Source organism: Zea mays, chromosome 10 (genome assembly GCF_902167145.1).
Source record: "Zea mays cultivar B73 chromosome 10, Zm-B73-REFERENCE-NAM-5.0, whole genome shotgun sequence".
Taxonomy (NCBI): Eukaryota; Viridiplantae; Streptophyta; class Magnoliopsida; order Poales; family Poaceae; genus Zea; species Zea mays.
In genome coordinates, this window is record NC_050105.1 from 146,546,362 (window position 1) to 146,681,649 (window position 135,288).

At 44.3% G+C, this 135,288-nt stretch overlaps 7 protein-coding genes and 1 long non-coding RNA gene across 11 annotated transcripts; 3 read left to right on the forward strand and 5 right to left on the reverse strand.

Annotated features, from left to right (window-relative positions):
- The first annotated feature begins 43,200 nt into the window (after positions 1–43,200).
- LOC100382003 (uncharacterized) lies at positions 43,201–45,665 on the forward strand. Its single transcript, NM_001174770.1, has 2 exons — positions 43,201–43,557; positions 43,767–45,665. Exons 1-2 carry the CDS (start codon positions 43,339–43,341, stop codon positions 45,213–45,215), a joined length of 1,668 nt encoding a protein of 555 aa, NP_001168241.1. The 5' UTR covers positions 43,201–43,338; the 3' UTR covers positions 45,216–45,665.
- Positions 45,666–45,942: 277 nt separating this feature from the next.
- Positions 45,943–49,407, reverse strand: LOC103642098 (dentin sialophosphoprotein). Its single transcript, XM_020545771.3, has 2 exons — positions 48,995–49,407; positions 45,943–47,255 (listed from the first exon to the last, which is right to left on the reverse strand). The coding sequence occupies exons 1-2, from the start codon at positions 49,196–49,198 to the stop codon at positions 46,092–46,094; spliced, it is 1,368 nt and encodes a 455-aa protein (XP_020401360.1). The 5' UTR covers positions 49,199–49,407; the 3' UTR covers positions 45,943–46,091.
- On the forward strand, positions 47,158–50,104 carry LOC103642097 (uncharacterized). Its single transcript, XR_560651.4, has 3 exons — positions 47,158–47,403; positions 48,319–49,132; positions 49,256–50,104. It is a non-coding gene; the product is annotated as an uncharacterized lncRNA (long non-coding RNA).
- A 192-nt stretch (positions 50,105–50,296) lies between these two features.
- On the reverse strand, positions 50,297–58,249 carry LOC100383507 (Formation of crista junctions protein 1). Its single transcript, NM_001176155.1, has 12 exons — positions 58,021–58,249; positions 57,877–57,940; positions 56,322–56,993; positions 55,410–55,496; positions 55,098–55,253; positions 54,786–54,863; positions 54,362–54,454; positions 54,155–54,274; positions 53,385–53,462; positions 52,801–52,980; positions 51,219–51,320; positions 50,297–50,829 (listed from the first exon to the last, which is right to left on the reverse strand). The coding sequence occupies exons 1-12, from the start codon at positions 58,029–58,031 to the stop codon at positions 50,599–50,601; spliced, it is 1,872 nt and encodes a 623-aa protein (NP_001169626.1). The 5' UTR covers positions 58,032–58,249; the 3' UTR covers positions 50,297–50,598.
- Positions 58,250–61,584: 3,335 nt separating this feature from the next.
- On the reverse strand, positions 61,585–62,236 carry LOC103642100 (protein MAK16 homolog). The gene has a single exon (XM_008665418.3). The coding sequence runs from the start codon at positions 62,177–62,179 to the stop codon at positions 61,886–61,888; it is 294 nt and encodes a 97-aa protein (XP_008663640.1). The 5' UTR covers positions 62,180–62,236; the 3' UTR covers positions 61,585–61,885.
- On the reverse strand, positions 61,585–68,497 carry LOC100281694 (uncharacterized). Of its 2 annotated transcripts, none has more exons than XM_008663680.4 (2): positions 66,757–68,497; positions 61,585–62,240 (listed from the first exon to the last, which is right to left on the reverse strand). In XM_008663680.4, exon 1 carries the CDS (start codon positions 68,329–68,331, stop codon positions 66,766–66,768), a length of 1,566 nt encoding a protein of 521 aa, XP_008661902.1. In that variant the 5' UTR covers positions 68,332–68,497; the 3' UTR covers positions 61,585–62,240; positions 66,757–66,765. The 2 variants fall into 2 exon arrangements, with proteins under 2 accessions (XP_008661902.1, NP_001148086.1); NM_001154614.2 differs by lacking the exon at positions 61,585–62,240 and adding an exon at positions 66,334–66,622 and having other exon boundaries at positions 66,757–68,392.
- A 224-nt stretch (positions 68,498–68,721) lies between these two features.
- Positions 68,722–111,172, reverse strand: LOC109943208 (uncharacterized). Its single transcript, XM_020546152.1, has 2 exons — positions 110,931–111,172; positions 68,722–69,167 (listed from the first exon to the last, which is right to left on the reverse strand). Exons 1-2 carry the CDS (start codon positions 111,170–111,172, stop codon positions 69,125–69,127), a joined length of 285 nt encoding a protein of 94 aa, XP_020401741.1. The 3' UTR covers positions 68,722–69,124.
- An 8,261-nt stretch (positions 111,173–119,433) lies between these two features.
- On the forward strand, positions 119,434–128,051 carry LOC100192007 (uncharacterized). Of its 3 annotated transcripts, XM_008663119.3 has the most exons (12): positions 119,434–119,580; positions 120,399–120,691; positions 120,829–120,940; positions 123,192–123,290; positions 125,636–125,852; positions 125,962–126,036; positions 126,146–126,205; positions 126,298–126,375; positions 126,484–126,550; positions 126,657–126,931; positions 127,026–127,262; positions 127,439–128,051. In XM_008663119.3, the coding sequence occupies exons 4-12, from the start codon at positions 123,238–123,240 to the stop codon at positions 127,595–127,597; spliced, it is 1,221 nt and encodes a 406-aa protein (XP_008661341.1). In that variant the 5' UTR covers positions 119,434–119,580; positions 120,399–120,691; positions 120,829–120,940; positions 123,192–123,237; the 3' UTR covers positions 127,598–128,051. The 3 variants fall into 3 exon arrangements, with proteins under 3 accessions (XP_008661341.1, XP_035818758.1, NP_001338568.1); NM_001351639.1 differs by lacking the exons at positions 119,434–119,580; positions 120,399–120,691; positions 120,829–120,940 and adding an exon at positions 122,319–122,495 and having other exon boundaries at positions 127,439–128,024; XM_035962865.1 differs by lacking the exons at positions 119,434–119,580; positions 120,399–120,691; positions 120,829–120,940; positions 123,192–123,290 and adding an exon at positions 122,245–122,495.
- The last annotated feature ends 7,237 nt before the right edge of the window (positions 128,052–135,288 follow it).

Sequence of the window (135,288 nt, forward strand, 5' to 3'; positions counted from 1 at the left end):
TGCTCCCCCTTGATCAAGCGCCCCCACTTGAGGTACCTGTTCGTCATCTTTGGTTGGGGGATGCACCATAGTTGAGGAAGAAGGTTGATCTCGTTCATCTTGTTCCTGTGGCCGTACTTCTCCAATCGCCATGGTCCGTATAGCGGCCGTCGGAACATCTTCTTCATCTACATCATCACAATCAACAACTTGCTCTCTTGGAGAGCCATTAGTCTCATCAAATACAACGTCGCTAGAGACTTCAACCAAACCCGATGATTTGTTGAAGACTCTATACGCCTTTGTATTTGAGTCATAACCTAATAAAAACCCTTCTACAGCTTTGGGAGCAAACTTAGAATTTCTACCCTTCTTCACTAGAATGTAGCATTTACTCCCAAAAACACGAAAGTACGATACATTGGGTTTGTTACCGGTTAGTAGCTCATACGACGTCTTCTTGAGGAGGCGATGAAGGTAGACCCTGTTGATGGCGTGGCAAGCAGTGTTAACGGCTTCCGTCCAAAAGCACTCGGGGGTCTTGAACTCTCCTAGCATCGTCCTCGCCATATCGATGAGCGTCCTGTTCTTCCTCTCTACCACACCATTTTGCTGTGGTGTGTAGGGAGCGGAGAACTCGTGCTTGATCCCTTCCTCTTCAAGGAACTCCTCCACTTGAAGGTTCTTGAACTCGGATCCGTTGTCGCTCCTTATCTTCTTCACTTTGAGCTCAAACTCATTTTGAGCTCTCCTGAGGAAGCGTTTGAGAGTCCCTTGGGTTTCGGACTTTTCCTGCAAAAAGAACACCCAAGTGAAGCGGGAAAAGTCATCAACAATAACTAAACCATACTTACTTCCTCCTATGCTCAGATAGGCGACGGGTCCAAAAAGGTCCATATGCAGCATCTCCAAGGGTCTTGATGTCGTCATCACATTTTTGGTGTGATGAGAGCCTCCCACCTGTTTCCCTGCTTGACAAGCTGCACAAGGTCTATCTTTTTCGAATTGAACATTAGTTAGACCTATCACGTGTTCTCCCTTTAGAAGCTTGTGAAGGTTCTTCATCCCCACATGTGCTAAGCGGCGATGCCACAGCCAGCCCATGCTAGTCTTAGCTATTAAGCATGCATCTAGACCGGCCTCTTCTTTTGCAAAATCTACTAAATAAAGTTTGCCGTCTAATACACCCTTAAAAGCTAGTGAACCATCACTTCTTCTAAAGACAGACACATCTACATTTGTAAATAGACAGTTATATCCCATATTGCATAATTGACTCACAGATAGCAGATTATATCCAAGAGACTCAACTAAAAACACATTAGATATGGAGTGCTCATTAGAAATTGCAATTTTACCTAAACCTTTTACCTTGCCTTGATTCCCATCACCGAATATAATTGAATCTTGGGAATCTTTATTCTTGACGTAGGAGGTGAACATCTTCTTCTCCCCCATCATATGGTTTGTGCATCCGCTGTCGATAATCCAGCTTGAACCCCCGGATGCATAGACCTGCAAGGCAAATTTAGGCTTGGGACTTAGGTACCCAACTCTTGTTGGGTCCTACAAGGTTAGTCACAATTTCCTTAGGGACCCAAATGCAAGTTTTATCACCTTTGCATTTTGCCCCTAACTTCCTAGCAATTACTTTTCTATCCTTTCTACAAATTGCAAATGAAGCATTCAAAGCACAATAAATTGTAGAGGGTTCATTCACTACTTTTCTATGAACATTTGCAACATTTCTTTTAGGAACAACATTTCTCCTAGTAACATTTCTATCATACACATAAGAAGAACTAGGAGCAAACATGGCATGAGAATCATAAACATATGAATCAAAAGCATCATAACTTCTATTTCTAGTTTGTCTTTTATCATGATACAAAAAGGCATGGTTCCTTTTAGCACTAGTAGCCATAGGGGCCTTCCCTTTCTCCTTGGCGGGAATGGGAGCCTTATGGCTTGTTAAGTTCTTGGCTTCCCTCTTGAAGCCAAGTCCATCCTTAATTGAGGGGTGTCTACCAACCGTGTAGGCATCCCTAGCAAATTTTAGTTTTTCAAAATCACTTTTGCTAGTCTTAAGTTGAGCATTAAGACTAGCCACTTCATTATTTAACTTTGCAATAGAGGCTATGTGTTCACTACAAGCATCAATATCAAATTCTTTACATCTATTGCAAATAGCAACATTTTCTACACAAGTTGTTGATTTACTAGCTATTTCTATCTTAACATTCAACTCATCGTTAATGCTCTTTAATTTAGAAATTGTTTCATGGCATGAAGATAATTCACAAGTAAGCATCTCATTTCTTTTAACTTCTAGAGCATGAGATTTTTGAGCTTCTAAAAATTTATCATGCTCTTCATACAATAAATCCTCTTGTTTCTCTAAGAGTTTATCCTTCTCATTCAATGCATCAATTAATTCATTAATTTTGCCAATTGTAATTCTATCTAGACCTTTAAATAAACTAGAATAGTCTATTTCATCATCGTCACTAGAATCATCATCACTAGAAGAAGCATAAGTAGAGTTTCGAGTACTTACTTTCTTCTCCTTAGCCATGAGACACGTGTGACGCTCGTTGGGGAAGAGGGCCGATTTGTTGAAGGCGGTGGCGGCGAGTCCCTCATTGTCGGAGTCGGAGGAGGAGCAATCCGAATCCCACTCCTTGCCTAGATGCGCCTCGCCCTTGGCTTTCTTGTAGTGCTTCTTCTTCTCCCTTTTGTTCCCCTTTTCCTGGTCACTTTCATTATCAGGACAGTTAGCAATAAAATGACCAAGCTTACCGCATTTGAAGCATGATCGCTTCCCCTTGGTCTTAGTCTTGCTCGGCTGTCCATTGCGACCCTTTAGCACCGTCTTGAATCTCTTGATGATGAGGGCCATTTCTTCATCATTAAGACCGGCTGCCTCAATTTGCGCCACCTTGCTGGGTAGCGCCTCCTTGCTCCTTGTGGCTTTGAGAGCAAAAGGTTGCGGCTCGTTGATCGGTCCATTCAAGGCGTCGTCCACATACCTTGCCTCCTTGATCATCATTCGCCCGCTGACGAATTTTCCTAGGACTTCTTCGGGCGACATTTTGGTGTACCTGGGATTCTCACGAATATTATTCACCAAATGAGGATCAAGAACGGTAAAGGACCTGAGCATTAGTCGGACGACGTCGTGGTCCGTCCATCGCGTGCTTCCGTAGCTCCTTATTTTGTTGATAAGGGTCTTGAGCCGGTTGTATGTCTGAGTTGGCTCCTCGCCCCTTATCATCGCGAATCGTCCAAGCTCGCCTTCCACTAACTCCATTTTGGTGAGCAAGGTAACGTCATTCCCCTCATGAGAAATCTTGAGGGTGTCCCAGATCTGCTTGGCGTTATCCAAGCCGCTCACTTTGTTATATTCATCCCTGCACAATGAAGCTAGAAGAATAGTGGTAGCTTGTGCATTCTTATGGATTTGCTCATTAATGAATGAAGGGCTATCCGAGCTATCAAATTTCATTCCACTTTCCACAATCTCCCAAATGCTTGGATGGAGAGAAAATAGGTGAGTACGCATTTTGTGACTCCAAAATCCGTAGTCCTCTCCATCAAAGTGAGGAGGCTTGCCAAGTGGAATGGGGAGCAAATGAGCATTTGAGCTATGTGGAATGCGTGAATAATCAAAAGAAAAGTTTGAGTTGACCGTCTTTTGTTTGTCGTGGTCGTCGTCCTTTTGGGAAGAAGAGGATTCGTCGCTGTCGTAGTAGACGATCTCCTTGATGCGCCTTGTCTTCTTCTTCTTCCCATCTTTGTGCTTGTGGCTTGAGCCCAAGTCGGTGGATTTGTCATTCTTTGGCTCGTTGAAGATAGACTCCTTCTCATTGTCGACCACCATCCCCTTTCCCTTAGGATCCATCTCTTCGGGCGATTAGTCCCTTTTTGAAGAGAACGGCTCTGATACCAATTGAGAGCACCTAGAGGGGGGGGGGGTGAATAGGTGATCCTGTAAAACTTCAAAACTTAAGCCACAAAAACTTGTTAAGGGTTAGCACAAGTATGGCCAAGTGGCTAGAGAGGAGTCAAAACACAATAACCACAAGAAATCAATCACAGAGATGACACGGTGGTTATCCCGTGGTTCGGCCAAGTACAAAAACTTGCCTACTCCACGTTGTGGCGTCCCAACGGACGAGAGTTGCACTCAACTCCTCTCAAGTGATCCAATGATCAACTTGAATACCACGGTGTTCTTGCTTTTCTTTTCTCAATCCCGTTTGCGAGGAATCTCCACAACTTGGAGCCTCTCGCCCTTACAAAATATGTTCACAGAGAATCACGGAGCAAGGGAGGGATTAGCAACTCACACACAACACAAAGATCACAGCGAATACGCACACACAAGACCCAGACTTGAGCTCAAAAGACTAGCACACTAGAACGGAGCTCAAATCACTAGAATATCGAACAAGTGTGCAAGATTGATGTGTGAGTGATCAAGAGTGCTCAAGGAATGCTTGGTGTCTCCCTCCATGCGCCTAGGGGTCCCTTTTATAGCCCCAAGGCAGCTAGGAGCCGTTGAGAACAAATCTGGAAGGCCATCTTTGCCTTCTGTCGTCGGGCGCACCGGACAGTCCGGTGCACACCGGACACTGTCCGGTGCCCGATTTATTTCCATAAACAGCGCAGCTGACCGTTGCCGACCGTTGCAGATCTGGCGCACCGGACAGTCCGGTGCACACCGGACAGTCCGGTGCCTCCTTCCGACCGTTGGCTCGGCCACGTGTCGCGCGCCGATCACGCGGCCGACCGTTGGCCCGGCCGACCGTTGGCTCACCGGACAGTCCGGTGCACACCGGACAGTCCGGTGAATTTTAGCCGAAGTCGCCGGAGAAAAACCCGAGAGCGGCTGGTTTGCTCCGCGCTGGTCTGGCGCACCGGACACTGTCCGGTGCACACCGGACAGTCCGGTGCCCCAGCCCGAAGCAGCCCTCCACTCCTCTTCTTCTTCCTGTTTCTAACACTTAGACAAGAATATTAGTACACAAAACCAATGTACTAAGGCTTAGAAACATACCTTAACTTGTGATTTGCACTTTGTTCATCCATGGGCATATTTTCACATTTAAGCACTTGTGTTTGCACTCAATCACCAAAATACTTAGAAATGACCCAAAGGCACATTTCCCTTTCAGCGGTCCCGTTTTAATTAGGTCAAGCCTAATCCTGGCCGTCCGCCGGAGATCCAGCGGCCCAGGCCCGCTTCCCCCACACCCCGTCTCCCTGCCGTTTGGGCCCCGCCTGTCAGCCCGCCCGCGCGCTCGCTCTGCCCGCCGGCCCCGCCTGTCAGCCTGCCCGCGCCCCGCGCTGCCCGCCCGGTCCCGCCTGTCAGCCGCCCAGGCCGCCGCGCGCTCGCGCGCTCGCCCGCAGGATCTAATCCTGGCCGTTCGCTTTAGATCTGACGGTCGTAGTAGCCCGATACCCCTTCGCCCGCGCGTTTTCTTAAAGAGACCCCCGGTTTTCTGGAATTTGAACCCGCCGTCCCTGGTTTCTCTCAGTTAGGTCTCTGGGCCTTTTATTTAATTCAAAATAGGTATTTAGGTTATATTTTTTAACCCCTAAACTTGTAAAATTCATAACTTTGTCATATGAACTCCAAATTAGGTGCTTCAAATTGCAAAATGCTCATGATGTTTTTGTCTATCTATTTAAACAATGTTTCCCTGCTGTTTCCATGTACTAATTAATGATTAATCATTAGGATAGGATTAAGGTTATTGGAACCCTATTTGAGATAATCAGAAGTTGGTAGACTTTAATAAAAGTTGGAGTACTTAAGTTTAGGGACTTAAACACCTAGGTTTAGGAACTTAAAACCATGTAATGATTTAATCCCACCACTGACTTAAACCTGATTAGTGGATAATGAATCACTTTGTATAGTCCTCTACCCCAGACCTAGGGAACACTAGAGTGCCTATCCCTTTTCTACTATGAACTTGTGATCTCTCTCTGCTGCATATGTTTGTTATGTTGCTTTCTGTTTGTTATTTTCCCAAGTGCATAGTGTGAATGATTACTTTACGTAGACAACGAGCAGTCTGTGTTTCCCGAGGAGGTTGCAGAGGAAGTCCCTGATCAGCAGTTTGGTGAAGGCAAGTGTCCTCTGTCCCATTATGTCCTATTCATTTATAACTTACTACCCCGCATTACTTACTTGAAACCTAAGGATTGACTAGTTTTACACTTTACTTTATCCCTGATGACCTTATGGGCTGTTATGGTTAGCACTCTGCTATTGCCTTAACTTAATCAATGAACATGATGTGACTATTTATGATACTGTTATCCTGATGATGTTGATGATCTTGTGATACTCTAGGGGGCTCAGGCTGTTTCCTGAGTACCTCTCCGTAAGGACCTGTTCGTTGAGAGACCACCCGGGATAACAGTGCAACCATGAGGGTGAAATGGGATGCCCTTAGCTGATTAATTGGATGAACTAGAGGTGTAGTTGCTTAGCCGTCGTGCCGTCAATGGGGTCCAGGCACAGTGCTTGCTCTGCCGAGGCTGAGTGCCGAGGTTCTTTCATTTTGCTCTTTGTTAGTCACTCTCCTGCGGGGAGGGGTACTGTGTTTATCAAACTGGAGAAACCTAACGGGCAGCTATGATCTCTGGGGAATCTTTGTAAAAGCTACGTAGTGATGCCCTGCCGGACCACCTAGGTAGTGGTCAATGGGGATTAGCTCTCCCCGGGTAGAAAGGGAATCACGACTCATGGGTAAAGTGTGCAACCTCTGCAGAGGGTAGTGAAACTGGTATATCAGCCGTGCTCACGGTTAAGAGCAGCCTTGGGATCCTCTTTGATTAGAGATACAGATGGTTCGAGATACAAGGATTATGTTATGGATTTGGTTCGACTATGATGATGTTGTTCCTCGAGGAGGAAATGGTCTACGGGTTGGTTAATGCTAAAACCTGGCTTCTACTAATGATAAATACTTGACCAACTAAAAGCAACTGCTTGAGCCTAACCCCACATAAAGCTAGTCCACTTCAGCCAGACGGGACATTTGCTGAGTACGTTGATGTGTACTCATCCTTGCTTTACCACAAAACACCAGGTTGTCCGCATTGTAGCCACTGCTTAGGAGAAGGCGAAGCCGTGGAAGGAGACTTCCAGGAGTTCCAAGACTACGACGAATTCTAGGTGTGGGTTGGCGGCAACCCCCAGTCAGCTGCTTGTGGAGGCCTTATCTTTACTGCGTTTCGCTAGTACTTTGATTTACCTGTTAAGACAATGACTATGTGGATGTCTATGACTCTGTGATGTAATAAGTTAATACTCTTTTATGTTATTATTCGAGCATTGTGCGATGATGTTCATTTATGTAATCGCTGTGTACGTGAGTTCTGATCCTGGCACGTACATAGTTCGCATTCGGTTTGCCTTCCAAAACCGGGTGTGACATAAGTGGTATCAAAGCCGTGCTGACTGTAGGACCGCTGACCTAGAGTAGCACTGGTCGTATTAAGGACTATTGACCTTCCCTCTCACCTTGACCTCTGATGTTACTTCAAAAGTCGGTCACCTCGACCAACCCTATGTTTCACTACATATATATACTATATTATACCTTGTTAAAATTTTTTATCTTATTCTGTCTATGGTTTATTCACTTGTCATATTAGTTCTGCTCTTACTCTTATGCTTACGGTGTCTTTTGTAGATGGCTCGTCTTAGACACACTGCACGTAAGTCGGTGATTCCTTTCCTGCCATCTCGACTTGCGGAGCGTCCTCTGCACCGCACCGTGTCCGGTCAGTCGAGTCACCTGGAGAGGCTGCACCACCACCTGCGTGAGGAGCAGGAACGCCGGCGTCAGCACAGAGAGCAGCAGGGCTCTTCCTCCCCTCACCAGCAGGAGGTGGAGTCCGTGAGGCCCCGTTCCTCTGTTGCCCAGTTGGAGGCGCCCCCTGCACCACGGGACGCCCCGGCTGTTGGAGGAGCTACTGGAGGAGATCCTGGAAGAGACCCCGACGACGACGACTCAGACCACAGTACGGAGTCCTCTGAGCCGCAGGAGGCGGAAGGATGGGTCGCCCGACCCATCACCCGTGACGCCGCTCGCGGTTGCCACTTCCACGACGCACTCGACACCTTGCTGCGCCAGGCTTTCGACCAGCACACCTGGTCGATCGAGTATCGTTGTGTAGTCTACCAGCACAGTCGCGGGAGGTACCCGGACCGCTGGGAGGCTACCTGCCTAGTTCGTCGTCTGGAGGATGACCTCCGGGGTGCGGAGGCCGTTTCGGAGCACTATTCCATCTCCGAGAGGGACATTGCAGAGGCGGCTATGCAGGATGCAGCACGACGTGCACTCTCCCAGTACTGTTCTTTGTTCGGTGGGGTGGCCGACGGTCTTAACCTTCGGTACTACCCCCGCCGCCCTACTGGCAGCACAGAGAGTGTGGTTGTCTCACCTGTTGGTGAGGCTAACCCTAGGTTGAGCAGCACAGTCAACCTAGTCGCAGTGCTTAACACTGAGCTGGATCACTCTCTGGACGAGCTAAGCAGGGCTCGAACGGAGATTGCGGAGTTGCGTGCTGAGCTAGCAGAGCGCCATCACCAGGAGGGTGGTTCCCCCGCTCCTATTGGGACTCAGCACCCATACCGCTCACCGCCACGTGGTCACCACACTTATGGTTCCCCTGTCTGTAAGACCAGGATAGATCCGGATCCTTAGATCGTTAGCGTCGGAGTTTGTAATAATTCTTAAGTCAGATGTCTCAGTCTTAGGTAGTCAGTTTAGTTTGCTTATCAGTTGCTTCCATTTAGTTTAGTTTGCTTATCAGTTGCTTTCATGCTTGTTATGATGAACTTGTGCTGGATTTGAATCTTTGTAATGACTGTAGCCAACATGTGGGTTTCCCCTGCAGTTTGGCTTAGCTAGTAATGTTAATGAAGTCAGTTGCTTAGTTGGGAAACCATTTACTTCTACTTTCCTTCTTATCTGAGAGGCTGTGTTGAATCATAATGAGGATCAGTGAAGCTCTTTGTTCACTCAGTGTCATGAAGAATTCTGTATTCTCTTTTCTTATGCTGAAGGGTTGTAAGATCAATGCTGATGTATGAATGTCTTCCACAGATGTCTGACAACAGGCGCCGATGCAACAGGCGTGCTCAGCAAGAGCAGCATGACCAGCAGGAGGAACAATAGAGGCAGCCTCCCCCACCACCCCCGATGTCAGTGGAGCAGATGTTCTTGATGCAGACTCAGGCAGTGCAGGCTATTGGGCAGACTCTGGCAGCCATGCAGCAGGCTCAACAGCAACCCCAACCCCAATTGCAAGTGCAGATGCCCCAGATGCCACGAGATAAGCGTGGCGAGTTCATGAGAGGGCACCCTCCTACCTTCGCCCATTCTGCTGACCCCATGGATGCAGAAGACTGGTTGCGCGCAGTGGAAAGAGAACTGCGCACCGCCCAATGTGACGACAGGGAGAAGGTTCTGTATGGCCCCCGTCAGCTGAGGGGAGCAGCCCAGTCCTGGTGGGAGTCCTACCTCGCCACCCATGCTGACCCCGAAGCCATCACCTGGGAAGAATTCAGCGAGAGTTTCCGCAGGTACCATGTGCCGGAGGGACTGATGATTGTGAAGAAGGAGGAGTTTCTGGCTCTGAAGCAGGGACCCCTGTCTGTTAGTGAATACAGAGACAAGTTTCTGCAGCTATCCCGTTATGCACCTGAGGATGTCAACACTGATGCCAAAAGGCAGTACAGGTTCATGAGAGGTTTGGTGGATCCCCTGCATTACCAGCTGATGAATCACACCTTCCCCACCTTCCAACACCTGATCGATAGGGCAGTTATGACTGAGAAGAAGCGTAAGGATATGGAAGATCGGAAGCGCAAGATGAGTGGACCCCAGTCCGGAGGCATCAGCCGTCCACGTTTCTCAGGCAGTTCATCTCAGTAAGGCAGGCCTGGTCACCCACAGGGATACCAGAATCAGAATCAGCGTCCGCATCAGCAGCAGTTTCAGAGGTAGTACCCACAGCAGCAGCAGTAGTATCGTCAGCACAGCCAGCAGGGAGGTAATCAGTATCAGAAGCAGAACAACCAGGCACCTCGCCTTCCTGCCCCAGCAGCGAATCAGAACAATCAAGCAGCCCCAGCACAAGGAGGAGGCAGAGGATGTTTCCACTGTGGAGAACAAGGACACTGGGCGATGCAGTGCCCGAAGAAGATGGCGCAGCAGCAGACCAACCCCAATGCTCCAACAAGGCAAGGTGTACTGCAGCCGGCAGCAGGCAATCGTAACCAAGCGTACAACCGTGGAAAGGTGAACCACTTGGAGGCCGAAGCAATCCAGGATGCACCAGATGTGGAAGTAGGTATGTTCTCAGTCGAATCTCATCCTGCAAAAGTGCTATTTGATACTGGTGCAACTCATTCATTTGTCACTGCAACCTGGGTAGAATTGCATAATATTTCAGTAGAGGCAATGATGCCGCCCATGAGGATTAATTCGGTTGGTGGCAAGGTGCAAACAGATAAAATATGCTCAAATATAATGGTGGAAATAAGGGGGATAGGATTCCCCAGTGACTTAATAGTAATAGACACCCCTGGGATAGATGTTATTCTAGGGATGAATTGGTTAATGAAGTATGAGGCAAATGTTAGTTGTGACAAGAGGACCGTAACATTGAAGTCCCCGTCAGGAGAAGAGGTAGTGGCCGAGCTATGGATGCCTAAATCAGAAGAGGGAATCTGTCACCAGATTTCAGTGGATAGTAAAGAGCCCAACCCGCTCGAGGCTATCAAGGTTGTGTCAGATTTTCCGGATGTGTTTCCCGAGGAGCTAACGGGCATGCCACCCGAGAGAAAGGTTGAATTTGCCATAGAGCTTATCCCTGGTACCGCCCCCATTTCCAAAAGAGCCTATCGAGTGTCTGGACCAGAATTGGTGGAACTCAAGAAGCAGATAGATGAGATGTTAGAGAAGGGTTACATCAGGCCAAGTACCTCGCCTTGGGCCGCTCCAGTGTTGTTTGTAGAGAAGAAAGATGGTACCAAAAGGATGTGCATAGACTACAGAGCCTTGAATGAAGTCACTGTCAAGAACAAGTACCCCCTGCCAAGGATAGAAGATCTGTTTGACCAGCTCAGAGGTGCCAGCGTATTCTCGAAGATAGATCTGAGGTCAGGCTACCATCAACTCAGAATCCGACCCTCGGACATACCGAAGACAGCATTCATCACCAAGTACGGGTTATATGAATTCACAGTTATGTCCTTTGGTTTGACAAATGCGTCAGCCTTCTTTATGTACCTGATGAACAGTGTGTTCATGGATTATCTAGACAAGTTTGTGGTAGTGTTCATCGATGACATTCTCATATATTCCAAAAGTGAGGAAGAACATGTGGAGCATTTGAAGATGATATTGCAAAGACTTCGAGAGCATCAGTTGTATGCCAAGCTGGGCAAATGCGAGTTCTGGATTCATGAAGTCTTATTTCTGGGTCACATCATAAATCAAGATGGGTTAGCAGTGGATCCAAAGAAAGTAGCAGATATCCTGAACTGGAAAGCACCGAAGGATGTTCGTGGGATCAAGAGCTTCATTGGAATGGCTAGATATTATAGGCGTTTCATTGAAGGCTTCTCAAAGATTGCTAGGCCAATGACAGCGTTGCTAGCGAAGAAAGTTGAGTTTAAATGGACTCAAAAGTGTCAGGAAGCATTTGAAGAACTGAAAAATAGATTGACTACAGCTCCTGTGTTAGTCCTGCCTGATGTTCACAAGCCATTCTCAGTGTATTGCGATGCTTCTTACACCAGATTGGGATGTGTGCTAATGCAAGAAGGAAGAGTTGTAGCATACTCATCTCGTCAGCTGAAGATCCATGAGAAAAACTACCCCACACATGACCTGGAGTTGGCAGCAGTGGTTCATGCCTTAAAGACCTGGAGACATTACCTGTATGGGCAGAAGTGCGATATCTACACAGATCATAAAAGTCTGAAGTACATATTCACCCAGTTAGAGTTAAACATGAGGCAGCGAAGATGGTTGGAATTGATCAAAGACTATGAGTTGGAGATACATTACCACCCAGGCAAAGCCAATGTCGTTGCAGATGCTCTGAGCAGGAAGAGTCAAGTTAATATGTTGGCCTCGTACCCGATGCCGTATGAGTTAGCCAAGGAGTTCGACAGACTGAGCCTCGGTTTCCTGAACAGTACGCAAGGAGTAACAGTGGAATTAGAACCCACCCTAGAGCGGGAGATCAAAGAAGGGCAGAAGGATGATGAAAACATCAACAAGATCCGACAGCTGATCTTAGAAGGAAGAGGCAAAGACTTTCGAGAGGACGAAGAGGGAGTAATATGGTTCAAGGACCGATTGTGTGTCCCCGACCTCAAACCTATTCGGGAACTGATCCTCAAGGAAGCTCATGAGACAGCCTACTCCATACACCCGGGAAGTGAGAAGATGTATCAGGATTTAAAAAGGAGGTTTTGGTGGTATGGCATGAAAAGAGAGATCGCAGAATATGTTGCCATCTGTGATAGCTGTCAGAGAACCAAAGCAGAGCATCAGAGGCCCGCCGGATTGTTGCAGCCTTTGCGGATTCCTCAGTGGAAGTGGGATGAGATCGGGATGGATTTTATAGTTGGCCTACCTCGTACCCGGGCCGGCTATGATTCCATCTGGGTGGTTGTGGACCGCTTAACAAAGGTGGCCCATTTCATACCTGTGAAGACAACATACACCGGAGCAACGTTAGCTGAGTTATACATGTCACGGATAGTCTGCCTTCATGGTGTGCCGAAGAAGATAGTGTCAGATCGAGGAACGCAGTTCACCTCTCATTTTTGGCAACAGCTACAAGAAGCTTTGGGCACACATTTGAACTTCAGCTCAGCTTATCACCCGCAGACAGACGGTCAGACTGAAAGAACTAATCAGATCCTAGAAGATATGTTGAGAGCCTGTGCGTTGCAAGACAAGTCAGGATGGGACAAAAGGTTACCTTATGCAGAATTCTCCTACAACAATAGTTACCAGGCCAGCTTGAAGATGTCACCGTTTCAGGCGCTCTATGGACGGAGTTGTAGGACTCCGCTGCATTGGGACCAGCCAGGAGAGAGACAGGTGTTTGGCCCCGACATCTTGCTTGAAGCCGAAGAGAATATCAAAATGGTTCGAGAGAATCTGAAGATAGCCCAGTCAAGGCAGCGAAGCTACGCGGACAGAAGGAGAAGAGAACTGAGTTTTGAAGTGGGAGACTATGTCTATCTTAAGGTGTCACCTATCAGGGGAGTCAGAAGGTTCGGAGTTAAAGGCAAGTTAGCACCCCGGTACGTCGGACCATATCAGATCCAAGCCAAGCGTGGAGAAGTGGCCTACCAGCTCAACCTACCAGAAAGTTTGTCGGCAGTGCACAATGTGTTCCACGTGTCGCAATTGAAGAAGTGTCTGCGAGTACCAGAAGAACAGTTGCCAGTGGAGGGTTTGGAAGTCCAGGAGGATCTGACCTACATAGAGAAGCCAACGCAGATTCTGGAGTTTGCAGACAGAGTCACCCGGAGGAACACCATCAGAATGTGCAAAGTCAGATGGGGTCACCACTCTGAGGAAGAAGCAACCTGGGAACGAGAAGATGATCTGAAGGCCAAATACCCTGAACTCTTTGCTGACCAACCTTGAATCTCGGGGCGAGATTCTTTTAAGGGGGATAGGTTTGTAACACCCTGAATTTGGGGGTATAAAATTTCTTTGCTCATATTCACAAATTCAGGTGTTACTTCCCTTTTCTCATCCTTCCTCATTCTTTTCTTTCTCATTTCTATAGGAGAAAAGTGCTTATTTTATTTGTAATTATAGTTTAATAGGTTAAACCCTAAGGGAGTATGAATTGTTGCATCATGTTGAACCCTAGATTTCACTTTTGCTTGGTGCATAATTCTTGGAAAGTCTAATTTGAATTTGTGGCTTATTTGGATTTGAATCAAATAGAGAAAATAAAAAGAAAAGAGAAAACAATTCCAGAATAAAAGAAAAGAGGAAAGAAGCCCACTTCCCCGCCCCCCTCAGCCTTTCGGCCCAGCTAGGCCCATCCCGCGCGCGCGCGCCTCTCCCCCCCGCTCTCTCTGCCCTGGCGGGCCCGCCCGTCAGCGCGGCCGCCTTCCGCGCGCCCGCCCCCGCTTTCCCCTCTCTCTGCTCGCGGGCCCGGCTTGTCAGCCCCGTCGTCCTCGCGTAACTGTCGCCCGAGCTGCGCGCGGCCGCCTTCTCCGCGCCCACGTCGCGCGTGGAGCTCGCAACCGCCCCGCCCCTGGCCACTTGAGCCCAGAGCACCACTCGCCCTCTCCCCCTCCCTCATTTGCGCACCAGCAGACCCCTCTTCCACCTCCCCCTCGCTGCGCGCACGCCCGAGCGCCGCCGCCACAAATCCCCGCCGTCCCGAGCTCGTTTCCCGGCCGCCGTTGGAGCTCCGCCGTGTCCGTTGCCACGGTGAGCTTCGCCCCGGCGTCCGCAACCCGGGACGCGCCCCAATTCCCTCTCCCCCTCCCTATTTCTCTCTGCCCGCGCTCACCCGCCGTTCCCCGTGCAGCCGCGGAGGTCCGCCACCGCCGCCCTGGGCCACCGTCGCGCCATTACCGCCGCCGAGGAGTCCCCGGAGCCCGCCTTGAGGTAAAGAACCTCTCCCGCCCCTATCGACCCGTGTATTGCCTTCTGCCGTGTGTAATTCCTCGCCGGAGTAGATTTATGCCGCCGCCGAGCCGCTCCGCCGTGGACCGCCCCCCTCCGGTGCCCCTGCCCCGACCCAGACCCCACCAGAGGACTCCCCGTGCCCTCCCCAACCTTCCCGGCCGCTCAGGTCGCCTCGGAGGCCCGCCAAACGCCCGCGCCCTTCGTCTCCGGCGAGTCCTCCGCCGCGGGGACGAGCGCCGCCGCCCCAGCTAGCCGTAGGAGAAGCCCAGGCCGGCCACCCGATCCCCACCGTCCGTCCCAGATCGGGCGGTCCCGTTTTAATTAGGTCAAGCCTAATCCTGGCCGTCCGCCGGAGATCCAGCGGCCCAGGCCCGCTTCCCCCACACCCCGTCTCCCTGCCGTTTGGGCCCCGCCTGTCAGCCCGCCCGCGCGCTCGCTCTGCCCGCCGGCCCCGCCTGTCAGCCCGCCCGCGCGCTCGCTCTGCCCGCCGGCCCCGCCTGTCAGCCTGCCCGCGCCCCGCGCTGCCCGCCCGGTCCCGCCTGTCAGCTGCCCAGGCCGCCGCGCACTCGCGCGCCCACCCGCAGGATCTAATCCTGGCCGTTCGCTTTAGATCTGACGGTCGTAGTAGCCCGATACCCCTTCGCCCGCGCGTTTTCTTAAAGAGACCCCCGGTTTTCTGGAATTTGAACCCGCCGTCCCTGGTTTCTCTCAGTTAGGTCCCTGGGCCTTTTATTTAATTCAAAATAGGTATTTAGGTTATATTTTTTAACCCCTAAACTTGTAAAATTCATAACTTTGTCATATGAACTCCAAATTAGGTGCTTCAAATTGCAAAATGCTCATGATGTTTTTGTCTATCTATTTAAACAATGTTTCCCTGCTGTTTCCATGTACCAATTAATGATTAATCATTAGGATAGGATTAAGGTTATTGGAACCCTATTTGAGATAATCAGAAGTTGGTAGACTTTAATAAAAGTTGGAGTACTTAAGTTTAGGGACTTAAACACCTAGGTTTAGGAACTTAAAACCATGTAATGATTTAATCCCACCACTGACTTAAACCTGATTAGTGGATAATGAATCACTTTGTATAGTCCTCTACCCCAGACCTAGGGAACACTAGAGTGCCTATCCCTTTTCTACTATGAACTTGTGATCTCTCTCTACTGCATATGTTTGGTATGTTGCTTTCTGTTTGTTATTTTCCCAAGTGCATAGTGTGAATGATTACTTTACGTAGACAACGAGCAGTCTGTGTTTCCCGAGGAGGTTGCAGAGGAAGTCCCTGATCAGCAGTTTGGTGAAGGCAAGTGTCCTCTGTCCCATTATGTCCTATTCATTTATAACTTACTACCCCGCATTACTTACTTGAAACCTAAGGATTGACTAGCTTTACACTTTACTTTATCCTTGATGACCTTATGGGCTATTATGGTTAGCACTCTGCTATTGCCTTAACTTAATCAATGAACATGATGTGACTATTTATGATACTGTTATCCTGATGATGTTGATGATCTTGTGATACTCTAGGGGGCTCAGGCTGTTTCCTGAGTACCTCTCCGTAAGGACCTGTTCGTTGAGAGACCACCCGGGATAACAGTGCAACCATGAGGGTGAAATGGGATGCCCTTAGCTGATTAATTAGATGAACTAGAGGTGTAGTTGCTTAGCCGTCGTGCCGTCAATGGGGTCGAGGCACAGTGCTTGCTCTGCCGAGGCTGAGTGCCGAGGTTCTTTCGTTTTGCTCTTTGTTAGTCACTCTCCTGCGGGGAGGGGTACTGTGTTTATCAAACTGGAGAAACCTAACGGGCAGCTATGATCTCTGGGGAATCTTTGTAAAAGCTACGTAGTGATGCCCTGCCAGACCACCTAGGTAGTGGTCAATGGGGATTAGCTCTCCCCGGGTAGAAAGGGAATCACGACTCATGGGTAAAGTGTGCAACCTCTGCAGAGGGTAGTGAAACTGGTATATCAGCCGTGCTCACGGTTAAGAGCAGCCTTGGGATCCTCTTTGATTAGAGATACAGATGGTTCGAGATACAAGGATTATGTTATGGATTTGGTTCGACTATGATGATGTTGTTCCTCGAGGAGGAAATGGTCTACGGGTTGGTTAATGCTAAAATCTGGCTTCTACTAATGATAAATACTTGACCAACTAAAAGCAACTGCTTGAGCCTAACCCCACATAAAGCTAGTCCACTTCAGCCAGACGGGACATTTGCTGAGTACGTTGATGTGTACTCATCCTTGCTTTACCACAAAACACCAGGTTGTCCGCATTGTAGCCACTGCTCAGGAGAAGGCGAAGCCGTGGAAGGAGACTTCCAGGAGTTCCAAGACTACGACGAATTCTAGGTGTGGGTTGGCGGCAACCCCCAGTCAGCTGCTTGTGGAGGCCTTATCTTTACTGCGTTTCGCTAGTACTTTGATTTACCTGTTAAGACAATGACTATGTGGATGTCTATGACTCTGTGATGTAATAAGTTAATACTCTTTTATGTTATTATTCGAGCATTGTGCGATGATGTTCATTTATGTAATCGCTGTGTACGTGAGTTCTGATCCTGGCACGTACATAGTTCGCATTCGGTTTGCCTTCCAAAACCGGGTGTGACAGTAAGTTCCCTAACCATGTCTATAAACTCTCTAAGGCGCTTTATGGGCTCAAGCAAGCCCCAAGAGCATGGTATGAATGCCTAAGAGATTTTCTTATCGCTAATGGCTTCAAAGTTGGAAAAGCTGATCCTACTCTCTTTACTAAGACTATTGCAAATGATTTGTTTGTATGCCAAATTTATGTTGATGATATCATATTTGGGTATACTAACAAATCTACTTGTTGGGGACTTGTTCTCAGATGCTATGAATTAAGAACAAGGCAACATAAAATGTTAAATGTTAATGTCCTTCGTCCAACGAAGCATTATTCCCTTAAGGATTAATGAACTTTGGGCGAAGGTTGAAGACAATATGAACCTTCGTAATTGAATTCTAGCAGATTGTATAAAATAACATAAAATATGGAGTGTCAAAGGTAAATGAATCATAAACGAACAACATTACTTTCATATTATATTTATTCCATGTATTTAAGCATTGGATACAATTATACCTCTGCCTTGACAAAGATTGGTTCCCGAATGATGCGATTGCGAATACAGGAATGTGTGAACAGTAAAGGAATATTGTTCACTATTTATAGGCACGGGACACAGCCTGTGGGGAATTACAATTATGCCCCTCATAAGGGATTACAATAGCGACTCAAACATTTATGGACTAAAAGGTCATTCTACTTTTAAGTCGGTTTGTAATTCCGAAGCTTCATGAAGAGGAACCTTCGGTCATCTCATGCGGACAGCTTCAGCCGAAGCTGCTTCTTCCTACAAGACCTTCGGCGACGAAGCATAGTCCCAACAGTAGCCCCTTTCGCGGCGCTAGATCGTTTTTCGTAACGAGCTTGATCCGTGAAAAAAGTCTCTTAAGCTTCGGGAAGCCGAAGGTCCAAAAAACACCTTCCCTGAGCTTGTTGTCGAGAAACGATTCAGTTTCCGAGCGCGTAGCGGTCCCACCTTGCAGAGTTACTGTTTGGTCTCTGCGGTCCACCGCGCAGCGGGTGCAAGCAGCTGTTCGCCTGGTGTAAAAATCCTGTCGATTCACCTTCTTACCTGCATCACTATATAAACAGACGTGTAGGTGTGAAGTTACCACAGCATTCATTGCTATTTGCACTGTTTTGCTGCCAAAATTTTCAACCATAGCCGAAGCCTGATTCTCGAAATCAGACGAAGCTCCAGCTTGAAGCCTGCTTCGTCAGAAGAAAAAGCTTCGGAAGAAAAATATTTAGTTTCCAAAAAATCTAGAATTAAATGGCTAGAGTGCGTTCTACCGCTAGAGTTGAGCGTGAGGGAGGCGAAGCTGAAGGATCGGAGACTGTTCCCATCTCCGAAGCGATGCAACGTTCCGGACTGGTAACCCCGGAAGAAATCCCCACTGCTGAGACAGAACAGGCGACTGCCGAAGCGGAAGAAGGAAACATTGAGGAAACTGATCCCGAAGATGATTATCGTATTGCCATGCCAAGTAAGCCCAGCCACTTGGACTTCGGAAAGTCGACTGTTTCGAAGGCTGATCTCTCCAAGATGGTGAAGTCGGGTTATTTCAGTGAAAGTCAGAAGAAGCTACTACGCTTCGGGGGGGAAGAAACTACCCCGAAGCCAGAGAAGGATGAAATAGTCATTTTCAAGAGCTTTCTAAAGGCTGGGTTGATATTCCCCCTGCATGGGATTATTGCAGATGTATTGAAGAGGTTTGGGATCTACTTTCATCAGCTGACTCCTAACGCTATCGTTAGGCTTAGTGTTTATATCTGGGCCCTCCGAAGCCAGGCGGTGGAGCCGTTTGCCGACAGCTTTTGTCAAGTTCATGAGCTGCACTACCAGACGAAGGCTAGAAAAGATGGATTGCATGATAACTTTGGTTGCTATAACTTTGCTTATCGGAAAACCACAAAATTTCCTGTCATCAGCTATCGAAGCAAGTGGCCGGCGGGCTGGAAGTCGGAATGGTTTTATGTGAAAGTTGATGACGACAAGGAGAAGCTTGTGCAGAGTCCGCTTGAATTAATCTTCGGAGAAACCCGACCTCAGTGCAACATGACACCAGAAGGTCCAACCCAAAAAGCGTTGGCTGAGTTTAAAATTATTTCAGAGCATATCAGCACAAGAGACCTGGTTCAAGAGTTCTTGGCTTTCAGGGTTTTTCCTACTTTAAAAGAATGGGAAATGCCGAAGCTAGAGGGGGAGAAGAAAGAAGAGGAACTTATGCGGTTACCTTACTATTACAAGTTTAAGAAATATTTTAAAACACCTTGCCAAGAGTGGCTGGACACAATTGAAATAATGTGCAATGAAATACTCGGTAATTACTCCAAAAAAGAGGATCAGTTGATGACTGCGGCCTTCGGTACCCGTCCGAAGCGAAGACTGAATCGAGTGTTGGACGCCTTGGGTTTTGAATACCCTGACTACGAAAATCTGAATAAAGGTGTCGAAGGCCGGAAAAGGAAAAGAGTAGCCGAAGCTTTAAATGAAGATGAGAAAGAACCACCAAAAAAGAAGAATATTCCAAAGAAGAAGAAAGTATCATCTCCGAAGCAAAAAGTATCCGACGAAGAGGAGACTCCCGCATCACGCTCTGCCACTGACGTGGAAGAGATTTTGAAGGTAATGACTGAATCCCTGCCTGTGAAGCTAAGTCCATTGGGGCCTCAACTGACGAAGTTTTTTCAGAAGGAAAAGGAGCCCGAAAAAACGAAGAAAACAACTAAAACAAAGAGACAAAGAATCATCGCAGTGACAGAAGTTATTGACAAGACACCACCGAGAGCTTCAGCTCGGAAGATACCATCGGCTGAGGAAATAACAAATATTGAAGTTGCACCTTCGGAGATCGCGGCTACCGAAGCTACCTCAACCGAAGATTTGAATTTGGAATCCACAATCGAACATATCGACAAAATGCTGCTAGACATGGCCACAGAAGAAGCTACTGCTGCCGCCGAAGAGACCATGGCCGCAGTGTCTGCGAAAGAAAAGGAAATTGCTGACGAAACTTCAGAGGACGAAGCCTTCATGTTTCAAAATTTAGTTGGACAAGAATTGTCAAAAGCCGAAATAGAAGAGCTTAAAGAATATGCCAAATCTTGCGGATATAAACCAGGAGCACTCCTCTTCGGGGGTATTGACGATGAAAAATTAGACTGTATCCGGGATCAAACTGGAGCTAAGATTATCGGTACTCTATCAAAGAGTATCGGTTTTCCGAAGCTAGAAACGGATATAAGCCGCTACCAACGACAACATATCGTTGGTAGTTTATTTTATTCCAATTTCAAGGTGAACTACTTTTCCCTTGACATTTATTGTTTTTAATAATGGAGACATTTCTAACGAAGGTTGTTTATGTGCAGAGTATGCTGTTGAGCAAGGCTTTGAAAATGCAGCAGGATCTGGAAGACAAAAAAACACGAGGTTATAATTGAAAATTTAGAGAGCAAAATAAAAGAACAATCAGCTACTATTGAAAAGAAAAACTTCGAGCTTCAGACAACTGAAGGCTTATTGGCAGAAGCCGAAGCTAAAATAGCAGAATTGAATTCGAAGCTTCTCTGCCAATCTGAACAGTTTGAACAAGAAAAGCAAGAACTTAATGCGAAACTTGAAGCCGAAGTCCAACAAAATTCAGATTTGAAAAATTTATTGGCAAGCCTTCAAGACAAATGTTTGGAATTTAGCAACAAATGTATTCAACGACTGAGAAAAATCTTCCACTCAGTTGGAGCTAGCAGTGAGAAATTCACCCCGTCAGCTGAAGATTTACCAAAGACCTTCGAACATATTGAGGGTGAAATTGATGAGCTTGACGAAGTTATAGCCGGGCACGGTGACTTCTGTGCCTAGGTAGCTTCTCGGGGCACTGCTGCAGCTTTTCTAAAAGCTGGCTGCGATCATGGAAAAATTGTTAATAGGCCCAATTTCACTCTATCACCATCAATTTTAGATGATATTCCTGACCTTGCCCGAAGCATTTCTAATAGATTTGTAAAGATGATATGGACAAAAGGCGGGCGAGAAAAGGCCGGAGACGAAGCTCGGAGTCATCTTGAACCAGTAAGAAATCATACCTTGTGTTTACCTTTTCCTTCAAATTTGGTTTTGACCCCCAACAACTTAATTCATGTAGGATGACGAAGCCGAGACTGGTGCTTTAAAGAGTATGACGCCGAAGCTGAGGCCCCATGAAGATCAGTAGAAGTAAACTGTAGAAAAACTCAAGAAACTTTTGAAATAACTTTTGTAAATATGGCTAAACAGCTCTTAATGAATTTTGTTCATACCTTGTAATATGCTCTTACCCTTCCATTAATGTATGAGGTGCTTTGATGTGGACGAAATTATCTTTTTGAGCCGAAGGCGAAAAAAGACCTTCCCTTCTTTTCGTACAAAGCGAGGCATAAAAACAGCTTTTCCTTTTTACCGAAGCTCTTCTTTTCGTACACGACGAAGTACAAAAGACAGTTTTTTTCCTTTTTGCCGAAGCAACCACTTATGCTATGATGATGGCTATCCTACATATGCCTGGATGAATGTTTATGAATGCAAATGTTATGATGTAATGTAGTGTGCAAATGAATGTCCAAACACATATCCGAAGCCATAATCACAACCGTTATTTCCTTAGAAACAATCACATATCAGCGCTGACTTTTCGTTGTAAGCCTCCCTTAGGAGCTTCTTCGCCTTTTACTTCAGCGGAATCAGCGTTGACTTTTCGCTGTAAGCTCTGCATTCCCTTAGGAACGACTTTGGAGCTTCTTCGCCTTTTACTTTCGGCGGAATCAGCGTTTACTTTTCGCTGTAAGCTCTGCATTCCCTTAGGAACGACTTTGGAGCTTCTTCCCTGTTTCTTTTCGGCACTCGATGGTGCGTTCTCAGTTTTTACATTTACATCTTTTGGGGGATTTTGCTCTTATAGAGCTAAAAAAGGAAATTACATGTGATGGCCCCATTAAAAACCTTTCTCCCCCTTCAGAAAGGAAAAGGGTGCCATGAAAGAAAAAATATAAAATATAAAAAATTACATCAAGTTATACATAATATCGCCGAAGCTCATCCGCATTCCAAGATCTAGGAATGTCGTTGCCGTCCATATCCTTCAATCTGTATGAACCGGGTCTTGACGAAGATACTACCAAAAAAGGTCCCTCTCATTTCAACTGCAACTTGCCCACTGTATCTGGGTTAGCCACTCTCCGAAGCACCAAATGTCCTGGCTCAATATTCTTTAGTCGAACCTTTCTATCACGCCATTTGATTGTTTCGGCTTGATATTTATTGATGTTCTCCACAGCCTGAAGTCTGATCCCTTCTATAGCATCTTTTTCCACAGAATGATCAGCTTCTGAATCTGATTCTGCCGAAGCTACGACTCTTATTGATCCAGTTTTTGCTTCCTCCGGAGTTATTGCTTCGTCACCAAACAATAATTTGAATGGAGTAAAGCCTGTTGACCTTGATGTTGTTGTGTTGTGGCTCCACACCACTTTGATTAATTGATCTGGCCACTTTCCCCTAGGTTGATTGAAGATTAACTTCATTATTCCTGTCATTATGATGCCATTGGCTCTTTCAACAAGTCCATTTGACTCCGGATGTCTAACTGACGCAAAATGGATCTTCGAGCCAATTTGATCACAAAATTCTCTGAAAGCTTCAGAGTCGAACTGTGTTCCATTATCTACAGTGATGGCCTTTGGTACTTCGAAACGACAAACAATATTCTGCCAGAAAAACTTTTGAATTGTGGCCGAAGTTATTGTGGCTAAAGGCTTAGCCTCAGTCCATTTAGAAAAATATTCCACGGCCACTACAACATATCTTAAGTTTCCTTGGGCCGGTGGTAACGGACCTAACAAGTCAAGGCCCCACCTTTGCAATGGCCAGATGGGTTGTATCAGCTGAGTTAGAGACGAAGGTTGTTTCTGATCTCTTGCACATTTCTGACAACCTTCGCACTTTTGAACTAATTCCGCTGCATCCGAAGCTGCCTTCGGCCAATAAAATCCTTGACGAAAAACTTTTCCAAGTAACGGCCTAGATCCAATGTGAGATCCACACAGGCCTACATGTATTTCTTTCATCAATTCTATGCCTTTGGCTCTGGATAAACACTTGAGTAATGGAGCACACACTCCATGCTTGTACAACTCTCCTTCTATCATGACATATGGACGAGCTCTTGCCTCTATCCTCCTGTTATAAGCTTCGTCATCTGAAAGGAAATTACCCTGAAGGTAAGAGATGATCTCAGTTCTCCAGTCTTCACTATAAACAGGAGATATATTGAGGACTGCTCTTTCAAGAAGCTCCACTGAAGGTGCTTTTATTGTTTCGAAGAACACATCCGAAGGTAAGGGCAGCCCCTGTGCTGCTGACTTGGCTAGCAAATCAGCATGCTCATTTTGTCCTCGAGGAATATTTTTGACAGAAAATCCTTCGAAGGAGGCTTCAATTCTTCGGACCGTGTCTAGATATTTTTCGAGCTTCGAATCTTTAGCCTTACAACTCTTGTCGATATGACCTGAAACAACCTGGGAATCAGTTTTAAGAATAGCCCTTCTGATTCCCATTGCTTTTAGCTTCCGAAGACCCAAAAGCAGGGCTTCGTATTCAGTAATATTGTTTGTGCAACTAAAATCGAGTCTTGCTGCATAACAAGTTTTAACTTTAGATGGTGAGACCAACACAGCAGCTGCTCCCGCTCCGAAGGTTCCCCAAGACCCATCGCAAAACACTGTCCATACTTCGACATTTTTATTTGTTTCTTCATCCTGAGCCCCTGGCGTCCAGTCGGTAATGAAATCTGCTAACACTTGAGACTGGATCGAAGATCTATGCACATAATCAATGCAAAATTCATTGAGCTATGCAGCCCATTTTCCAATCCGTCCAGTAGCTTCTCTATTTCTCATAATGTCCTTCAACGGCTGCGAAGAAGGAACAACAATATTGTATGCTTGAAAGTAATGCCGAAGCTTCCTGGATGCCATCAAAACAGCATATAACACCTTCTCCAATTATGTATAGTTTTTCTTTGATACACTAAGAACCTCAGATACAAAATATACTGGGGCCTGCTTATTGATTTGGCCATCAAGCTTCTCCTGGACAAGTGCTGCACTTACCGCTGAGTGCGAAGCTGCCACATATAATAACAAAGGAGCCCCTGGTGTTGGTGGAGTTAATGCTGTTATATCTATCAAATATTGCTTCAGTTCCTCGAAGGCTTTTTGTTGGCTTGATCCCCATTGAAAGACCTCGGCTGATTTCAGCACTTCGAAGAATGGTAAATTTCTCTCTGCTGATCTGGATATAAATCTATTGAGAGATGCCAGCCTCCCCGTCAATCTTTGGGCCCCCTTTTTTGTATTTGCTGGCTCCATTCGAAGTATGGCTTCAATTTTACTTGGATTAGCTTTGATTCCCTTTGTTGAAACCAAGCATCCAAGAAATTTCCCCTTCTTTACTCTGAAGACACATTTTTCTGGATTCAGCTTTAGACCAGCTTGTCTAAAACTGGCGAAGGTCTCCTGCAAATCAGCAATGTGATTTTCCTGTTTCGTGCTTTTTACAATGATATCATCAACATAAGTTAGCACATTTCTGCCTATCTGAGACTGGAGAACCTTCACAGTTATTCTGCTGAAACTTCCTCCAGCGTTCTTGAGCCCCTCAGGCATCCGAAGGTAACAATATGTTCCACTTGGGGTTATGAAACTGGTCTTCGGCTCATCCTCCTTCTTCATCCAAATTTGATGATAGCCTGAATAACAATCTAGAAGACTCATAAGCTCTGACGAAGCTGCTGCATCAACTAAGGAGTCTATCCTTGGCAATGGGAATTCGTCCTTCGGACAGGCCTTGTTGAGATCCGTAAAATCAATACACATTCGCCATTTGCCATTGGCCTTTTTTACCATAACAGTGTTAGCTAGCCATTCTGGGTACTTTACTTCTCTGATAACTCCTGCACTGAGAAGTCTTTTGACTTCATTCCGAGCCCCTTCGGCCTTGTCATCAGACATTTTCCGAAGCCTCTGCTTTCTGGGTCTGAAGGATGGGTCAACATTGAGCGAGTGTTCAATAACATCCCTGTTAACTCCGCAAAGATCATTAGCTGACCATGCAAAAACATCTTTGTTGTTGAACAAAAAACTTATCAAGGTTTTCTCCTGTTCTTCGGATAATTGGGAGCCCAACAGCACCTTCTGCTCTGCTATGTCCTCACATAAGAGCATGGGCTTCGGCTGATCTGCCGAAGCTGCTTTCTCCCTTCTGAATTTGTACTGTTCACAAGCTTCAGCTCCATCTATATTATGGATTGCTTTTGAGTCAGTCCAGTTTCCCTCAGCCCTTCTGGCAGCTTCCTGACTTCCATGAATAGCAATGGGTCCTTAATCCGAAGGCATCTTCATGCAAAGATAAGCAGGATGAAGAATTGCTTCGAAAGCATTGAGGGTGCCACGACCAATAATTGCATTGTAAGGGTATTCCATGTCAACAATGTCAAACACAACTTGCTCAGTTCTGGTGTTGTTGATGAATCCGAAGGTCACTGGCATGGTGATCTTGCCCAGTGCTACAATCTGTCTTCCTCCGAAGCCACAGAGAGGGTGTGTAGCATCATGAATCTTATCTTCTGGCTCTTGCATTTGTCTGAAGGCCTTAGCAAATATAATATCAGCTGCACTGCCTGTATCAACCAAAACATTGTGGACCAGAAATCCTTTGATAACGCAAGAAATAACCATAGCATCGTTATGAGGAAAATCCTTGAGCTGAAGATCCTCTTGGGAGAAGGTGATTGGAATATGGGACCATTTTGACTTGATGAAGGGTCCCTGCACTCCAACATGTTGTACCCTTCTCTGCGCCTCTTTCTTCTGCTTTTTGTTGGCTGGTTCTGAGCACGAACCACTTGTTATCGGGAGCACCAGCTTCGGGGCCGAAGCAGCTCCAGCTTGATCGTTAATCGAAGCCATCAGCTCAAAAAGTGGAAGTGAGTTGACCGGAGGTGGGCGCCAATTGTTGGGGACTTGTTCTCAGATGCTATGAATTAAGAACAAGGCAACATAAAATGTTAAATGTTAATGTCCTTCGTCCAACGAAGCATTATTCCCTTAAGGATTAATGAACTTTGGGCGAAGGTTGAAGACAATATGATTACGAAGGTTGAACCTTCGTAATTGAATTCTAGCAGATTGTATAAAATAACATAAAATATGGAGTGTCAAAGGTAAATGAATCATAAACGAACAACATTACTTTCATATTATATTTATTCCATGTATTTAAGCATTGGATACAATTATACCTCTGCCTTGACAAAGATTGGTTCCCGAATGATGCGATTGCGAATACAGGAATGCGTGAATAGTAAAGGAATACTGTTCACTATTTATAGGCACGGGACACAGCCTGTGGGGAATTACAATTATGCCCCTCATAAGGGATTACAACAGCGACTCAAACATTTATGGACTAAAAGGTCATTCTACTTTTAAGTCGGTTTGTAATTCCGAAGCTTCATGAAGAGGAACCTTCGGTCATCTCATGCGGACAGCTTCAGCCGAAGCTGCTTCTTCCTACAAGACCTTCGGCGACGAAGCATAGTCCCAACACTACTTGTGAAGAATTTAGTAGGATCATGATTCAAAAATTCGAGATGTCTATGATGGGGGAGTTGAAGTATTTTCTAGGTTTTCAAGTAAAGCAACTCCAAGAGGGCACCTTCATCAGCCAAACGAAGTACATTCAAGACATACTCACCAAATTTGGGATGAAGGATGCCAAGCCCATCAAGACACCCATGGGAACTAGTGGGCATCTCGACCTCGACACGGGAGGTAAATCCGTAGATCAAAAGGTATACCGGTCGATGATAGGTTCTTTACTTTATTTATGTGCATCTTGACCGGATATTATGCTTTCCGTATGCATGTGTGCAAGATTCCAAGCCGATCCTAAGGAAGTTCACCTTAGGGCCATGAAACGAATCTTGAGATATTTAGTTTATACTCCTAAGTTTGGCCTTTGGTACCCCAAGGGATCCACTTTTGATTTAATTGGTTATTCTGATGCTGATTGGGCAGGGTGTAAGATTGATAGAAAGAGCACATCAGGGACTTGCCAGTTCTTAGGAAGATCTCTGGTGTCTTGGGCTTCAAAGAAACAAAATTTTGTAGCTCTTTCTACCGCCGAAGCCAAGTATATTGCCACAGGCCATTGTTGCGCGCAATTGCTTTGGATGAGGCAAACCCTTAGGGACTATGGTTACAAATTAACCAAAGTTCCTCTCCTATGTGATAATGAGAGTGCAATCCGCATGGCAGATAATCCCGTTGAGCACAGCCGCACTAAGCACATAGCCATTCGGTATCACTTTTTGAGGGATCACCAACAACGGGGAGATATCGAGATTGCATATATTAACACCAAAGAACAATTGGCCGATATCTTTACCAAACCACTAGATGAGAAAATCGTTACCAAACTTAGGCATGAGCTAAATATTCTTGATTCTAGGAATTTTGATTGATATTTTGCACACATTTATATACCTTTGATCATATCTCTTTCATGTGCTATGACTAATGTGTTTTCAAGTGAATATTATGCTAAAGTCATAGATTGAAAGGGAAATGGAGTCCTCGGCGAAGACAAAGGCTTCCACTCCACTCCATCGAATTATTCATCCTTCGCCATCGCTTCACACCACTCTCCAATTTGGTATAATCTTCACTCCTATATTATTTACCAAAGGGGGAGAAAGTTTGAAAAAGGGCTTATATTTCACTCACAAGTATCCGTTTTTGGCGATTCATGCCAAAGGGGGAGAAATTATTAGCCCAAAGCAAAATGACCGCACCACCACCAATTTCAAAAATGTAGTCTTTCAAATTTGGGTTAAGAAAAGATTTTTCAATTGATATCTTATTTTCGATATAATTTCAAATTGGTATACCCTCTTCAAAATTAATATCTAAAACCCTCTTGAACACTAAGAGGAGGATTTCATTAAGGGAGAGTTTTGTTTAGTCAAAGGAAAAGCATTTGAAAGAGAGGGAAAAATTTCAAATCTTGAAAATGCTTCTCACAATCCTATCCATTTACCTTTGAGTTTGCAAAAATACTTGAACAGAATTTCCAAAAAGAGTTTGCAAAAATAAAAACAAGTGGTGCAAGCATGGTCCAAAATTTCAAATAAGAAGAAAGCCATCCATGCATATCTAGTAAAAATAATTATTGGTTTCATTCCAAGCAACCTTTGCACTTACCTTATGCAAACTAGTTCAATTCTTCACTTATATATTTGCTTTGGTTTGTGTTGGCATCAATCACCAAAAAGGGGGAGATTGAAAGGGAAATAGGCTTACACCTTTTCCTATTTAATTTTGGTGGTTGAATTGCCCAACACAAATAATTGGACTAACTAGTTTGCTCTAGATTATAAGTTTTACAGGTGCCAAAGGTTCACAACAAACCAATAAAAAGACCAAGAAAGGGTTCAAATAAAGAGAGCAAAAGACAACCCGAAGGCTACCCTGGTCTGGCGCACCGGACAGTGTCCGGTGCACCAGGGAACCCGACTCCAAACTTGCCACCTTCGGGAATTCTGGGAGCCACTCCGCTATAATTCACCGGACTATCCGGTGTAGCACCGGACTGTCCGGTACACCAAGCGGAACAACGGCTCCAAGCACCAACGGTCGTCTGCAACGGTATAGGAACAGTGAACAGTGTTCACTGCGCGTGCAGAAGTCAGAGCAAGCGTCAGAAGGCGCACCGGACAGTGAACAGTGACTGTCCGGTGCACCACCGAACTGTCCGGTGGCCCCACTTGTCAGAGCTCCAACAGTCGAACCTAACGGCCTGGTGACGTGGCTGGCGCACCGGACTGTCCGATGCGCCATACGACAGAAGCCCTCACCAACGGTTCTTTTGGTGGTTGGGGCTATAAATACCTCCCAACCACCACACTTCAATGCATCCAAGTTTTCAGCCATCAAACCTCATACAAGAGCTCTAGACTTCATTCAAAGACACAATCAAAGAGATCAAATCCTCTCCCAAGTCCGGAATCACTCCAACCAAATTAGTGACTAGAGAGAGAGAGACATTTTTGTTCATTTGAGCTCTTGCGCTTGGATTGCTTTTCTTCTTCCTTCTTTCTTGTTTCCAACTCAATTGTAATCAAGGCAAGAGACACCAATTGTGTGGTGGTCCTTGTGGGGACTTAGTGTCCCGATTGATTGAGAAGAGAAGCTCACTCGGTCTAAGCAACCGTTTGAGAGAGGGAAAGGGTTGAAAGAGACCCGGTCTTTGTGACCACCTCAACGGGTAGTAGGTTTGCAAGAACCGAACCTCGGTAAAACAAATCACTGTGTCATTCTCTCTTATTCGCTTGTGATTTGTTTTTCGCCCTCTCTTTTGGACTCGTTTATATTTCTAACGCTAACCCCTGCTTATAGTTGTGCTTAAAGTTTGTAAATTTCATATTTGCCTATTCACCCCCCTCTAGGCGACTTTCACTAAGTCTAGAAATATACCTTGCTATATGATTTGCACTTTTTTGCAATCTTTGGCACATTAGGACTTAAAGAATATGTGTTGGGCACTTAATCACCAAAACATTATAGAAATGGCCCAAAGGCACATTTCCCTTTCAGTCTTGAATTCTCCAAGCATCGTTCCCCCGATGCTAAGGTATGCAACGGGTCCGAAGAGGTCCATGTGAAGAAGCTCTAGTGGTCTTGATGTTGTCATCACATTCTTGCTATGATGAGTGCTTCCCACCTATTTCCCTGCCTGACAAGCTGCACAAGGTCTATCTTTCTCGAAACAAACATTGGTTAGTCCTAACACATGTTCTCCCTTTAGAAGTTTATGAAGGTTCTTCATCCCAACATGTGCTAGACGACGATGCCACAGCTAGCCCATACTAGTCTTAGCTATTAAGCATGCATCTAGATCGGCCTCCTCTTTCAAAAAATCAACTAAGTAGAGTTTGCCGTCTAATACACCCTTAAAAGCTAATGAACCATCACTCCTTCTAAAGACAGATACATCAACATTTGTAAAAAGACAATTGTAACCCATGTGACACAATTGACTTACATACAGAAGGTTTTAACCAAGCGACTCTACTAGAAATACATTTGATATGGAGTGCTCGTTGGTGATGGCTATCTTTCCCAAACCCTTGACCTTGCCTTGGTTCCCATATCCAAAAATAACTGTATCCTGGGAATCCTTGTTCTTGATGTAGGAGGTGAACATGTTCTTCTCCCCCGTCATGTGGTTTGTGCATCCGCTGTCGATTATCCAGCTAGAGCCCCCGGATGCATAAACCTGCAAGGAATTTAAGCTTGGGTTTTAGGTACCCAACTCTTGTTGGGTCCTACAAGGTTAGTCACAATAGTTTTTGGAACCCATATGCAAGTTTTGTCTCCCTTGCATTTGGATCCCAATTTCCTAGCCACTACTTTTGCATTCTTACATGAAAGAACAAAAGAAGTGTTATAAGCATGGAAAATAGTAGTAGATTCATTGCACATTTTCCTAGGCACATGATGCACAACATGATTTCTCCTATACCTACTTCTACCATGAACAAAAGTAGAACTAGAGGCAAACATAGCATGTGAATTAAAAGCATCATGATCATAACTCCTATTATAATGAGCACGACTAGCAATTTTCCTATCATAAATAAAAGCATGGTTCCTTTGAGGACTACTTGCCATAGGGGCCTTCCCTTTCTCCTTGTTGAGAATGGGAGCCTTATGGCTTGTTAAGTTCTTGGTTTCCCTTCGAAAACCAAGTCCAACCTTAATTGAGGGGTGTCTACTAACAATGTAGGCATCCCTAGTAAACTTTAATTTATCAAAATCATTTTTGCAAGTATTAAGTTGAGCATTAAGACTTGCCACTTCATCATTCAACTTAGTAATAGAAATAAGATGTTCATCACAAGCATTAACATCAAAGTCCTTGCATCTATTGCAAATAACTACATGTTCTACACAAGATCTAGTTGCATTTGCCTCCTCTAGCTTAGCATTTAATTCATCATTTAAATTCTTTAAACTAGAGACAGATTCATGGCATGCGGACATCTCAGAGGATAGCATTTCATTTCTTTTAATTTCTAGAGCAAGAGATTTTTGAACACTAACAAATTTATCATGTTCTTCATACAAAATATCCTCTTGCTTTTCTAAAAGTCTATCCTTTTCATTTAGAGCATCATTAATTCATTAATTTTCTCTACTTTGGCTCTATCTAAACCTTTAAATAGACTATAGAGTAATCTACTTCATCATTGGAGGAATCCTCATCACTAGAAGTAGAGTACTTAGGAGAATCTCGAACACTTACCTTCTTCTCATTGGCCATGAGGCAGGTGTGGCGTTCGTTGGGGAAGAGCGACGACTTGTCGAAAGCCGAGGCCGCCAGTCCCTCATCGTCGGAGTCAGATGAGGAGCAGTCGGAATCCCATTCTTTTCCAAGATGAGCCTCGCCTTTCGTCTTCCTATAGCTCTTCTTCTTCTCATTCTTCCCATGTCTTTCTTGTCCCTGGTCATTCTCATTATTGGGACATTGAGCAATAAAATGACCAGTCTTACCGCATTTGAAGCAGGAACACTTTCCCTTGTTTTATTCTTGTTGGGGTACTCCTTGCGTCCTTTAAGTGCGGTCTTGAAGCGCTTGATGATAAGCGCCATTTCATCTTCATTTAGCCCGGCAGCTTCTACTTGTGCTACCTTGCTTGGTAGCGCCTCCCTGCTGCTAGTTGCTTTGAGAGCAACAGGCTGTGGCTCATAGACGGGTAGTGGACCGTTGAGTGCATCATCCACGTATCGAGCCTCCTTTACCATCATGCGCCCGCTCACAAATTTTCCGAGGACCTCCTCGGGCATCATCTTGGTGTACCTGGGGTTTTCACGAATAAGATTGCCAAGATGGGGGTCAATTACAGTAAATGACCTTAGCATGAGTCGAACGACATCATGATCCGTCCATCTTGTGCTTCCGTAGCTTCGTATTTTGTTGACCAGGGTCTTGAGCCTGTTGTAGGTTTGCGTTGGCTCCTCTCCCCTGATCATCGCAAATCTCCCCAGCTCGCCTTCCACCAACTCCATTTTGGTGATCATGGTGGCATCGTTTCCCTCATGAGAAAATAGAATACTACACATTTTATGACTCCAAAATGAGTAATCCTCTCCATCAAAGTGTGGGGGTTTTCCAAGAGGAATAGAAAGTAAATCGACATTTGAATTGTACGGAATACAGGAATAATCAAAGGAATAGTTTTGATTAACTGTTTTTTTCTTTGACGAAGAATCATCGTCGTCGTCGTCTCTTAGTGAAGAAGAAGATGCATCGCTGTCGTAGTAGATGATCTTCTTGATGCGCCTCTTCTTCTTCCCGTCCTTCTTCTTGTGACTTGAGCCTGAGTCAGTGGGCTTATCGTCCCTTGGCTCGTTGAAGAGGGACTCCTTCTCCTTGTCGTTGACCACCATCCCCTTTTCCTTAGGATCCATCTCTTCGGGCGGTTAGTCCCTTAGATGAAGAGTACGACTCTGATACCAATTGAGAGCACCTAGAGGGGGGAGTGAATAGGTGATCCTGTAAAAATCAAACACTAAATAGCCACAAACTTGATTATCAAGGTGTTAGTGTAGTCAAGTGGCTAAGAAACGTTCTCGTGCGAACAAAGCAATCACAATAAGCAGCACACGAGACACGTGATTTTTATCCCGTGGTTCGGCCAAGTAACACTTGCCTACTTCCACGTTGTGGCGTCCCAATGGACGAGGGTTGCACTCAACCCCTTTCAAGCGATCCAATGATCAACTTGAATACCACGTCTTTCTTCCTTAGTCTTTCTCCCGTTTGCGAGGAATCTCCACAACTTGGAGCCTCTCGCCCTTACAATGATGATCACAAAAGAAGCATAGAAGTAAGGGAGGGGAGAGCAACACACACAAGACTCAAATCCACAGCACAACCACGCACACAAGTCACAACTTGAGCTCGAAGTACAACACATGGAGTTCGCAACTCAAATGGAGCTCAAATCGCTAACACAGAGAATCAAATGCGTGGGAGTGGAGTCTGGATGCTTTAGAATACTCAAAGAATGCTTGGGTAACTCCTCCATGCGCCTAAGGGTCCCTTTTATAGCCCCAAGGCAGCTAGGAGCCGTTGGAGGCCAACTTGGAAGGCCAAACTTGCCTTCTGTCGGGTGGTGCACCGGACAGTCCGGTGCACCACCGGACAGTCACTGTAGCTGTCCGGTGCACGATCTCCTTCCTTTTCTGGCGCATCCGACCGTTGGTCCTCGGGGGCAATTGGCGCACCGGACACTGTCCGGTGCATATCGGACAGTCTGGTGTGCCCAACCGACCGTTGCTGCGGGCCATGCGTCGCCCGCGGATTGTGCGGCCGACCGTTACGCTGGCGACCGTTGGCTCACCGGACAGTCCGGTGCACCACCGGACAGTCCGGTGAATTTTAGCCGTACGCCGCTGATCTTTTTCCGAGAGCGGCCTTTTCACCAGAGACCAGCTTGGCGCACCGGACAGTCCGGTGTGCCAGACTGAGCTAAAGTTTGGCTGCATAGAGCCAAGTCTTTTTGGTTTCTTTTCTTCTTATTTTCTCACTGTTTCTAGCACTTAGATAACTTCATTAGTATTCGAAAACAAATGTACTAAGTATAGAAACGTACCTCATGCCTTGATTTGCACTTTTCAACATTTGACACATTAGGACTTAAAGAACCGTGTTGGGCACTTAATCACCAAAACATTATAAAAATTGCCCAAGGGCACATTTCCCTTTCACATGACTGTAGGAAGATCTCCATCAAAACTCCGATCGATTATGTGTGTAGTATCTTCAACTAGAAATATCATGCACACACATAGGGGGAGCTATTACTATATTCTGAGTTTTATTGGGATTTATCTATCCTCGGACAGAACTTCAAATCAAGATAAGTCTTTTGAAACTCATCTCTAAAATCCTTCTTATACCTAAGGTATATGGAGATTTGAAAAACAAAAATTCTCTTGGATATAATGTGTAGTGTTGTCATCAATTACCAAAAAGGGGAGATTGTGAATCATCTAGGCCCCTTAGTGATGTTTTGGTAATTAATGACAACTGTTTGTGGACTAACAGTTCTTAGAGAAATAAGAATGCAGGGTTGGACCACATAGAACAAAAAATCTTGGAGATTTATAAGCATTAGTTGTGGATCAAGTGAAGGCAAAGGTATAACATAGGTTTTGTTTTTGCCAGTCTCGAGGAGTTTAGAGAAGTTATTTGATCGGATTAGTAGGCTAGATGGTCGTACTATAAAGAGGGGTCAGTGACATTTGTCTGTGTCAAACTTAGTGCCTCATAGAGCATCTAGTGGTTGCATTTGCATGAGGACTAACAACGCTTCCAATTTCAAGAGTTAAAAATCTTTTCAAAAGATGTTTGAAAAATTGCCAAGTCTTGGAATGTGCGGACCATCCGGGCCATGCGGGCGGACCGTCCGCGATCCTCCAGTAGGGTCCAAAGTATGTTTACTTCGGACTGGTCCTGTTCATTTGTACTGCGGACCGTCCGGGCCTTGGGGCCGGACCGTCCGCAATCCTGACTAGATAAGGTTGCTCTCGGCACAGTCCCTGAATTATTGTGTGGACCGTCCGGCCTTGTAGGGCGGACTGTCCGCAGGTGCCAAATTGGTTTGGGCAGGGACTATATGGTTTTTGGGATTTGTACTACAAACTGTCCTGAGGATAAGCCCGAACAGTACTGACTCCTAGGTCGCAGACCGTCCGGCCTTGTAGGGCGGACAATCCGCATGTGCTAACTCCTCTTGGTCAAAGCTCTGGTGCTCCAAGTTGTCAGCTTATAGATTATATAATCTAAAGCTCAGATTATGCTAATCTCATAATCTCATCAAGAGTAGCTTATTTGAGATTATTTTGGCAAAAGACCCACTACTCATGGTTATGTAAATAGAAATTACAATATATGTCATCCTTCTTTTCTCACCTCAAATAAACAAATAAGAGTATTGTTATCTTTGTGAATAATCTACATTTGTATAATCTAAACTACCAAACAGATACATATAGATTATAATATATCTAGATTATAATCTGGACTATAAAATTTAGATTATAATCTAGATTATCTCTACAACTATTAAGAGCCATTTGTAGACTGCCCCCGCTCCCCGCTCCCGCACTCCCTCCAAACCGCCGCTCCCGCATCGCCCACGCGCCAGTAACCCCTGCTCCCGCGCAACTGCCTCCCGCACGCGCCGCCGACCTCGCTCCCGCAACAGCCTCCCGAACGCCCCGCCGTCCTCTGCTACCTAAACGCCGCATCAGCCGCGAAATCCGTGCTGTCGCACTACGCCGCCAAGTGGCTCCCGGACGTGGCGCCTCCCACGTTGTCGTCCGCGTCGGGGCGCTTCCTGCCGCCGAAGAGCCCCACGGTCACGTGGCTGAAGAAGTGGCTGAGTATGTCCGGCAGCAAGGGCACAACGGGCACGGTGGAGGTGGACGCGCCGACTTTTTCTGCTTTCATTTGCCTTGTGCGGATCTACTCGTCGTGCTCATCTCGCGCAGATCTGCTCGCCGTGTGAACCACCGCCTCGCCGAGAAGGAGATCGTCGTCGTCCTCTCCTCTGCCTCCGCGGCCTCCATCGAGAGCAGTGTTGCCATCGTCGACCACCTCACCTCCCTCGTCTCTCACCTCCATGACCTCAAGAGCAAGGTAATCCCCTTCCTGCCCTCCAAAATCTCACTCCTGTTTCCTCCTCTTACTTGCAGAATCAAATCGTACATGGCCTAGAGAAGATCATAGGGATTTGATTTACCGTTTTGTATTTCTGATTTTTGCTGAAGAAAATTCGTGTCTTTGTGGTGTTCCCTAAGGGATGAATGCCTTCTAGATGGAGGATGGCGCATGGGCAGAGGAACTGCCGGTGCAACGGTGTGCATTACCAAATGCAGCAGATACTGCATTTATTTCACTAAATGGTAACTCCACACTACAGACATGTGAAGCATTTAAGAAATAAAACATCATTTCTCATAATAAAAAATATCCTAAATAGGTGTAGTTGTCATATCTTCAGTAGCACCTGTTGTTTAGTATGCTTGCTTGCCTCGAGTCTAATTAGATAGCTTGCTAGGTGATCTATTTTGAATTGCATCCTTTGCATGGCATTCCTTTCTGTTGGTCTACTGCACCACGAGTGTGCTGTTGACAATGACCCACTGTAAAAAGAACTTGTGGAATTATGCACTTGCTTTTGGACTTAGCAGACTCGATTGTTGCACTGTTATTTTGGAGAGGTTAGATTTTTAATTCATCAAGCTGCAGATTTTGAGAGGCTTTGAAATGTCAATTCTTATTACCAACATTTGTAATGGTTTGATCTGTAGTTTCTTTGTCGTTTAAGTTCCACTTCTTTCACTGCAAGAAGATCGCCTGTTGCTTTTTTGGAGTAGCACTGAGACTGAAATTTTCACCCTCAGTTGACTTGTTCATTAGTTGTACCGTGCTACTGTCTGCAATTCACCCATGTACTTCTATGAATATTGTTTGATTTTGTTTAGAGTATATTACTTATGATCCCATTATTGTAGTGCAGTGACCTAAAAATGAGTGAGGGGGATGCTACTCAGTTTGCCCTTGAGAAAGGATCACCGCAAGTGTCTAATGATGATGGTTCGAGTAGTCCTGCAACTGTGCACAAGTTGAAAGTTGACACAGAAGATGCTGGAAGCAAAATTGAATCACCCACTCCAGAGAAGCTTGAATCTAGAAGCAAATGGGTTGTTGTGAGTTCATTGGCAAGGAATTTACTTGCAGAGAGGTACAAAGATAGATTTGCAAATCAGTTCCTGGAAGATGAGGGTGACATAGATGATGAAGACTATAATGACAGTATTTTGCCAGGCATGAACCGATCTCAGAGATAAAGAAGCATTGAACTTCTGGAGAAGTGATCCATTTTTATTTTCATCTCAATATCTCATGTATATGTGTGCTTCCTACAGATCATTCACCTTGTCTTTCCTGTTCACAATGCCAGGCACAAGGATTTACTGAATCTTTTTAATAGAATGGAGAGTTCTATAAGGTTGCTACGCCTACGGAAGAGGATGGCTACATTTAATAATATTGCCACCCAGGTGGAAATACTCGCAAAAAGGTAATAACTACAGGAGAAATATCTGTGTTTGACAAAAGTTTCTGTGTGGAATATTTTTTATCTGTTTGTTACAGTTGGGTGATAATATTTCTGCATTGCAGGAAGTTATCGTACTGTCATTTGGCCCAAATGAAGTATTTGTTTCCAGAAGCAATCCAGATTAAGAGGGTACTTCTACATGACGAGAAAAGCCTATGCATGTATGCTGATATGAAAATCATACTTGTAATGGATGTTGTGGAATACACAAGTCCTGATCACTCTCCATCCATGGCAATTTGCGATGCTTTTTACTCGAAGCTTTTGACATTTTCGGATGCTCATCATAAGGTACTAAATTTAATTGGTCTTTATTGGGTAGTTGTTCATTAGTAGTTCTTCACTATTTATTCACTCAGTATTCTCATCCTATTTCTATAAGGTTTGTGCATGTGACTTTTTCCCTTGTTTCAGGTCCCAACCAAAGAGCAAGTTGATGCACTATCAAAGGAATTGTTTGCGCTTTCAACTGCCACAGGTATTTTGAGCACACTGCTGGCTACTTGTGTTATTGTTTTGACCAATAAAATCTATAATTTATCTGAACAAATTGATGCAATTGTCTCCATGTTCTAAAATTCAAAGGTAGTCACAGATCTTAGAGAGCTCTATATGTTTCTGTTAGTATGATTGTGTTAAGTTTATATGTTCTATCTTGCCACTTTGCGATCTAGCAGCTGATAATTAATATGGTTGCAGTTGCAGCTCATGTCTATAGACAATAGATGCTATCCCAGTAGATGCACATCCTATGACACATTTTATCACATTTTCAAACCACATTTTCAATCCGCTCTCTATCTTCTGAACTGGTACTGCCTTCTTCAATATCGACCACCGGTCGGTCCACCTCTTCAATAATCGTCCTTCATCGCCCTTCAGTTGTGAGTTGTGACATACTATTTATATTCGGAACTGATCTATTACAAGTATACATGGATATTATAGGGTGTGCATCTGTATACCCATGTTCTTTACAAGGTCCGTCCCTAGGTGATATGAGTAGTAAGTCTAAACTTGCTTCTTACCAAGAGTTAGGTTGTATGTGTGTATGTATTTTTTAGTACAATAGTATTCAAAATTTATAAGGACCCTTTCTTTTTGATTGTTTTGAACAATGGGCGTATGAACCCAGTGTTATCTGCCACCTATCTTTATTATGCTTATAGGGTGGGAGATAACATCCCATATGACATTGTACCTAATCCTCAGCTATTTGATAGTTGTTTGTGTTTTTAAGGTTGCATGGGTGTATGACAGTTTTGGCGGTATCCATTGTTTGAACGATGGGAGTATAGAGGACTTCTCTGCATAAATAGGTAGGTTTTCCACTAATTTAGTAATTTTGTCTGCCACATATAAATTGCAGGATAGCAGTTGATGTGCCTTTGCAGCTCATATTCACTCCTATATGTTTGTTGTCTGGGTTCCTTAGGTGTTTCTAGGTAGGGATGCAAGTTGGCTAGCCCTCAAACCCGCATCGCCATCCTAATTGTTCTGTCTTGAATGTCGTTAGATGGGGCTACTGGGATGGGATTTTGGTGCTCGGTGCTGCTGGAGCTAAGCTTATTGTCCAACTCCAGAATTATAGGAAGATGAAACTTTGTTGTTAATTTCAAATTTATATTTTCTATGGATGTGTCTGTCTGGAATTACCTAATTTTGCAACCTGCAATTGATAGGTATCGACAATAAGACGGAGCGTCGGGACCAGCGAAGCCCCGCGACGACGTAGCAAAGTTAGGTGGCAGCTCATGGCGTCCGCGTACCCCTTCTCACCGTCGCCCAAGGGAGGCGTCAGCCTCAGCTTTCTGATCCAGCAGCACCAGCAGCAGCAGAGCGAGACCCAAATGTGCCATTTTTACCCAGCGGCTGCCTCGCCACCAAATTAAAGGTAGCATTTTATCTCCGGTCTCACCATTCCCATTTTATTCTCCGCGTGTTGCTGCCTGCTCCAGGGCGACGGCGGCGGGCATGCTGCTCGGTGGTGAGGACATGCACAGGTTCCCGGTGCGCTCCCCACGGATGGACCGCGGCGACCTCATCGGCAGTACCGCTGCGCGCTGCAGATCTACCTGATGTTCCCGGCTGACTCCACCTATAGCGAGGAGGATGTGTCCAACTACTTCAGGTACCCAGAGCACACACCGCCATTTATTGGCACCCCTGCTCCGCTCGTTCCGTTTCGTTTCGTTTCTACTAACCGTCCAACTACTTCAGGTACCCAGAGCACACGCCGCCATTGTTTGTTTCTTTCGATAGCTTCAGTTGCCACCTAAAAAAAGCTTCTTTTTCGGTTTTATCGTTTTGTCTGGTTGCAGGAAGCTGCAGCACGCGCACCATGGCGGAGCCGAGTTCGCCGGGTTCATTGCCTTTTGAGAAGTTGTGGGAGAACTTTTTACAGGTGTGGTTCTTAATATACCCATCATATAATATTGGAGTTAATAAACATGAAGTTTGTATTATGTCTGTTGTACCATCACCATTTTGTAACAGTTTATTTAGTTTGCTTGAAATTCTTTGCATAGGGTCATGATGGCCGATATGATATCTATATCCATGGATCTCTCTCGCACCCCCTTACCTGTACATTCTAGCTCTCTTTTTGTTGGGCGTAAAATTCACAGTGAAAAGGTACTCCCTCGCACCCCCTTACAAGTGCTTTAGTTTGTTTTATCTGTAAACATGTAATCATTCCTTGACAATTCTTTTGATTGTTGAAAATGGTGCATTTCCTGCTCTTTTGGCCTGCAAATCTTGTAAGCTGGTAACCCCGACCGTAGTTTTTGTGTGAGTTTAAACATTGTTTGTACTCTTATACGCTTTCTATAAAGCAGCAGGGTTTAACTCTGCTAAAAAAAGAAAATGGTGCATTAGTGGGTATTTAGAACACTAATAGATCGACCATTTTGTCGCCGGAAACTTTAATAGAGCCTATCTGTCTAAGGCTGCCATTGTGTATAACATGGACAAGACTAAGCAGGAGGACATGATGATCTATAGATTCAATTCCATGTGATTCAACAGTGTCTATTTAAAGTATAGCAAATAATGCTAAGTTGCTAATTATATAACAGAAATCAACCAGACAGTTTGCTGATCTTGAATCAGGACAGTTTTCAAGGGCAATTTGGATTCTTCATAGGTTTTATGATGCCCATCTTAGTGACTAAAATTGTCAGCCTGACATGTATAGAGTACTTTATTTTAAATCTCTACTATTAAGAGTTTTTCTTACAGGCTTTATGAAGCTACAATGGGATTTAAATGAAACAATGGAGTTAGGACCATTAGTTGTTAAGGCACTGGGGGTTAACAACGGTGAGACAGGGGAAGGTTGTATGCTATAACACTGAGAGTAGAGATTAAAGAAAAAGAAAGACCAATATGTGAGGGAAACTAAAATGATATAAAAGCAGTTGCGTTAGTTTTCAAGAGCTATAAGTGAGATTACTTCTGCATTGAATGGACTTAAATGTGGGTAGGCTTTTAATCTAGCTTCAACTTTTGTTTTAGGCTTCATGGAACACATTAAACACTGTCTTCTAAAGTTTCACTGATACAAATGATTCTTGCCATTTCTTGTATATGTTGCTTTCTTTTCTCTGACATTATTCTATTAATTTTTTGGTACATGTTTGCTTCTGTGGAATGTAACACTTAAATGTCACTGAACTGCAGGTAGTATGGGAGAGGATTTCAAGCAAAAGAATGTCTTTCTTTCACTACAACTCTGACGGCTTTTTGCCATTGATAACTTATGTTTTGAAATAGCACTGAATCTACCTTCAAGAGGAGAGCATTGTAGGTCTTCTCATTGATGGCCTTGGCGACCCTCTGTACAGCATAGGCCAAGCAGGTAACGTTTAAAACTGCATCTTGTGCATAGGACTAGGGAGACGAAATCAGTTATCAGTTAACTAAATGTTACTCACGGTGGGGTTGGTAACGAGAAGATCATCTCCTACAATCTGCACTTTCTGTCCAATCTCATCAGTGAGTTTGGCATAAGTGCTCCAGTCATCCTGATCAAATGGATCTTCGATCGACTCGATAGGGTACTCAGATACAAAGGACATGAAAAACTTGATTAGGTCATCTGTTGAGTTAGTAGGAGGTAGTGTTCAGAGGGATGCAAGGAAAGGGACACTACCACACAAGCACCAAATTTATGGCAATCAAGAAGTGGTGTCTGGCTGCCAAACCATGTTCATATGCAATCATCAGGCAGTGGGTCATCAGGAACTACGAATGAGATTGGAAGTAACTAATTGATCTTCGTCAGTGATTTTAAGGTAGCCATGCAGCTAAACCCTCAACATCTTGGGGAGAACTGGCCAGTCCTTCTGGAGAAGATATGTCTATGTTCTTCAGAGGAAAATGAATGATAGATGGCGCCTTTTTACTTCACATTGAAGTTCTGTACCAATGTGCTTCTTGGTGCCCATCCGATGTACATTTGAGCTGGAAGTGGCAAGATTGCAGGCACAACACAGAATATGCACATATGGGGTCAAAGCAGAATTCTGATTCCACGTTCAGCCACCGGAGTTGTAGTGAAAGAAAGACATTCTTTTTTTCCTGATAAATCATGCCCAAATAAAGGAAAACGTCTTCCGGCCAAGCCATGCAGCTTAGGCCTCATTAGCACTTACAAGGTGGATAGTGTTACATCTAAAAGTCCCAACTTCTATGTAACATCTGGCATAAGGGACCGGGAGCAGCAAAATGCAAGTGTAACACTTAAATGCGATTGCAGGATTTAAGAACATTGTTGTTTTACATGTTTTTTGCAGTGAATCAGATCACACATGTTGTATTAGTTAGAGAATGATGATTTATTTTGTATTATTATGGATTTCATAGATTATTTTAGTTTTCTCTGAACTGCAATTGTTTCAATAACATATTTCAATAACATAGGAGGAGACTTCCTTGAATGACATTTAGGTGAATTTTTAAGGTATGTCCATTATTCCATTACAGAGTACAAAGCCTACTTCGTACAACTCACTGTTCACTGTTGTCTAAATAGATTGAAATAATGTGGTGAAGCTGTCATGGAAGGATAGCCGAATATATGGACTCTTAAGTAGCTTAGTCACTGCAAAGAATACAATTGAAATTCATTACATCAACTAAGTAACGTACCAATGAATCAATAAAAAAAGTTCCCTCTATTGACACAAGTAATTATAAAACATTCTATCACGTGGCTACGTTTATTTACTACAATCAAACATCAACTAAGCTTTATATATATTTCATATAATTTTTTTACTCCCGTCGCAACGCACGGGTACTCACCTAGTATAATCTATAAGCTGAAACAAACAACTCCATTGTCAGTGTGGCCATTGTTACAAAATTTGACCTACACCGTTTTTTGAAATTAAATAGTAAAATAAAAAAAGGACAAAAGCGTCTCCGTTGCTTTGTTCCCGCGGTGAAGAGAAAGCATCGACGAAGCGGTAACTTTGCCCACTTTGGATCTGAACGGGCAGGCAGGCAGATCAACAAGTCGCAGCGCAGTCAAGCAAGGCACGTCGGTCCAAGAGCACGACGAGCAGACGACGCTGCCGGCCCGGCCGTGCTGCTCCTCTGAGTCCGAGATCTGAAGGCGCGGCAGGAAGGAAACGGGCGGGCGAGAGGATCCAGCAGCCCTCCCCCACGCGCGCGCGACGGTTAGCGCGTCCCAGATCTCGGTGCGGCGCCTCCCGCCCGGCCCTGCCGGCGAGAGCGCGGCCCGATGAGGCGGCGGCCGTTCCTGGACCAGCGGCGGCCTTCGTTCAAGCGCCGGTGGCAGCAGCGCCCGTGGTGGGTGCGCCTCGCGCTTTCCCTCCTCCTCGCCCTCGCATGCGTCCTCCTCCTCGCCGTCCTCCTCGGCTCCCCCGACCCCGGCGCCTCGCCGTCCACCTCCGCCGCGTCCTCCGGATCTGAGACCACCTCCTCACCTCTCCTCCGTCAGGTAAGCACGTCGCATTTTTCGCATTTAGTGGATCGTTTCGTCATCTGGCCGTTTGACTACGGGCATGCCAATTTTAGTCAGTAGCCATTGCACCTGCTGAATCTGCTTAAGCTGTGTCTAGTGCTAGCATTTGTTGAAAGATGAATAATGAGCGCTAGCGAGTAGCATCTGCAACCTTTTTTTTTTCAAACCTCTCCTCTCGCGTGCAGAGAACTTACCTGGAGGGAATCACGGATGCGCTCAACATGACTGACGAAATGCTGAGCGCCCGCTCGTTCTCGAGGCAGCTCATGGACCAGATTTATCTAGCCAAAACATATGTCGTCGTTGCCAAGGAGGCCAACAACCTGCAGTTTGTGGCGGAGCTTAGTGCCCAGGTACGGCGGGCGCAGAGCATCCTTGCGCATGCTGCAGCCTATGGGGGCACGGTGATGGAGCAGGAAGCAGAGAAGGCGATCAGGGATATGTCGGTGCTGCTCTTCCAGGCGCAGCAGCTTCGGTACGACAGCAGTATCACAATCATGAAGTTGAAAGGCCAGATTCAGTCCCTAGAGGAGAAGTCGAAAGTTGAGGTGGAGAAAAGCACAAAATATGGCCAGATTGCTGCTGAGGACCTCCCAAAGGGACTTTATTGCCTTGGTGTCCGGTTAACCATGGAATGGTTTAAGAGTCCCGAGCTTCAGAGGAAGTTTTCGGATAGGAGCCCAGCAGTGCAGAGCAATCTGAGGGATAACAGCCTCTATCATTTTTGTGTCTTCTCAGACAACATCCTTGCTGTTTCAGTTGTTGTTAATTCTACGGCTATAAACTCGAGGCACCCTGACAAGGTTGTTTTTCACTTAGTGACTGATGAGTTGAACTATGCTCCGATGAAGGCATGGTTTGGCATGAATGACTACAGAGGGGTCACTGTGGAGATACAAAAGGTGGAGGACTTTACCTGGCTCAATGCATCGTATGTTCCCGTTCTTAAACAGCTACAGAATGCTGCTACACAGAAGTTCTACTTCTCTGGCAGTGGTAGTCGTGGAACACCAATTAAATTCAGGAACCCAAAGTACTTATCAATGCTTAACCACTTGAGGTTTTATATTCCAGAAATATATCCTGAATTGCAGAAGGTGGTATTTCTTGATGATGATATCGTTGTTCAGAAGGACCTATCAGAATTGTTTACTATCAACCTCAATGGCAATGTGATGGGTGCTGTAGAGACTTGCATGGAGACATTCCACAGATTTCATAAGTATCTTAACCATTCCCATCCTCTAATCCGTGCTCATTTTGACCCTGATGCTTGCGGCTGGGCATTTGGTATGAACGTGCTTGATCTGGTTGAATGGAGGAACAAGAATGTGACAGGCATATATCATTATTGGCAGGAGCGCAATGCTGATCATACTCTATGGAAGCTTGGGTCTTTACCACCTGGACTTCTTGCTTTCTATGGCTTGGTTGAAGCATTGGATCCCAAATGGCATGTCTTGGGACTTGGCTACACAAATGTGGATCTTGCTACTATCAAGGAAGGTGCAGTACTGCACTACAATGGAAATATGAAGCCATGGCTCAAAATCGGAATGGAGAAGTACAAGAGCTTTTGGGATAACTATGTGGACTATTCACACCCTTTGATTCAGCAGTGCTTCATGCGTTGATTGATGTGTATCAACATTAGAATTTTTGTAAGCTTCATGGTAGATATGTTCCGAGCACATGCTCCAACTGCCACACGGAAACATTGTAGTTAAATCAGTTGGCTTTTCTCTCAAGTTACAATCTCTGACAAAACATCAGTGGATGTCTATAGCATCTGTAGTTGATGGAGCACAACAATTGCATATCTCTAGCCACAGGTAAACAGCACATGAGCTGAGACCGCTATGCAGTAGGCTGCTACTCGAACTACATCCACTACACAGATCATAACTTGCGACCATCGATGTAATTTTTCCATTTTTTATTTTTTGGGTGAGACATAGCCACAGAATGGAGATGGTGTAGAATTGATTTTAAATTATTGATGTGTTACAACAAGTTTTGTGTTACCTATCCATATTTATTGGATGTTAAAGACTTATGGCAGCTAAGCCCTTTTCTGTTTATTTATTTATACATGTTGAGAAGTAAAGTCTGATCTCATTTGCGGCTCTACCTTAATTTGTTTTTGTCTTTCTTACTGTTCAATGTTTTCACATCTTGTGTCAGGACGGTAAAGCTTATTTGCAAATACAAACACATATCTTGTGGGAATAAGTTCATCAATTCTATATTTAATATGAGGGAAATCTGTGCATCCATTTAATGAGAGACTGTGACCTCATCACTAGTGGTTGAACTTTACATGAGTTACTTGCAGGCAAAATAAAGTGTAAATACAGTACATAATCAAGTTCACAGAAGGAATCCATTTATATTATGAAAATAATGTTACTTATGCTGCTGTCAGCTACAAAATGACAAATGTAGTTGTACATATATTATTCTCTTTCTTCTCTATTTCTCTTCAGAGTATGCCTTTTCCAATCCAAAGTTCATGGGTTTGCTGTGGCATCTATCTCAACAGTGGCCTTCCTATTCCTTCTAGATCTAGACCTTCTCCTTCTATGTCTCTTGCTTGTTTCTCTTCTCTCATTATTTGTGGATGTGCTGGGGTTTACATCCGTGGGGTCAACAACAGGTTCCACTGCTTGCGTTTTGTTCTGGCTGGCTTCACTCAAGCTGACTTCTGAGCTCGTGCCCTCACGATTTATTTCTTTCTCATTTTCCTTCTCCAGCACTTTACTTTCTCTGCTGTGGTTGCTGGCCTCATCTTGAGGGTTCTCCACCTGTCTTGTGCTGTCTGATTCTTCTTTGCTGGCTTCCTGGTTGTCTATCAGTGTTTGGTTCCCCTGTTGAAGCTCGGATTTATCTGAATGGCTTCCCTCTGGAGTATCATCTGATTGCTCATTGGCATCACCTTTGTTCTCTTGAAGATGACCATCTTCTATGTTGGTTGTTAACTTTAAGAACTGTTCTTGTGAGGAACTGTTATCTTGTTGGTTGCTCTCCCATGCAGTGGTGCTGTAGGAATTTTGTTCTTCTGTAACAGGTACAGAACCATTGGTGTTTTCAGATTTGTCAAGTACCACAAGGTTAGAAGTTGCATTATCGTTTCTGGCTTCCACTACAATGCTCTCATCCTGCTGGCTGCTATCTGATGGATTTGTGTTGATGGAGTTTTCCTGTTCTGCCAGAACAGGTATGGAATCACTGGAGTTTTCAGATTTGTCAAGTACCACAGTTTCAGAAGTTGCATTTTCGGTGTTTGCTCCCGCTACAATGCTCTCATCATTGTGTCTGCTCTCTGATATTGTATTACTGTTGGAATTATCTTCTGATGTAGCAGGAATCGAATCACTGTAACTTTCGGATTTGTCAAGCTCAGGCCCAGCTTCTTTCTGCTGCAGGAGTTCCTTTATAGTTGTTGTCTGGTCTGTGTTTGCAGCAGCTGCACTCTCTTTCATTTGGTTGATATGGCTCTCTTTCTCCACAAGAGCTGCTTCCAATTCTTTCTGGGTGTTGGTAAGATATGTGGTGGTAGTTTCTGAATCCATGAGCTTGTTTTTCAATTCTGCCCTCTCAATACTTAGGGCAGATGTTTTGGCTTCCAGTTCATCCACTTTCCTCCTCATTTCTTTATTAATTTCTTTTTCTTTCTGTCAAAAACAAGACAGTAATATTTGGCTGATGAGATGTTCTTGAATAACAGGTTGGATAGATAATTCATAGAACACACTAACAGAAAAGGCAGATAGAATGCTCTAAAGTGCTACAGCTATTGCAGTTTACCTCAACAACTGGACCGTACGTACTGGCAGAATAATCTCAGTACCTACTTGCAGAATAACAGGATGTTCAATTGAATATAACGACTTAATTAGTTGGCTACTTGCATTTTGAAACTAAACTGTGATGTATGTTTACAAATAATGTCAACATTGAAATCCTCACGTGGGTGATTTGTATGGACTAACGTATGAAGGCATCGTATGTTTTGATAGTATATTCATAGTTTGGGTATGGAAAGATTCCGCACATGTATTACTGTGGTTTTGTTGTATTAATCTTTCTTCCAAGGCCCTGTTTACAATGTGGGAATCGTTCTCCTGCTCTCCGTAAATTGTCATGTTTCCATTGAAACACATGCAAAATTTATGCTTACATACATCCTAAATTGGCAATATAATGGTTCTGTCATGACAACACCGAATGACCGTCCTTTTGGGATGGGATTGAACCTGAGACCTAGAGATGCTACTCGAAAGTTTTAACCATTATGATAGAGGTCTTTTCGGTACTAGTGATAACAAGAATTCCCTAATTTAAGCACTATAGGCAATTCTCTATATTTAATTGATAGATCTTGACTTTGAAGTATTATGCAACAATGCATTTTTAATCTATTTGGCGTATTCTGTTAACTCATATTTTTGCGCGCAGCACTCAGTTTAGTGCACTATGCTTAATGGCCCTATGTAATCCAGAGACCTGAAGGTGTTTGAAGTTAGTTGAATACGTGTAGTCTGAGATCCTTGTTTCGATTAAGAAATCTCCGTATAAGGGCCAAAATATATCTACAATGTGCTGAATTGTTAGTTTGATAGCACTATGTTCTGTCATGCATCTGGGGGACATGAAGTTCTTTTTTATAAAAGAAATCTTATTTACTCCGACAAGATTCTTTTTTTTAGTGTTGTACTAACAGAGTGGTTTTATTAGGTAGTGTTTGGTTCAGGAGTTAGTCTATCCGGGAGATTTTGGAGGAACCGAATGGTTCAAGGTACGAGCACAATATTCTTTTTTGAGAGTCACTTCATTCTATACGAAACCAATCTAAACAACAACAAGTTACAAGCAGAGCGACTTTCGTATGCTCAGGGACCAAACACTACGTACCTTAGTGTCTTGTAGGTCTTGGGTATAGGTGGAACTATGTTATTCAGAACTTCAGATGGTTACTATGAGCATTTGTTTCATGTTACAACTTGCAAATCGTTGAATAATAAAGGTAGTAGATTCAACTCATAACCTATTGCTTAGAAAAACTTTTTACCCACTATAACGGTAAGACAACCTCTAGAAATTATGTGATAGAGAAGATCTCGGCAGATTTTGAAGATTTTTTAACCCAGTTTAAATTTGTTCCCAAATAAGTAGTTAAAATCAGGACATATATAAAGAGTGATAGTGAGATCATAGAACCAGTTCAGCTAGTGGCATGTTTCGCATAGCCTATTGCTTAAGAGTACTTAGTAGTTGACGGAGTCTGATCAGTCAAAAGGCGCAGGCACAAAGAAACAGACATTCAAGCAAGCAACATCTATCGGTTAGAAACGCAATTGTGATTCATGCAAACACACGGATGCATGCAAGCTAGCCATGCATATCCAAATACCTCGAGGAGGACTTGGAAGGAGATGAGCTGCTGGTCGCGTTCCTGGACGAGGACGGCGAGGACGCGGCGCTCCCTCATCTTGTGCAGGATGCCGACGCTCACCGCGGCGGCTCCGACGGCCAGCAGCACCAGCAGGAGGTACGGGGGCACTCTCTTGTTGCTGCCCATTCTGTGCTTTCTTGGCCTATGCTTGCTTGCTTCCATCTAGCTCCTCCTCTGTGCATGCACCCTCTTATTGGCAGTTCGACACCCTTTGCGCAGGATCTTGTGGTGCTGTTTACTGCAGGACGGGGCAAATGCTGTGACAGCGGCTGCTTGAAGAAACTGGGGTCTCCTTTTCGGTTGCTTCGGTTCTGGAAAGAGAAGTGAGCTTGCTTTGCTTAGGAATGGTGTGAGACGAGGCACTAGGTGGCGCCAAGTCTTAGGGCTAGCTAGTGTATACTTCACTTGCTTCAAGGTGGGTAACTGGGGATGCACATGCTCATCTCAGTCTAGCTAGCAGTAGCTGATCTCTTCGAGCCATAGAGAGGGCATAACGCCTGACTCTCTTCGAGTTTTGACTTTGATGGTTATCGTTAGATCTAGGCAACATTAACTACGATGCTTGTATTTGCATCTGATCTCACAGTAAAGTATCATACTACTGTTCATGTTCGTTGCCCATCAAACTTAGCAACACTTTGTATACAAATCAGAAGAACTGAAACACTTTGTATTTGCATCTGACCAGAGTGACAAAAAAAAAAGGACACCGCCATCTTCTACAGTCACAATTCACAAAATCGTCTGTCAACAGGAAAGGATGAGCTCATGAAGTTCTCTAGCTAACGAAGTTTTCTTCATGAACGGTGTTGAGAAAAATGCATTATATAGAAGACGATGGCTACATGTCTACATGAAGAACACAACTTAGGTCAATCTTCAAAGAAATTCGCATAGTAATAAGAATGTTATTTTGAGCATTGTGTAGGGGAGTATATGATTGTTATCATGTGTTGGCACATATTTTCTTTTTTATTACAGTATTAAATATCAGTAATTATCGTTAAAACATTCAGCATGATAGTGACTAAACTTTAGCAAAATATAGGCTTAATTAGGTTTATTAAACTCATCTCGTCTTTTAGTTTTCATTTGTATAATTAATTTTATAATTAGACTATATTCAATATTCGTAATTATCGTTAAAACATTCAGTGACAGAAACTAAACTTTAGTTGAGCTGGGTGGAACAAAACAAGCTGTAACTAGACTTATTCAGTGTCCACTGACCCTTTGTAGAACTGCTACATGACCACATCTGCAAGGAATCCTTCAGCAATTGCATTAAAAAAACATTGCTTTAACTGGACACTAAAATGTCACGAACAGCAAGTAGCTACAGGGCAAAACTTATTAGCTTTGTTTACACGATGAAAAACTTAGGCAGGGCCCCCACTTTGAGACCCAGTGGCTGGCTGGCTGCTATAGTATTGTATCTGATTTTTCTCGTTCACCATCCACGCATTTTCAACATGGTCTGGGAAAAACAAGCTTTTTCACAGAGTACTGAAACCGGCAAATCCAAGCAAACAAAAGGAAGAAAAAAAAAAGTCTGGCCAAAATCATGAGAACGTGGTCGAAGAAGCACACGCCTGAAGGAGAGCAAGGGTCTGTTCGGCGATCGCTCGTTTCCTGGCTTGCTTCACCCACTCGGTAGCTATCTCCTCTGCTTCAGTTCCATGTAACCCTTGCTCCAAGGCATCGGCCGCTGTAATCAAGTCTCCATCCACAATCAACCTTTCTACTTTGTTGATAAGAGACTCAATGCCATCTCCAGAGTTATCGCCTTTAATCTGAAAAAAGATGGAATATTGCAGCTCAGTTTAGGGCTCCTTTGAATTGAAGGATTATTTCCTGAATCCTGGGGTTTTCCTTTTTTTTTTAACTATTTCCAAGGATAACAACTACAGCATGGCGCAAAGATTCCAATAGGCCCCGCTAGGGCCACCGGAAGTGGTGGCAGTGACACAACACAGTACCTGTCGGCCTGTCCTATAAGCAGAAATGAGATACGCTACAGATTTCAGTATTATCATTTGTCAGATCGTATGACGATTCTTGATTAAAAGATCGAAGAACATCAGTAACAGAAAAAATATATTCCAGGAACACCAATGTAGAACACGCAATTGGCATAGTCGCTTATCAAACTGGTCAGAGAAATGATTTCTTTAGCATTTACCTTGATTGAAGAAGCAACTCGAGCAACAGTATGTGCCAGGATTCCACCACCGCCTGCTGGTAGAAGGCTGAAGTGTCTGATAGTTTCCTTCAAGGAGTTAAACTGAAGGAGAAAAAAGATATACACTAATTTAGGCATTTAGCTTTTGGGTAGCCAAACTGAAGTTTTTCAACAAGCATTCATGACAAGAAACGCGGAAAAACTTGTGGTTCACAATTTTTTTATCCTGAGGCCATTCTCAATGGGTATTTCATAAGAGTTTCATTCTCATTAAATGGCATGCCACATAGGCAAGAAAGGTGAAATGGCATGCAATTTAATGAAGAGAGATATGAGAGGGTTTCATGGGAGAGGAGAGAGTTTCATGAGGATGAAACACGGTATACACTGTTTCCTAGACAAATGTTTTTTTCTTGAATACGCAGGAGAGCTGCGTATTAATATATTAAGCAGAAGAAAGAAGGTCCAAAGAGGACCAAGTACATCATAGCCTCCGGTAGCCAAAAAATAGCATACATAACACCTCCATAATAAACAGACAAGAGCACTCAACCCAGCCCTACACTATGTTGATAACCCCCAGCCTGGACACAGCGGAAGGCTTTGGCGCCAGCTATAGCCCAAAGATCTACCTCCTCCCTAACAGCCTGAAGAACCACCACAAGGTTCGGAATACAGCCCTAAAAAATGCATCTATTTCTATGCTTCCAGATGATCCCGGCATCCAAAATCACGATGATGGAGTTAAAGAATTTTTTAGCCTGCCCTGCCACTGCTAAACTGTGCTCCTCCACCAACTTTCAAAGGAAAGAACACCTTGCTGCGGACTAAGGTTTTGCAACCCACCCAACTTAAGGAGCCCGAACCAGAACTGGCAAAGACACAATCAACAAGCAGATGGTTGATAGTTTCCGGTGCCTGGTCACACAACAGGCACAATTCAGGATGGGCAAGACCACGTTTCGCGAGTCTGTCCGCAGTTCAGCATCTGCCATGATGAACCAGCCAAATAAAAAAATCTATGCATTTTGGAACGGTGCGATTAAACTGTGCATTGAGAATGGTCTGATTGAAGTCTAACCAGTCAGGACGCAGAAAACCAAAATCTATGCATTTTTTTTTTTGAACGAAGCAGGAGAACTGCGTGTCATTTCATTAAGGAAGATAAAAAACCAAGTACACAGGGAGGAAAACTCTCTGAACACCAAACACAAGACACCAACTCACTCTGAAAACAACAAACAAGACACCACGTCCGACTAGCTAGCAGCTAAGGGGGCTCCCTCCTCAAGAGTATTCTAGTTCCATTGCACTCTGAAAACAACTCACTATGCATTTATTTTCATAACAATTGCTCGCTGCATAAAAGTATATTGTCATTGGGAATGTTATATATTCTATTTAATAACTATAAGTATTCTAGTTCCAACATTCAGAATAATAAAGATGCTGTCTTACACAAAAATAGTTTAACATTTTGGTGTAGTGTCACATACACAATTAGAGTATGAACAGATGCATTCATTTCCATTGCATCGCAAAGAACATACCATTTGTTTTCACACACAAAAAAAGAGCATACCTTTTGCTTCAACCCCATCATGGTATCTGATCCATAATCTAAAACATCTTCTGGGAGTGATGAAAGAGCCAGTTCTAACAGTGAATCTTTGTCGATGCCTTCAACAGATTTACGCAATAGCTCCACTTCTGATCGGATTGGTGATCCACTGGATAAAGCGTGTTCCAAAGCAAGAGTGCCCTGCATGGAAATAAAGAATTCTATCATTATGATACATGAAAAAAGAGCATAAGAGCATCTCCAAGAGCCTTTCTAAAATATATTCTTTAAATTACCACTTAGAGAGCCATTTTAGTAAAGATCGCTTTCTATATCTTTAACTCTTCCAACAGTTTTTCTATATCTTGTGCGCAGTCTAGAGAGCTATCATCATTCTTCATATTTGGCTAGCGAGAAATCCGGAATAGAGGGTGTCTATATTTGCATATCTAATTGAAGAGGCTGTTGGATGGTATTTTTTCCATTAAAATCTCTATTAAATTAGTAAAGATATAAAGAGTCTCTTGGAGATGCTCTAAGTTGACCATAAAGTTTTCGATAGTTAGAACTTCGAGGCAAGCACATAGAACTTCAAGTTAACTTACCAGAGCAAGCTTATGAACTGAATGACTCTGCCTAGTTTCTTCAGATCGTGCATAGAATGCCATACACAGCGCATCAATCTGAAATCAAAGCACAAAATAAGGTTAAAACCAAGTGCAAGCAAGCAGAAACTGTGCATAACCTGTTTTTCTAGCAATTTAAGATATATACTGCCACAGAAAATATATATAATCAAATTTGCTTACTCTAATAATCATTTGCTGAATATAACATCTAGACAATGTTTGAATGGTAGACTTAGAACAATCTGTGAGAATTGAGAAAGCTGTCTAGGATACAACAATATGTGTTCATCATAATCCAGAACATATATTATGATGTAGAAAAAGAGTCAGAAATGCTGACCTATATCAGTATCAATGCATCCAGTCATTGTGCTACTGCTACATAACATCCTAATAGTAATCACTGAGTAAGAATGGGAAACGGGAACATTCAAAATGAAAAGCGATTGGATAGGGAAGCAGTGTGAGCAGAAACTGCCACTACTAGTATTCAGTACAATCCAAATTAGTACATAATACTCTAAATCAGGGAGTTCACAACCACATGTGCACCAACTTAATCATTTAAGTTAGACAGGCCTCCGCTCTGCGAATCAGAGGTGCAAACTGCAAAAGGCCAGTTTGAGAGGCACCACAGTGCCAGTAGGCCCAATTTGCATTTTAAGCTAGTTCACATCAGGTAAACCTCTAATAGTCATTTAGAGCGCAGCCCTAAACAAAATTGCATTAAGTATTTAAGTCCTTACATTAAGGTTTGCTTCAGCAATCTGTTCAATCTGGGATGCTTTCTCTTTTGCAACAGCTGCAGCAAGTTCAGCTTTAGCTATCTCTTGGGCCTTCTCAATTTGTTGGCTTGTTTCTTCATCCTGTTAAATCAATAGTACTAAGTTCAGTTACTTAATGAATCAGCATATATGGAGAAGAGAACTTAGACATATATCAAATCTAACAACCTTCCTCTGCAGCTCATCCTGCAATTTTTGTTCAGCTTTTTCTTGCAGTTCCTTTAATGCAGCAGCATTCTTCAGTTTCTCTTTCTTTAGCTCCTGAGAACAGCAAGATAATTGAAAAAACATGACATGAGTAAATAATTTATCAGAAATTCGATGCAAACAAGAGATTATTGTATACTTATAGCCTACATTGAATAATGTGAAGATACCATGCATATCATAATGAGAGTAACTTTAAATTGTGGTATTTTCAAAAATATCCAGACTGCCACTGGAAAACATAGCATCGATATAGCTATAACTAATTAATTTTGCAATGGCACTATGCCAGCCAAAGCTTTAGTTCAAGGCACTAAAGGTAGTATTATGTACATTTTGAAATTTAACGAAACCTAATATGGACCAAACCATGTCTGCTTCATACCTTATCCAGAATTGCTGCCTCCTCTGCATACATCAGTTCCCTGGCCCTGGTGTCTTTCAGCTCCTTTTCATACTTCTCCTAAGAAAATGCAAAGCATAGCACATAAAACAATACTATCCAATGCCTAATTTAGGGGGAAATAGTTTTAATAGTCGTTTGTTAACTGCTTAAAATGCACAAGTTATGGACATTAATATAAGTGAGGAAAACAATAGTGTAAACCACAAAGGTAAAACTTGTGTTGAACCTTATATCATCAACAAATAAAGACAATAGATAAGCAAAAAGATAAAATACAAATGAATATCACACCTTCAACTTTCTTCTCTCTTCTGAATACATGTATGCATCTACATCTGCCTGCTTCTTTTCGGCGGCATGAATAGCCTCAATGATATCAAGTACAATCTTACCATCTTTAGAAGTTTTTTCACGAATAACTTCATCACTTCTTTTTTCCTTAATGGTCTGGGTTTTCCAACAAAAAGAAGTGAAAAAGGATAATCAAGTAAAGAACATGGAAGAATTATCAATTAAGTGTCTGAGTTATTTTCACACTTCTTTGTTCATAGAAAGCCATTATCATATTATTGTAGTCTAAAAACATCAGAACATTTTACTTACTGCATCTTTCGAAACATCAGGTTCATCTTGCAGAAAATATGTCTCAGCAAGAGATTTCTGCTCAACAGCACCAGCTCCTGAGAGATCCTACAGACAAGGGCCGATTCAAGAATCAGAAACAACCTCATCAACAATTGAAAATCAAGATAGTAATACAGAATTGTTTCTCAATATCTGTGCTACATGGATACTACAAATGGAGGATGCTGAAGCAAAGACAGAAACAAAATAATTTATGACAATGTAAACCTAAACTGTGTGGGATCCTCCTGACAAAAACCAACAACTCCGGTACTCAAATTAACAGTCCTATAAATCAAACCCAGTTCACAACCAAAATGTTGTTCAAGAGTGCCAAATGTCTGGTCAAGTTAAATAGTCATCGATAAACATAGATGCATCAATGCATCAATAAACTGTGGGGCATGCACACTATATAAGGCATACCTACATGTTTTTTTAAACCAAACTGCAAGAGAATTTCGTTTGCAAGTTTTAGAAACTTTAAAAAACTCGACCTGCAGGGGTAAGACAACTCCTAGGTATTGCATTAAGAAGAACCTCTCACGCAGGTTGAGAAAATTCCTGAACCCCTGCCCCACCCATAAAAAGTAATACAGTATCCCATGTGAGAATGACCACGATTGGGGACGAGCGTGGGGATTTTTTTAACTATAGCCTAAAATTCACTCCCACGGAGAGTCAACAGAACATGAGGAGTACTACTCATACCACCAAACCAACTCAGGTAGATGCCCTTCCGCAATTTAGGAATTTAATAAGACCAATAGGACCTAGTATAGAATCCATGTTACACTCAGAATCTGTTCAAGTGCCAATTTGGAACTAGGAAAACATGCAAATGTTATGATAAGAAGGCAACAATGACCATAGAGGAATATATGCATATACCTTTGGTGCATCTGGATCTGTGGGGTGATCATAAGTACTAACTGTTGTTGGGGTTGACTGTGTAGGAGGAATTGTGCTGTCTATCCTATCAGTTTGCTGTTCATGAGGAACTTCGCTAGATTCATTAGCATCGATGGGAACTGTCTCTATCTCAACAGCTAGAGAATCTTCAGATGGCATTTTAGTATCAGATCCATGTTCATCTGGAACTGGATGTGTCTCATGGGCTAGGGTTTGTGATTTCTTTTCTTCTGCAGGAACAAGCTGATCCTCATTGATTGGAACCTCTAGTGCCCCCATCCCGTCATTTAGAACGCCCTTTGGAGTATGAGCCTCATTATTGTTCTCTTGAACAATCTCGGCGTTCTGTCCTGACACGTTTTGTGTCTGGTCAACCTTCTGCTCAGAAGGAATCTTCAGATCTTCATACACCTTTACGACATCTTCCTTCTTTAAGCTAAAAGGAAATTTCTTGTCCCTAAATTGAAGATCTATATAACCAAGTTGATGTGCACCCATAGCTGCTGCACCAACCACAAGAGTTCCAAGAACAATCTTTGAAACATTACTTCCCGACTGAGAAGGTTGTCCTTGAGGACCTGGGGCAGCATTCTGTGAACTCTTTGGAGATGCCTTTGTAGAGTTGCTTCTGGATTTAAGGAATGTTGGACTCTGGACCAGATAGGTCACTTGTCAGTTCCACTGAACATATACTATATAGACAAACTTTACGAAAGGAGTAGGAAAAAAATAACTACAGCAGGATTAGGTTCGGTGCTCTACATGGAAAATCAAAAGAAAATACTAAGATAAAAGAATCTCCGACCTCATTAGGATTAAGTGATTAACCAACAAACAACATGGCCACATGTGACACAACTCCAATCCGAGTGGTATATAGCATTCCATTGCATGAGCTCAAGTATCATAATTAAAATAACTCCATCCAAAGCTTACTAAAACAGGAACCGATAACATTACAACAATCAGGCACAGCAGGGAACAGCTGCAAACTCTCATAGAAAATATATTTTCCTGATTAAGAAAATAAAGCTTCTCAATATTTCAATAATCTGCATGGAGATAAGTATGCCAGTCACCAACAGTAAATCCATTATGACATGAACTTAAGCATCCCAATATTAAATACATGAACCAAACATGAAATGGGATTGATATTACTTCATAACCAATAAGTAGACATTATTATTAGCTTGAGTCTCCTGATCATCCTAAATCCTGGGATTTTCTCAAGCTGGTGAACAAGGGGATCACCACACCTGTCACATCATTATATTCAGAAAAAATCCTTGCTTATTTAGTTCAATCTCAAAATGCGGAAACTCTAGAATTCCCTACCGTTACACCATACACAATTACCAGCCTTAGCAGCATTTTCAAACTAACGAAGGCAGCAGCAATCTACCAAGCTAATTCACCAATTCAAAAGTCTCCTGACTAAGCTCAAACGGAAAACCAATATTCTAACATAACAGACAACAACGAGAACAAACAACCTGATCGACTGACAACCAACAGGGACGGAACCGCGTACCTCGACGGAGATCGGTCTGGAGACCCTCGCGAGAGACCGCGGCGAGCGCAGATCCCGCATGCACCTGCAGTGGCAGGAAGAACAGAGCATTAGGCATGGAAACCCTAGTTTGTAGTGTGTTAAGACCAGAGTCAGTGCCCGTACCGGCGCAGCATGGTGGGCGATGTCAGTGAAGACCACCGCCCCTTGTTCTACTCACCGCTGGGGTGAGGATGAGGAGGTGGAGGGGCAGTCGAGCGTTACGGCCCCGATCGCCTTGCACGGGCACCGCCCCGTGCCGCGCGTCTGCGGCGGCGGCGGCGGCGGCGGCAAGGAAGAGGCGGGGGAGCGGCGCGTCGCCGGGCAGCTTCCTGAATGAACGCTCGGAGAAAAGGTCAGGGATAGTAAAGGTTAGGCGCCTTGGAATTCCAGAAAATGTCCATAGGTTTACACAGTTTAATTTACGGATTGAGTGAAGTTTAAAATAGAAGAGCATGTTATAGAACTTTGAGTATTTGATTTTAGTCATGTGTTATGTGACGAAAGTAAGAAAAATAAATGAAATATTTTTTGGGTAACCAATGAAAGGTAATTTCTCCTTGGTAGTTCTTTTCCAAAAAAACTCAAATGATTACCCCTAGATTATGGGTCTATTTGGTTCTATACTTAAAGTGTTATGTCACATATTTTATGCTACACTTCGACACATGTATAAGGTTAGACGTTTAAATCATACGCCACAATTCGTCATACCTAAGAAAATCTTGTCATAATTTTATAATTATTGATGAGTTGGATCTAAGTATGAGAAAAATTTTGTCATAATTGTGGCTACAAACCAAACACATCTAACATGATCAAACTTATCTAACTTTAAATGTGATAAACTGTGACAAATGAGACAGCGAATCAAACAACCGTACATAATCTGATTTCGTAATCTATCTATCTATTTTCTATTATTTAAGCTACAGATTATAATCTAAAATAAGCAGTCTCCAATACTACTGCGACCTAACTTTCTGCTCTCTTCGTGCCCTAGCCCCTGCCGGCCAGCACCCCTTCGCCGCTTCCTGCAGGTGCATTCTTCCTCTGCCTCCTTCGTGTGTTCTTTTTCTCTGTCCTAAAATGCAGATGCCTGATTAGAGGATACAAATGTTGTTTTTTGTGTGGTGCTTTGTAATTTCAAGTACGATGCATGTATATTGTGACGACATACAAATATATTTAATAGTATTAGTCAATGTAGACTAGACCTTATAAGCAGTATAATGGTTGAGCGACACATGAGAGCTATTAAACTAGTATGATAGATCCACCCCACATAATTATAAAATAATTTAATATTGAGGTGAACATATAGTCTATGTACCAGATATTAAAATGATAAAAATAAATATTACATTTTATTTTAGTTGAAAATACGAGAAGGTATTAGCTAGAGAAGCGAAGATGCCTCTTTGGTTAATCTAGAAGTTGTGGAAATTCATAGTTTGCAAGAAAAAATACGATGAAGTTGATTTTATAAAAATCATACTCTGATGGCTACACAACGTTTAGTGTATGTAGGGAGAGGGAGAGAGAATTTGGTGAAAGGGGCCATGGACCGTGCTGGACCCCTTCCCTTCGCCACTGCTTGTGAACAACCTATCAGCCGGAGAAGCGAAGATGCCTCTTTGGCTAATCTAGAAGTTGTGGAAATTCATAGTTTGCAAGAAAAAAAGACGATGAAGTTGATTTCCTAAAAAACCATACTCTGATGTGCACTTTGGAGATTGACCATGACTATTTCTGTTGACGTCTCACAAAGTAACAACAGCTACGAGAAGATCGATATGGACTATGTGCTTGCCAACGTGGTACCTAGGGGTTCCTTGTCGATGTAACTTATCCGACGTGGGTTTAGATGGGTCATGTACAAGTAAGTGATTCATTAGTAGGTAGGGAATCATGGACATGTGAAATGTATGCAATGTTCTGTTTCTGTGTATTGTGTGGGAACTCTCATATGCACATGTGTACCGAACCCGCGAACTCTCATATGCACATGTGTACCGAACTCGCGCTTAACTAACTTAATTATGCACACTGTGATCAAATGCACATAATAGATTCCATGCATAGTGTTAGAGCAACAATCAGTGACTCTGAGAATGCAAGTGCACTCATTTATGTTTCACAATAAGCACATGCATTGCTACACTACCAGACTAAACTTCTTTGCCGAGTGTCCCAAACACTTGGCAAAGACCTTTTTGCACTTAGCAAAGTCTTTGACGAGTGTTACACTCTGTAAAAAAACTCGGTAAACATTTTATCAATAAATGGTTCTTTACCGAGTATATTTTTTCAAGCACTTGACAAAGAAAAGCACTCGGCAAATTAAGAATCGCAAAACATAGTGTTTTTTACCGGTTGTTTTTTGTTTGGTATTCGACAAAACTTCTTTGTCGAGTGTCCGAAAAACACTCGGCAAATTATTTAGCACCCGACAAAGAGCCGGATTCCGGTAGTACTAGTGTACTCCACCCAACAAGTTAGGGTTGCCATGATTTCATGAAAATAGCTGAAAGAAAAAAAACATAAGGTGGGTGGTCACACGAAGTGCCATATTTCTTTGTCGTGCCATGCATACCGATACACGAGGACAGAAGCAAGTCAAGTGAAGCACAGCTTTTGGCACAAGTGAACTCAACATGCAAACCCAACAAGACATACGAACACATATGCCCACTGGTTTGAATCTGCAAACTGCATTGCCAATTGCCATAGGGAAAGACAACAGTGCAATAACCAGTCCGAGCACTGATTCTGGAATCAGACCATTCCAACGCAACAATTGCTACGACATGATTCCAATTGGCTAGACATTTTTACACAGAGAAGACAATAACGTTCCTAAGAGCTAGTTTGGAAACCCCATTTTTTATGGGATTTCTATTTTACCAAGAGAAAATGAACTAATTTCTCTTACGGAGCGTTTGGATCCCTTCATTTTAGAGGAATTGAAATTCATTCAATAAAGTAACTTATTTAGTTTGGAATTTGACATTCCATCACTTTTCAAAGTTCAGATATAAGCCTATCACAAATTCATAGGGTAGATGATGTGAAATGATTTTATGCATTAGTAGAATTTGTTTCTACTCTATAACTTATATGACATTCTTCGTCTCACTTTTCTATAGCAAAAATGTAGCACCTAAATATCTCCGACATCTTCCTAATAATAATATACAAATATATTTTGCATAAAACTGAATTAGCTTAATTGATATATGCCAAAATTACTAGTATTAGAATGAAATTCAATTCTAATGATTTAAACGGGACGTTAGGAAAATGAAAATCTCTTTGAAAAATAGGGTTTCCAAACTAGCCCTAAAAATAAAAGGTAAAAGGATAAACAATAGTAAAACAGCTAGTACTTCACATCAGTCACTCCTCATCGTCAACTTTAACTCCAGCCGCTGCGGCTATCTGCTTTCGCTTCTTGATGTAGTAGCGACGAGCCAACGGAGTCAGTTTCTCGGTATCGAGTAACAATGTAACTTAACCTCGTATCTGCTCATCTTTCTTAGCTCCAACATTCTTCGCCGAAGATCCACTTTCTTCTCCATATTACTCACTCTCCTTTCCTCCAATGCTAACCATGCATCAGCGTTTTTCGTATCCTGTCAGAATTCCGTTACATCAGTTGAGATTTGAAGGTATAGTACAAACGTACGATTCACATGAAGCTGCCATGATGTTGAAGGCAACCATTAATGAAGTTGAAGGCAACCAGGGCTGCATCATTGATCGTTTGATTCCATACGGGATGAAAAAGGCAATTTCAATCTCCCTAATTGCCTCAAATCATAAAGCTCCTACAAGCCCACACACGTGCTGTTGAACGTGTGGAGCCATTTTAGGATAGTTTAGAAATTCAAATCCTCTTGGAGATCGGAGGAAATTTAGGTGAAAATAAACTAATTTTCTCCTTCTTCCTAAATTTTCAGCACATGGTAACTAATCGGAGCGAAGATCTTCACTTCTTCGGCTTCTTTAGGGGCTGGAGTGTGTCGTCGTCATCATCATCTATCTCTTTGTCGCCACCTTCCTCATGTACACCCTCCTCGTCATGGCCATCCCCATTGTCGTCGCCGCTGCCGCCACTATCTTCCTGGTCTTCCACTTCTTCCTCAATCCTCTTCACCGTTTTCCTTGGCATCACCTCTTCGCTTCTCCTGTTCTCGTTGCCCTTTAGGTTGTCATATCCCTCCGCCCGCTGAGATGCCCTCCTCACCCTGCCCAGAGTCACCATCATCTTCATCGCCAGCATCAACAGGTTCAAGCTTATTGCTCATCTTCGAGTCCGGCGGCACACCACAGATAGGAGGGCCCTGTACAACGATCAACACTCAGAACAAAGTTAAACACCGAAGAAACAGAAATTCATACAACAGAAACTGGTGGTTTGGATTTGTATGTCGAGGTCACACCCTCACAGCATGCTTGAGCACAAACATGCTACGGTATAACAAGTATGCAACAAGGCTGTAAGAAACGAATCTAGATTCAATACTGATGCATGCAAATCAAACCAGCGGTATTTGGTTCTTTAGGGGATGTTTGGGTAGAAGAATCAATCCATTCTAAATAAAGTGGTGCATTATGAATTTATGAGTCTATTACATAAATTTAGTGGAATAAACTTATTTCTTATATTATTACTAATTATTAACTTATAAGGATTGAAATGATGATAGATCAATACATTCCATTCCACAAACAAACAATAAAGTGAGGACTGAGAAAATGATAGACTACCTCACTCTTCAAACCAAACACGCTATTAGACACCCTCCTAAACTTTAGGGAAACTTTCTATTTGAGAAGCCTCATTTAGTCACAACTTTTGGTAATTTTGAGCATCTCCAATAGTTATGTAAATTTAGCACCCTAAATTATAGATTTAAGAAGTTGCTAAATCATTTTAAGCAATAGAAAAATATGTGTGCTCCAACGGTTCTGTATTTATTGGTTGCTAATTTTTAAAATTGTCCATATCAACAAAAAAAATAAGCATGATTTATATTTTTAATTCAACTACCACATCAACAATGTTCCATAATATCTTAGAAGGTCGAAGTTGTCGATAGAAGACTAAAAGGTCACAGCAACAGCATGAAGACAACACAACACATGACACTGGAGATAGATTTGTGGTCAATGGGACGGTGGACGACACAAAACGGTGGCCGAAATATGGTTTTCGCGATGGATTTAGAACCAACATTGATTTAGAGAGTTCCAACGAGGTTCATAAATATAGGAAGAAATTGGGTTTTGTAGTGAGTTTGTAAATTTAAATACATGCTTTACATAAACGTTGGTGAAGAGTTTTTCTCGAAAACTTCTTAAATTCGTATTTAGAGAGTTGTTTACATAACTATTGGAGATGATTTAGAGACTAAAAGTGAGTCACTTAAGTTTAGGGTGTGGAACCAACAAAACCCTTTACTCATGCAAATAGGCTGCCAAGACAAAAAGGAACTTCGCAAGTGTAGCGGACCAGTAGGTAAGCACGATAAACTAAACATATTATCTCAAGGAGCAAGAACGTTAACTCGTTCCTCAGCGTGCAAGTGCAACTATACCATCATCGACATTCTGATGTATTCTTCTTGGCACAAAAGGCACTGAGGCTGTCCGCAGTGCGATGCTCTATCATCCACGCCACCAAACAATAGAGTAACGCGACAACGTCATTAACGACCCATTAGCAGGCCTACTGGCACCACCCGGCACTCTTGGCAATCACAGGTCAGGCTCACAGAGAAGGAAGGATCATCGCTAATACGTCATTAACATCTCAGGGATGACAAACGGTATTCGAATCCTGCGTGTAGGTGGGAACCGACTACAGAGGAAAACCACAGCGAGTAGGTGGGAACCATTGGCAAAAAAGAACTGGGAGCCATCGGCAAAAAACACAAAGCATAACCATAAGTAGTTCATGCAAGTAGAAGGTGGGAACCGACTACAGAGGAAAACACCCGTTGGAATTGGGAGCCATCGGCAAAAAAAAACCAGGCCAAACCATAACCATAAGTAGTTCATGCAACGCAAAGCATGCCCACTAGGATTCAGATTCTGAATATTTCTGAAATGCCGATAATTAAGTGAGAGAATCCATGATCGTAATCAGGGGAAAAAGTTCATTAGAACATCAGTCAGGAAACAGGGTAACATTGGTTGGATGTGGCCATCCTGATACAGATCCACCACAGCAGAAAATAAAGCATTTCAGTTCCAAGCAAGTTAGGTTGACAGAGATCAGCTATACTTGATTTTAATAGCTGTGTCTGGGTGGGTGGGGGGGGGGGGGGGTTCTAAAAATCCTAAAGAACCAAATGGACCTGGAGTACCAGGTCAAAACATAATTCTGAAATAAGATCAATCAAACAGGTTGCTGTATACGAACAACGATCATGTGCTCAACAGAGGCTGAGGCTTATATAAGATATATACCATAATAAGAATGCAAATATATTTAAGTATGTATACACATTAATTTCAACATAACATATCAACCGTTAGCGAGACAGTCAAGCACACAAAAGCATAATCATGACAGTAAGTAGATATAAAGAATTATTGCCATTCGATCACAAAAGAGTGTAATTATCAGAACAAGTAGCTCTGTTGACAGTGAGGCCAAAAATGCAGGCGACCCAAAAAAACTGAACAAATGTTCTCAAGGCACTTTGTTGAAGTCCGGGAAAGAAAAAACTAGAAGCGACCAAATAACAAATGAACAATTGTTCTGTGCGGGAAATATGGATTATCAAATCCCAGAAACTATCAATAGTCAATAACCATTTAGAACTGCTAGCTACCAACTGTGGTGACATTTACCCACAGAAGATAACTGAAAAATAGAATGGTCTACCACCTGCAAAATTTTGGCAGGCTATGGTTCTCTGCAAATTAATAGTCAGAAATTTATCGAATATATTTTTAAACTAAAGTTGGCCAGTTTGGCACTGTTCAGGGGCGGAACCAGGGCCCAGCAACCATGGGTGCTTGGCCCCGTTCTGCTTTGATGACCACTTGACAAACTGAAGGGCAGTGTCAGTGCACCACTGCACGTTTGTCGAGTATGTCTTAGTTACTGGACTCCAGCAAATCAATCACTTGGTTCACTACTTCTCAAGTCTCACGAGAGACAAGCAACCCAAATTCAGCGGAAATCACTTGATAAATGACTCTTAATTTTTACTCAACAGTTAAATTACCATTCCGACAGTTTCAGAAGAGAGAGGATGTGATAGTGAAGGGCCCAAAACAGAGGGTGCCGTTAGTATTTGAACCTAATAAGAAAATTAAATAACAGAAATGCCAACCAGAAGATAACCTAGGCTGGCCAGGGCCATACAGCACATTAGAAGTCAGAAGGAACAGAGGACTTGGGATTCCCCTGCCACTGCTGATCAGATGCCGCCTCTGCACACTAATTACCTCCAAGTGTGCTTTCGACTCTAGTGGAACTAGTACTGCGTTTTAGAAATTGCAATTTTGCAAGCAATGTTTGACTAATTAGTCAGTGCCAAGTGTCAACTGTATTATTTCAAACACAGCAGGCATAAGACAACAATGAGCAGTGATATAAGATCATCAGTAGTAATAATAACTCTGTTGATGAAATGGACATAATAATTTCACAATACTACTACTTTCATGTCTTGAAAATAAAACGACAGCATGGTTGCATGCAAAAGAATTAAAAATTATTAATATTCATCCACCTGACAGTTTTACCTTGCCTAATTCATGATTCACACGATGATTTAACACTACTAAGGTCAACAGCGCAGTAATCTACAAGCAGTAAGAATAAATTCTAGTAATATGACCTTTAGACTTTAGTGTCCTATTGAGTCTAATAGGAAGATCGAAAAAACAGTTTTTTCCAAATTCTGATTGTGCATATATGAACAGTATATCCTCGCATAGGCAATTCATGGAAAAATCAACATAAAGTGGGGTAGTTGAGAAAATGAAGATGCTAAAGTAATTAGTAATCCAGTTATAAAGTGTCAGGGCATGACCAGAGTCACAATAAGGTTGACACAAGAAAGAGCTCCAAAATATTTCAAGGTATGAACAATAAATTCCCGGAGATACCATATGTCAACCATCCCACAGACCAAACCATCTCTTTTACGTATGGGATTATATAAAACACTTAACTAACAAGCTATTTTGCACGGCTAATGTTAAACACTGAGCAAATTTAAAAATAAACTTAAAAGTGCAACAAAGCTGCAACTCATTTAAGATCTTAAAGTCATGGTCATCGAATCCAACGTCAGAAGAAATTTCCAGGCTTAAAGCAAAAGCCATAAATACCCATACCTCCAAACAGCACAGCAACTGCAGTTAAAATGTCTCCGATTGTGCCCAACAAAACCATTTGACATGGTTGATAAGACCAAGTAACAGACAACTAGTCAAAATAAGGATATTTAGGTACATGAAACCCAGTACACATCCACAAAGTACATAATGAAGTCGCAATAGCACTATATATTAGGCAATAAAACAACATAATCCTTGAAGAAAGTTCCTCCTTCAAATACTGCTACAAACACATCTGATTCAAATCCGGTTGTAAAATTCAAGAGCAGGAAGCCTTCCGCAACAATTTGGCACCAATATAGACTTAAAAGCCATCCGAATGCAAAACCACATGAACGAACCACGACCCGCAGATGCCAAACTAAGATACAAAGAAAATAATCAGATGACTGCAAGAACAAGATCAACAAATAACAAAGAATGCATAGAGAATGAAAGAAATCGAAGCAATAATAGCAAAGGTGGGTCATAAAACAGTGATGAGAGTTGATATACCTAGTTCTGTCAATATCCACCCTGAAAACCAGTGCCTCCAATCTGAGCACCAGGCACCTGGCCCTGCCCAGCTGCCCCAGCCTGATAACCAGCTGCTGCCACTGCAGTGCTTGTCTGGGTAGTTGCTTGGCCAACCTGAAATCCAGGTGGCCCTTGAAAACCAGGAGGAGCCCCACCTCCTTGATATGCAGCTGTTGCTGCTTGAACACCTGCTGCATTTGGGAAAACTGCACCTCCAGCTCCAAATGCCTGCGTCCCAAAACCCTGAGCTCCAAAGCCCGTAAGACCAGCTGTCTGTGCCTGCTGCCCGCCTGCACCTAAAGCAGCAGCGGCGAAGGCTGGGTTCATAGCAGCAAACATGGCTGGTGTCATCCCTAGTGCAGCTGGGTTCTGCATTGCCGCTATCATGGCAAGCATTGCATTGGGTTGAGCGAATGCCTGTTGCTGTGCACCAAATCCCAGCATAGCGGCTTGTTGTGCAAAACTCATGTCAGGAACCGCAGTGGCACCATATGCCGATGGATCATATGGGCTAATGGCGGCAGTGGCAGGAGCAGTCATCTGCGCAGCAGCTGCAGCAGCAGCCACAGATGCAGTAGTGGGATTGGAGTTAGCATTTGTATTCGTTCCAGATGAGCCCTTGGTCCTCCCATCTATGGCTTTCTGCACATTGAGCGTCTTGCCATCAAAATTCTTCATTGGCTCCTCCAAAGCACGGCGAGCACTCTCCACAGACTTGTAAACAAACAATGCGAATCCTTTTGGTTTGCCAGTGTTCTTGTCAAAGCCAAACGGACCCTCTTCAATCTCACCGAATTGTGCAAAATAGTTATATAGGCGGTCCACGTCCACATCAGCATGCACATTACCAACAAATATCTTGCGCGGCATATTGTCAGGTTGCGACGATGATGAGCCAGAAGCATTGGTGGTGGTATTGGAGTTAGAGTTGGCATTGGTGTTTGGGTTGGAGCTAGGGTTCTGAGACTGAGAAGCTGGGGGCGCGGGGCCTGAGGCGGCGAGGTGGCAGAAAGCAAGACGGCCCCCGATTTGGAGCTGGGGGCGGCTGAGGGCGCGGAGTGCAGAGCGGCGGGAGCGGAAGAGGACGAACCCATAGCCCTTGGATCTGCCGGACTGCTTGTCAGAGATGACGCGGCAGTCCTCGAGCTCGCCGAAGCATGAGAAGGCGGAGCGGAGGTCCTCGGCGCTGGCGCCCCAGCCGAGGCCGTGGACAAAGAGCTTCCTGCTGGCGGGGTCCGACTCCACGGCGCGGCGCACGGCCGCCATCGTAGCGGGGCTCGTCTCCGCCGCCGTGCGGAGCAGCGCGACGAGCTGCTCCCGCGACAGTGGCTCGAGCAGCTTGCCGATGTCCTCCACGTCGTCCTCGTCTTCGCCAGCGCCATCCTCCTCGTCCTCCTCGGCGGCGGGCTCCGGCGGGTCGTCGGTGATGGGGAAGTAGATGGTGGCGCGGGGCTTGGGCTCCGAGGGCGCTGGCTCCTGGCGGTGGTTGCCGGCGGCTGCCTCCGCAGCGTCGGCGGACTCGGCGGGATCGGCCTTGCGCTTCTTCGGCGCCATTGGGAAGCGAGCTAGGGTTTAGGCGCAAACTTGCGAAGGTAGGGAGGGGAGACAGTGATTTCCGACAATACAAGGAAAGGAGCTGGGGTTTTTCTTGCAACCCTAAGTTTTTTCTTGCAGGCTGGCCCGGGCCATTTTGGTGAGGCCGCATAGCGAAGCATTTTCTTCGCCGAATTTAGGGCCCATTGGTGCAGCCAATTTGTATCGAGTTCTGTAAAATAGCTACAATTTCGCAATATGTTAGTAAAGGAAATATATACCTATATACTTGTATATATATACAAACATAATAATAGTATAACCTGAAAGAACCCAATTTTTTTGTATTTTTATAGCCATTCTGCATTCATTTTACCCGCTGCAACGTTTATTAGTTATGTATGTATATCTTTTTTTTGACAATGGGATACCCCCTATTTCATTAAAAAATAGAAACCAAACACAGTTCTTACAGAATTCACGACAAATCCAACAGTCACAAGCCGATAAGCCTACCACATTATCAGCTACACAGAGGTATGAAACCCAACTGAAGGAACACAGCAAACCAGAAGAAGTCCGACAGTCTAACAGACTTCACTGAATATCTACAAAGGATAGATCCCAAAAGCAGCCAGGAACATCGCATCACCAGAAATGACTAAAAAGCTAGTTTTTATCTACCAAAAGCAGACACACTAAATACATCCAGAAGCACAAGATGTATTATCAGCAGCAAAATGTCACTGGAGACGCCTGTCAACCGGCTTCCAACCATGGGCCTTGCTGTAGATATCACTTGTTATCTTTCGAATTATGCGGCTTCCTTGTTCCACCAGTCTTTTTCCCTTCTTTGTCTGTCGAATAGACCAAGCATCAATCCAATAACAGCAGGAGAAAATCACATTAGATGGATCATCAATCAGCCTAGCATTGAAGCAGCAATCATTACGAGTACGCCAAATAACCCAAATAACAGCACCACATCCAAAAAGGATCAGTTTCTTTTCAGATTTATGGAAACTATCGATCCAGGGACCAAAGAGGTCAGCTGTGTTTTTGGGGGTAGAAGACAGCTTAAAAGCAATTTGGATGATTCTCCAAATAAATCTGGCCACGGGACAATGAAAAAATAAGTGATCTATGGATTCTAATAATCCACAAAAGTTACAATCCATATTTCCATGTCAGTGCCTTTTAACCAAATTGTCTTTAGTCAAAATCTTATTATTTCTGACCAACCATAAGAACACTTTAATCTTGTGTGGAAGTCTGGTTTTCCACATAAAATTCACAGGAACCTCAATCATGGAATTTTTTAACATTTTGTAAAAGGATTTTACCGAATAACTTTTGCACCCCAACAACCAATTTGAAGAATCAACATTTTCAGATAGCAAGGCCTGGCTGCAATGATCCATAAGGTTACTATAGGCCTCACCTAAAACACCAATAAGTCTTCTTCTGAAAGTCAGCAACTGAAAGTTGGAGGAGACAACCTTATGAACAGTGATATCTTTGTCATAAGCAACCTCAAACAAATTAGGGTACTTGTCAGCCAACTTCACATTACCACACCAAATATTTTTCCAAAAAATGGAACACTTACCATCACCAATCTTTTTTTTACAATATTTGTAATATTTGTCTCGAATCGAGAGAATACCTTTCCAGAAATGAGAATCTGAAGGTCTATTCTTCACCGAAATAATAGGTTTATTCTTAATGTATTTGCTTTTTATAATGGATTGCCACAAACCACTAGTATTTTCTAGTCTCCAAATCCATTTAGCCAACAAAGCTTCATTCATTTTTTGCAAGTCCAAAACACCAAGACCACCCATATTTTGGGGGAGCAGACTAAATTCCAAGCAGCCAAATGATATTTTTTCTGATCATGACCTCCCTGCCATAATAATCTTTTCCTGAAGATATCCATTTTTTTCAACACAACTTTAGGGCATTTATACAGGGAAAGCATATACAAGGGAACGTTGGTGAGACTGCTGTTAAGCAAGACTAACCGACCTCCCAAACTAAGGAACCGACCTTGCCAGGAACCCAGTTTGTTCTCAATCTTTCCAACTATGGGATCCCACAGAGATTTGCACAGTTTTTTGTTATCAATAGGAACCCCTAAATATTTCATAGGAAGACCACTGGGAGGACAGGTGAAGATGTCAGCATACAGATGTTCTCTGTTGCAGGCGTTTCCCAAACAGATAATTTCACTTTTATGAAAATTAATTTTAAGGCCAGAAATCTGTTCAAAGATACAGAGAATAAACTTCAAATTTCTAGCATTTTCCAAATCATCTTGAAACAGAAAAATGGTGTCATCTGCATATTGAAGACAACAACAGCCACCAGGGACAATATGAGGAATAAGACCTTTGATAATACCTTCATCCTTGGCTTTTTGAATCAGACAAGCAAGACCATCAGCAGCCACATTAAAAAGGAGAGGGGAGAAAGGATCACCTTGGCGAACACCTTTATGAGTTTTAAAGTAGGGCCCAATCACATCATTAGTTCGGATAGCAACTTTACCACCTTTCACAGTCTTCAAAACCCAATCACTCCACATATCTCCAAAGCCTTTCTTTATCATCATATTATGGAGAAAATTCCAATTAACCTTGTCATAAGCTTTTTCAAAATCGACTTTGAAAATAACCCCATTTTGTTTCCTCCGTTTAACTTCATGAATAATCTCATGCAAAGAAAGAACACCATCCATAATATATCTTCCTTTAATAAACCCGTATTGAAGGTCACTAATCACAGAGGTAATGCAACGGGCCAATCTATTAGTAAGAACTTTGGTAATGATTTTGTAGCAAACATTAAGCAAGCAAATGGGGCGAAAAGCTTTAATATCAGTCGCATCAAGGACCTTAGGGATAAGAGTGACAATACCAAAATTTAGTCTTTCAATGTTGAGAGAACCATCATGAAAAGCTTTAAAGAGATTAAACAAATCACTTTTGATCACATCCCAAAACTCCTGAAAAAATTCAGAAGGGAAGTCATCGGGGCCCGGTGCCCTATTGTGTTTCAAAGCAAACACCACATCTTTGATCTCTTCCAAGGAAAAAGGGCTGGTAAGAAGATTTCTATCACCCTCCTCAAGCTGTTTCATGTCCAAATTAGCCAAAGAAATATTCGATCCTCGGGAAGGACCAAAGAGATCTTTGTAAAAGGAAGTCGCCAACTGATTAATGCCATGATCATCATGAGCCACAATATCACCATGAGAAAGAGTCACGATTTTCAGTTTCCTTTTTTTGTGCCTGGCCAGCAAATGAAAATACTTGGAATTCTCATCACCCTCTAATAAGAATTTATCCCTAGTTTTTTGTCTAAGGCTAATGTTTTCCTCATTAACAATCTTCCTGAGGTTAGATTCCAAATCTAATTTCAAATATCTGTCAGCATCAGATAAGCCAGAAGTCTCACTGGCTTTATCCAGAATATCAATTTTTTCAATCAAGTTTTTCTTCAACTTTTTGTAGTGACCTACAATATTGCTGTTCCAACCTTTAAGCTTCTGACACAGACGTTTCAATTTTAACTTCCAAACATCAAGACTATTGGACACACCAACCGGAAGAGCCCAAACATTTTCCACTAATTTGTGAAAATCAGGCCTAACCTTCCAGCACAGCTCATAACGAAAGTCCTTACGCACCATGGGCAGGAAATCAGATTGAAGGCAAAGGGGAACATGATCCGAAAAGGATCTATTTAACCCAATAACACTAATATTATTATAAGCAAGATCCCAGTCAGGACTGGCCAAAAATCTGTCAAGTTTTTCAAAAGTAGGATCATTGCGGTTGTTAGACCACATATATAGTCTATTTTTCAGCTCAAATTCCACTAGACCATGATGATCTATGATACTATTAAACAAAAAACTCCATTTGCTGAGGGTACCAGGTTTATTTTTTCCTCAGCTTTCCTGAGAATATTGAAATCTCCACTAATAAGCATAGGGACCTGACTTCTCGAACAAACTGCAGACAATTCACTGAGAAAACGAGATTTGTGTTCATTTTGGGCAGCCCCATAAACGTTAACGAAATTCCAGATAAATTTTTTTTCTCTGTGGAGGACAAGGGAGCGAGTCAAGAATTCACCAGCTTCAAATTCTCTGACATCAAACATCTCAAAATTAAAACCCACTAAAAGACCTCCCGATCTCCCATTGGGAGGAGAGGAGAACCAGGCAAAAAGCTTGCTACCAGCAAGCGAGGACAGAAGAGAGTCATTAAAATGTTCTTTTTTAGTTTCTTGTAAACCAACGAAATCAATTTTCTCTTCCCTAATGATTTCTCTCAGGAAATCAAACTTAATGTCGCGACCCAAACCCTGACAGTTCCAAATAAGGTCTCTCATGATTTAAAACGGATCAGGAGGGAGGTCAGAACAGACAGGCTCCCATTTTTTCGTAGATGAACCTCTACTTTTTGGGGAAGCCTTTTTCTTAATCGTTTTTTTCCGATGCTTAATTTTCCTACCTTTTCTTAAGACCATCACATCAAGTAAGTCCTGATCAATATTCAGGTCAGAATCACCATGGACACTACTATCCATATTTATGTGATCAACAAGGGAGGGGACCTCCACATTTGAGGTATTTTTATTTTTGCAAGCTTGGAAGGCCAAAATTTTTCTGGAACGTTCCAGATCTTTGATCAACTCCAAATTATCAATAACATCAGAGTCAGAGGGACCCAAAGAAACTCCAAGTTTATTAGCTAAATCTATCAAGTCATCATTATTAGAATCAAGCAAGGAAAAGGAATTAGAACACATACCTTTATTGAGGAAGGCATCCTTGGCTTCTGCTCTGTATATCGCTTTGTCGGCCACCTTCACATCATCATTCTTCTCCAACCTAGAACTTTTCCTGACGCCATCAGCCGTGTTAGCGGGCAAGTCCAGAGGCTTTTTGTTCTTCCCATCATGAACCATCTCATCATTGGGGGGGATCGAGATCATAGCACCAATTTTAGATTGAAAATCGGTTTGATCTTCCTCCATATCTTTAGCGAATTCTTCCAATTCTTGAGAGCTAAGCAGATCGTCTTCATTTGGATCAAAATCCACTTTCTCATCAGAGAGGTTATCAAGTTTCTGCTCATCATCAGACATATCTTTAGAAGGCACAAGATTAGGGTCAGACATTTTGGCAAACTCTTTGCCTTGAGAAGAAGACTCCCCAATTTTGAGATTAGGATTAGGCTCATCTTCAAGGGTAACATCATCCAAATTCTTGGGTTTTTTCCCAGATTTATCAAAGAGTGGATCATTGGACCCATGAATTTGAACAGAGGCTCTCTTACCCAAATTCACTGAATCATCATTCCATCCTTCATCACAAATAGATTCAATTCTAAAGAAGATATCATAAAGAAAAGGCTTGACAGCCACTTCCACCACAGGAGGGATCATAGCCACACTTTTAATGTGGATTTTAAATCTCACAATATCATCAGAATCCAGAGACATAAGGTCAACTTCCTCCACTGCACCAATCATTGATCCAATTTCACAGATAGATTGGTAATTCTGTAATTCCTCAGGGACATTTTCAGCAATAACCCACACAGTATGAAGTCTAGATTTAGGTTTGGCCCTAGAACTCCAAGGCACAACAGCAATCTTGGCCCCAGACATCTTCATTTTCAGCTCCGGGAAGCTTATCATTTCCTCAAGACGTTCTTGGGAGGGAAACTGCATCAGAAACCCCGAATGGCACTTAGTAGCTTTCCACCTCTTATTGAAAGTCGCCTAGAGGGGGGGGTGAATAGGGCGAAACTGAAATTTACAAATATAAACACAACTACAAGCCGGGTTAGCGTTAGTAATAAAGAAACGAGTCCGCGAGAGAGGGCGCAAAACAAATCCCAAGCGAATAAGCAAGTGAGACACGGAGATTTGTTTTACCGAGGTTCGGTTCTTGCAAACCTACTCCCCGTTGAGGAGGCCACAAAGGCCGGGTCTCTTTCAACCCTTCCCTCTCTCAAACGATCCACGGATCGAGTGAGCTTTCTCTTCTCAATCACTTGGAACACAAAGTTCCCACAAGGACCACCACAAGATTGGTGTCTCTTGCCTTGATTACAAGTGAGTTTGATTGCAAAGAATTGATCAAGAAAGAAGAAAGCAATCCAAGCGCAAGAGCTCGAAAGAACACAAGCAAATCTCTCTCTCTCTAATCACTATGGCGTCGTGTGGAATTTTGGAGAGGATTCGATCTCTTTGGTGTGTCTAGAATTGAATGCTAGAGCTCTTGTAGTAGTTGGGAAGTGGAAAACTTGGATGCAATGAATGGTGGGGTGGTTGGGGTATTTATAGCCCCAACCACCAAAAGTGGCCGTTGGGAGGCTGTCTGTTCGATGGCGCACCGGACAGTCCGGTGAACACCGGACAGTCCGGTGCCCCCTGCCACGTCATCACTGCCGTTGGATTCTAGCCGTTGGAGCTTCTGACTTGTGGGCCCGCCTGGGTGTCCGGTGCACACCGGACAGGTACTGTTTGCTGTCCGGTGTGCCAGTATGGGCGCGCCTGACTTCTGCGCGCGCTGCGCGCGCATTTAATGCGCCGCAGGTAGCCGTTGGCGCGGAGGTAGCCGTTGCTCCGGAGTTGCACCGGACAGTCCGGTGCACACCGGACAGTCCGGTGAATTATAGCGGACTAGCCGTTGGAGTTTCCCGAAGCTGGCGAGTTCCTGAGGCCGACCTCCCTTGGCGCACCGGACACTGTCCGGTGTACACCGGACAGTCCGGTGAATTATAGCGGAGTCGCCTCTGGAAATTCCCGAAGGTGGCGAGTTCGAGTTGGAGTCCTCTGGTGCACCGGACACTGTCCGGTGGTGCACCGAACACTGTCCGGTGTACACCGGACAGTCCGGTGCTCCCAGACCAGAGGGCCTTCGGTTCCCACTTTGCTCCTTTGTTGAATCCAAAAACTTGATCATTTTATTGGCTGAGTGTGAACCTTTTATACCTGTATAATCTATACACTTGGGCAAACTAGTTAGTCCAAAGATTTGTGTTGGGTAATTCAACCACCAAAATTGTATAGGAACTAGGTGTAAGCCTAATTCCCTTTCAATCTCCCCCTTTTTGGTGATTGATGCCAACACAAACCAAAGCAAATATAGAAGTGCATAATTTAACTAGTTTGCATAACGTAAGTGTAAAGGTTGCTTGGAATTAAGCCAATATAAATACTTACAAGATATGCATGGATTGTTTCTTTCTTATAACATTTTGGACCACGCTTGCACACACATGTTTTGTTTTTGCAAACTATTTTGTAAATCTATTTCAATAGTTCTTTTGCAAATAGTCAAAGGTAAATGAATAGGAGTTTGCAAAGCATTTTCAAGATTTGAAATTTTCTCCCCCTGTTTCAAATGCTTTTCCTTTGACTAAACAAAAATCCTCCTAAATGAAATCCTCCTCTTAGTGTTCAAGAGGGTTTTGATATATCATTTTTAAATACTACTTTCTCCCCCTTTTGAACACAATAGGATATTAATTGAAAAATATTCGACACTTAAGTTTTTGAATTTGGTGGTGGTGCGGTCCTTTTGCTTTGGGCTCATTTCTCCCCCTTTTTGGCATGAATCGCCAAAAACGGAATCATTAGAGCCCTCGAAGTGCTATCTTCCCCTTTGGTCATAAATGAGTGAGTTAAGATTATACCAAAGACGAAGTCCTTTTGCTTTGAATTCTCCCCCTAAAGATGGAGAGAAGCGTGGAGTGACGGCGAAGGATGAGTTACGTAGTGGAAGCCTTTGTCTTCGCCGAAGACTTCAATTCCCTTTCAATACACCTATGACTTGGTTTGAAATAGACTTGAAAACACATTAGTCATAGCATATGAAAGAGATATGATCAAAGGTATATGAGTGAGCTATGTGTGCAATTTAACAAAAGAAGTTCCTAGAATCAAGAATATTGAGCTCATGCCTAAGTTTGTTAAAAGATTGTTCATCAAGAGGCTTGGTAAAGATATCGGCTAATTGATCTTTAGTATTAATGTAAGAAATCTCGATATCTCCCTTTTGTTGGTGATCCCTCAAAAAGTGATACCGAATGGCTATGTGCTTAGTGCGGCTATGCTCGACGGGATTGTCGGCCATTTTGATTGCACTCTCATTATCACATAGCAAGGGGACTTTGGTCAGTTTGTAACCGTAGTCCCGCAGGGTTTGCCTCATCCAAAGTAATTGCACGCAACAATGGCCTGCGGCAATATACTCGGCTTCGGCAGTGGAAAGAGCGACCGAATTTTGCTTCTTTGAAGCCCAAGACACCAAGGATCTTCCCAAGAACTGGCAAGTCCCCGATGTGCTCTTCCTATTGATTTTGCACCCCGCCCAATCGGCATCCGAATAACCAATTAAATCAAATGTGGATCCCCTAGGATACCAAAGCCCAAACTTAGGAGTATAAGCTAAATATCTCAAGATTCGTTTCACGGCCGTAAGGTGAGCTTCCTTAGGGTCAGCTTGGAATCTTGCACACATGCATACGGAAAGCATAATATCCGGTCGAGATGCACATAAATAGAGTAAAGAACCTATCATCGACCGATATACCTTTTGATCCACGGACTTACCTCCCGTGTCGAGGTCGAGATGCCCATTGGTTCCCATGGGTGTCTTGATGGGCTTGGCATCCTTCATCCCAAACTTGGTTAGAATATCTTGAGTGTACTTCGTTTGGCTGATGAAGGTGCCCTCTTGGAGTTGCTTTACTTGAAATCCTAAGAAATACTTCAACTCCCCCATCATAGACATCTCGAATTTCTGTGTCATGATCCTACTAAACTCTTCACAAGTGGATTCGTTAGTAGACCCAAATATAATATCATCAGCATAAATTTGGCATACAAACAAATCATTCTCAAGTGTTTTAGTAAAGAGTGTAGGATCGGCCTTTCCGACTTTGAAGCCATTTGCAATAAGGAAATCTCTAAGGCATTCATACCATGCTCTTGGGGCTTGCTTGAGCCCATAAAGCGCCTTAGAGAGCTTATAGACATGGTTAGGATACTCACTGTCTTCAAAGCCGGGAGGTTGCTCAACATAGACCTCTTCCTTGATTGGTCCATTGAGGAAGGCACTTTTCACGTCCATTTGATAAAGCTTAAAGCCATGGTAAGTAGCATAGGCCAATAATATGCGAATTGACTCAAGCCTAGCTACGGGTGCATAGGTTTCACCGAAATCCAAACCTTCGACTTGGGAGTATCCCTTGGCCACAAGTCGAGCTTTGTTCCTTGTCACCACACCATGCTCATCTTGCTTGTTGCGGAAGACCCACTTGGTTCCTACAACATTTTGGTTAGGACGTGGAACTAAATGCCATACCTCATTCCTAGTGAAGTTGTTGAGCTCCTCTTGCATCGCCACCACCCAATCCGAATCTTGGAGTGCTTCCTCTACCCTGTGTGGCTCAATAGAGGAAACAAAAGAGTAATGTTCACAAAAATGTGCAACACGAGATCGAGTAGTTACCCCCTTATGAATGTCGCCGAGGATGGTGTCGACGGGGTGATCTCGTTGAATTGCTTGGTGGACTCTTGGGTGTGGCGGTCTTTGTTCCTCTTCCTCCTTGTCTTCCTTATTTGCATCTCCCCCTTGATCATTGCCAATATCTTGAGGTGACTCATTTGCTTGATCTTCTACTTCATCAACTTGAGCTTCATCCTCATTTTGAGTTGGTGGAGATGCTTGCGTGGAGGAGGAAGGTTGATCTTGTGCATTTGGAGGCTCTTCGGATTCCTTAGGACACACATCCCCAATGGACATGTTCCTTAGTGCGATGCATGGAGCCTCTTCTTCACCTATCTCATCAAGATCAACTTGCTCTACTTGAGAGCCGTTAGTCTCATCAAACACAACGTCACAAGAAACTTCAACTAGTCCCGAGGACTTGTTAAAGACTCTATATGCCCTTGTGTTTGAATCATATCCTAGTAAAAAGCCTTCTACAGTCTTAGGAGCAAATTTAGATTTTCTACCTCTTTTAACAAGTATAAAGCATTTGCTACCAAAGACTCTAAAATATGAAATATTGGGCTTTTTACCGGTTAGGAGTTCGTATGATGTCTTCTTGAGGATTCGGTGTAGATATAACCGGTTGATGGCGTAGCAAGCGGTGTTGACCGCCTCGGCCCAAAACCGATCCGAAGTCTTGTACTCATCAAGCATGGTCCTTGCCATGTCTAATAGAGTTCTATTCTTCCTCTCCACTACACCATTTTGTTGTGGAGTGTAGGGAGAAGAGAACTCATGCTTGATGCCCTCCTCCTCAAGGAAGCCTTCGATTTGAGAGTTCTTGAACTCCGTTCCGTTGTCGCTTCTTATTTTCTTGATCCTTAAGCCGAACTCATTTTGAGCCCGTCTCAAGAATCCTTTTAAGGTCTCTTGGGTTTGAGATTTTTCCTGTAGAAAGAATACCCAAGTGAAGCGAGAATAATCATCCACAATAACTAGACAGTACTTACTCCCGCCGATGCTTATATAAGCGATCGGGTCGAATAGATCCATGTGTAGGAGCTCTAGTGGCCTGTCGGTCGTCATTATGTTCTTATGCGGATGATGATTGCCAACTTACTTTCTTGCTTGGCATGCGCTACAAATCCTGTCTTTCTCAAAATGAACATTGGTTAGTCCTAAAATGTGTTCTCCCTTTAGAAGCTTATGAAGATTCTTCATCCCAACATGGGCTAGTCGGCGATGCCAGAGCCAACCCATGTTAGTCTTAGCAATTAAGCAAGTGTCGAGTTCAGCTCTATCAAAATCTACCAAGTATAGCTGACCCTCTAATACTCCCTTAAATGCTATTGAATTATCACTTCTTCTAAAGACAGTGACACCTATATCAGTGAAAAGACAGTTGTAGCCTATTTGACATAATTGAGATACAGAAAGCAAGTTGTAATCTAAAGAATCAACAAGAAAAACATTGGAAATGGAATGGTCAGGAGATATAGCAATTTTACCCAAACCTTTGACCAAACCTTGATTTCCATCCCCGAATGTGATCGCTCTTTGGGGATCTTGGTTTCTCTCATATGAGGAGAACATCCTTTTCTCCCCAGTCATGTGGTTTGTGCACCCGCTGTCGAGTATCCAACTTGAGCCCCCGGATGCATAAACCTACAAAACAAGTTTAGTTCTTGATTTTAGGTACCCAAATGGTTTTGGGTCCTTTGGCATTAGACACAAGAACTTTGGGTACCCAAACACAAGTCTTGGAGCCCTTGTGCTTCCCCCCAACATATTTGGCAACTACCTTGCCGGATTTGTTAGTTAAAACATAGGATGCATCAAAAGTTTTAAATGAAATGTTATGATTATTTGATGCACTAGGAGTTTTCTTTCTAGGCAACTTAGCATGGGTTGGTTGCCTAGAGCTAGATGTCTCACCCTTATACATGAAAGCATGATTAGGGCCAGAGTGAGACTTCCTAGAATGAATTCTCCTAATTTTGCTCTCGGGGTAACCGGCAGGGTATAAAATGTAACCCTCGTTATCCTGAGGCATGGGAGCCTTGCCTTTAACAAAATTAGACAATCTTTTAGGAGGGGCACTAAGTTTGACATTGTCTCCTGTTGGGGTTGTGCTTCGGTGCGCCGAAGGTCTCACACGAAGAAGCAGCTTCGGCTGAAGTCGTCTCCAAGAGATGGCCGAAGGTCCCTTTTCATGGAGCTTCGGCGTTTTAAACCGACATAGAGATAGAATGACCTTTTTATACATATAGGTCTGAGTCAATGCTGTAAACTTTCGCAAGGGACATAATTGTAATTTGTCACAGGCTGCGACCTGTGCCTATAAATAGATGAACAGTACCTCTGTACTGTTCACGTGAACCTGTCATTTGCTTTCGCATCACGCTTGTACTTTTGCCTTCCGCAGGACCGAAGGTACATTTGTAATTCAAAGTCGCTTATATTCATTAATACAAGTAGAGATAATCCTATGACAATATTCAAATGTTTATTTCATATTCTATGATTTATGTGAATGCTTCATTCTTCGTTGTTATGCTTACGAAGGTATGTCCTTCGTAACCTTCGTCCGAGATGCTTTATATCCCGAAGGGATATATCGTTATGGAGGACGAAGGACCTTAACACTTAACATTTTTTGTGTTGCCTTGTTCTTAATTCTTAGCATTTGAGAACAAGTCCCCAACATTGGCGCCCACCTCCGGTCAACTCACTTCCACCTTTCTGAGCTAATGGCTTCGTTCAACACTCAAGCTGGAGCTGCTTCGGCTTCGAAGCTGGTGCTCCCGATAACAGGCGGTTCTTGCTCAGAGCCAGCTAACAAAAAGCAGAAGAAGGAGGCTCAGAGAAGGGTGCAGCATGTTGGAGTGCAGGGACCCTTCATCAAGTCAAAATGGTCTCACATTCCAATTACCTTCTCTCAGGAAGATCTTCAGCTCAAGGACTATCCTCACAATGATGCTATGGTCATTTCTTGTGTGATCAAAGGGTTTCTGGTTCACAATGTCCTAGTTGACACAGGCAGTGCAGCTGACATTATATTTGCCAAAGCCTTCAGACAGATGCAAGAGCCTGAAGACAAGATTCATGATGCTACGCACCCTCTTTGTGGCTTCGGAGGGCGGCAGATTGTGGCACTCGGGAAGATTACCATGCCGGTAACCTTCGGATTTGTTAATAACACAAGGACTGAGCAAATTGTGTTTGATATTGTTGACATGGAATACCCCTACAACGCCATCATTGGTCGTGGTACCCTAAATGCTTTTGAAGCAATTCTTCACCCAGCTTATCTCTGCATGAAGATACCTTCGGACCAAGGGCCTATTGCTATTCATGGGAGTCAGGAAGCTGCCAGAAGGGCCGAAGGAAGCTGGACTGATTCCAAGGCAATCCATAATATAGATGGAGTTGAAGCTTGTGAACAGTACAAGTTCAGGAGGGAAAAAGCAGCTTCGGCTGATCAGCCGAAGCCCATGCTGCTGTGTGAGGATATAGCAGAGCAGAAGGTGCTATTGGGCTCGCAATTATCTGAAGATCAAGAGAAAACCTTGATAAGGTTCTTATTCAACAATAAAGATGTTTTTGCATGGTCAGCCAATGATCTTTGTGGAGTGAATCGGGATGTTATTGAACATTCGCTCAACATTGACCCATCCTTCAGACCCCGCAAGCAGAGGCTTCGGAAAATGTCTGATGACAAGGCCGAAGGGGCTCGCAACGAAGTAAAAAGACTCCTAAGTGCAGGAGTTATCAGAGAAGTGAAGTATCCAGAATGGCTAGCTAACACTGTTATGGTGAAAAAGGCCAATGGAAAGTGGAGAATGTGTATTGATTTCACAGATCTCAACAAGGCTTGTCCGAAGGATGAGTTCCCGCTGCCAAGGATAGACTCTTTAGTCGATGCAGCAGCTTCTTCGGAACTCATGAGTCTCCTGGATTGTTACTCAGGCTATCATCAAATCTGGATGAAAAAGGAGGATGAGCCGAAGACTAGTTTCATAACCCCAAGTGGTACATATTGCTATCTTCGGATGCCTGAGGGGCTTAAGAATGCTGGAGGGAGTTTCAGCAGGATGACTGCGAAGGTTCTCCAATCTCAGATAGGCAGAAATGTGTTGACCTATGTTGATGACATTATTGTAAAAAGCACGAAGCAAGAAGACCATATTGCTGATCTGCAGGAGACCTTCGCCAGCTTCAGACAAGCTGGTCTGAAGCTGAATCCAGAAAAATGTGTCTTCGGAGTAAAGAAGGGTAAGTTCCTTGGATGCTTAGTTTCAACAAAGGGAATTGAAGCTAACCCAAATAAAATCGAAGCTATACTTCGAATGGAGCCACCAACCACAAGAAAGGGGGCCCAAAGATTGACAGGAAGACTGGCATCTCTTAACAGATTTATATCCAGATCAGCGGAAAGAAATCTACCCTTCTTCGAGGTGCTAAAATCAGCTGAAGTCTTTCAATGGGGCCCAGCTCAACAAAAAGCTTTCGAAGAACTCAAGCAATACCTGATAGATCTAACAACATTAGCTCCACCAATGCCAGGGGCTCCTCTGTTGTTGTATGTGGCAGCTTCGCACTCAGCAGTAAGTGCGGCACTTGTGCAGGAGAAGTTTGATGGACAAATCAAGAAGCAGGTCCCAGTATATTTTGTATCTGAGGTCCTTAGTGTCTCAAAGAAAAATTATACAGAACTGGAGAAGGTGTTGTATGCCGTTCTAATGGCATCCAGGAAGCTTCGGCATTATTTTCAGGCATATAATATCATTGTTCCTTCTTCGCAGCCGTTGAAAGATATCATGAGAAATAAAGAAGCTACTGGCCGAATTGGAAAATGGGCTGCGGAGCTTAATGAATTTTACATTGATTATGTGCACAGATCTTCGATCCAGTCTCAAGCATTGGCAGATTTTATTGCCGACTGGACGCCAGGGGCTCAGGGCGAAGAAGCGAATAAAGATGCCGAAGCATGGACAGTGTTTTGTGATGGCTCCTGGGGAACCTTCGGAGCAGGAGCAGCTGCTGTTTTGGTTTCACCGTCCAAGGTTAAAACTTGCTACGCAGCAAGACTGGATTTCAGCTGCACAAATAATATTGCTGAGTACGAAGCCCTGCTCCTGGGTCTTCGGAAACTAAAGGCGATGGGGATCAGGAGGGCGGTCCTTAAAACTGATTCTCAGATTGTTTCGGGTCATATCGACAAAAGTTGCAAGGCTAAAGACCCGAAGCTTGAAAAATACCTAGACACAGTCCGAAGGATCGAAGCTTCTTTCGAAGGATTTTCTGTTAAGAATATCCCTCGAGGGCAAAATGAACATGCTGATTTGTTAGCCAGGTCTGCAGCACAGGGGCTGCCGCTACCCTCGGATGTATTCTTCGAAACAATAAAGGCACCTTCAGTGGAGTTACTTGAAAGAGCGGTTCTTACTATTTCTCCTGTGTACAGTGAAGATTGGAGAACTGAAATAATTTCTTACCTTCAGGGCAACTTCCTATCAGATGACGAAGCTTATAATAAAAGAATAGAGGCAAGAGCTCGTCCGTATATCATTATAGAAGGGGAGTTATACAAGCATGGAGTTTGTGCCCCGCTGCTCAAGTGCTTGTCTAGAGCCGAAGGTATAGAATTGATGAAGGAGATACATGCAGGCCTTTGTGGATCCCACATCGGATCCAGGCCGTTACTTGGAAAAGTGTTCCGTCAAGGATTTTATTGGCCGAAGGCAGCTTCGGATGCAGCTGAGTTAGTTCAAAAGTGCGAAGGTTGTCAGAAATGTGCAAGAGATCAAAAACAACCTTCGTCTTTGACACAGCTAATACAACCCATCTGGCCATTGCAAAGGTGGGGCCTCGATTTGCTGGGCCCATTACCACCGGCTCAAGGCAATCTGAAATATGTTGTAGTTGCTGTGGAATATTTTTCCAAGTGGATTGAGGCGAAGCCATTAGCTACAATAACTTCGGCCACTGTCCAAAAATTTTTCTGGCAGAATATTGTCTGTCGCTTCGGAGTGCCGAAGGCTATAACTGTAGATAATGGAACACAATTTGACTCCGAAGAATTCAGAAATTTTTGTGATCAAATTGGCACGAAGATCCACTTTGCGTCAGTCAGGCACCCGGAGTCGAATGGGCTTGTCGAAAGGGCCAACGACATCATAATGACAGGAATAACGAAGCTAATCTTTAATCAACCAAGGGGAAAGTGGCCAGATCAGCTTACCAAAGTGGTATGGAGCCATAACACAACAACATCAAGATCTACAGGCTTTACCCCATTTAAGTTGTTATTTGGTGACGAAGCAATAACCCCGGAAGAAGCCAAAGTTGGATCAATAAGAGTGGTAGCTTCGGCAGAATCAGGTCCCGAAGATACTTGTCTCGTGGAAAAAGATGCCTTAGAAGGGATCAGGCTTCAGGCCGTGGAGAATATCAATAAGTACCAGGCTGAAACAGTTAAATGGCGAGATAGAAAGGTCCGGCTAAAAAATATTGAGCCAGGACACTTGGTGCTTCGGAGAGTGGCCAATCCGGATACAGTGGGCAAATTGCAACTGAAATGGGAAGGGCCTTTCTTAGTAGCATCTTCGTCGAGGCCTGGTTCGTACAGACTGAAGGACATGGATGGCAATGAAATTCCAAGATCTTGGAATGCGGATGAGCTTCGGCGGTTTTATGTATAACTCGATGTAATTTTGACTTTTCTTTTCTTTTTCATGGCACCCTTTTCCTTTCTAAAGGGGGAGAAAGGTTTTTAATGGGGCCATCTTATGTAATTTCCTTTTTAGTTTTATAAGAGCAAAATCCCCCAAAGAATGTAAATGTAAAAGCTGAGAGCGCACCATCGAGTGCCGAAACTAAAAAAGAGAAGAAGCTCCAAAGACGTCCCTAAGGGGATGCAGAGCTCACAGCGAAAAGTCAACGCTGATTCCGCCGAAAGTAAAAGGCGAAGAAGCTCCAAAGTCGTTCCTAAGGGAATGCAGAGCTTATACCGTCTAAGTAAAAGACGAAGAAGCTCCAAAGACGTCCCTAGGGGGATGCAGAGCTTACAGCGAAAAGTCAACGCTGATGCTGCCTAAGTAAAAGGCAAAGATGCTCCAAAGTCGTTCCTAAGGGAATGCAGAGCTGACGTGTGTTTTGCTCCTAAGAAAATGATGGATGAGTGTGGCTTCGGATATACGCTTCGGACATTCATTTGCACATTACATTACATCATGGCATTTGCATACATAAGCATTCATTCATAGCATTTATGTACCAAAGTGGTTGCTTCGGCAAAAAAGAGAATTGGTTTTTTATGAATCGTTGTGCAAAAGTAAAAGCTTCGGCAGAAGGAAGAAGTAGTCTTTTATGTTTTGCTATGTAAAAGCTTCGGCAGAAGGAAGAAGTAGTCTTTTATGTTTTGCTATGTAAAAGCTTCGGCAGAAGGAAGAAGTAGTCTTTTATGTTTTGCTATGTAAAAGCTTCGGCAGAAGGAAGAAGTAGTCTTTTATGTTTTGCTATGTAAAAGCTTCGGCAGAAGGAAGAAGTAGTCTTTTATGTTTTGCTATGTGAAGAAAAGCTTTGGCAAAAAGAGGAAGCGGCCGTTTAGGCTTCGTTGTGTACGAAAAGAAGGGAAGGTGTTTTTTCGCCTTCGGCTCAAAATACTGATTTCGTCCACATCAAAGCGACTCAACCGAAGGGTAAGAATATATTACAAGGTATGTACAAAGTTCCTTGAGAACAGTTTAATTGTATTTACGAAACTTGTTACAAAAGTATCCTGAGTTTTTTTTTTCCTATAGTACATTTCTACTGATCTTCATTAAGCTTCAGCTTCGGCGACAGTTTCGGCGACATAACCTAGGCATCATCTTCACCTTCGTCATCCTACATAAATCAAGGAATCGTGAGTAAAAATCAAGTGCAAAGAAAAAGGTAAGTACGAAGTATTATTTCTTACTGGTTTAAGATGACTTCGTGCTTCATCTCCAGCCTTCTCCCGCCCGCCTTTTGTCCATATCATTTTTATAAATCTATTGGAGATACTTCGGGCGAGGTCAGGCATATCATCCAGGATTGATGGAGATAAGGTGAAGTTGGGCCTGTTGACAACTTTTCCATGTTCGCAGCCGGCCTTCAGAAATGCAGCAGCCGTACCCCGAGAAGCTACCCAGGCACAGAAGTCGCCGTGCCCGGCTATAACTTCGTCAAGCTCTTCGATTTCAGCTTCAATATGATCGAAGGCCTGGGGTAAATTTTCCGCCGAAGGGTTAAATTTCCCACTGCTGGCTCCAACAGAATAAAATATCTTCTTTAATCGTCCAATACAATTATTGCTAAAGTTCAAGCATTTGTCTTGAAGGCTTGTTAATGCTTTCTTCAATTCTGAGCTGATCTGGACTTCGGCTTTAAGCTTCGAATTCAGTTCTAGCTTCTCCTGATCAAATTGTTTTGATTGATTGATAAGCTTCGAGTTTAACTCTAATATTTTAGCCTCAGTTTCAGCCAGCAAGCCTTCGGTCGATTGGAGCTCGAAGTCTTTCTTTTCAATGATGGCAGATTGCTCTTTTATTTTGCTTTCCAAGTTTTCAATTATAGCTTCGTGCTTTTTGTCCTCCAAGTCTTGTTGCATCTTCAGAGCTTTGCTCAGTAGCATGCTCTGAACAGAAACAACTTATGTTAAGTAATATTTTCATTGTTAACGGCAATAAAAACCAGAGAAAAAGGTTGTTTACCTTGAAGTTAGAATAAAACAAGCTGCCGACGATATGCTGTCGTCGGTAGCGGCTGATGTCTGTCTCTAGCTTCGGAAAACCGATACTCTTTGATAGAGTACCGATGACCTTAGCCCCAGCTGAGTCCCGGATGCAGCCCAGTTGTTCATCATCTACACCCCCAAATAGGAGGGCACCTGATTTGTAGCCGCAAGACTTGGCGTAATCTTTAAGTTCTTCTATTTCGGCCTTCGTCAGTTTTTGCCCAACTAAGTTCTGGAAAGAGTAGGCTTCGTCGTCCGAAGGGTCTTCGGCTATTTCTTTTCCTTTCTCAGGCACTGTGGCCATGGTTTTTTCAGTAGTAGCACCAGCTTCTTCCGCAGCCATGTCTTCCAAAATCTTGTTGATATTCTTAATCGTGGTTTCTAAGTTTGTATCTTCGGCTGTAGCGGCTTCGGTAGCCGCGACCTCCGAAGCTACGCCTTCGACAATTGCTGTACCTTCGGCAGCTGCCGTTTTTTGGATTGATGCCCTTGGCGGCGTCTTGTCGATAACCTCAGTTACCGCAATGATTCTTTGCCGTTTGGGTTTGTTTATCTTCGATTGATCCGGCTCGTCCACCTTTTCAAAAAGCTTCGTCAGTTGGAGCCCTAATGGACTTAGCTTCGTAGGCATGGGTTCAGTCATTACCTTTAAAATTCCCTCCACGTCGCTGGTAGAAGGCGGTGTGGGGGTCCCCTCTTCTTCGGGTGATTTGCGCTTCGGAGCAGATATTTTTCCTTTTTTGAGAATTTTCTTCTCCTTTGCTGGTCTTTCTTCATCCGTGATCGGAGTTTCGGCTATTCTTTTTCTTTTAAGGCCCTCGGCACCCTTGTTCAATTGTTCATAGTCTGGGTATTCGAAGCCTAGGGCGTCAAGCACTCGGTTCAACCTTCGTTTCGGTCGGGCACCGAAGGCTGCTGTCATTAGTTGATCCTCTTTTTTGGAGTAGTTCCCCAGGATTTCGTTGCACATCACTTCAACAGTCTCTAACCATTCTTTGCAGGGTTTTTTGTAGAATTTATTGAACTTGAAGTAATAGGGAAGCCGGACAAGCTCCCCCTCCTTCTTCTCTCCCTCCAGCTTCGGCATTTCCCACTCTTTTAGAGTAGGGAAAACTCTGAATGCCAAGAATTCCTGAACTAGATCCCTGGTGCCAATATTTTTTGAGATAATTTCAAATTCACCTAGAGCAGCCCAGGTGGGACCTTTTAGGTCGCCAATGTGGCATTGTGGCCTTGTCTCTCCGAAGATTAACTCCAGAGGGCTTTGTACCAATTTTTCTTTGTCTTCATCGACTTTTACATAAAACCACTCAGATTTCCACCCTGCTGCCCATTTGCTTCGGTAGCTGATCACAGGACACTTTGTAGTTTTCCGATAAGCAAAATTATAGCAACCAAAGTTGTCATGTAATCCATCCTTTCTAGCCTTTGTCTGATAGTGCAGTTCATGAACTCGGCAAAAGCTGTCCGCAAACGGTTCCACCGCCTGGCTTCGGAGTGCCCAAATATAAACACTAAGCCTAACGATAGCGTTAGGGGTTAGCTGGTGAAAATAGATTCCAAAATTATTCAATATCTCTGCAATAATCCTATGAAGGGGGAATCTCAACCCAGCCTTTAAGAAGCTTTTAAAAATAACAATTTCATCTTTCTCCGGCTTTGGGGTAGTCTCTTCTCCTCCGAAGCGTAGTAGCTTCTTTTGATTTTCAGTAAAATAGCCTGACTTTACCATCTTGGACAAATCAGCCTTCGAAACAGTAGATTTCCCGAAGTCCAAATGGCTGGGTTTGCTTGGTGTGGCAAGGTGATAATCATCTTCGGAGTCTGTTTCCTCAGCTTCTTCTCCTTCTGCTTCAGCGATTGCTTGTTCTGCATCATCAATAGGAATCTTTTCCGAAATCACTAGCCCGGACCGTTGCATGGCTTCGGAGATAGGGACGGTCTCCGAAGCTTCAGTTTCCTCCCCCTCGCGTTCAATCCTAGCGGTAGAACGGACTCTGGCCATTTAACTATGAACTTGTGAAACTTTAATACTTTTTTCTCCGAAGCAGGTTTCAAGATGGAGCTTCGTTCAATTCTGACAAACAAGCTTCGGCGATGGTTAAAATTTTGGCAGCAAAACAGTGCAAATAGCAATGAATGCTGTGGTAACTTCACAACTACTTGTCAGTTTATATAGTGCTGCAGGTAAGAAGGCGAAGCGGCGGAATTGTTACACCAGGCGCGCAGTAACTTGTACCCGCTGCGCAGTGGACCGCAAGGATCAAACAGTAACTCTGCAAGGTGGGACCGACACGCGCTCGGAAGTCGGATCGTTTCTCCGCAACGAGCTCAGGGAAGGTGTTTTTTGGACCTTCGGCTTCCCGAAGCTGAAGAGGTTTTTTTTTCACGGGTCAAGCTCGTTACGAAGAACGATCTAGCACCGCGAAAGGGGCTACTGTTGGGGTTGTGCTTCGGTGCGCCGAAGGTCTCACACGAAGAAGCAGCTTCGGCTGAAGTCGTCTCCAAGAGATGGCCGAAGGTCCCTTTTCATGGAGCTTCGGCGTTTTAAACCGACATAGAGATAGAATGACCTTTTTATACATATAGGTCTGAGTCAATGCTGTAAACTTTCGCAAGGGACATAATTGTAATTTGTCACAGGCTGCGACCTGTGCCTATAAATAGATGAACAGTACCTCTGTACTGTTCACGTGAACCTGTCATTTGCTTTCGCATCACGCTTGTACTTTTGCCTTCCGCAGGACCGAAGGTACATTTGTAATTCAAAGTCGCTTATATTCATTAATACAAGTAGAGATAATCCTATGACAATATTCAAATGTTTATTTCATATTCTATGATTTATGTGAATGCTTCATTCTTCGTTGTTATGCTTACGAAGGTATGTCCTTCGTAACCTTCGTCCGAGATGCTTTATATCCCGAAGGGATATATCGTTATGGAGGACGAAGGACCTTAACACTTAACATTTTTTGTGTTGCCTTGTTCTTAATTCTTAGCATTTGAGAACAAGTCCCCAACATCTCCCCTTTGGAAGCCAATGCCATCCTTGATGCACGGGCGTCTCCCATTATAAAGCATGCTACGAGCAAATTTAAATTTCTCATTTTCTAAATTGTGCTCGGCAATTTTAGCATCTAATTTAGCTATATGATCATTTTGTTGTTTAATTAAAGTCATGTGATCATGTATAGCATCAATGTTAACATCTCTACATCTAGTGCAAATAGAAGTGTGCTCAACGGTGGATGTAGAGGGTTTGCAAGATTTTAGTTCTACAACCTTAGCATGCAATGTTTCATTTTTACTTCTAAGGTCGGAAATAGTAGCATTGCAAACATCAAAATCTTTAGCCTTAGCAATTAAATTTTCATTTTCTACTCTAAGGCTAGCAAGAGAAATGTTTAATTCTTCAATCCTAGCAAGAAAATCATCATTATCTCTAGGATTGGGAATTGAAACATTACAAACATGTGAATCAACCTTAGCAGTTAAACTAGCATTTTCATTCCTAAGGTTGTCAATCATCTCACGACAAGTGCTTAGCTCACTAGATAATTTTTCACATTTTTCAATTTCAAGAGCATAAGCCTTTTTAACCTTAACATGTTTCTTATTTTCTTTAATTAGACAATCCTCTTGGAATCCAAAAGGTCATCCTTTTCATGAATAGCACTAATTAATTCATTTAATTTTTCCTTTTGTTCCATGTTGAGGTTGGCAAAAAGGGTACGCAAATTATCTTCCTCATCACTAGCATTATCATCACTAGAGGTTTCATATTTAGTGGAGGATCTTGATTTTACCTTCTTTTTGCCGTCCTTTGCCATGAGGCACTTGTGGCCGACGTTGGGGAAGAGAAGCCCTTTGGTGACGGCGATGCTGGCGGCGTCCTCATCGTTGGAGGAGTCGCTTGAGCTTTCGTCGGAATCCCACTCCCGACAAACATGGGCATCGCCGCCCTTCTTCTTGTAGTATCTCTTCTTCTCCTTTCTTCTCCCCTTCTTGTCGTCGCCTCGGTCACTGTCACTAGATATAGGACATTTAGCAATAAAATGACCGGGCTTACCACATTTGTAGCACACCTTCTTGGAGCGGGACTTGTAGTCTTTCCCCCTCCTTTGTTTGAGGATTTGGCGGAAGCTCTTGATGATGAGCGCCATCTCCTCATTGTCAAGCTTGGAGGCGTCGATTGGTTGTCTACTTGGTGTAGACTCCTCCTTCTTTTCTTCCGTCGCCTTGAATGCGACGGGTTGAGCTTCGGATGTGGTGGGTTCGTCAAGCTCGTTGATTTTCCTCGAGCCTTCGATCATGCACTCAAAACTTACAAAATGCCCGATTACTTCCTCGGGGGTCATTTTAGTATATCTAGGGTTACCACGAATTAATTGAACTTGAGTGGGGTTAAGGAAAATGAGAGATCTTAGAATAACCTTAACCATCTCGTGGTCATCCCACTTTATGCTCCCGAGGTTGCGCACTTGGTTCACCAAGGTCTTGAGCCGGTTGTACATGTGTTGTGGCTCCTCTCCTTTGCGAAGCCGGAACCGACCGAGCTCCCCTTCGATCGTTTCCCGCTTGGTGATTTTGGTGAGCTCGTCTCCCTCGTGCGCGGTTTTGAGCACATCCCAAACCTCCTTGGCGCTCTTCAACCCTTGCACTTTGTTATACTCCTCTCTACTTAAAGAGGCGAGGAGTATCGTTGTTGCTTGAGAGTTGAAGTGCTCGATTTGGGCCACCTCATCCTCATCATAATCCTTATCCCCTATGGATGGTACCTGTGTACCAAACTCAACAACATCCCATATACTTTTGTGGAGTGAGGTTAGATGAAAACGCATTAAATCACTCCACCTAGCATAATCTTCACCATCAAAAGTTGGTGGTTTGCCTAATGGGACGGAAAGTAAAGGTGCATGTTTAGAAATGCGAGGGTAGTGTAGGGGAATCTTACTAAACTTCTTACGCTCTTGGCGTTTAGAAGTTACGGAGGGCGCGTCGGAGCCGGAGGTCGATGTTGATGAAGTGTCGGTCTCGTAGTAGACCACTTTCCTCATTGAAAGTCGCCTAGAGGGGGGGTGAATAGGCGAAGCCTGTAGATTAAAACTTTATCCCAAACTAGATCCTTTGATTAGTGGTTAGAACAAGAAATATGATTATCGGAGTATAAGAACTAAGTCCTTTGCTTGTAACCAAAGTTGCTATGAAATAATGCGGAATTGATAAACAATACAACTACTAGATATATGGATAGTAAAGCAAGAAGGCTTAGATGAGAAGAGCAATAAGTAAAGTTCTTTCTTGCGAAGGGTTGCTCCACCAAATGAGAATTAAACTTGAAGCAACACCAAAAGATGTTAGCGGAGAATGGCGCAAGAAAACTTAGAGAAGGGAAAGCAAACAAATCACAAGCAAGAAACACAATGAACACGGGTGATTTGTTTTACCGAGGTTCGGCCCTCGAAGGCCTAGTCCCCGTTGAGGAGTCCACTCAAGGACGGGTCTTTTTCAACCCTTTCCCTCTCTCCACCGATCACACAAGGATCGGTGAGCTCTTCTTCTTCTCAAGGATCACTCTTGATCCCGCAAGGACTACCACACTCTTTGGTGTCTCTTGCTAGCTTTTACAAGCCTCCAACACTTTGAGGAAGTTTGAATGGGAGTCAAAACTCCACGCACAAATGAACACAAGGATGAAGCACACTCTATCTCTCAATGTATCTCACAAGGCACTAGGGCTAAACTCAATTGAGTAGCTCTCAATTGCTCGCTCTCTCTTTTGTGGCACTTGTGTTGGTTGTAGTGGGCTAGATCTTGTGTATAGGATGTATCAATGAATATATGTGGTTGGGAGGGCTTGAGTATGTCAACTAGATGACTTGGAATGTTGCTTGGACTCCCACACCTTGAAGTGGCCGGTTGGGGTGGTATTTATAGCCACCATCCAATTTTGTAGCCGTTGGAGAAGCTGCTGGCGATGGGCGCACCGGACAGTCCGGTGCACACCGGACATGTCCGGTGCGCCAGCCACGTCATCCTATCCGTTGAGATTGGAGCTGGTCGACCGTTGGAGGCTTTGTCCTCATGTGGCACCGGACAGTCCGGTGCAGCACCGGACAGTCCGGTGCCCCTCCGACTTCTGCTCTGACACTCTGAATTCAACTGTACACTTTGCAGAGTCGACCGTTGCGCGCAGATGACCGTTGCTCCGCTGGCACACCGGACAGTCCGGTGTACACCGGACAGTCCGGTGAATTTTAGCGGAGTGACCTCCCACTTTCCCGAAGCAGGCCAGTTCAGAGCCGCTTCACTCTGGAGCACCGGACACTGTCCGGTGGTGCACCGGACAGTCCGGTGAATTATAGTGGGCTGCGCCTGAGAAACCCGAAGGTGAAGAGTTTGAAGGCAATCCTCCCTGGTGCACCGGACACGGTCCGGTGGTGCACCGGACACTGTCCGGTGGCACACCGGACAGTCCGGTGCGCCATACCAGAGAGCACTTCGGTTTCTCTTTGCTCCTTTCTTTTGAACCTTGTCTTGTTCTTTTTATTGGTTTTGAGTTGAATCTTTGGCACCTGTAGAACATGTAATCTAGAGCAAACTAATTAGTCCAATTGTTTGTGTTGGACATTCAACCACCAAAATCATTTAGGAAAAGGTTTAAAGCCTATTTCCCTTTCAATCTCCCCCTTTTTGGTGATTGATGCCAACACAAACCAAAGCAAATATATAAGAGAATAATTGAACTAGTTTGCATAGGATAGGTGCAAAGATTGCTTGGAATTAAACCAATATTCATTTCATAAAATATGCATGGATTCTTTTCTTTGTTTTTAACATTTTGGACCATGCTTGCACCTCAAGTTTTGTTTTTGCAAATGTTTTGGAAATTCTTTTTCAAAGTCTTTTGTAAATAGTCAAAGGTAAATGAATCATAAGATTTGGAAATTTCTCCCCCTGTTTCAAATGCATTTCCTTTGACTAAACAAAACTCCCCCTAGATTAAATCCTCCTCTTAGAGTTCAAGAAGGTTTTAAGATATTGATTTTTGAAATACTACTTTCGCCCCCTTTTGAACACAATAAGATACCAATTTGAAAATATTCAACACTAAGTTTTTGAAATTGGTGGTGGTGCGGTCCTTTTGCTTTGGGCTCTTACTTTCTCCCCCTTTGGCATGAATCGCCAAAAACGGAGTCATCAGAGCCCATTCTATAAGTTGTCTCCCCCTTTGGTAAATAATATATGAGTGAAAGATTATACCAATGTGGAGAGATAGTATGGAGTGATGGCGAGGGGTAGATAATACCAATAGAGTTGAGTGGAAGCCTTGTCTTCGCCGAAGACTCCATTTCCCTTTCAATCTACGACTTAGCATAGTAATATACTTGGAAACATATTAGTCGTAGTCATGGTACGGGAATAATAGGATATATGCATTTATACCAAAATGAAAGAGATATGATCAAGAGATATGTCAATTAAGCATGATCATAGTTCTATATAATATAGATTTCTCCCCCTAAATATGTGCCTTGAGAGGAATACATATTTTGGCCTTAAATGTCAAGTGCACATAATTAGGTTAATGAGAACAAGTCTATATCATAGAGAAAGTGAAGTGCATTGTGTCATAGTATATGTGTGATGCTCAAGACAGTTTATGCACTTATGAAAGCATGTTGCAAACATTTTAAGCATTTTCCTTTAAAGATTTCAAAGAGACTTAAGGACCATCCACCTTTGGAACAAAGGTAGCTTATCCTCGTTACAAGGTTAAGCTTTAAGCTCTTTGACAATAGAACCACTTCATCTAGTTTTAGCAAAGATGCAATAATGCATGAGTGAAATTTTAAGAGGTTAAACTAGGTATGAAGCAGGGATAAATGCAAAGGACATGCTTTCTCTTCCTTTTATACAAGATATGCAAAGAGTGTATATAAGAGGAAGATTTTAGGTACATATGTAAATGATAGGAATAAGTTTTACCCGTTTTGTACCTTTACTTGTAGACGCTCTCTTCATTGTGCTTTTGTCCTTAGTCTTGTTTGCTTAAGACCTATGCTCAATGACAATGTGTGAAAATATTTTGCACAAGAGAGAGTTCTTACAACTAGTGATCCTTTTCTAAGTCATGGTTAACATATATTAAGTGGATCACAAATTGTATAAATGAATCATGAATTCTCCTTTTAACTTAGTGCATATCAAGAGAGGTATCGATTGGAAAGAATATGAGGCACTAAGTGTCATTTGATGTTATTCTATGATCAGACAAACAATGGATGCGATCAAGAGAGTAACATATTGGAATAGGAATTTAAGCTTAAAATAGGAGAATCCAATAAGCATGCTACTTTAGTAATGAGAGCAACAATCCTTGATAAAAGCAACATTATTTTAACAAGATGGATTGATGTGTAGTAGCTTACTTCATGAGAAACACTATTCTCATGCAAGAGACTATATGAAATTACTAAGATAAAGCAATAGTCTCAACATAATCAAAATATAAGAATGAACTCCCCCTAAAGATATGCATCAAGAAATTGAGAGAATTGATTTTGATGCATTCACCTTTAAAGACACAAAGGGAGACCCATTACACACCTTGATCGAGGCTTATAAAATTTGCAATAATCAACTTAAGCCTAGTAATTCCATAATGAAAAGGATTTTGAATGCTTACAACCACACCATCGATTGTTGTGAAGACCTTATTGTCCAAGTAGGTGTTATTGTCCTTGATGTTCTTCCTTTTTCATTTGAGTGTCCTCCCTTTGTAGTAGTCTCTTTTTCCTTCCAAGCTCATTGAAGATACTCAAGAGAGATGTTAATAGCGCAAGGGAGTATATGATGAATGATGGTTTCTTTTAGAAAATAAATATGAACAATTCATCATCCATAAGTCACACAGACAAGAAGTAAAATCCTTAACATTTGAGCTTATTACTAAAAAGGAATATGCACTATTTAACTATTTGATCAAACATAGGATTTTGATTCTTCATATTGAATTTTATTAATTATTACTTAAAAGCAAGTCAATATGAGAACATTTATAGCAAAGGTATGAAATAGATTCTAATGGATAAGTGCATTTATGAGAATGAGATTGAATGCACATCAAGACAAATTTAGTACTCCAAAGAATCTATTCTTCAAGAATGATAATTTAGGGAGAATAACCATTGAAGGGAACTATATTAAAGAGATGAGTTCCCATACCTTTGCTTTTACCTTTCTTCCTTTTTGGTGAAGAGTACCCTTTGAGGCTTGTGGCTTTAACCTTGCACTTACTCTCTTGTAGATTTTCATAAGTAGACTCAAGAGAAATGTTAAAAGCAGCACAAGCACTAGTTTCCCTTTTTGTAATCATTTTGATAAGGAATGAAAAGTGGATTACTAAAGCATGGAAACTTTATAATATGAACTAGATTATTCCAATAAGTATGCTAAGTTTTAACTCATAAAACAAGCATGGTTAAATTCTTGATACTATGGGAATAAATCTAATCCATAACATGGAGAGCGATAAATGAAGAAGAATCATATCCAATAAAACATACAACATAAATTATTGGATTGATTTTTCTTGACATGATAAATTACGCATCCCCAAAGAGAAATTTATTCCTATACGTGAGACTACTTAAATTACTTAGATAAAAACATTAGTCTCACTTTTCTAGCTATAGAGAGAGTTTTCCTTTTATAAGTGTCCTAAGTATTTGAATTCCTTACATGACACTTTATTCTTTTATGAAATATCTCTCTATATCTAGAACAAGGCAATAATAGAATAATTAGTGTAAACCTTGCCATGGGAAATAGCAACAATTTTAAAGCATGTAGATTGTCATAATATAGAAATGAAGAATATGCAATCTACCATATGAGAGGAATTTCTTCAAAGAATGGTGACATAAATTTAAAAACATCTTAAGTGCTTCCTTTTTCTATGTGACTACACAAGACACATAAGAAATGATAATTTAAGATACTTGCACTTTAAAAGCATAAGTGTTACCATCCTTTGACAGTCCTCCATGTTGTAGGCCTTGATTTTCCGCACATGATGATTCTTCAATTCCTACAACATCAATATCTTCCCCGAGATGATATGGGTTTTGGATACAATAAATTGAAGTAACCTTGGGTCAATCTTGAATATGTAGATCATTTGAAGATTGATAGCTTGAGTTGATAAGAATTGAATTAACTCCCTCAAGCGCCCCAAGGCTTCATACCATCTCCTTCTCCTACAAAGCTTGTCAAGCATATTTTGGTACCCATCGCTTGATGGGTCCGTTAAGGTTAGTAAACAAAGGTCTAGGAACCCAAATGTCCTTTGTGCTAGCGCTTGGTAAACTCGTTACCTTTCTAGCACAAGTTACAATCTTGGGTTGCCTAGTTATATATGAATCAAATGACAAGTTAGGAGTGGGATTTTTACCAATGGGACAATCTTTGCATTGATGTCCCTTCTTTCGGCATGTGTAGCATAGGCGTTTTCCAAGTTTTGAAGATTTCTTCTTTCCTTGTTTGTTGCTTGCTACATGGTTAGTAAAAACTTTCTTTTCCAACATCATGCCTTTTTGTTTTAAATAGGGACAAGATTTAACTAAGTGTCCCTTCTTTGAGCATTTAAAACAAAGTCTATCATCCTTGTTAATAATCAAGCCATTTTTAATGTAGGGACATAACCTAATCAAGTGTCCCTCTTCAAAGCATTCACTACACTTCTTATTTTTCTTAGTGTGAAGTGTGGCTTGATTATTACCTTGGATGTTATCTTTCGTGGAGGCGAGGTTGAGGCTTTTGGAGGAGGTATTGAATTTCATCTTTTGTTTCTTCCTCTTGGCAATCCTCAAGTCCTTGACATTTTCTTCAAGGGATGTAGTGCATGCCACGGTTGTTCCCGTCTCAAGCTTCTTCACCATGTGGTCACGGTTATCTTGAGAAGGTTGAGCAATACACTTCCCTTTAAGTTGTGTCAAGCTCATCTTTAGCCTCTCATTTTCTTCTTTGAGCTTTTGATATGTATCATCATTTGTTTCTGCAAGTTCTAGCTCAAAAGAAGATTTGCTTGTCGACGGACAACAAGCATTAGCACATGGTAATATAGTATCAATATGAACACATGTGCAAGAGTGAGGTTGTTGGAATTTTAAGTTTTCTATCACAACCTCATGAGCAATGTTTAATATGATATGATCATCCATAAGATTTTCATGAGAGCATAGGAGCATATCATATTTTCCTAGAAAAGCTAGATTTTCAACTTTTAGCTTTTCTACTTGGTCCTTAAGCAAGGTATTCCTATTTACTAATTGAGCGATACAATGTAAAGCGTTATCTTGCTCAATTGAAATAGTTTCATACCTTTGAACCAAATCAACATGAGAGCACTTTAGCTCCTCATGTTCTTTAGTCAACTCGTCAAAGTGTAGCATTTTCATGGAGAGAATATCTTCTAGCCTTTGACGAGCTTTGCTTTGCTCTCTCTCTCTCTTTCTAGAAGTTTGAGCATGACCGCCTTATCTTCTTGGCTTAGGCGAGCGTAGAGTTGTATAAAGCTCCTTTCTTCCTCCTCATCCTCATTTGTGCTTCCGCTATCATTTTCATTAGCCACACAACACATGTGGGAATCAAAATGGAAAGACAAACCTTTTGGAGAGGTGGATTCATCGTTTGGTCTCCATCGTTCATTTTCCTCTTCCTCCTTGCAAGAGTTAGTATCACAAGTACCAAAGGAAGTAGAAGCACAAAATGGACTATCATAATAGGACTCATCAAATTTGCTTCTAATTCTAGTCCAAATATCATGCGCATCATGGATTGATTCGTCATAATTTGATATGAAGGCACGATAATCTTCTTTACTAAGAGAATTAGTCAAGATGTCAAAAGCTAGATAGTTTAATTGATAACATCTTTGATCCTCCTCGGAAACAATTTCTTTATTATAACTAGAAGTGAAGATACTCTTGTCTATAATTTGTTCTAATCGAGGATCTATGGTTCTAAAAGCTTTTAGCACACTAGTAGACCATGAATCATAGTTAGAACAATCATCAAGTAAAATCTCAAGAGTTACCTCCTTCCGAGTTGTGTTCTCCTGGGTCTTCTTGTTCTTTTGGGATCTTCTCCGAGCCATCACTTCGAGTTGTTAGACTCAAGATGAAGTGCCTAGCTCTGATACCAATTGAAAGTCGCCTAGAGGGGGGTGAATAGGCGAAGCCTGTAGATTAAAACTTTATCCCAAACTAGATCCTTTGATTAGTGGTTAGAACAAGAAATATGATTATCGGAGTATAAGAACTAAGTCCTTTGCTTGTAACCAAAGTTGCTATGAAATAATGCGGAATTGATAAACAATACAACTACTAGATATATGGATAGTAAAGCAAGAAGGCTTAGATGAGAAGAGCAATAAGTAAAGTTCTTTCTTGCGAAGGGTTGCTCCACCAAATGAGAATTAAACTTGAAGCAACACCAAAAGATGTTAGCGGAGAATGGCGCAAGAAAACTTAGAGAAGGGAAAGCAAACAAATCACAAGCAAGAAACACAATGAACACGGGTGATTTGTTTTACCGAGGTTCGGCCCTCGAAGGCCTAGTCCCCGTTGAGGAGTCCACTCAAGGACGGGTCTTTTTCAACCCTTTCCCTCTCTCCACCGATCACACAAGGATCGGTGAGCTCTTCTTCTTCTCAAGGATCACTCTTGATCCCGCAAGGACTACCACACTCTTTGGTGTCTCTTGCTAGCTTTTACAAGCCTCCAACACTTTGGAGGAAGTTTGAATGGGAGTCAAAACTCCACGCACAAATGAACACAAGGATGAAGCACACTCTATCTCTCAATGTATCTCACAAGGCACTAGGGCTAAACTCAATTGAGTAGCTCTCAATTGCTCGCTCTCTCTTTTGTGGCACTTGTGTTGGTTGTAGTGGGCTAGATCTTGTGTATAGGATGTATCAATGAATATATGTGGTTGGGAGGGCTTGAGTATGTCAACTAGATGACTTGGAATGTTGCTTGGACTCCCACACCTTGAAGTGACCGGTTGGGGTGGTATTTATAGCCACCATCCAATTTTGTAGCCGTTGGAGAAGCTGCTGGCGATGGGCGCACCGGACAGTCCGGTGCACACCGGACATGTCCGGTGCGCCAGCCACGTCATCCTATCCGTTGAGATTGGAGCTGGTCGACCGTTGGAGGCTTTGTCCTCATGTGGCACCGGACAGTCCGGTGCAGCACCGGACAGTCCGGTGCCCCTCCGACTTCTGCTCTGACACTCTGAATTCAACTGTACACTTTGCAGAGTCGACCGTTGCGCACAGATGACCGTTGCTCCGCTGGCACACCGGACAGTCCGGTGTACACCGGACAGTCCGGTGAATTTTAGCGGAGCGACCTCCCACTTTCCCGAAGCAGGCCAGTTCAGAGCCGCTTCACTCTGGAGCACCGGACACTGTCCGGTGGTGCACCGGACAGTCCGGTGAATTATAGTGGGCTGCGCCTGAGAAACCCGAAGGTGAAGAGTTTGAAGGCAATCCTCCCTGGTGCACCGGACACGGTCCGGTGGTGCACCGGACACTGTCCGGTGGCACACCGGACAGTCCGGTGCGCCATACCAGAGAGCACTTCGGTTTCTCTTTGCTCCTTTCTTTTGAACCTTGTCTTGTTCTTTTTATTGGTTTTGAGTTGAATCTTTGGCACCTGTAGAACATGTAATCTAGAGCAAACTAATTAGTCCAATTGTTTGTGTTGGACATTCAACCACCAAAATCATTTAGGAAAAGGTTTAAAGCCTATTTCCCTTTCACTCATCCTCTTTTGCTTGTCCTTACTCCGATGCGGCTTGTGGGAAGAAGATTTTTCCTTCTTCTCTTTGTGGTGAGAAGCAGATTTCTTCTCCTTCCCTTTGTTGGAGGAGATCTTCTTCTTCTCCTTCCTCTTGGTGCGGGACTCTTCCGTTGAAGTGCTCCCTTGGCTTGTAGTGGGCTTTTCGCCGGTCTCCATCTCCTTCTTGGCGTGATCTCCCGACATTACTTCGAGCGGTTAGGCTCTAATGAAGCACCGGGCTCTGATACCAATTGAAAGTCGCCTAGAGGGGGGTGAATAGGGCGAAACTGAAATTTACAAATATAAACACAACTACAAGCCGGGTTAGCGTTAGTAATAAAGAAACGAGTCCGCGAGAGAGGGCGCAAAACAAATCCCAAGCGAATAAGCAAGTGAGACACGGAGATTTGTTTTACCGAGGTTCGGTTCTTGTAAACCTACTCCCCGTTGAGGAGGCCACAAAGGCCGGGTCTCTTTCAACCCTTCCCTCTCTCAAACGATCCACGGATCGAGTGAGCTTTCTCTTCTCAATCACTTGGAACACAAAGTTCCCACAAGGACCACCACAAGATTGGTGTCTCTTGCCTTGATTACAAGTGAGTTTGATTGCAAAGAATTGATCAAGAAAGAAGAAAGCAATCCAAGCGCAAGAGCTCGAAAGAACACAAGCAAATCTCTCTCTCTAATCACTATGGCGTCGTGTGGAATTTTGGAGAGGATTCGATCTCTTTGGTGTGTCTAGAATTGAATGCTAGAGCTCTTGTAGTAGTTGGGAAGTGGAAAACTTGGATGCAATGAATGGTGGGGTGGTTGGGGTATTTATAGCCCCAACCACCAAAAGTGGCCGTTGGGAGGCTCTCTGTTCGATGGCGCACCGGACAGTCCGGTGAACACCGGACAGTCCGGTGCCCCCTGCCACGTCATCACTGCCGTTGGATTCTAGCCGTTGGAGCTTCTGACTTGTGGGCCCGCCTGGGTGTCCGGTGCACACCGGACAGGTACTGTTTGCTGTCCGGTGTGCCAGTATGGGCGCGCCTGACTTCTGCGCGCGCTGCGCGCGCATTTAATGCGCCGCAGGTAGCCGTTGGCGCGGAGGTAGCCGTTGCTCCGGAGTTGCACCGGACAGTCCGGTGCACACCGGACAGTCCGGTGAATTATAGCGGTGTCACACCCGGGTTTTAGGGATCCAAAGCCCGGGCGCGAACATAAACACCAGGTGTGCTGGGACCAAGTCTCACACATATGATGCATAGTGGCACAGGATCGAATGTCACATCTTTACTATATAACAGGAGTTCTATACAAAATAATTAAATAATTACATCATATGAGGAAACGATCCAGCAACCCAAAGTTGACTGGGAGACGACGGCCTAGACCACTCACGAACTCATCACAGCATCCTCCACGCGCCTCATCCTTTGGTACCTGCTCTTGACCTGTGGGGGGTGTGAGACAGCAAGAGTGAGCTCACATACGTTCATCGCTCAACAAGTTGTGGGGAATAATGTGAATGAACTCGCCAAAGGTGGGAGTTCATGTGAAGTGTAAGGCTTGCCAAAGAGGATGGTTAGAGCTGTGCATTGCTTTTAAAGTTGGTCAAAATTTTATTAGCAGTTACTAAGTATAAGTAAATACCAACCCAATTAAATAGTAGAACAGAAGTAACAACATCACCTGCGATGCAATGCATATGACAAATTGAATTTGAGTTCCATAAATTAATCATGTGAGGGTCCGAGCTGCTCATGACCGTGAGCACGGCTAGTATACCAGTTTTACACTCTGCAGAGGTGGCGCATCTTTACCCACAAGTCATGTTACCCATCTGCCAAGGGATCGCGACTTCCCATACACCTCTACCGAGGAGGTGAGGCAGGGTAACACTACGAGGCCTTTACAAAGTTCCACTAGCTTCAGAAAACCCGCTACAGTTTATAGGAAGCTCCAATGCAGGAATCCCTTGCAGGACCGCCATCGCAGCAAAATCCTCCCGAGGGCCTCCCTACACTGACCACTCCCCTACTGCCCTTGCCCCTTTCGGGTAAGGTAGTCTTCCACTAGCTTTCCTAATTAATCAGCCAAGGGCGTCCCATTAAACCCTTGTGGTAGCACTGTTTTCCAGGGTGGTCGCTCCATGTTCCAATTAACATAATGATCTTATCATGAACAGTAATAATAAACAGATAATAAAAGTGTGATCATGAATAGTGTATCTTCATACCCAAAACCACATAAAGCACTAGCAAGTACTACCCAAAAAGTTCAGTGGTAAACAAGGTATAAAGATAATCAAACTAGGGTAACCTATTGGGTCCCATCAAAATTAACCTATGCAGATCATTATGATTAATTAGAACATGAGTGGGTAAAAAGAAGTGATCAAGGGCACAACTTGCCTGGGACTTGAGTTTCCAGGTACCAACTTGCTCTTCAGATGACACATGTCCTCACGCTAGTCGTAGCAATACAAACAAACATGGTATAGGCAAGATTAACATCACACCAATCATAAGAATAAATTGCGTAATAATAATCTACGCGTCGCTACGAGATCGTGGGATCGAGAACTACTAAGATCGGAGTCATGGTTGAGGAGTTATGATTTCTCGAAGGTTTTATGTATTTAATAAAAGATTAAGTACTAGATAAATTTTAATGAGACTTTCATGTCAAAACAAAGGCACTAATGGTTATACAATAATATTACAAAAATTTAGAAACTGGAATGGACCAATTTGGAGTTCATATGCATTTGCTATGAATTATACAAATTCTATGAATTGTTTTCACATTAAAAACTCATTTTCTATATCTTTTTCCTGATTTCCCAAGTTCCTGGACTACGCCTCAAATACCAGAAAGAGCAGGGTTCCCGGCGCAAGAAACCAGAGACCCAGCGCACAGTGGAGTGCGATGGCGGGTTGATTCTGCGAAAACTTGGGGTCTCTTTAGAAAAATGTACCCGCGAAGGGGTATCGCGGCATGTGAGCCGCACGATCTAAATCGGACGCGCGGGATTAGATGGAGTTCCATATGAACCGGTATTAAACTACGGCCGTCCGATTAAAGATCGATGGTCAGGGTTTTATGAAGTGAGATCTAATAGGGGTCGAACAGATCGCATCCAACGGCCCTGCCTACGTTTCCCATCCTAACCAATTGTGGTCGTTGATTATGGATCAAACGGCCACGCCCTTCTCTTCCCCACGCTTCAGAACAGCGGCGCGACAGCTCCTCCAATCCAAGCCAAGCGCGGCGGCGCCGGTGACGCATACGGAGGTGACCTCACCGGCGATAAATGAATTCCACCGTCTTCCTCTATCCTCTGTCCTCTATCCACCACGACAGTGAGGCCCCGCTCGCGGCGGCGATCAACGCCGGCCGACCACCACTATCCAAATTCCGCCCCGAAATCTCGATCCGATAGGTGCAAACCGTAATAGAGGTAAATGCGGAACTAATTACAGTTATCTCACCGAGTATTGGAGGGTGGCCACTCCCGGACGCGGCGATGGGCGGCTTCCCGTGGCGGTGGGACCTCCGGCGAGGAATCCGTGCCGCTACGTCGTTCGATCCCTCCCGAATTCAAGGTGAAGCTCCCGAGCCGGTCTTGGAGCCCTCACTGTTAGCGTCTGCGCGTGTCAACACGGTCGCCTAGGGAACTTCGCACGAACAGATAAGGGAAGGGGACGATGTTCTACCGGCGGGTGGACTCCCAGATCGCCTCGCGGCCAAGGGGTCTGACAACCGAGGGAGCGGGAGATGGGATTACCAAGGGGAAGGCGAGAAGAACTCAAGGGCTCCAGCTTTTAACCACAAGCGCGGAGGAGGTCGACCCGATTCCCCCGGAAGCACATCGCGAGGTCGTTGAGCTCGCGCCACGGAGTCCGCGGGCGCTTCCGCCATGGACGGGCAAGGTGGTTGGATTCGCGGCTGACAACTCGGGTCCACGCGCCAGCGGGTCATCCACAGCGGCAGTACACGCGACTGGATAATGGTGGGTGACAGAGCGGGCCCGCCTGTAAGCCGAAATGGGAAGAGCGAGCGCACCACCGTGATTCCCTGAGAAGTGGGGCCGCCCCGTCATTGAAAGGAGGGCTGGGCCGTGCGGGTAAGCTTTTTCTGGTGGGCTGAAATGAACGTCTGCGGCCCATGTAAGGTTTTATCCTTTTCTCTTTTATTTCCTATTTTCTTTTTTTTTCATTCATAATTATTTTGAACCCAAATTTGAATTTTGAATATGAGTTTCAGCTTTGGGTTAATTATACAAATTCAAAATCTAGTCTTTGAATAATATATTTTTAATTACTTATTTTATCCACACAATACTTTATTTTCTTTTCCCTTCTAAATTCTAGAATTTCTTTCAAGGTTTAAATTCCCATTTGGGTATCAATGTAATTCTTCTCTCATTATTTTATGTTGTCACAGAATGCACACACAAAATAAAATCCCAGCATGATGCAAGTTTTAATGGCATATATCTATTTATTTTTAATTAATTATTTGTTTCTAGATATGGTGTTCACATGAAATGATAAACATGAGTATCACATATAGATATCGAGCCATATACTTTCTCATTTTAAACTCTGCTTACAAAGTGGGTGTTACAAATCCTACCCCCCTTAAAAATAATCTCGTCCCCGAGATTTGTGAAAAAAAAAAGACAAAGGATTGGCCAGCTATTAGTTTATATTTGGTTCAAAAATTTAGAGACTCATTTTTTAGTCAATAATGGGTGATTAGGAGAGCATTTGTATCCAGCTACTTATTATTTGGAATAAGAGATGGATAGGTTAGGGCAAGAATAGTCTGGGGTAAGAGTTTACAGTGAGAAAGGATTCCTTGTTGGGTGGTAATGCATGTGAAGGTCGAGTTTGAATTCTCCCCTTTCTTGACGAGGTTGATCTTGTCCTTTTTCCAATCCTGCTCTTTGGTGTCTCCATCCGGGTTTGGGACAAGAGGCTAACATAGATTTGTTATGTAGGTCAAGTTGTTGGGTATGACTGAGTTGATCTAGGTCACTAGTTTAAGTTTAAGTGGATTTGAAGTATGGCTTGATCCTTTGTACCGGCATTAAGTAACTTACTCTAGATTAAATCATAATAGATTAGATAGAATCTAGATTAGATTGGTATGACTAGTTTAGATGGTTAAGATCTAATTAATTTATTTTGGATTAAGTCATGGTTGTTACACTAGCGTGGGATAAATATGCTTATTGGGGTAAGATGAATCCATAAGGATAAGGTAGAATCTTTTGAGGTCAGATAAGATAAATCTTTTCAAGATAAGATGAGAATCTATTTTCTTTTAGGATAAGATGGATCTATGAGTGTGGGATAGACTTTTTCAAGATAAGATGGATTTTGCTAGGCTAGATTCCTAGTTTATTTGGATATTTTTATAACGATTTTTTTATATGTATATGCAGATGTGATTGTGGACATTACTCCACAACTAATCACACTCAATCAAAGATCCAAATCAAACAAGTATCATAAGAACAAACATTCAAGCATACAAATACCTATAAAAATAGTTTTGTTTTTGTTCCTAAGAGTAGGTCTCCTATTCCTAAAGTCACTTTAGGCACAGGATTTCAAAGTGTGAAATCCACATTTGTCTTTAGAATGAAAAGGTAAGAATAATCAGAGTAAAGCGGAAATAGATGAGAAAAGATTAAGAAAAGTTTAGAAAAGAATCAGAGTAGCAAAGGTAAGTAAATATTGGTTGTCCAGTTCTATCTAGGTTTCGTCCTACAGTCAACATTGCCTCTGATACCACTTCTGTCACACCCGGGTTTTAGGGATCCAAAGCCCGGGCGCGAACATAAACACCAGGTGTGCTGGGACCAAGTCTCACACATATGATGCATAGTGGCACAGGATCGAATGTCACATCTTTACTATATAACAGGAGTTCTATACAAAATAATTAAATAATTACATCATATGAGGAAACGATCCAGCAACCCAAAGTTGACTGGGAGACGACGGCCTAGACCACTCACGAACTCATCACAGCATCCTCCACGCGCCTCATCCTTTGGTACCTGCTCTTGACCTGTGGGGGGTGTGAGACAGCAAGAGTGAGCTCACATACGTTCATCGCTCAACAAGTTGTGGGGAATAATGTGAATGAACTCGCCAAAGGTGGGAGTTCATGTGAAGTGTAAGGCTTGCCAAAGAGGATGGTTAGAGCTGTGCATTGCTTTTAAAGTTGGTCAAAATTTTATTAGCAGTTACTAAGTATAAGTAAATACCAACCCAATTAAATAGTAGAACAGAAGTAACAACATCACCTGCGATGCAATGCATATGACAAATTGAATTTGAGTTCCATAAATTAATCATGTGAGGGTCCGAGCTGCTCATGACCGTGAGCACGGCTAGTATACCAGTTTTACACTCTGCAGAGGTGGCGCATCTTTACCCACAAGTCATGTTACCCATCTGCCAAGGGATCGCGACTTCCCATACACCTCTACCGAGGAGGTGAGGCAGGGTAACACTACGAGGCCTTTACAAAGTTCCACTAGCTTCAGAAAACCCGCTACAGTTTATAGGAAGCTCCAATGCAGGAATCCCTTGCAGGACCGCCATCGCAGCAAAATCCTCCCGAGGGCCTCCCTACACTGACCACTCCCCTACTGCCCTTGCCCCTTTCGGGTAAGGTAGTCTTCCACTAGCTTTCCTAATTAATCAGCCAAGGGCGTCCCATTAAACCCTTGTGGTAGCACTGTTTTCCCGGGTGGTCGCTCCATGTTCCAATTAACATAATGATCTTATCATGAACAGTAATAATAAACAGATAATAAAAGTGTGATCATGAATAGTGTATCTTCATACCCAAAACCACATAAAGCACTAGCAAGTACTACCCAAAAAGTTCAGTGGTAAACAAGGTATAAAGATAATCAAACTAGGGTAACCTATTGGGTCCCATCAAAATTAACCTATGCAGATCATTATGATTAATTAGAACATGAGTGGGTAAAAAGAAGTGATCAAGGGCACAACTTGCCTGGGACTTGAGTTTCCAGGTACCAACTTGCTCTTCAGATGACACATGTCCTCACGCTAGTCGTAGCAATACAAACAAACATGGTATAGGCAAGATTAACATCACACCAATCATAAGAATAAATTGCGTCATAATAATCTACGCGTCGCTACGAGATCGTGGGATCGAGAACTACTAAGATCGGAGTCATGGTTGAGGAGTTATGATTTCTCGAAGGTTTTATGTATTTAATAAAAGATTAAGTACTAGATAAATTTTAATGAGACTTTCATGTCAAAACAAAGGCACTAATGGTTAGACAATAATATTACAAAAATTTAGAAACTGGAATGGACCAATTTGGAGTTCATATGCATTTGCTATGAATTATACAAATTCTATGAATTGTTTTCACATTAAAAACTCATTTTCTATATCTTTTTCCTGATTTCCCAAGTTCCTGGACTACGCCTCAAATACCAGAAAGAGCAGGGTTCCCGGCGCAAGAAACCAGAGACCCAGCGCACAGTGGAGTGCGATGGCGGGTTGATTCTGCGAAAACTTGGGGTCTCTTTAGAAAAATGTACCCGCGAAGGGGTATCGCGGCATGTGAGCCGCACGATCTAAATCGGACGCGCGGGATTAGATGGAGTTCCATATGAACCGGTATTAAACTACGGCCGTCCGATTAAAGATCGATGGTCAGGGTTTTATGAAGTGAGATCTAATAGGGGTCGAACAGATCGCATCCAACGGCCCTGCCTACGTTTCCCATCCTAACCAATTGTGGTCGTTGATTATGGATCAAACGGCCACGCCCTTCTCTTCCCCACGCTTCAGAACAGCGGCGCGACAGCTCCTCCAATCCAAGCCAAGCGCGGCGGCGCCGGTGACGCATACGGAGGTGACCTCACCGGCGATAAATGAATTCCACCGTCTTCCTCTATCCTCTGTCCTCTATCCACCACGACAGTGAGGCCCCGCTCGCGGCGGCGATCAACGCCGGCCGACCACCACTATCCAAATTCCGCCCCGAAATCTCGATCCGATAGGTGCAAACCGTAATAGAGGTAAATGCGGAACTAATTACAGTTATCTCACCGAGTATTGGAGGGTGGCCACTCCCGGACGCGGCGATGGGCGGCTTCCCGTGGCGGTGGGACCTCCGGCGAGGAATCCGTGCCGCTACGTCGTTCGATCCCTCCCGAATTCAAGGTGAAGCTCCCGAGCCGGTCTTGGAGCCCTCACTGTTAGCGTCTGCGCGTGTCAACACGGTCGCCTAGGGAACTTCGCACGAACAGATAAGGGAAGGGGACGATGTTCTACCGGCGGGTGGACTCCCAGATCGCCTCGCGGCCAAGGGGTCTGACAACCGAGGGAGCGGGAGATGGGATTACCAAGGGGAAGGCGAGAAGAACTCAAGGGCTCCAGCTTTTAACCACAAGCGCGGAGGAGGTCGACCCGATTCCCCCGGAAGCACATCGCGAGGTCGTTGAGCTCGCGCCACGGAGTCCGCGGGCGCTTCCGCCATGGACGGGCAAGGTGGTTGGATTCGCGGCTGACAACTCGGGTCCACGCGCCAGCGGGTCATCCACAGCGGCAGTACACGCGACTGGATAATGGTGGGTGACAGAGCGGGCCCGCCTGTAAGCCGAAATGGGAAGAGCGAGCGCACCACCGTGATTCCCTGAGAAGTGGGGCCGCCCCGTCATTGAAAGGAGGGCTGGGCCGTGCGGGTAAGCTTTTTCTGGTGGGCTGAAATGAACGTCTGCGGCCCATGTAAGGTTTTATCCTTTTCTCTTTTATTTCCTATTTTCTTTTTTTTTTCATTCATAATTATTTTGAACCCAAATTTGAATTTTGAATATGAGTTTCAGCTTTGGGTTAATTATACAAATTCAAAATCTAGTCTTTGAATAATATATTTTTAATTACTTATTTTATCCACACAATACTTTATTTTCTTTTCCCTTCTAAATTCTAGAATTTCTTTCAAGGTTTAAATTCCCATTTGGGTATCAATGTAATTCTTCTCTCATTATTTTATGTTGTCACAGAATGCACACACAAAATAAAATCCCAGCATGATGCAAGTTTTAATGGCATATATCTATTTATTTTTAATTAATTATTTGTTTCTAGATATGGTGTTCACATGAAATGATAAACATGAGTATCACATATAGATATCGAGCCATATACTTTCTCATTTTAAACTCTGCTTACAAAGTGGGTGTTACAAGCGGACTAGCCGTTGGAGTTTCCCGAAGCTGGCGAGTTCCTGAGGCCGACCTCCCTTGGCGCACCGGACACTGTCCGGTGTACACCGGACAGTCCGGTGAATTATAGCGGAGTCGCCTCTGGAAATTCCCGAAGGTGGCGAGTTCGAGTTGGAGTCCTCTGGTGCACCGGACACTGTCCGGTGGTGCACCAGACACTGTCCGGTGTACACCAGACAGTCCGGTGCTCCCAGACCAGAGGGCCTTCGGTTCCCACTTTGCTCCTTTGTTGAATCCAAAAACTTGATCATTTTATTGGCTGAGTGTGAACCTTTTATACCTGTATAATCTATACACTTGGGCAAACTAGTTAGTCCAAAGATTTGTGTTGGGTAATTCAACCACCAAAATTGTATAGGAACTATGTGTAAGCCTAATTCCCTTTCACTTATTCCATGGGAAGTGAAAACCGAAATCTCTCTCAAGATCTTCAGCCGAGACTAGTCCCTCAATCACTTTAACCAGACCGATAAAAACCCTTTTTGGTTTTTTGGTCAATGGTTTAGCGAAGTGAGACAAATAAAACCCTAGTCCATCAGCAGCCAAACCAACAATGGGCATGGTGGGTTTGTTTTGCTTAGGAAGAACACAGCGAGAAGTGACATGTGTCTCCTTGCGACAAATATCACACCACAAAGCGTTAAAACAATTTCTGGCATGATGTCCTTCAACACCACATTTCTGACAGAACGCAGGGCGAACGAGATCAAGATCTTTCTTCAAAGGAACAGGAGAGACAGAAGGGTTACCTGGTTGAGTTCCCTCAACAGGATGAGGGGACAACACACCCTCCTGCTGCTCAGATTTGCCGATATTAGGCTTCAGCTTCCAGCTAAGGTTTCTTGATCTGTTCCAAGGATGAGTACCTTGCGGCTTCTCCATCGGACCCCAACGATCCCACTGGGAGTTCTGGGGGTTCTTTCCTTTCGGATCCATAGCAGATATTTTCGAAGGGCTTCGAAGAACGCCAGAACCCAGACGCGGCCACTCCTCCTCAACCACCGGCGGACGAAAGGGCGAAACGCACCAGCCCCCGCCAAAACTAGACCTCACCGAAGACGGGAGAGACCAGAGGTGCGAGAGGAAGGCGGCGCAGTGAGGAAAAGAATACGCACCAACAAAATCCAGAGGAAACCCTAACGAGGGAGAGGGGTTTACGGGCGGAGAAGACAGCGAACGAAGCGACTCACGCGAGAGGGGGAGCAGACGAGAAGAGACCGGCGACACCCCCAGACTCCATCCGATCCAAGGTGAACGCGCATTCAGGGGCCGCTCCGCCGAATGAGTCGGGATACTGTATCCCTGGGCCAGGGAACGGCGCGAAGAAAACGGCCCAACAGCAGGAGACCGAGCCACACAACGCCGCGAACCAAGTAGTGGAGAGAGAAGGGCGCTGGAGGAAGAAGAAGCGGCCCAGGGGACCGAGCGCCATTTTTTCTTTTTTCCTTTGCGACTCATCCCCGTCTTGCCGCCGGTACCGTACGTACGTGGTGGGTTCAGACTGCCTCCATGATTTTCAGCACAAATTGAGATGTCCAATTCTATGAGATGACAAACACTTGGATGGTTGGTGATGCTATATCACAGGAAGGAAAGATACAACATCAGGGCATCACGAACATTATGATCAACATGACCTTAACATGGGCCCCATATAGTCAAAAGCAAACGCTGTTGCGTTTAAGGCCGGCACCAGTCTTTAGATGGGCCCCGCTCCAATACAAAAAAATGTCAATCTTATCTTCCTCGCTACGCTGCACTGATGTATGTATGTATATCTAATATTAAAGATCCAAATACATACCCGCGTTTATACAAGCTAGAGCAATTCGCATGTAGCGATGATTCAGAGTCTTACTATCTCCAGCAGACTCTATATTATACTTCATATCTTACTTTTTGTTTTAAACTTCACTCTACAAACAGTTCAATCTATAGTATAATTGTAGAAAACAGTATTTTGCACGACTGTTTACACGGCCTGTCGAAGATATGATGGACTTATTCCTATATGTATTGGAGTTCCGTTTCAACTTTCAAGCACGTGCGCAGTCTTATTCCTATATTTATGCATTGGAGTTTTGTTGCAAGCAAATGCACGTCTGCTAGCCACAATAAAAATAAGCTGGCACCTAAAACTACGAACACTCCTCACAAAACAAAAGAAGAACTCATCAGCTGTTTATATCATCGAGTGAATTATTATTATTAAGCTGCATTAGAAGAGAAACCAGTTACCCCAAAGTCTGACAAAACTGATGAATGAAAATGCGTGCAAGCACCTACTAGTCAAAAGCACAAGGGTGGGGGGAGCGTTGAGAACTGCTCCAGTTCCAGTGATATGCAAAGTCAATTAAACCCCACTGCCTCATGGGAAGATTGCCTTAATTAGGTCTTGTTCGGTTATTCCCAATACACGTAGATTGGATGAGATTGGAAAAATTTAAGAAGGAGTTTGACTTGTTTGGAATTCAAACTCATCTAATCTCACTTAATCCACATGGATTGAGAGCTAACCGAACAAGTCTTTAAAGTGCATGCGCACGAACAAGAAGAACCCAAGGCTGGCCGGCCATGGTGACGCACACTGCACAGCGTTCTTCCGATCCTCTCCACAAGCTGAGGCCTCTCGAGGAGGCAATGCGCCCCAGACCCCATCCCATGGGGCCTGTGGGCTGTGGGCCTGTGGCACACGCATAGATGGGCGCATGTCTGATGGCTCCATGCATGGGGAGCCTATACCGACCCAACCCGGTGCCTGTCCAGATAAAGAAAACGTGAGGTAGACACGGCATTGCCTGCTGCTCCATTTCCTCCATACACACTGCCCAAATTATTGCCTCCGATCCAGTGGGGCATGCTGTGTGTGTGTGTTTTCATGGTTGGATTGGATGCGTCATGCGTGCCCCACCCACCAATTCATTCTTCGTTGGAGAGCCTCGCTCTCTCTTGTCTCTTGTCCTCCCATTTTCTTTCGTTCTCTTTTCAGAAACCAAAGAAAAGGCATGCATGGCCGCTGCTATATATCCCATGATTCCGTTTACTATATTCATGTATATGCGTCACGGATGATATGCATGTTCTCAGCTTCAGAAAAAGAAAGGGATCGGTGCAGTACGTAGTGGGGTTACTGCATGCAGGCGCTGCTGCACTGCGATCGTGCTTGCTGACAGCACAAGTATATGGTATATGGTACAGCGAAAAGAAAAGCTAGCTGTTTGGTTATCATGTGTGGCTGATGCATGCTCATGGAGATGCATTATGAGGATGATGTTAATATAAGACCAATGCAAGCTGATGAAGAAGAAAAATAGCCTATGCTGTGCCCTGTCCAATAATTGATGCGTCGACGGTCTCCTCCCTATCCTGGCCACCGATGATTGATGGAGCAAGTAGCATGGAGACACTTGCCCACCCACCGTTCTCAAACCCAGCGAGAGGAAGAGAGAGATACGTGTGTGTGTGTATTGTATCCAAGACATATCTTGCAAACATATAATAATGCTGTCCATGCAATCATGCATGATACATATCCTTAACCATGCATACCTAACAAGACGCTGCTCCAAGATTTTTTTTTTAAAAAAAAAAGTCAGTCAAAAGCCGGCGTTTCCTTGGACGGACGGACCAACACGAAATGTCTTCTTCATTCCTTCGTCCAGTGAGAAGCTCTGCACCAGCTGCACGCCTTCTTCCTTCTGCAGGCTCCAACTGCCGATCGAGACTTGTTCCTGGTCCTCTCCTGACTGACGACGTGATGAGGACGAAGGCACAGCTTGGAGTTTCAGACGATTTCACCTCCTCGTCAGGCAGGCTTACCTGCAGGCTCTTCCCGGTGCAAATTCTCGAGATTCTCATGCCTGCTGGTATATGCATCCCAAAGGAAGCTAGAGTAGTGTTGCTTCGCTGGTCTTGTTTCGATCAGGTCAACTTCTGCACAGATGATGTATATACCTCACGCGCGCGTACGCGGATATACCCTCTGAAGAAGACCCATCACCGTTGGTGCTGAACTTTCAGTCCTAGCCACCAGTATGAGCAGCACACTGATCAATCATGTCGGCCACGCAGAACGTCAAAATATATTTATTTTTTTGCTGACAAAAAAGAAACGCCAACTTGGGCTCCGATTGCGCGTTTTCCTTCTCGGGCGGGCCACAGCCTGAGAGAATAACGAACGACCAAAGGCGCAAGAAAAAGACGCTGTGGACGGTGGATCGACCGATCGTCGCCTCCTCCTTGCTTACTGTACGTATTTGGATTTCTGACTGGGTTCTGTACCTCAGTTTCACTCTCCACAAGATGATCGAACTAGAGTCTATTAGACGCTTTCATGGATCGTCTTGCTAATTGAAGATCATAGTACTAACTACTAAGCATGCAGCGAAAGCCATCACACGCCATCAGCTTATAGGCCACATCTACTCACTGATCAACACTCTATAGGCCGGCCGCCCCGCCTGCCTAAGGCCTTGTTCGTTTATGTCGGATTGGTGGTCAGAATGATTTTTCTAACCGGATTGCTTCTCTAATTTATATAAACTTTGATTAGTTCGAACGATTCCGGGTGCAATCCGATAGAAACGAACCAGGCCTAAAAGAGTCCAAGATCCAGGGGGTTACTTTGGGGGCGTACGTCATTGTGTTCGTGTGCTACTACTCTTCACTGCCTTTTCGCAATTAAGTAGCTTATCACTTTGCCCTCTCGCTCGTTGATTGCAAGGTTCTTTTGATCCAAATGTAATAAAGAAACAATGACGAGCACAGGCAGGCAATTAATTGCCCCCGTTCCTTTTTTTATTTCCCCCGTTTTTTAAATGCATGATGTTAGCTTTTAGAGATTTGGACCCCCACACACGCATGTATTCAAATTGTCGTGTGTGTTTTTAGTAATCTTTGCTGAAACGTAACTAAACTTAGGTAGAACGGAGGTTGTATGTGTTGGAATTGATCTCCACCGGTTGGTCCAAAGGCTAACTAGGTCCTTGATCTCGCACCTTGATCAGGGATGTCCATCTAACACAAGCCGTGTTTGTTAGGCCCCTGTTGTGCAGTCCTATAAATAGAGAGGTGAGAATCGGTGGCAAGAGACATGAGGTTCGCAATCGTTATTGGTTCCCACCTTAAAACCTAGGGTGGGTTGTTAGCAACGGAAAGTTCACTGCCGACATCGAGCTCGCTTCTCCGACCATCGCTACCCTAGCGTAGATCTTCACCTATAAACATAAGTTAAATCTAAGTAAAATACAGTAACGGTTGGCATGCTGTGTTACTTGAGTCACCGAACTTAGAAAATCAACAAAATTGGTCCTCTAACTTTGTTAGCATATGCAAAACTGTCTAAAACTAAGTTTGTTTAAACCCGGATGTGGACATGACGTGCCATATTGACCAAAACTGTAGAGAAAACTTACAGAATATATAATGTTGAATAGGTGTACCATAAAACTAAGTTCGTAATGCTATCTCCCTTGCCTCCCCCTCTGTTGCTTGTCTTCAGGAATCCAAACTTTACGAACTAAACTGTTTCAAAGCGCGCTCCTTCCTGCCAACTAGGCTTCCCTGCTTCCTCTGCATCAACGCCGTGGGTTCCAGGGGGGCATTGTGACCGCCTGGGACAGCGCCGTGTTCAGCCTTGCGTCCAGCATTTCACGCCCTTACTCCCTTACCACCACGCTCAGCTCCCCCCTCACAAACACAGCCCTCACCATCACAAACGTCTACGCTCCGTCCAACCACCAAGACTCCCCAGCCTTCCTTGCTGAACTTGCAGACCTCCTCCCCAGCATCTCAGGTCCCTGGCTGTTGGTCGGCGACTTCAACTTGCTGCGAGGCACTGCTGACAAGAACCAGGGCCACCTGGATAATCACCTTTGCTCCCTGTTCAATAACACTCTAGACTGCCTCGGTGTGGTCGAACTCCAGCTTCAGGACTGCCTCTTCACTTGGTCGAACATGCGATCGGCTCCCACTCTGGCTCGGCTTGATCGAGCCTTTGTCAACAACGACCACACCTCTTCCTTTCCCTCCACCTCCCTCACCACCCTTCCCAGGCTTGCGTCCGACCACAAACCTCTGCTAGTCTCCATGTCTACCTCCATCCCCAAATCTCGAATTTTCAGGTTTGAAAACGCCTGGTTGCACCATCCACTTTTCCTTCCTGAGGTCCTCCCTGCATGGCACCAGGAGACACCCTGTCCTGACGCGGCTGGCCGGCTCGCAGGTAAACTCAAGCGCGTGCGCGCTGCTGCTAAGCGCTGGGCTAGGCAGCACAGAATACCCCCCTCCCTAATCCCTAACTGCAGGTTTCTTATTCTCCTTCTCGACTGCCTGGAGGAGCACAGGTGTCTGTCCCCCTGAACTGCAGGTCAGAACAGTTTGCCGCGAGCGCCTGGTTTTAGCCATCAAAACAAATGCAACTTTCTGGAAACAGAGAAGCAAGCATCGTGCGATTGTCGAGGGGGACGCGAACACTGCCTTCCACCATGCCATTGCGACACATCGAATGCGCCAAAATCATATTACAACCATCTCTGTCGGAGGCCGTGAACTGTCCAGCCACGCTAGCAAGAGTGCTGTTGTCACAGACTTCTTCAGGGATCTCATGAGTTGCAAACACCGCGTCAGATGGGATTTCAGCTTGAACACACTCTACAGCGACTGCCCCCGTGCCAGTTCTGTGTTGGACGCTCCGTTCTTACAGTCTGAGGCCAAAACTGTTGTGCGTATGATGAATAAAAACAGCGCGCCGGGGCCAGATGGTTTTGGTCCCAGCTTCTACCTCGCCGCTTGGGACACGGTCTGCCCCCAAATCCTACAGCTGCTTGCAGAATTCTACACTGGGAATATTCAGCTAAGCAGAATCAACCGTGCCTTTGTTGTCCTTTTGCCAAAAAAACGACGCCAATTGCTGTCAGTGATTACCGCCCTATCTGCCTTCAAAATTGCAGCGTGAAGATCATCTCCAAAATCCTCACCTCCCGGTTGCAACGTGAGATTCACAAATTTATTTCGCTGGATCAAACTGGTTTCCTCAAGGGCAGGTCGATCTCTGAAAATTTCGTGTACGCACTTGAGCTCATCCAATGCTGTCACAAGAGGAGGGCCCCTGCCATCGCGCTTAAGCTGGACTTCGCTAAGGCATTCGACTCCGTCCACTGGGATGCTCTGCGTTGTGTTCTGCGCGCTCGTGGATTCAGCGAACGCTGGCAAGATTGGATTGATCAGCTACTCCATACATCAATGACTTCGGTACTGCTCAATGGTTGCCCAGGACCGTGGTGGAGCTGCGGCAGGGGCCTCCGGCAGGGCGACCCGCTGTCTCCGTATCTTTTCTTGCTGGTTGCGGACGTCCTGCAAACCCTCATCAAACAGGACGGCCGGGTGAAACACCCACTTACGCCAGCAGAGCCCTGTGCTGTGCTGCAATACGTGGACGACACTATGATTGTGATGGAAGGTGATCCGGTCAGCGTGTGTGCCTTGAAACAGCTACTGGGCAGCTTCAGCTCGGCGACCGGTCTGTGCATAAATTTCCAGAAAAGTGTACTGGTTCCAATTCACACGGGAGAGTCTGTTGTTCACCATTGTGTGTCTTTGCTCGGATGCAGACGTGAAGGTTTCCCACAGACATATCTAGGTCTCCCTCTCTCCCTTACAAAAATTAGGCTTCCAACCTTTGTTCCTTACATGGCAAAAACTGACAAATATTTGGCGGGTTGGCAAGCCGCTCTCCTCAACCCAATGGGCCGCCTGGTGCTGATCAACTCGGTCCTGGACAGTCAGCTTGTATACATCATGAGTTCCCTCCAATTGTTACCAGGATTCGTGAAGAAAATTGATAGCAAACGCCGCTCTTTCTTGTGGTTTGGGAAGGACAGCTGCGCAGGTGCAAAATGCTTGGTGGTTTGGGATAAAGTCTGCTTGGATAAGGATGAAGGGGGACTGGGCGTCACCGATCTGATGACGAGGAACACCTGCGCTATCAAATTGCTCCATAGGCTCTTCACCGCTGTGGGCTCGTCCTGGGCTAGCTGGGCCAGGGGACGCGTCTGCCTGGCTACATTGACCGGTGACCTGTCTGGTAATCATTGGATGACTCTGCGCGCCCTGCTCCCCCTCTACAGATCGATCACTACGTGCTCGATCAAAGATGGGCGGTCGACGGCTTTCTGGTTTGATGCCTGGCACGGGGAAGATGACCTGTCCACCAAATTCCCATCCCTCTTCAGTCACGCCAAGAATCCCGAGGTCAGTGTGCGTAATGTCCTGGAAGCTGGCCTTGCTGCACACCTCGTGTCGCGCGTGACCTCGCAAGCCGTCGCGGAGCGCGATGCACTACAGTTGATCCTCGACGACGTGTTGCTGTCTGAGGCGCCGGATGTGCGTCACTGCCCCATTGCTGGCGCTGGAGGTAATCTACACATAGGGAGCCTCTACCGTGTCATGCGCTGTGGCGAGGGGATGCGCAGTGCTGAGGCTGTTTTTGTTTGGCGCAACCAGGCCCCCCCTCGGGTATGTTTCTTTGGTTGGCTTGTCAACAACGGTCGCATCCAGTGCCGCGTTAACCTGGCCAGGAAACAAATTGTCCAAGATACTATGTGTGAGGTCTGTGGTCAAGCCCCTGAAGACACAGCGCACATCTTCCTCCGCTGCGGCTTCGCTTCCAGTTTCTGGGGTGCTCTGGGAATTACGATTGCCTCAGACTGCAACAACGTTCTGCTGAGCCTGCTTCGGCCGTCCGCTATCCCTGCGAAACACTACAACATGTTTATTCTCCTCTGTTGCTGGCAGCTTTGGAAGCGCAGAAATGCTGTGGTGTTCCGTGGGGAAAGATCCCCACTTGCGGCTACCATGCTGTTGTGCCGCTTTGAAGCCGACTTTTGGAGGTCCAGGCTGCGGCATGAGGACCACCAGATCGTGGCTGTCTGGTGTCGTGTTTTGCATGTAACGTAGCGTTACCATTTCGATGTAATCTATGTAATCCATACCCCCCCTACTGTACTATCAATAGGCGATTTGGCCGCAATAAGCAATGCAATTCAGGTGGGGATTCTATCCCCCGGTGATATTCAAAAAAATATATAATTAATAAAGGTTATGTTGGTATTTTCTGTATCATAAATATTATTATTTTATTACATAAATTTAGTTAATTTTGAGATGCTTTGACTCTTAATAAAGTTAAAATAATCTATAACATATATACAGCTTGCAAAACGGGGTAAAATATTGGGCGTGTGTATAATTGTACTGAAAAAAAAAAGTAGTGATAAGGTACCATCAGGGCCGTGCAAAATCAAATGTGAGCAGTATTTTTTAACGAATCGGGAGAAGAAGTAGGATGTTCAATCACTGATCATATTACATTATGTTTCTTGGCTCGGTGAAACGTAGTAGAACGCCTCATGTAGTTATGTCTGTATGGTGAATACAGCCTTTCATTTTCAGTAGTTCGTGTAGTGTAGTTTAAAATAGAGAGTGAGATATGGATTAAAGTAAGAAATCTGTTGGAGATAGTTTTACCGTTCCTTTGCTTTTGGTAGTGCTCCTGCAACTTTCTTTAGTTAAACTTTCATCTGTGCGTTGCTGTCATGCGAGTTCTATTCACGTCTTGTTGCTTTGCTATTGGTAGAGGCTACCAAGTTGATGATTTAGTTATAGCTCCCCGAAACACTTGAGATCACAAAGTTGATACCTTGGCAGAGCCAGAGTCCCAGAGCCAATGCCATGCTCAACAGTTCGTTCAGACTTGAGGTAGCTGATGATGAGCTGCTGGCTGCCGCCCAAGCCCAGACAAGTTTGGTCCCACTCCCACCAGGTCGTCAAACGCAGAATCAGGTGCTGTGCTGTCAATCCAAATTCTTATTCCGCTTCTCCAATCTACCGCTGCCTGCCGAAAGGTAGCCAACCGGAATCCTCGACGCCGAAGAAACCTGCAAAAAAAATTTGCTTCTTGGAAGTAAAGCCTCTGTTTCCTCTTCAGATCAGATCAGTATTTTTCTGTTCCCCGATGAATCTGCTGCCTTTCCTTCCTGAGATATTCTACTCAGGTCCCGATTAACTCGAGGAGGGTGTTGTAAGGGGCCGGTATGCATGCCCTGGGTTAGTACCACCTCGCCTAGCCAAGGGGGCCGTGTTGCACTTATAAGGGCGGGCCTCCCTCCTCTCTTAGCATAGGTTTTGAGAGCGAGGTGCCCGTCTGAATAGGCTGCGCGCGAGCGCATGAACGCCCGACGCTGGTGATGGTGGGCTTTGGCGGACTGGCCCAGTGGGTGCGTTACATATGGTATCGGAACCCGCATTGCCGCTGCTGCCTGAGAGAGCTTTGGGCCTCTTAAGGGGGGTGGGATGTAAGAGGCCGGTATGCATGCCCTGGGTTAGTACCACCTCGCCTAGCCAAGGGGGCCGTGTTGCACTTATAAGGGCGGGTCTCCCTCCTCTCTTAGCCTAGGTTTTGAGAGCGAGGTGCCCGTCTGAATAGGCTGCGCGCGAGCGCATGAACGCCCGACGCTGGTGATGGTGGGCTTTGGCGGACTGGCGACGCTGGTGGTGGTGGGCTTTGGCGGACTGGCCCAGTGGGTGCGTTACAGGTGTACAGTATTTTCTCTCTCTCGTCGACTATTTATTTACCGGACAATTTCCCTGAAATCGTACAGGACATCATGAGCACCGGAAAGGAGAGCAAAAGCGGGCCGGGAAAAAAAAAAGAAGGGGGCGCAAACCAATCAAGCGGGCCAAAAGGAAAGCAAGGCGACGAAGGAATCAGGCAGGCACAGCCACAGCCACCACGACCACTGCTGCAACGCATTCTCATTCTCACTCCAAAACCCCAAAAGGAGGGAGGGAGTGAAAACCACCCAGCTGATGTAGACACGCATGAAGAACAGCTTCAACTTCAATAATGCTGGCATCAGCAAAGCAAAGCAGACCCGGGCCCCTTTGCATTAAGGTTCAGCGGTTTCCATATATTAGCACGACTTGATTCATCATTGCGGCCGCCTAATTATTATTATACTACTAATTGCCTCCCCTCCCTCGTAGTGCTTTATCTTATCTCTTCCTCCTCCTCCTCTTCATCTTCTTTAGGTCGCCCGTCGAAAGGCTCCTCTTCTTTTTATTGCGCCTTTTTGGCAAAGGTGGGGGGGAGGAACTCTTCGTCGTCGCGCACCAGCAGCAGCGTTACGCAATTCACGAAAGAGTAGGTGCCCGCGCGCGCGCCCTCCCAGTCCCACTAGGCGTAATATATTCCTCTTCGTTTTTTTTTTGGTTTCGTTTTGCTTTTTTTTCTTCTTCTCCTTTGGATCAGATTATCATGCAGTACACAATTTCCTCCTTGCTTTTGGAAAGATATGGGCAATGATTGCGAATAGCGCGGGACGGCTTATAAGGCTCGCTAACTAGTAGACGACAATATAGTATTACAGAATCAAATAGAACTCTTAAGGTTCGCGCGCTTGTTTCTAGCTAGTTTTTCAACTGAATGATGCTGTGTTTGGATACAGTTTGTCGTTACCAAGATAGGTGTTTTTTACTGTACAATTAGATTAGTTGACTGATCAACATGATGTGTTCTTCTCAACAAGACTGTTAAGTATCGACATCGTCCGGTTAGGGGCGGGAAGAAAAAAGCTAGACACCACCGCCACTGCAGAAACCGCTGAGGAATTGGAGACAGGTACCACAAAAAAAAAGATGTAAAGGAGGCTTCTTTTTGGGAAGGTTGAGGAAGGAGGTCTAGTGATCAGGGAGGGAGGGATACCCCAGAAATGGGAAGTTCCACCATGCACCAACTTGTGAATCTAGTGATGGATGTCCCTTACTTGCATCACGGAATCTGACGGGACCCCCATTATAGGGTCATCTCATCACAACGACAAACAAACATTACTTAAATCCTTGTGTTACTTCTTCGTAAGGTTCCAAAGGCAACTATAGCAACTGAGGCAAGTCATGATGGAGCTCGGTTTATAAATTCATGTGAACCTACTGGCGTACGTGTGGTCCTCCATTCCATTGTACTCCTTCAATAAACCATTCAACTGTACATAGTCCATCTGTATCTGCGAGTAACAAGCTCACAGATGCGAGGAACCATTTAGGAGTGTTGTTGTGGCAAAAAGAAGTTCCCTTTTGCACCAAAACTTCCTCATCAGTCTTCTTGCATGCACCTTTCTGACAGTAAATGCTATCTATCTAACCAGCTTCTCGCATGGTGGGAGTTGCAGCACAATGTAACGTGGAAACTACTCGGAACCGTGCCTTTCCAGACCGCTGCTTAATCTGTCGTGTTAGCTGAGATTATTGGGCACCTAATAATGTGTCGATCTCTCCGAGTAACACGAAAGTTACCATCTTTCCTGTGTCAGGATCACGTGAATACTTTTCAGGCTCTCTCGATTGTTAGGTGATATGCATGGTTGAGGATGCGTATATGTATTTCCTGTGTGCAAGCAACTTGGGCACCTATCCAACTAGTTTGCGTAAAGAATAATTAGTAGTGCAATGAGGCCCCGGTGATAATATTAGATACTTAAAGCGCTTTACATACTTGGCTCCTCCTTTTGGAGGGGGAGGCAGCTGCTGGCTACTGGCTTGGCTCCTTATATAACCCTGCACCACTTCCTCCAGCCAACCGGTAGTGTCGTCGTCCTTTGGAGCTGCACACACATCTGTGAGTAGAAACCTTGTGCTTGGCGATTTGGCACCCTCAAGTTAATTATCCTTGGTTTGAGGAAGAACAACACTTCAGCCAGGTACTAATTAAGTTTCATACTTGATTAGCTTGCTCGGTGGTTTTTGCTTGTTCATCAGTGTGTGCGTGTGTTGATCTTTAGTAGTAGCACGTAAGGAGCAAGTGAGAATTATGTTCTTTGGCTTCTCTTCATGTGCATAATAAGAGTTAATGCTAGCTGCTGTGTCGGTAGAGATTGGCAAGGAAGGCGTCAGCACTAGAGCTTTGACAAATATGGCTTTGTTTGTCTCTTCGTTCCTGCTAGGTTGAAAAAGCAAGAAGCAGGCATGGTTTTCCGGGTCTAACGACACATGTTAGCTTCCCAGTGTCCGTGTCCGTGTCCGTGTCCATGTTCTTCTAGCTATGGTTCATGACTATTTTGAACTTTAGTCAGTCATGCATGCCCAATTTGTTGCTGCCTTCTTACTCTGAACGACTGCCAAATCTCTGCAAGGATACAAAACGAATAACCAATCATTGTTCTTTTGAACTGAGATGTTGCTCTGCTTTTAAGGGAAGCAAAAACATCTGTATTTTCAAACGAAACATATCTTCGTTAGGAGTATCTTTTTCTAGGACCATATCTTCTTCCATATATGTTCATTCAGCACTAAGCAGCATAAGGCTAGATGCTGAACCTTGAGATTCGCGCGAACCATTCAGCTACTAAGTGATCTTGTTTTGGTAGTAAACGAACTACTCTTTTTCTGCTTGGCAGACATGCTTTAAGCAGGGAGACCATTTTTTATTTCGAGCGCGCTACGATGGAGCTCTACTCCGGATACCTTGACGACCATTTCAACCCCCACAAGCTAAGGTGAGTGCTTCCTCCTCTCTGTCTCTGATCTAACGCCCCCTGTTCCGTCCGAATGTTTTTTCTTTGTCCATCTGACGCATAGAAGAAGAAGAAAAAAAAATGGCAATGTGCTGATGGCTATGTCCAATCAGTCAAGCGAACAGGCGCGCCACTAGTAGTGCGATTTGCGTTGGATTTCCTTACCTGCGGCTGCGGGTGGCACATCACGATGCAATAACTGAATGTTTAGCGGTGCAAGTGGGACTAGTGCATCCAGCGAGCGGAGATCATGCATGCTTGCTGGCTAAAAATAAAAACAACCCGTCGTCCAGGAATACACCACTTTGTGCTAATTAATAAGCCTCTCCAAAAGCAGCAGGGTAGGCTTTGTTTGTTCTACGCCTAGCTAGCTTTTCCTTGCTTTTTAGCCCACCGAGTTTTTTTGCAAGACACATGGCTGACGACGTTCCTGGATATAGCGCACGTCAGCCGTCAGAGTATGCACGTCAGCCGTCAGAGTATGCACATACTACGTACAACTTGCAGTTGCAGTTGTAGTTATTTCCTTTCCTTTCCTTTTCTTTTTTTTTTCTTTCATTGTGTTCAGCATGAGCATGTGCATGGCAATGTGCAAAAATCTGGTTATATGACTCGTGTTCCAGATAGGTTGGATGGTGGGGTACCGGGTACAGCACAGATGAATGAGATGATGAAGGCCGGCGACCACTGCTTTTGCCTTGCCTTGCCTTGTAGAGCAGAGACCAACCTAACTTTCTTTTGCCCCAAAAGCCAAGTGGCCTTCCCAATAATTGAGGGGCACCTTAAGTCCCAATCCGAACCCTTTTGGCCACACTACGTGTACGTGAGATGGCTGATGAAGCTTCTCTGCCCTGCTCCCTGTCTGTCGTGCAGGACAGAGCGCAAGCATCTGCAGTGCACTGCACTTCCATTGCACGCAATAATTGACGCCCCATGGAAACGGTCCACGCTAGAAACGCTGTTCTATTATGGCCTGAGAACCACCAACACGCACAAGCTTAGCATGCGCGCGCGTAGGGATATATATCGAAGGATCAGCGTGCAGCCGTTCATGCATGGGTGCATGGCCATGCGCCGGCCTCACACCTGCTTGTGGAGTTTTCTTTGAACTGATTTGGTGATTAGTGATCACGGGAGGAACGAGAATTGATTTACAGAAAGGGGATCACAGGAGGATTGGAGGAGATTGAGGGGGAAATGAACTAATTTCCCCCTTAATCCTCTCCAATCTTCCCGTGATCCCGGGTCACTAAATCAGCTCTGAAAAAATTAAGGGAGAAATTCTCAATGTCCTACAATTCCTCTCCAATTCCTCCGCCCCATCTCCAAATGAACCGAGCAAGAGAGCTATCGATTAACAGGTCCGTTCCTAAATTTTCAGGGCCCACGGCGAGATTACAAATAGAGGCCCAAATCAATTAATTCATGTAACATAATTATTTGGTAGATCAATTAAAAAATTGCACGTGGTGCGGCCGGCTAGCTATCAAAGCTGCCGATCGAGTAGATCGGCACACGGCGAACTTACCCTGTGCACGAACGTACGTGTCGCTGACTCGCTGCTGCTCAACCTGCCACGCACCAAGACGTACGTCGCCGTCGTAGCTCGTCCTCGTGTAGTCGTGTGTGCGGTCGGGGACTCTTTCGTTTCGGTACGCGCCGCTGCTCTCCATCTCCAGTTCCCCCATGCCACTGGCCGCTGCGCTGCGCTGCCTCTCCTTCCGGAAGAAAAAAGCGACGAAACCCACCGGCTGGCTCCACGCTACAAGAGCCGGATTCCAGGATCCACTCGAGGTCGAGCGCGAAGGCGATTGGCGGGCGACGGCATCCGTCCGGCCACACTGACGATTCTGTTGTCTCGTATCCTGAGCCGCCAATGCGTGCGGGTGCGGCAGATCAGATGCGCCCCGTTGGCAGCACAGAGGTTCTCGCATCCCGGTAGCCGGTAGGGAAAGGCGACGAGACGACGACGATGGAGGCGCGCCCGGGCCCGGCCGTGGACCGTGGACGGTAGGGTAGGATTGATTTTCGTCTAGTGCGCGGCGTCACGTAACGTACGTCCTCTCAGCGCGCCACCGCCACCCATCGCCATGCCAATCATCTGTCAGCCTCCCTCCGCTTTGCCCAAAGTGCTCGCTCGCCGGGGCCGCCTTTCCTTTTGGGCCGCCCGCACTTGCCATTTCGGAGAGAGCTAGCGGCTAGCGCAGCGCATTATTTGCCTTCCCGTCCTCGCGCCGATTCCATCCCGCGAGGCTAGCTGCTCCGTCGACCCGTCTGTCGTTTACTCACGCCGCCGGCTCTTGACTCTGCCGCCTTGCCTCGGCCAGCATCGCCGGCAGCGCCGTCTCGCCGCCGGAGTACATGGCGTCGGCGTCGCCGGCGCAGTTCGCGGCGGCGCCCCTCAGGATGGGGTACGGGAGGCCGGCGCCGGCGCCGCCCCCGCCCGTGATGGGCATGTGGAGCAGCGAGCCGTTCAGGGTCGACAGCGGCAGCGCCCACGCCACCAGCGCGTCCACCGTCAACACCAAGCTGGAGGAGACAAGGGTTAGTGCTCGTCGTTCCTCCTCCTCCTTCTTCTTTTCTTTCTTGCATATATATATATGTTGTCCTCTGATCTACGTCATCACCGCGCCCGCCCATGATGTCGCTGCAGTTAGAAGACGACGCACAGGTAGCACTTGAGCCGGCAAGAAGTACGGAGCAGGAAACCAGTAGGCCGCCAGAGAGGGTGCGGAGTTTTAAGCATCTCGCACTTGTTTTTTTCCTTCGCTTTTGTCCTCTCGACTGTCACAACATGTTTTCAGAACGTATAAATCTAAAATGATTTGCCTCATTAGGCCCAGAGAAGGCTCGCGCAGAACAGAGAGGCTGCTCGGAAGAGTCGCCTGCGGAAGAAGGTGGACACAAGATCTTCACCATTCTTGTGGTGTTAGTGTTACAAATTACAATCATGTTTGTGGTGTTACAATTCTGTTACCTTGTTCAACAGGCCTACATCCAGCAGCTAGAGACAAGCCGCATGAAGCTGTCGCAGCTAGAGCTAGAGCTTCAACGGGCGCGGCAGCAGGTAGGTGTACATGGACGAGTGAGTCTGTTCTATTGGTTAAATTAAATCCCGTTTCAACGGTCAGCGTCGGTGCTGCACGGGTTGATGACTGATACAGTGTGTCTGTAGGGTGCATATGCGAATAGTGGGAGCATGGGAGACTCGGCTCTCGGCTACAGATGCCCGATAGATCCAGGTCAGGCTCTTCCTTCTGCGCGCTGGTCGTTCGTCCAATGGCATGGCAAGTTCAGCCGTTCAGGCAGCCTCTCTAACGGCGCGCTGGCCCGTGTGCGTGGTTTCAGGTGTTTCTGTGTTCGAGATCGACTACAGCCACTGGGTGGACGAGCAGAAGAGACACACGGCGGAGCTGACGTCGGCGCTCCAGGGGCAGCAGACATCGGAGCTGGAGCTCCGCCTGCTGGTGGAGACGGGACTCAGCAACTACGAGCACCTGTTCAAGATCAAGGCGGCGGCGGCCAACGCGGACGTGTTCTACGTCATGTCGGGCTTGTGGAAGACCCCCGCCGAGAGGTTCTTTCTCTGGATCGGCGGGTTCCGGCCGTCGGAAGTCCTCAAGGTACGTGCGTGCGTGACCGGCTAGATGTTCCCCTCTCCCCGCGAACCTACACACAGCAGTGATGATTCATCTTGTTGTTGCTGGTGGCATGCAGATCCTGAGCCCGCAGCTGGAGCCGCTGGCGGAGGCGCAGCGCATGCTGGTGGGCGGCCTGCAGCACACGTCGGCGCAGGCGGAGGACGCGCTGTCGCAGGGCATGGAGAAGCTGCAGCAGAACCTCGCGGAGACCCTGACGGCCGAGGCCGACCCGTTCGGGCCCCCCGACCCCTACATGCTGCAGATGGCCACCGCGGTGGGCATACTGAAAGAGCTCGTCAACTTCGTGACCCAGGTAAACCGGACCGGTCGCCAAAGAGCCATCCATCATTCCATCTCCATGCGGATGCAATGCAAGGCCTGGCCTGGCCTGGCCAGCTCGAACGCGCGCGGCGTGTGTGTGTGTGTCCCTGTTGCGCTCACCCGTACGTGCCCGCGCCTCTGCTCGGCGCGCTGGCTGTGCCTGTGCAGGCGGACCATCTCCGGCTGACGACGCTGCAGCAGATGCACAAGATCCTGACGCCGCGGCAGGCGGCCAGGGGCCTCCTGGCGCTCGGCGACTACTTCCAGCGCCTCCGCACGCTCAGCTCGATGTGGGCGGCGCGCCCGCGGGAGGCGGCGGTCAGCTAGATGCGCCTGCGGCGTGGCAGGCCAAAAGCTCGCTCACTGGTGAGGCGACCGTACCAAAGAACACGACGCCGACGACGACGAAGACTAAAGATGAGTGGTAGCAGTTCGCTGTATACTTGCCCCCCAATGCAAGGTGTAAAGCCCAGTGGAGGACGAAGAGATCGACCTCGCTGTACGAGTACGACGAACGGAAGGGACGCTTCTCGGTCAGCGGCGGCGGCGACCTCGCTGTACAAGGCGATTAGTAGACATACAAAATGTAAATGGAAATCGATCGATGGGCGGAGGATATGTACGTATCTTGTTTTGATACCCGCGGCCGGGGCCCTCCTAGAGGCGTACTGTATGATTGATTATGCGGGCCTTCTACAACTACTACTGGTGTTGGGCTATATGTATATCTCTACAACTATTAAGACTCATCTATAGACTGCCCCCGCTCCTTCCCAATGAACCCCCCGCTCCCGCACGCCCCGCCGACCTCTGCTGCCGCAACGCCGCAGCCGCCGCGAAATCCGCACCCACCCGCGCGCTGCAACCTTTTGTCATCGCCGCGCCCGAGTTCGTCTTCACCACCGAGATCGCCTCCCCCAGCCTCTCCGACAAGCTCGCGTCCCCGTCCACATCCGAGATCCTCGCGCCCGCGCCTTGGATGGAAGCCCAGAATCGCCTTCCATCGAGGATTCTACACCACGCGTCGCGCCCCCTCCCCGCACGCAAGCCCCCGCCTGCACATTCTCCGCCACCTCATCCCCTGTCCGGCGCGTGTGCCACGTGTTGGGATCTATACTGTCTAGGATCGATTCCTAAGTCCCTAGAAAACCAATCCGTAACTGGAACTGGAAGTATAATCTTGATGACGAGTAGTTCTGATCTACTAAGAGGAATAGAGGAATACACACCTTACCTTTGTTGCTGTTGCTATCTTCATACCGTCGCCCTGCAGAGAAGCAGCAGGCATCGGGATCCGAGCCGCTGTAGGTTGTCGCGTTTCCAAACACTCCGACGCCTAGGCGATGGGGGCATCTGAGGACTAGGGTTTTGGGGCGAGGTACTAGCGTTAGTCTTTCCTGCGACCCCTTAGTCCTATATATAGCGTCGTGTGTCTGGGGGCTCCAACCGAGGTTAGCGTGGGCCCTCCCGATCAAGGGCCCGATTAAAGAAACGATAGTTGGGTTAAGCCCAATCCAGTCTCTATTGACCGGCTGTAGAGGACACACCCAACAATCTCCCCTTTGTTCTCTACATTCCTTGTACTCAATTTTTCTGGATTCCATCCCTCGACAAGTTTACACATAGAGACCAATGCGTGACAATAACCGATTAAGTATCATCGCACTCATTGACTACAACATGCTTGCCTGCTTCAGAACGAAAAGAGACTTTATTTGGTTGCAATCTGTAGCCCCTTTGATTCAAGATCATAGGTACTCCCTTGAACCCATGCCGACTGCGTGCTTACTAAACACGCTGGGTGGAAGACCTTTTGTGAGCGGATCCGCTAGCATCTGCTATCTTCTGTTATGCTCATCTTTTATGGTTTGATCCTGAATCTACTCCTTAACAACATAATACTAGAAGTCAATGAACTTGGCAACGCCACATGACTTGCTGTTATAGGAGTACGGTACTGCTGGCTCATTATCGCAGTAAATTCTCAGTGGTCACTCTATGCTATCAACCACTCTTAATCCGGGTACAAATTTCTTTATCTTTATTGCCTGCCCATTTGCCTCATGCATGGTTACAAACTCAGTGTGCATTGTCGACGATGCTCTCGCTGTCTGTTTGCAACTTTTATAAGAAATAACTCCCCCAGATATAGTAAATTTATACCTCTAAATAGGGAACTAGATCTTCTGTTTGTTAGCACGAGGCCATTTTCGTACCTTGGAGGTACATTAGAGCCTTCTTAAATGTGTTCTGTGCTTGGGTTGATCTGATATCTCCCAAACATTCTGGTAGTAAATTCTAAGTCAGGGCGAATATATATTTAAGCATACAAAATGCTTCTGATAGTAGAAGCATATGGTACTAACTTTATCTGATCTTTCTGACACTGAATCTGGGGACACTAATGATTCCCAAACTTATCACCCTTGACTTTTGGCGCAGGCGCGGCCTTACACTGATGCATACTGTACTTCTTTAGTACTTTTCTATGTATGACTTCTGTGAGAGTTCTAATACTTCATTATGTCTATCTCTGTGAAATTCTATTTAAAAAAAAACATAAGAGGCTTCTCCTATGTCTTTTTTATATCGAAGTTCGAGGAACAAAAACTTTCTGTTTCCGCCAGTAGATCTTTATCACTACTAGCTAAACATATGTCATCGACATACAGAATAAGGAAGATATACTTTCTTTTTCCTTAGATTTCGCATAAATGCAATTGTCTTCCTAGTTATCCTCGAAACTAAACTTTCTGATAGTCTGATCAGACTTGATGTACCACTATCTTGAGGAATGTTTTAATCCATAAATGGACCTCCTTAAGTGACATATCTTGTTTTTCTCTTACTGCTCACAACAAAACCTTTTGGTTGTGTCATGAACATGTTTTTCTGTTAACTCTCCATTTAGGAATGTTGTCTTTACATCCATCTGATGGAGCTCTAGATCAAAATGAGCAACTAGTGCCATTATGATCCTGAATGAAACTTTTGTTGAGACAGGTGAGAAGGTTTCAAGGTAGACAATGTCTTTTCACTATGTGAACGCCTTGGCCACATGTCCTTGTATCTTTCTGTATTCCCTTTGGAGTCACGCTTGGTCTTCTAGACCCACTAATTTGCGCTTCTCATAGCTGTTTCATATGTAGTGGGATCACCTTCTGCATCGATGTCCTCACACATATAAATCTCATTGCTTTCTATGTCTACACTTGTGTAAACTCCATAATTATCAGGAATCGCAGATCGTCTAGACCTTCGAGACCTTCATAAACTTGTTTCTAGTTCTGGTTCGTTCTGGGGCTCCTGCATTAGTGCATCACTTGGCGTGACACTACTACTGTCATGTGAACTCTCCTGTGCAACTGACTTAGAAGAGCCAGATTATGCAGAAGGTGAAGTGACTTGCTCTGTGGTGGTTGCACTTGGTGATACAATATTTGCAGCAGGGGTTTCACCTCGAGTCGTTACAACCGTCGGTGGAACCACAACGGGTATCGAGAAGTATGGTTCTTCAACCATCGGAATCGGGACATACGTCCTCTTTTCCTGAAGGTCAACCTCTCTGAGTACCTTACTCCCCTTGATCATGTCATCTTCTAGGAAAATGACATGTCTAGTTTCTATAAACTTGGTTTGTCTGCCTGGATAGTAGAATATGTAACCCTTCGATCTCTCAGGGTAGCCAATAAAATGGCAGCTAGTGATTCTCTCATCTAGCTTTTCCTGTCCAGGATTAAATATTCAAGCTTCTGCTGGACAACCCCATATGTTGAAGTAGTTGAGCGTGGGCTATCTGCCAGTCAACAACTCATATGGAGTTTTAGCCACTGATTTACTAGGAACTCTATTTAGTATATGCATGGTGGTTTTTAAAGCCTCCATCCATAGACCCAATGGTAAGTTAAAGTAACTAAGCATACTCATTACCATGTCCATCAGTGTTCTTCTTACGCCTTTAGGCAACCACATTCTGCTGCGGTTCACCAGGTGTTTAATACTGAGCTACAATACTGTTTTCCTTATGAACCTTGCGAAAGGATCCTGGGACCTGTCCATACTCAGTATGGTGCCCTTAGTACTCCCCCACACGATTTGATATGACAATCTTTGTGTTCAAATCGTGTTGTTTTTCTACATCAGCATTGAACTATTTAAACTTGTCTAAATCTTATGATCTGTCCCTTAAAAAAAGGGTAAATATAATCGCAGCGAGAGTAGTCATCTGTGAAGGTTATGAACAAGTCAAACTCATCTACTGTCCTAACTAGAAAAGGACCACAAATATTTATATGAATAATTTCTAACACTCTCGTACTGCGCATGCAATCTCTGCATTGCTCTAAGTCTGTGAAGTCTAGGTGATGGAGAATCCGTCCCTTAACGAGACTTCTTTTCTCCCCCTCGAAATATGGATCAAACGATAGTGCCATAATTTCGACGAGGTTTCTCTATCACATTGTTTTCTTACTCCCGCCAATGTTGGCTGGTTTGTTTTTCTGGTGTATCTAGCACCACTGTGCGAAGATAAATAAAGCATGTCTCGTCAGATGGCGAGACCAACATCTTTATTATCAAAACTGAATAACACACAGTCTCTGTCACCGAAGTGATAGTGGATGTGCTGATTGTCTAATCACGAAACTGAAGTTAAGTGTCTGCTTGCTTTCCGTTAACCACTGTAACTATTTTTAGCCCTTTAGGAGCCTTAGGTTTGTACGGAATTGCATTCTGTAGCTTCTATTGCAGGAATTCTGGACACTTTCTATTGTATGCCCTGTCTTCTTGCAATAGAGGCAGGTCTCAGGGGATCTGAGAAACAGTCTGATTGTTGCATGTAGAAAACATCGTGATCATGTTTGATCTTATTCTTGAACCTTTCTTAGAGGTCTTGTTCTGTCTGAGGATTCTTAGTTTGGGAAGATTGATAGAATCACTTATTTGACTTATCAACCTTTCCTCCTTCTAGATACACTGTGTCATGAGTTCTGATAATGAAATGTCTCATATTCTGGAATAGCACCCTCAATAGGATCCTGGATGAAACTCTTATTATGATCAAGTACATTACACTTGGATCTTTTCCAGTTGACCTTATAGATGATGTACTGCGCCATCTTAAGGTCATCCTAAGGTGAGCCTACTGTAGGCTTAGTGGGTTTCTTAAACCACAGTGAGGAATCTATTTCATTCACTGTAGTTATCATTTCAATCTTTTCCCGCCATAAGTGATAATAAATACCACATAGCGGTTTAATCTACATTATCTGACCAACTAGTAGGCCAATATGTGCACTTTTGCAAAGTAAAACAGAAAATATTTAGGACATCTGAAGTAAATACTGAAACATAGAACTTGCATAAATTAAATATTCGACGTTGGTCAAATAATAACCATGTCTGGTCTACAAAAATTTCTTGTTCTAAAATTCTAAACCATCGTTGGATGATCTAGAAAACTTGATTCTTGTATAAAATGTGGCAACAATATTCGACGTTGGTCAAAATATTCAATCACTACAAAAAATCTGAATTTCTAAGCACTTAAAGAGAATTAATCCACGTAGGCTTCATAATAAACAATAGTGCATAGAAAAACAAATAATAATCTTGTTCTAAAATTCTAAAACCATTGTTAGATGATCTAGAATATGTATACTTCTGTTCAAAATGTGGTAACAATATCTAACGTTGGTTAGAATATTCAATTACCGCAAATTTTCTGAATTCTATGCAATTTAAACAATAAATTAATCCACGTTGGTTTCATAATCCACCGAAAAATTGCATAAAATAAAAATAAAATACCAAAGTACGCAGCGGAATAAAATAGTCTATAAATTCTCTATAATTTTATTCATCTCAGAAAATTATTTCTAGAATTTTCTGAATTTTCTCTTCTATTTTACAATTGTCCTTTTTTCTGTTTACTGTTTCTAGGAAATGAACGTAGAATTCAAGTCACAAAAAAAAAATGAATGGGCAAAATTGGCCCTGGCCGACTCGGCCTTTTAGCCTGGCCTTCGGCTAACTGCGGCCTTGACGCCGGGCTGCCCATACGGCCGGGTGGGAAAAGGCGGGGCGCGCCCAGGCTGCAACCTGGACCTGGGCTGCCAATTCGGCCCATTGCGCGGGCGTAGCCTCCCCACCTCTTTGATCTGAGCCGTCCAAATTGATCTAACGGCTCAAATTTTGCGCAGCCGGCTATAAGGAACGTGAAAATCGGAGAAGGTCTGAACCCTAGTTTCATTTCCTCCTGTTCCAGCCGCTCACCCAAGAACCGGTCGCCAGGAGCTTGGGCCGACCGAGCTATTCTATTCTCCTTGTTCCTTTTGGCCGTTCGCCCCTTTACTCCTTCTTTGTTTCTTTGTTTCTTTTTTTTTCCTTTCTTGCATCTGGCCGCTAGTTACTCTTTCTCTCTTTCTGTTTTTTTTTTGTTCTAGCAGCTGGCCGCTAGTTTCTCTTGGCTGACCTCTCTTTTCTCTCTTTTTTTTTCGAAATCTGTTCCGGTTTCTGTTCGTGTGCTTAGGGTTCACAGAACCCTAAACTGTTCTTAGTTTTCTTATACCTGATCTGATCGGTTGTAGTGATTTCTGCCGAGCTCTCAGGGATAAAATCCCTTTCATTATTTTACTGTTTTTTTTAAAAAAATGAACTCGGTTCATCAGGGTTTCTGGAACTCGATTCGAGTTGGGGATTCTGTACTAACTCGTACTCCGAGATCCTCTTTCTGTTTGGAACTACAGGAGAAAACGACCCCCTTCCTCCAATCGTATAGAGTTCTTGATATTATTATTATTATTTTTTTATTTATACCACCGCACAGATCGACCATCGGATTTGTTGAACCCGAGCTCTATTATTTTTCTGTGAATGAAATTTCTGTACCTTTGACTGACAACCAGTACATGGATTATATTGATAGTGCTCTGTGCACATAATCTGTACGTGGTTTCTGTTTTATTGACTGTTTCTTGGCCGTGGATCGTGGATCTCGAGCCACTGTTCTCTTTTGTTGACCCAGATTAAAACCGACTAGGGTTAGGTTATTAAACCCTAACTCTAAAAAAGTTATCTGTTTTTACCATCTCGGAATCCATGGGTTTGGCCTAGACTAGAGTCTGACAGTGGCCAAAACCCTAGATTAGTGTTAGGTTAAAACCCTAACCCGAGAGATCTAAAAAAATCTTTCTATTCTAAACTGTCTGTTCTCGGGTGATTAACTATGAATAAAAAAAATAAGTTCAATCACATTTATCCGAGACCTTCTGTGATCTCATACAAACCAAAACGTGGATTAGGAGATATAGGGTTCTTAGGTTGCCTTTGATACCATTGTTGGGATCTATACTGTCTAGGATCGATTCCTAAGTCCCTAGAAAACCAATCCGTAACTGGAACTGAAAGTATAATCTTGATGACGAGTAGTTCTGATCTACTAAGAGGAATAGAGGAATACACACCTTACCTTTGTTGCTGTTGCTATCTTCATACCGTCGCCCTGCAGAGAAGCAGCAGGCATCGGGATCCGAGCCGCTGTAGGTTGTCGCGTTTCCAAACACTCCGACGCCTAGGCGATGGGGGCATCTGAGGACTAGGGTTTTGGGGCGAGGTACTAGCGTTAGTCTTTCCTGCGACCCCTTAGTCCTATATATAGCGTCGTGTGTCTGGGGGCTCCAACCGAGGTTAGCGTGGGCCCTCCCGATCAAGGGTCCGATTAAAGAAACGATAGTTGGGTTAAGCCCAATCCAGTCTCTATTGACCGGCTGTAGAGGACACACCCAACAATCTCCCCTTTGTTCTCTACATTCCTTGTACTCAATTTTTCTGGATTCCATCCCTCGACAAGTTTACACATAGAGACCAATGCGTGACAATAACCGATTAAGTATCATCGCACTCATTGACTACAACATGCTTGCCTGCTTCAGAACGAAAAGAGACTTTATTTGGTTGCAATCTGTAGCCCCTTTGATTCAAGATCATAGGTACTCCCTTGAACCCATGCCGACTGCGTG

What these genes read in the sequence shown, in the direction of transcription:
- LOC100281694 (XM_008663680.4), bottom strand. Translation starts at nt 68,331, where the DNA reads ATGGCGCCGAAGAAGCGCAAGGCCGATCCCGCCGAGTCCGCCGACGCT.
- LOC100382003 (NM_001174770.1), top strand. Translation starts at nt 43,339, where the DNA reads ATGAGGCGGCGGCCGTTCCTGGACCAGCGGCGGCCTTCGTTCAAGCGC. An exon ending in CCTCACCTCTCCTCCGTCAG is followed by an intron (nt 43,558 to 43,766) that starts GTAAGCACGTCG and finishes TCTCGCGTGCAG; the next exon opens with AGAACTTACCTGGAGGGAAT.
- LOC103642098 (XM_020545771.3), bottom strand. Translation starts at nt 49,198, where the DNA reads ATGGAAGCAAGCAAGCATAGGCCAAGAAAGCACAGAATGGGCAGCAAC. An exon ending in CCTTCCAAGTCCTCCTCGAG is followed by an intron (nt 47,256 to 48,994) that starts GTATTTGGATAT and finishes TGTTTTTGACAG; the next exon opens with AAAGAAAAAGAAATTAATAA.
- LOC100192007 (XM_008663119.3), top strand. Translation starts at nt 123,238, where the DNA reads ATGGAGCTCTACTCCGGATACCTTGACGACCATTTCAACCCCCACAAG. An exon ending in AGAGTCGCCTGCGGAAGAAG is followed by an intron (nt 126,206 to 126,297) that starts GTGGACACAAGA and finishes CTTGTTCAACAG; the next exon opens with GCCTACATCCAGCAGCTAGA. An exon ending in TCGTCAACTTCGTGACCCAG is followed by an intron (nt 127,263 to 127,438) that starts GTAAACCGGACC and finishes GTGCCTGTGCAG; the next exon opens with GCGGACCATCTCCGGCTGAC.
- LOC103642100 (XM_008665418.3), bottom strand. Translation starts at nt 62,179, where the DNA reads ATGCTGGCGATGAAGATGATGGTGACTCTGGGCAGGGTGAGGAGGGCA.
- LOC109943208 (XM_020546152.1), bottom strand. Translation starts at nt 111,172, where the DNA reads ATGGCGCTCGGTCCCCTGGGCCGCTTCTTCTTCCTCCAGCGCCCTTCT. An exon ending in TCGTCTGCTCCCCCTCTCGC is followed by an intron (nt 69,168 to 110,930) that starts GTGAGTCGCTTC and finishes TCTATTCGACAG; the next exon opens with ACAAAGAAGGGAAAAAGACT.
- LOC100383507 (NM_001176155.1), bottom strand. An exon ending in CTGATGTTTCGAAAGATGCA is followed by an intron (nt 55,254 to 55,409) that starts GTAAGTAAAATG and finishes TGGAAAACCCAG; the next exon opens with ACCATTAAGGAAAAAAGAAG. An exon ending in CAGTTCATAAGCTTGCTCTG is followed by an intron (nt 52,981 to 53,384) that starts GTAAGTTAACTT and finishes ATTTCCATGCAG; the next exon opens with GGCACTCTTGCTTTGGAACA.